This window comes from Petromyzon marinus, unplaced genomic scaffold (genome assembly GCF_048934315.1).
Source record: "Petromyzon marinus isolate PM22_M1 ecotype Great Lakes invasive population unplaced genomic scaffold, UKy_Petmar_22M1.pri1.0 PM_Scaffold_102, whole genome shotgun sequence".
Taxonomy (NCBI): Eukaryota; Metazoa; Chordata; class Hyperoartia; order Petromyzontiformes; family Petromyzontidae; genus Petromyzon; species Petromyzon marinus.
Window position 1 is genome coordinate 28,661 of NW_027423061.1, and position 144,179 is coordinate 172,839.

General features: G+C 51.8%; 2 protein-coding genes and 1 long non-coding RNA gene across 4 annotated transcripts; all 3 read left to right on the forward strand.

Moving 5' to 3' along the window:
* Nucleotides 1-4,078: 4,078 nt before the first annotated feature.
* On the forward strand, nt 4,079-110,617 carry APPBP2 (amyloid beta precursor protein binding protein 2). Of its 2 annotated transcripts, XM_076063352.1 has the most exons (14): nt 6,766-7,150; nt 17,168-17,305; nt 51,099-51,187; nt 53,439-53,590; nt 57,566-57,689; nt 58,236-59,223; nt 68,459-68,548; nt 75,502-75,569; nt 80,906-81,011; nt 81,768-81,892; nt 84,348-84,433; nt 89,080-89,270; nt 96,142-96,307; nt 109,380-110,617. In XM_076063352.1, the coding sequence occupies exons 2-14, from the start codon at nt 17,168-17,170 to the stop codon at nt 109,853-109,855; spliced, it is 2,799 nt and encodes a 932-aa protein (XP_075919467.1). In that variant the 5' UTR covers nt 6,766-7,150; the 3' UTR covers nt 109,856-110,617. The 2 variants fall into 2 exon arrangements, with proteins under 2 accessions (XP_075919466.1, XP_075919467.1); XM_076063351.1 differs by lacking the exons at nt 6,766-7,150; nt 109,380-110,617 and adding an exon at nt 4,079-4,155 and having other exon boundaries at nt 96,142-96,447.
* On the forward strand, nt 109,974-111,624 carry LOC142922562 (uncharacterized). Its single transcript, XM_076063348.1, has 2 exons — nt 109,974-109,982; nt 110,630-111,624. The coding sequence occupies exons 1-2, from the start codon at nt 109,974-109,976 to the stop codon at nt 111,527-111,529; spliced, it is 909 nt and encodes a 302-aa protein (XP_075919463.1). The 3' UTR covers nt 111,530-111,624.
* A 7,567-nt stretch (nt 111,625-119,191) lies between these two features.
* Nucleotides 119,192-120,284, forward strand: LOC142922565 (uncharacterized). The gene is made up of 2 exons (XR_012940162.1): nt 119,192-120,108; nt 120,205-120,284. It is a non-coding gene; the product is annotated as an uncharacterized LOC142922565 (long non-coding RNA).
* Nucleotides 120,285-144,179: the final 23,895 nt, after the last annotated feature.

The window sequence follows — 144,179 nt, forward strand, 5'->3', positions numbered from 1 at the left end:
CTCCCCCCTTCTTTACCCCCCCTCCCACTCCCCCCCCACTCTCCCCCCACTCCCCCCACCACTCCCCCCCCACTCCCCTCCCTACTCCCCCCCCACTCCCCCCCCCACTCTCCCCCCACTCCCCTCCCACTCCCCCTCCCTACTCCCCCCCCACTCCCCCCCCCACTCTCCCCCCACTCCCCTCCCACTCCCCCCCTTCTCTACCCCCCCCACTCCCCCCCCCACTCTCCCCCCACTCCCCCCCCCACTCTCCCCCCACTCCCCCCCCCACTCTCCCCCCACTCCCCCCCTTCTCTACCCCCCCCCCCACTCTCCCCCCACTCCCCTCCCCCTCCCACTCCCCCCCACCTCTCCCCCCCCCCCACTCTCCCCCCACTCCCCCCCTTCTCTACCCCAACTCCCCCCCACTCTCCCCACCCCGCCTATCCCTCCCCTCTCTTATTCCCATCATGCCCTGCGGTTCTTCCCATCATGCCCTGCGTTTCTTCCCATGACTGTGCGGTTCCCCGATCATGCCCTGCGGTTCCCCCATGATGCCTTTCGGTGTCTTCCCATGATGCCCTGCGTTTCTTCCCATGATGCCCTGCGTTTCCCCCATGAATCTCAGCGGTTCCCCCATGATTCCCTGCGTTTCCCCCATCATGCCCTGCGTTTCTTCCCATGATGCCCTGCGTTTATTCCCATGATGCGCTGCGTTTCCCCCATGAATCTCAGCGGTTCCCCCATGATTCCCTGCGTTTCCCCCATCATGCCCTGCGTTTCTTCCTATGATGCCCTGCGTTTCTTCCCATGATGCCCTGCGTTTCCCCCATGAATCTCAGCGGTTCCCCCATGATGCCCTGCGTTTCCCCCATGATGCCCTGCGTTTACCCCATGATGCCCTGCGGTTCCCCCATGATGCCCTTCGGTTTGTTCCCATGATGCCCTGCGGTTTGTTCCCATGATGCCCTGCGGTTCCCCCATGATGCGCTTCGGTTTGTTCCCATGATGCCCTGCGGTTCTAACTTCCTCTTTTTAATTAAAACATCACTTAGAGAGACTGTACACTAGTCACTACCGCCTTGAGTCAGTACACTAGTCACTACTGCCTTGAGTCAGTACACTAGTCATTACCGCCTTGAGTCGGTACGCTAGTCACTACCGCCTTGAGTCAGTACACTAGTCACTACCGCCTTGAGTCAGTACACTAGTCACTACCGCCTTGAGTCAGTATGCTAGTCACTACCGCCTTGAGTCAGTACACTAGTCACCACCGCCTTGAGTCAGTACGCTAGTCACTACCGCCTTGAGTCAGTACGCTAGTCACCACCGCCTTGAGTCAGTACACTAGTCACTACCGTCTTGAGTCAGTACACTAGTCACTACCGTCTTGAGTCAGTACACTAGTCACTACCGCCTTGAGTCAGTACACTAGTCACTGCCGCCTTGAGTCAGTACACTAGTCACTACCGCCTTGAGTCAGTACACTAGTCACTATCGCCTTGAGTCAAGTACGCTAGTCACTACCGCCTTGAGTCAGTACGCTAGTCACTACCGCCTTGAGTCAGTACGCTAGTCACTACCGCCTTGAGTCAGTACACTAGTCACTACCGCCTTGAGTCAGTACGCTAGTTACTACCGCCTTGAGTCAGTACACTAGTCACTACCGCCTTGAGTCAGTACACTAGTCACTACCGCCTTGAGTCAGTACACTAGTCACTACCGCCTTGAGTCAGTACACTAGTCACTACCGCCTTGAGTCAGTACACTAGTCACTACCGCCTTGAGTCAGTACACTAGTCACTACCGCCTTGAGTCAAGTACGCTAGTCACTACCGCCTTGAGTCAGTACGCTAGTCACTACCGCCTTGAGTCAGTACGCTAGTCACTACCGCCTTGAGTCAGTACACTAGTCACTACCGCCTTGAGTCAGTACGCTAGTTACTACCGCCTTGAGTCAGTACACTAGTCACTACCGCCTTGAGTCAGTACACTAGTCACTACCGCCTTGAGTCAGTACACTAGTCACTACCGCCTTGAGTCAGTACACTAGTCACTACCGCCTTGAGTCGGTACGCTAGTCACTACCGCCTTGAGTCGGTACGCTAGTCACTACCGCCTTGAGTCAGTACACTAGTCACTACCGCCTTGAGTCAGTACGCTAGTCACTACCGCCTTGAGTCAGTACGCTAGTCACTATCTCCTTGAGTCAGTACACTAGTCACTACCGCCTTGAGTCAGTACACTAGTCACTACCGCCTTGAGTCAGTACCAGTCAGTACCAGTCGGTACTAGTCAGTGTGGTGGTGGTGGTGTTAATAAAGGCGGTGAACTCTTGAATGACTTCCTTTGTCTTAGTTCTCACCACTTACCACTCACTCACCACTCGCTCACTCACCACTTACCACTCACCATTCATTCACCACTCACCATTCACCCACTCGCCTACTCACCCACCAACTCACCCACACACCCACTCTCCTACTCACCTACACACTCACCCACTCTCCTACTCACCCACACACCCACTCACCTACTCACCCACCCACTCGCCTACTCACCCACACACCCACACACTCACCCACTCGCCTACTCACCCACCAACTCACCCACACACTCACCCACACACCCACTCGCCTACTCACACACCAACTCACCCACTCACCTACTCACCCACCAACTCACCCACACACCCACACACTCACCCACTCGCCTACTCACCCACTCGCCTACTCACCCACCAACTCACCCACACACTCACCCACTCGCCTACTCACCCACACACTCACCCACTCTCCTACTCACCCACCCACTCACCCACTCTCCTACTCACCCACCCACTCACCTACTCACCCACCAACTCACCCACACACTCACCCACTCGCCTACTCACCCACCAACTCACCCACACACCCACTCGCCTACTCACCCACACACTCACCCACTCTCCTACTCACCCACACACTCACCCACTCGCCTACTCACCCACACACCTACTCACCCACACACTCACCCACCTGCTCACTCACCCACTCGCCTACTCACCCACCTACTCACCCACACACTCACCCACTCACCTACTCACCCACCAACTCACCCACACACTCACCCACTCGCCTACTCACCCACCAACTCACCCACACACTCACCCACTCGCCTACTCACCCACCAACTCACCCACACACTCACCCACCCGCTCACCCACTCGCCTACTCACCCACCAACTCACCCACACACTCACCCACACACCCACTCTCCTACTCGCCCACACACTCACCCACTCACCTACTCACCCAACTCACCCAACTCACCCACACACCCACACACTCACCCACTCGCCTACTCACCCACACACTCACCCACTCACCTACTCACCCACCAACTCACCCACACACTCACCCACTCGCCTACTCACTCACCCACTCACCTACTCACCCACCAACTCACCCACACACTCACCCACTCGCCTACTCACCCACACACTCACCCACTCTCCTACTCACCCACACACTCACCCACTCACCTACTCACCCACACACTCACCCACTCGCCTACTCACTCACCCACCAACTCACCCACACACTCACCCACACACTCACCCACTCGCCTACTCACCCACACACTCGCCCACACACTCACCCACTCGCCTACTCACTCACCCACTCGCCTACTCACACACTCACTCACCTACTCACCCACACACTCACCCATCTGCTCACTCACCCACTCGCCTACTCACCCACCTACTCACCCACCAACTCACCCACTCACTTACCCACACACTCACCCACTCGCCTACTCATCCACCTACTCACCCACCAACTCACCCACACACTCACCCACTCGTCTACTCACCCCACACACTCACTCACACACTCACCCACTCGCCCACTCGCCTACTCACCCACTCACATCGCGATACACCACGACGTCACATCGCGATATATCGCAGTATTATATCGCGATATATAACGGCATCAAATCGCGATATATCGCGACCTCCACCCCTCCATGGACGGTGTCGTCACATCCGCTTCCGGTTCGCATTCCGATTTTCTCCCAGCCTACCCCCCCCCGTCCCCTTGGTGGGATCCGGTTCCTCGCGACTCGCTGGATCCGGATCCTCGGGGCGCGACCGCATAGCGAGGATCCGGGTTCTCGTCAGCGGCGTCGGCGGTGAGACACAGACTTAGACACTTTTATACATAGATATTCTAATATATATACTAATATATACACTAATATATACTAATATATACACTAATATACTTATATACATTATATACATACACTCATAAATACACACAGATAGACAACACACACATAGACACACACAGACACACACACAGACACTTTTATACATATATACTAATATATACACTAATATATACTAATATATACACTAATATATACTAATATATACACTAATATATACTAATATATACACTAATATACTTATACACATTATATACATACACTCATAAATACACACAGATAGACAACACACACATAGACACTCACACACAGACACACACAGACGCACACAGACACACACACAGACACCTTTATACATATATACTAATATATACACTAATATATACTAATATATACACTAATATACTTATATACATTATATACATACACTCATAGATACACACAGATAGACAACACACACATAGACACTCACACACAGACACACACAGACGCACACAGACACACACACAGACACCTTTATACATATATACTAATATATACACTAATATATACTAATATATACACTAATATACTTATACACATTATATACATACACTTATAGATACACACAGATAGACAACACACACATAGACACTCACACACAGACACACACACAGACACCTTTATACATATATACTAATATATACACTAATATATACTAATAATACACTAATATACTAATATACATTATATACATACACTCATAGATACACACAGATAGACAACACACACATAGACACTCACACACAGACACGCACACACAGACACTTTTATATATATACTAATATATACACTAATATATACTAATATATACACTAATATACTTATATACATTATATACATACACTCATAGATACACACAGATAGACACACACACATAGACACTCACACACAGACACACACACAGACACTTTTATACATATATATTAATATATATACTAATATATACACTAATATATACTAATATATACACTAATATACTTATATACATTATATACATACACTCATAGATACACACAGATAGACACACACATAGACACTCACACACAGACACACACACACACACAGACACTTTTATACATATATACTAATATATACACTAATATATACTAATATATACACTAATATACTTATATACATTATATACATACACTCATAGATACACACACATAGACACTCACACACACACACACACAGACACTTTTATACATATATACTAATATATATACTAATATATGCACTAATATATACTAATATATACACTAATATACTTATATACATTATATACATACACTCATAGATACACACAGATAGACAACACACACATAGACACTCACACACAGACACACACAGACACGTTTATACATATATACTAATATATACACTAATATATACACTAATATATACTAATATACTTATATACATTATATACATACACTCATAGATACACACAGATAGACAACACACACACAGACACTCACACACAGACACACACAGACACACACACAGACACACACAGAGACACACACACAGATACACACAGATAGATACAGACACACACACAGAAACACACACACAGACACACACACACAGACACACACACAGACACACAGACGCACACACATAGACACATAGACACACGGACACACTCACACATAGACACACAGACACACATACATAGACACACACACATAGACACTCACACATAGACACTCACACATAGCACACACATAGACACATAGACACACGGACACACTCACACATAGACACACAGACGCACACAAACATAGACACACACATAGACACTCACACATAGCACACATAGACACACAGACACACTCACACATAGACACACATAGACACTCACACATCGACACACAGACATTCACACACATAGATCGACACCAACACAGATAGACAACACACACACTTTGACACTTAGACTGGGAACATACATAGACAAATACACACACGTTGATACATAGACACACAGAGAGACACACACACTTAGACATAGACACACTTAGACACAGACAAATAGACATAGACACACACTTAGACACACACACACTTAGACACTTACATAGACACAGACACACACGGTGAGACACCGACACACACAGACAGACACTGACACATAGACAGACATAGATATACACACACAGATAGACAAATACACACGGATAGACATACATAGACATACACATAGACCCACTCATAGATACACACACAGACACATACAGAGACACACACACAGAGACACACACAGAGACACACAGAGACACACAGACACACACACAGACACACACACACAGACACACACACAGACACACACACACAGACACACACACAGACACACAGACACACACACACACAGACACACACAGACACACACACATACACACACATACACACACATACATACAGACACACACAGACACACACACAGACACACACACACACAGACACACACACAGACACACACAGACACACACACAGACACACACAGACACACAGACACACACACAGACACAGAGACACACGCACAGACACGCACAGACACACACAGGCACACACACAGAGACACACACAGAGACACACAGAGACAGAGAGAGAGACACAGAGACAGAGGAAGAGAGACACAGAGAGAGAGACAGAGAGAGGTCATAGAGCTCCTGCCACAATCACCACCATCATCATCACCACACCACCATCATCACCATCACCACACCATCATCACCACCCCACCACCATCACCACACCACCACCATCACCACCACCATCATCACCATCACCACACCATCACCACATCACCACCATCACCATTACCACACCTTCACCACCATCACCACCACCATCATCACGAGTGGAAGGAGGAGGCAGTGGTGGGTGTGAAGAGGTGGAGGAGGGGGAAGAGGTGAGGAGGTGGTGAGTGTGTGGTGGTGAGTGTGTGATGGTGAGTGTGTGATGGTGAGCGTATGATGGTGAATGTGTGTTGGTGAGTGTGCGATGGTGAGTGTGTGATGGTGAATGTGATGGTGAGTGTGTGATGGTGAGTGTGTGATGGTGAGTGCGTGATAGTGAGTGTGTGATAGTGAGTGTGTGATGGTGAGCGTGTGATGGTGAATGTGATGGTGAGTGTGTGATGGTGAGTAGAATGTTCGGATTGTCCGTGGAATGTTCGAACTCTCGTGGCGGAGGAGAGGCTGCCACTCCTCTGTCGGGAGCTGGACCGGTACCGCCTGGATATCTGTGGCATTCAGGTGGTCCGGTGGACCGGTTCTGGCTCCTGCCACCATGAGGGGTGGACAGTCCTCTACTCGGGGCAGCAGACTGCCAAACAACAGGGAGTGGCTCTTCTTCTGAACAAAATAATGAAAGGGACGTGGGAGCGTGGCGGTGAGGTGTGGGAAGCTGTAAGCCTCAGGCTACTTTGGGCTCGCCTTCCCATCAACCAGAGGCGAGGAGTGGTGGTCGTGGTTACTTAGGCCCCCACCGAAGATGAACATCCGTGGAGGGATGCAGGCAAAGCCGATGATTCAGATGCCTTCTATGACCTCCTGTCACAGGTGCTGGCTAAAGTGGCCCCTCGGGATAGAGTCATCTTGTTGGGTGACTTCAATGCCCGAGTGGGTCATGATGCTGGCACCTGGTCTGGAGTGATTTGAGGGCATGGGCCAGATCAGCTCAATAACAACGGCAGGAGGCTGCTAGATTTTTGTGCCGCCCATGGGCTTGTAATTACCAACACGCTGTTCCGGCATCGGCGCATCCACACAACATCATGGATGCACGCCGGGTCCAAGCAAGAACATCTGCTGGACTATAAAGTGACAGACCAGCGGATGATGCGGGCCCATGTCCTTGACACCAGGACCTACCGTGGAGCTGATCTGCCCTCTGACCATCGACTTGTCATCTGTAAGATGCGCCTGCAATTCTTCCACTCTGGTTGTGCGTTGACACCCAGGACCCCATTCAAACCCATGGTGACCTAGTCTCAGTTATCTGTTCAAAGTTTCGAGCGAGAATTTCATCGTCGTTTGCTGCTGGGGTTGGCATCGCGTCCCCCACTCCTGATGTCGAGGGGGTAATGGGTGAGGTTTAGGACTGTGACTCATGCAGCTGCAATGGCTGCTTTGGGTACACGGTCCAGACCTTCCCAGAGAACCTGGCTGACAGAGCAGGTGTTCAGGATGGTTGAGAAAAAGCGACAGGCCCACTCTCATCATCTACATCATCCCACGTCGGAGAATGAGGAGGCTTACCGCAGCCTTCGCTCGGAGGTTCGGAGAGCCGTGAGGTGGTGGTGGTCGCGTGGTTGCTGAGGAGATTGAGTCTGCCTCAGTGGCCCGCGATCACAAATCACTCTTTAGCTTCATCGGGAAAGTAACTTGCAGCCCTTCATCTGTCGCCTTCCTTCAGGGAAATAATGCTCATCCGATTTCCGACGCGCAGGAACTGGTCTGCAGGTTTGCAGAGCATTTTTGTGAGGTCCTCGGGGGGGGAGGGGAATTCCCTCGGCACCGACGACATCGTGGGGCAAGGTGGGAATGACCCTGCTGGAGGCTGCGGTGCCTCAAATATTGGCGCAAGAAGTCACCCCTTCTGAGTGGTCGGCGTGAGGTGTCCATCCGTGGAGGAAGTACTGAAGGCAATCCAGAGCTTTAGACCAGGAAAGGCACCGGGCAGAGATGATCTCCCGAAGCGAAATGCTGAGGGAGGGCGGCGTTTGTGCACAGGCTGCCCTACATGACATCATGACAACGGTCTGGGTCGCTGGACGGGTTCCGCGGGATTGGAAGGATGCCCTGGTGGTCCCCCTTTTTATGAAGGGGGACCGCACAGACTGTAACAACTACAGGGGCATCTCACTCCTCCGTGTGCCGGGAAAGGTCCTGGCAAGGATTATTCAACATGGCCTTGCCAGGCACGCTGAGGAGAGGCTTGCGGAGCCCCAATGCGGTTTCAGACCAGGGCGGTCCTGCATAGATGCCATGTTCTCTGTCCGTCTGCTACAGCAGGGTGTAGGGAATTCCAACAAGACCTACATCTCTGCTTTATTGACCTGGTCAAGGCCTATGATAGCATAAGTAGGCCTAGGCTCTGGGTTGTTCTTCGTGCTTTTGGAGTACCTGACCCTCTGCTCGCGATCATTAAGGGCCTTAATGATGGTGAGCGGGCCCGGGTAAAACTACGTGGCCGGGAGTTGGAGCCTTTCCCTGTACACCTTGGGGTGCGACAGGGATGTCCTCTGGCTCCCACATTATTTAACATCTATTTCGACCACGTAGTTCGTGAAGCCTTCAATAGCTGTACCGGGGGAATCTCCATATGGTACAGATATAATGGGAGGCTGATTGATGCCCGGGTGCGGTCAAGGGATGGCTCCCTATTGCTCAACCACGTTATGTATGCTGATGATTTGGTAATAGCTGCTCATTCAGAGGAGGAGTTGAAGACGTTGCTGCTGAGACTGGAGCGTGCCACTAAGAGGTGGGGCCTTACCATCAGCCCCACCAAAACTAAGCACCTGCCTGGGTATTTTGTACCATCGAACACTCCACCCCCACAACTCCCAATCGGTGATGGGGCAGTTGTGGAGAGAGTGGAGAGTTTCCCATACCTGGGAAGTGTGCTTATGACCGGCTCCAGTTTAACAGCAGACGTCTCACTCCGAATCAGTCGAGCGGCAATATCTTTTCATCGGTTGCGTAATGCTGTGTGAAAGCTACCTGGTCTGTCGCTCGCACTAAGCTTCAGGTCTTCTCGGCCACGGTCATTCCCTCCCTTCTCTACGCTTGCGAAACGTGGACCCCCCTAATGGAACATCTTCGCCGGTTAGAAACATTTAGGCTGGCCTGCCTACGATCCATCCTGGGTTTAACCAGACTGGATTGTGTGAGGAGCTCACAAATCCTTGAAAGATCTGGGCAAGGTCCCATCGGTGAGCTCCTCCGGCGGGCAAGGCTGCAATGGCTAGGTCATGTAGCCCGCATGCCCAGCCACTGCATGCTGATACAGCTTTTGTTCGGCCGGATCGAGGGGGCTAAGCGGGCGCGGTACGGGCTAGAGAAGAGATGGAGTGATGTGGTACAGGAGGACGTGGAGCTGAGTGGACTTGCCGATGACCGGTACCAGCGGTGTCAAGATCGGCCTCTGTGGAGGAGGCTCGAGAAGGATGCTACTGGGCAGTTGGAGGTAGTCGCCCTCCAACAACAACGGAGGGCGGAGGAGCGACGCTCACAACAACGAGCGGAGCGCCGGGTGGCTAAAGCATAGCAGGTTGGCACAGTAGGGGGCACAGGTGGTGCATCAGCCAGTCATCTCAGTCAGTCGACCCGTGGCACCTGGGTCTGCCCCGTGACCTCCTGCCAGCGGGCGTTCGACACTTCACGTGGCCTCAGGGTGCACATAGCCTGGCACAAGCGTCGTAGTGACGTCATCGCCACTTCGGACCGAATGGCGATTGTTATGGTGTGTGTGTTTCTGTGTGTGTGTGTCTGTGTGTGTGTGTATAAAGAATGAAAGGGGCGTGGGAGCGTGGCGGTGAGGTGTGGGAAGCTGTAAGCCCCAGGCTACTTGGGGCTCGCCTTCCCATCAACCAGAGGCGAGGAATGGTGGTCGTGGTTACTTATGCCCCCACCGAAGATGAATATCCGTGGAGGGATACAGGCAAAGCCGATGAGTCAGATGCCTTCTATGACCTCCTGTCACAGGTGCTGGCTAAAGTGGCCCCTCGGGATAGAGTCATCATGGTGGGTGACTTCAATGCCCGAGTTGGTCATGATACTGGCACCTGGTCTGGAGTGATTGGAGGGCATGGGCCAGATCAGCTCAATAACAACGGTAGGAGGCTGCTAGATTTTTGTGCAGCCCATGGGCTTGTAATTACCAACACGCTGTTCCGGCATCGGCGCATCCACACAACATCATGGATGCATGCCGGGTCCAAGCAAGAACATCTCCTGGACTACATAGTGACGGACCAGCGGATGCGAGCCCATGTCCTTGACACCAGGACCTACCGTGGAGCTGATCTGCCCTCTGACCATCGACTAGTCATCTGTAAGATGCGCCTGCCATTCTTCCACTCCGGTGGTGGGTGTACACCCAGGACCCCATTCCGACCTAAAGTGGCCTGGTCTCAGTTATCTGATGAAAGTTGCAAGCGAGAATTTCATCATCGTTTGCGGCTGGGATTGGCATCGTCCCCGACTCCTCCTGATGTCGAGGGTAAATTGGCGAGGTTTAGGACTGTGACTCATGCAGCTGCAATGGCTACTTTAGGTACGCGGTCCAGACCTCCCCAGAGACCCTGGCTGACAGAGGAGGTGTTCAGGATGGTTGAGAAAAAGTGACAGGCCCACTGTCATCGGCTACAGAATCCCACAGAGAATGAGGCTTACCGCAGCCTTCGCTCGGAGGTTCGGAGAGCCGTGAGGCGCTGCAAGGATGGGTGGTGGTCGCGGGTTGCTGAGGAGATGGAGTCTGCCTCAGTGGCCCGTGATCACAAATCTCTATTTAACTCCATCAAAAAAGTAACCTGCAGCGCCACACCTATTACCATCATTAGGGTAAAAACGGTGATCCAATCTCCGACCCCCAGGAACAGGTTTGCAGATTTGCTGAGCATTTCTGTGAGGTCCTGGGGGAGGGAAAATCCCTCAGCCAGGAAAACATCGTGGCACAAAGTGAGGATGACCCTGCTGAGGCTGCGGTGCCTGAAATATTGGAAGAAGTCACCCCCTGTGAGTGGCTGGCTGAGGTGCCATCTTTTGAGGAAGTACTGAAGGCGATCCGGAGTCTGAGACCAGGAAAGGCAGCGGGCAGAGATGATCTCCCAAGCGAAATGCTGAGGGAGGGTGGCGTTTGTGCACAGACTGCCCTATATGACATCATAACAACAGTCTGGACCACTGGACATGTTCCGCAGAATTGGAAGGATGCCCTGGTTATCCCCCTTTTTAAGAAGGGGGACCGCACAGACTGTAACAACTACAGGGGCATCTCACTCCTCAGTGTGCCGGGAAAGGTCCTGGCAAGGATTATTCAGCATCGCCTTGCCAGGCACGCTGAGGAGAGGCTTGCGGAGCCCCAATGCGGTTTCAGGAAAGGGCGGTCCTGCACAGATGCCATATTTTCTGTCCGTCTGCTACAGCAGAGGTGTAGGGAATTCCAGCAAGACCTACATCTCTGCTTTATTGACCTGGTCAAGGCCTATGATGCCATCAGTAGGCCTGGGCTCTGGGTCGTTCTTCGTGCTTTTGGAGTACCTGACCCTCTGCTCACGATCATTAAGGACCTTCATGATGGTGAGCGGGCCCGGGTAAAACTACGTGGCCAGGAGTCAGAGCCATTACCTGTACACCTTGGGGTGCTACAGGGATGTCCTCTGGCTCCCACATTATTTAACATCTATTTTGACCACGTAGTTCGTGAAGCCTTCAATAGCTGTACCGGGGGAATCTCCATATGGTACAGATATAATGGGAGGCTGATCGATGCCCGGGTGCGGTCAAGGGATGGCTCCCTATTGCTCAACCACGTTATGTATGCTGATGATTTGGTAATAGCTGCTCAGTCAGAGGAGGAGTTGGAGACGCTGCTGCTGAGACTGGAGCGTGCCACTAAGAGGTGGGGCCTTACCATCAGCCCCACCAAAACTAAGCACCTGCCTGGGTATTTTGTACCATCGGACACTCCAGCCCCACAACTCCCATTCGGTGATGGGGCAGTTGTGGAGAGAGTGGAGAGTTTCCCATACCTGGGCAGTGTGCTTATGACTGGCTCCAGTTTAACAGCAGAGGTCTCACTCCGAATCAGTCGAGCGGCAATATCTTTTCATCGGTTGCGTAACGCTGTGTGGAAGCTACCTGGTCTGTCGCTCCGCACTAAGCTTCAGGTCTTCTCGGCCACGGTCATTCCCTCCCTTCTCTACGCTTGCGAAACGTGGACCTCCCTAATGGAACATCTTCGCCGGTTAGAAACATTTAGGCTGTCCTGCCTACGATCCATCCTGGGTTTAACCAGACTGGATTGTGTGAGGAGCTCACAAATCCTTGAAAGATCTGGGCAAGGTCCCATCGGTGAGCTCCTCCGGCGGGCAAGGCTGCGATGGCTGGGTCATGTAGCCCGCATGCGCAACCACCACATGCCGAAACAGCTTTTGTTCGGCCGGATTGAGGGGGCTAAGCGGGCGCGGCACAGGCTAGAGAAGAGATGGAGTGATGTGGTACAGGAGGACGTGGAGCTGAGTGGACTTGCCGATGACTGGTACCAGCGGTGTCAAGATCGGCCTCTGTGGAGGAGGCTCGAGAAGGACGCTACTGGGCAGTTGGAGGTAGTCGCCCTCCAACAACAACGGAGGGCGGAGGAGCGACGCTCACAACAACGAGCGGAGCGCCGGGTGGCTAAAGCATAGCAGGTTGGCACAGTAGGGGGCACAGGTGGTGCATCAGCCAGTCATCTCAGTCAGTCGACCCGTGGCACCTGGGTCTGCCCCGTGACCTCCTGCCAGCGGGCGTTCGACACTTCACGTGGCCTCAGGGTGCACATAGCCTGGCACAAGCGTCGTAGTGACGTCATCGCCACTTCGGACCGAATGGCGATTGTTATGGTGTGTGTGTTTCTGTGTGTGTGTGTCTGTGTGTGTGTGTATAAAGAATGAAAGGGGCGTGGGAGCGTGGCGGTGAGGTGTGGGAAGCTGTAAGCCCCAGGCTACTTGGGGCTCGCCTTCCCATCAACCAGAGGCGAGGAATGGTGGTCGTGGTTACTTATGCCCCCACCGAAGATGAATATCCGTGGAGGGATACAGGCAAAGCCGATGAGTCAGATGCCTTCTATGACCTCCTGTCACAGGTGCTGGCTAAAGTGGCCCCTCGGGATAGAGTCATCATGGTGGGTGACTTCAATGCCCGAGTTGGTCATGATACTGGCACCTGGTCTGGAGTGATTGGAGGGCATGGGCCAGATCAGCTCAATAACAACGGTAGGAGGCTGCTAGATTTTTGTGCAGCCCATGGGCTTGTAATTACCAACACGCTGTTCCGGCATCGGCGCATCCACACAACATCATGGATGCATGCCGGGTCCAAGCAAGAACATCTCCTGGACTACATAGTGACGGACCAGCGGATGCGAGCCCATGTCCTTGACACCAGGACCTACCGTGGAGCTGATCTGCCCTCTGACCATCGACTAGTCATCTGTAAGATGCGCCTGCCATTCTTCCACTCCGGTGGTGGGTGTACACCCAGGACCCCATTCCGACCTAAAGTGGCCTGGTCTCAGTTATCTGATGAAAGTTGCAAGCGAGAATTTCATCATCGCTTGCGGCTGGGATTGGCATCGTCCCCGACTCCTCCTGATGTCGAGGGTAAATTGGCGAGGTTTAGGACTGTGACTCATGCAGCTGCAATGGCTACTTTAGGTACGCGGTCCAGACCTCCCCAGAGACCCTGGCTGACAGAGGAGGTGTTCAGGATGGTTGAGAAAAAGTGACAGGCCCACTGTCATCGGCTACAGAATCCCACAGAGAATGAGGCTTACCGCAGCCTTCGCTCGGAGGTTCGGAGAGCCGTGAGGCGCTGCAAGGATGGGTGGTGGTCGCGGGTTGCTGAGGAGATGGAGTCTGCCTCAGTGGCCCGTGATCACAAATCTCTATTTAACTCCATCAAAAAAGTAACCTGCAGTGCCACACCTATTACCATCATTAGGGTAAAAAACGGTGATCCAATCTCCGACCCCCAGGAACAGGTTTGCAGATTTGCTGAGCATTTCTGTGAGGTCCTGGGGGAGGGAAAATCCCTCAGCCAGGAAAACATCGTGGCACAAAGTGAGGATGACCCTGCTGAGGCTGCGGTGCCTGAAATATTGGAAGAAGTCACCCCCTGTGAGTGGCTGGCTGAGGTGCCATCTTTTGAGGAAGTACTGAAGGCGATCCGGAGTCTGAGACCAGGAAAGGCAGCGGGCAGAGATGATCTCCCAAGCGAAATGCTGAGGGAGGGTGGCGTTTGTGCACAGACTGCCCTATATGACATCATAACAACAGTCTGGACCACTGGACATGTTCGCAGAATTGGAAGGATGCCCTGGTTATCCCCCTTTTTAAGAAGGGGGACCGCACAGACTGTAACAACTACAGGGGCATCTCACTCCTCAGTGTGCCGGGAAAGGTCCTGGCAAGGATTATTCAGCATCGCCTTGCCAGGCACGCTGAGGAGAGGCTTGCGGAGCCCCAATGCGGTTTCAGGAAAGGGCGGTCCTGCACAGATGCCATATTTTCTGTCCGTCTGCTACAGCAGAGGTGTAGGGAATTCCAGCAAGACCTACATCTCTGCTTTATTGACCTGGTCAAGGCCTATGATGCCATCAGTAGGCCTGGGCTCTGGGTCGTTCTTCGTGCTTTTGGAGTACCTGACCCTCTGCTCACGATCATTAAGGACCTTCATGATGGTGAGCGGGCCCGGGTAAAACTACGTGGCCAGGAGTCAGAGCCATTACCTGTACACCTTGGGGTGCTACAGGGATGTCCTCTGGCTCCCACATTATTTAACATCTATTTTGACCACGTAGTTCGTGAAGCCTTCAATAGCTGTACCGGGGGAATCTCCATATGGTACAGATATAATGGGAGGCTGATCGATGCCCGGGTGCGGTCAAGGGATGGCTCCCTATTGCTCAACCACGTTATGTATGCTGATGATTTGGTAATAGCTGCTCAGTCAGAGGAGGAGTTGGAGACGCTGCTGCTGAGACTGGAGCTTGCCACTAAGAGGTGGGGCCTTACCATCAGCCCCACCAAAACTAAGCACCTGCCTGGGTATTTTGTACCATCAGACACTCCAGCCCCACAACTCCCATTCGGTGATGGGGCAGTTGTGGAGAGAGTGGAGAGTTTCCCATACCTGGGCAGTGTGCTTATGACTGGCTCCAGTTTAACAGCAGAGGTCTCACTCCGAATCAGTCGAGCGGCAATATCTTTTCATCGGTTGCGTAACGCTGTGTGGAAGCTACCTGGTCTGTCGCTCCGCACTAAGCTTCGGGTCTTCTCGGCCACGGTCATTCCCTCCCTTCTCTACGCTTGCGAAACGTGGACCTCCCTAATGGAACATCTTCGCCGGTTAGAAACATTTAGGCTGTCCTGCCTACGATCCATCCTGGGTTTAACCAGACTAGATTGTGTGAGGAGCTCACAAATCCTTGAAAGATCTGGGCAAGGTCCCATCGGTGAGCTCCTCCGGCGGGCAAGGCTGCGATGGCTGGGTCATGTAGCCCGCATGCGCAACCACCACATGCCGAAACAGCTTTTGTTCGGCCGGATTGAGGGGGCTAAGCGGGCGCGGCACGGGCTAGAGAAGAGATGGAGTGATGTGGTACAGGACGACGTGGAGCTGAGTGGACTTGCCGATGACTGGTACCAGCGGTGTCAAGATCGGCCTCTGTGGAGGAGGCTCGAGAAGGACGCTACTGGGCAGTTGGAGGTAGTCGCCCTCCAACAACAACGGAGGGCGGAGGAGCGACGCTCACAACAACGAGCGGAGCGCCGGGTGGCTAAAGCATAGCAGGTTGGCACAGTAGGGGGCACAGGTGGTGCATCAGCCAGTCATCTCAGTCAGTCGACCCGTGGCACCTGGGTCTGCCCCGTGACCTCCTGCCAGCGGGCGTTCGACACTTCACGTGGCCTCAAGGTGCACATAGCCTGGCACAAGCGTCGTGGTGACGTCACCGCCACTTAGTGGCGAATGGCGGTTGTTGTTGTTGTGTCTGTGTGTGTGTCTATAGATGGCTGCAGCTGATCTCCACTGGGTACCAGAGACTCTCTATAACACCGTGTGTGTCTGTGTGTGTGTCTGTGTGTGTGTCTGTGTGTGTGTCTGTGTGTGTGTATGTCTGTGTGTGTGTGTGTCTGTGTGTGTGTGTGTGTCTATAGATGGCTGCAGCTGATCTCCACTGGGTACCAGAGACTCTCTATAACACGGCCATTTCTGCCGTTGTGGACTGCTATGCCAGCGCTAGGCGGGACGCACGGACCCTGCCTGACAATGTCCAGTTTGACATCTACTACAAGGTACGTACCTTTTAGTAGTACTAGTTAGTAGTACTAGTTAGTAGTATTACTAGTTAGTAGTACTTCTAGTTAGTAGTAGCACAACTAACTAGTACTTCTAGTTAGTAGTACTACTAGTTCGTGGTAGCACTACTACTAACTAGTACCACTAGTTAGTAGTATTACTAGTTAGTAGTAGTACGAGAAGTAGTAGTACTAGTTAGTAGTACTAGTTGGTAGTACTACTAGTTAGTAGTAGCACTAGTAGCACTACTAACTGCTAGTTAGTAGTAGTGCTAGTTAGTAGTAGTACTAGTTAGTACTAGTACTAACTAGTACTAACTCACGTAGATGGTTATTACTACAAAGTCACGTAGATGGTTATTAGTACAAAGTCACGTAGATGGTTATTAGTACAAAGTCACGTAGATGGTTATTAGTACAAAGTCACGTAGATGGTTATTAGTACAAAGTCACGTAGATGGTTATTAGTACCAAGTCACGTAGATGGTTATTAGTACCAAGTCACGTAGATGGTTATTAGTACAAAGTCACGTAGATGGTTATTAGTACAAAGTCACGTAGATGGTTATTAGTACAAAGTCACGTAGATGTTATTAGTACAAAGTCACGTAGATGGTTATTAGTACAAAGTCACATAGATGGTTATTAGTACAAAGTCACGTAGGTGGTTATTAGTACAAAGTCACGTAGATGGTTATTAGTACAAAGTCACGTAGATGGTTATTAGTACAAAGTCACGTAGATGGTTATTAGTACAAAGTCACGTAGATGGTTATCAGTACAAAGTCACGTAGATGGTTATTAGTACAAAGTCACGTAGATGGTTATTAGTACAAAGTCACGTAGATGGTTATTAGTACAAAGTCACGTAGATGGTTATTAGTACAAAGTCACGTAGATGGTTATTAGTACAAAGTCATGTAGATGGTTATTAGTGGAAAGTCACGTAGATGGTTATTAGTACAAAGTCACGTAGATGGTTGTTAGTACAAAGTCACGTAGATGGTTATTAGTGCAAAGTCACATAGATGGTTATTAGTACAAAGTCACGTAGATGGTTATTAGTACAAAGTCACGTAGATGGTTATTAGTACAAAGTCACGTAGATGGTTATTAGTACAAAGTCACGTAGATGGTTATTAGTACAAAGTCACATAGATGGTTATTAGTACAAAGTCACATAGATGGTTATTAGTACAAAGTCACGTAGATGGTTATTAGTACAAAGTCACGTAGGTGGTTATTAGTACAAAGTCACGTAGATGGTTATTAGTACAAAGTCACGTAGATGGTTATTAGTACAAAGTCACGTAGATGGTTATTAGTACAAAGTCACGTAGGTGGTTATTAGTACAAAGTCACATAGATGGTTATTAGTACAAAATCACGTAGATGGTTATTAGTACAAAGTCACGTAGATGGTTATTAGTACAAAGTCACGTAGATGGTTATTAGTACAAAGTCACCTAGATGGTTATTAGTACAAAGTCACGTAGGTGGTTATTAGTACAAAGTCACGTAGATGGTTATTAGTACAAAGTCACGTAGATGGTTATTAGTACAAAGTCACGTAGATGGTTATTAGTACAAAGTCACGTAGACGGTTATTAGTACAAAGTCACGTAGATGGTTATTAGTACAAAGTCACGTAGATGGTTATTAGTACAAAGTCACGTAGATGGTTATTAGTACAAAGTCACGTAGATGGTTATTAGTACAAAGTCACGTAGATGGTTATTAGTACAAAGTCACGTAGATGTTATTAGTACAAAGTCACGTAGATGGTCATTAGTACAAAGTCACATAGATGGTTATTAGTACAAAGTCACGTAGGTGGTTATTAGTACAAAGTCACGTAGATGGTTATTAGTACAAAGTCACGTAGATGGTTATTAGTACAAAGTCACGTAGATGGTTATTAGTACAAAGTCACGTAGATGGTTATTAGTACAAAGTCACGTAGATGGTTATTAGTACAAAGTCACGTAGGTGGTTATTAGTACAAAGTCACGTAGATGGTTATTAGTACAAAGTCACGTAGATGGTTATTAGTACAAAGTCACGTAGATGGTTATTAGTACAAAGTCACGTAGATGGTTATTAGTACAAAGTCACGTAGATGGTTATTAGTACAAAGTCACGTAGATGGTTATTAGTACAAAGTCACGTAGATGGTTATTAGTACAAAGTCACGTAGATGGTTATTAGTACAAAGTCACGTAGATGGTTATTAGTACAAAGTCACGTAGATGGTTATTAGTACAAAGTCACGTAGATGGTTGTTAGTACAAAGTCACGTAGATGGTTATTAGTACAAAGTCACATAGATGGTTATTAGTACAAAGTCACGTAGATGGTTATTAGTACAAAGTCACGTAGATGGTTGTTAGTACAAAGTCACGTAGATGGTTATTAGTGCAAAGTCACATAGATGGTTATTAGTACAAAGTCACGTAGATGGTTATTAGTACAAAGTCACGTAGATGGTTATTAGTACAAAGTCACGTAGATGGTTATTATTACAAAGTCACGTAGATGGTTATTAGTACAAAGTCACATAGATGGTTATTAGTACAAAGTCACATAGATGGTTATTAGTACAAAGTCACGTAGATGGTTATTAGTACAAAGTCACGTAGGTGGTTATTAGTACAAAGTCACGTAGATGGTTATTAGTACAAAGTCACGTAGATGGTTATTAGTACAAAGTCACGTAGATGGTTATTAGTACAAAGTCACGTAGGTGGTTATTAGTACAAAGTCACATAGATGGTTATTAGTACAAAGTCACGTAGATGGTTATTAGTACAAAGTCACGTAGATGGTTATTAGTACAAAGTCACGTAGATGGTTATTAGTACAAAGTCCCATAGCTGGTTATTAGTACAAAGTCACGTAGATGGTTATTAGTACAAAGTCACGTAGATGGTTATTAGTACAAAGTCACGTAGATGGTTATTAGTACAAAGTCACGTAGATGGTTATTAGTACAAAGTCACCTAGATGGTTATTAGTACAAAGTCACGTAGGTGGTTATTAGTACAAAGTCACGTAGATGGTTATTAGTACAAAGTCACGTAGATGGTTATTAGTACAAAGTCACGTAGATGGTTATTAGTACAAAGTCACGTAGACGGTTATTAGTACAAAGTCACGTAGATGGTTATTAGTACAAAGTCACGTAGATGGTTATTAGTACAAAGTCACCTAGATGGTTATTAGTACAAAGTCACGTAGATGGTTATTAGTACAAAGTCACGTAGATGGTTATTAGTACAAAGTCACGTAGATGGTTATTAGTACAAAGTCACGTAGATGGTTATTAGTACAAAGTCACGTAGGTGGTTATTAGTACAAAGTCACGTAGATGGTTATTAGTACAAAGTCACGTAGATGGTTATTAGTACAACGTCACGTAGATGGTTATTAGTACAAAGTCACGTAGATGGTTATTAGTACAAAGTCACGTAGATGGTTGTTAGTACAAAGTCACGTAGATGGTTATTAGTACAAAGTCACGTAGATGGTTATTAGTACAAAGTCACGTGGATGGTTATTAGTACAAAGTCACGTAGATGGTTATTAGTACAAAGTCACGTAGATGGTTATTAGTACAAAGTCACGTAGATGGTTATTAGTAAAAAAGTCACGTAGATGGTTATTAGTACAAAGTCACACAGATGGTTATTAGTACAAAGTCACGTAGATGTTTATTAGTGCAAAGTCACGTAGATGGTTATTAGTACAACGTCAGGTAGATGGTTATTAGTACAAAGTCACGTAGATGGTTATTAGTACAAAGTCACGTAGATGGTTATTAGTACAAAGTCACGTAGATGGTTATTAGTACAAAGTCACGTAGATGGTTATTAGTACAACGTCACATAGATGGTTATTAGTACAAAGTCACGTAGATGTCTATTAGTACAAAGTGACGTAGATGGTTATTAGTACAAAGTCACGTAGATGGTTATTAGTACAAAGTCACGTAGATGGTTATTAGTACAAAGTCACGTAGACGGTTATTAGTACAAAGTCACGTAGATGGTTATTAGTACAAAGTCACGTAGATGGTTATTAGTACAAAGTGACGTAGATGGTTATTAGTACAAAGTCACGTAGATGGTTATTAGTACCAAGTCACGTAGATGGTTATTAGTACAAAGTCACTTAGGTGGTTATTAGTACAAAGTCACGTAGATGGTTATTAGTACAAAGTCACTTAGGTGGTTATTAGTACAAAGTCACGTAGATGGTTATTAGTACCAAGTCACGTAGATGGTTATTAGTACAAAGTCACGTAGATGGTTATTAGTACAAAGTCACGTAGATGGTTATTAGTACAAAGTCACCTAGATGGTTATTAGTACAAAGTCACGTAGATGGTTATTAGTACAAAGTCACGTAGATGGTTATTAGTACAAAGTCACGTAGATGGTTATTAGTACAAAGTCACGTAGATGGTTATTAGTACAAAGTCACGTAGATGGTTATTAGTACAAAGTCACGTAGATGGTTATTAGTACAAAGTCACGTAGATGGTTATTAGTACAAAGTCACGTAGATGGTTATTAGTACAAAGTCACGTAGATGGTTATTAGTACAAAGTCACGTAGGTGGTTTTTAGTACAAAGTCACGTAGATGGTTATTAGTACAAAGTCACGTAGATGGTTATTAGTACAAAGTCACGTAGATGGTTATTAGTACAAAGTCACGTAGATGGTTATTAGTACAAAGTCACGTAGATGGTTATTAGTACAAAGTCACGTAGATGGTTATTAGTACAAAGTCACGTAGATGGTTATTAGTACAAAGTCACGTAGATGGTTATTAGTACAAAGTCACGTAGGTGGTTATTAGTACAAAGTCACGTAGATGGTTATTAGTACAAAGTCACGTAGATGGTTATTAGTACAAAGTCACGTAGATGGTTATTAGTGCAACGTCACGTAGATGGTTATTAGTACAAAGTCACGTAGATGGTTATTAGTACAAAGTCTCGTAGATGGTTATTAGTCCAAAGTCACGTAGATGGTTATTAGTACAAAGTCACGTAGATGGTTTTTAGTACAAAGTCACGTAGATGGTTATTAGTACAAAGTCACGTAGACGGTTATTAGTACAAAGTCACGTAGATGGTTATTAGTACAAAGTCACGTAGATGGTTATTAGTACAAAGTCACGTAGATGGTTATTAGTACAAAGTCACGTAGATGGTTATTAGTACAAAGTCACATAGGTGGTTATTAGTACAAAGTCACGTAGATGGTTATTAGTACAAAGTCACGTAGATGGTTATTAGTACAACGTCACGTAGATGGTTATTAGTACAAAGTCAACTAGATGGTTATTAGTACAAAGTCACGTAGGTGGTTGTTAGTACAAAGTCACGTAGATGGTTATTAGTACAAAGTCACGTAGATGTTTTTTAGTACAAAGTCACGTAGATGGTTATTAGTACAAAGTCACGTAGATGGTTATTAGTACAAAGTCACGTAGATGGTTATTAGTACAAAGTCACGTAGATGGTTATTAGTACAAAGTCACGTAGATGGTTATTAGTACAAAGTCACGTAGATGGTTATTAGTACAAAGTCACGTAGATGGTTATTAGTACAAAGTCACGTAGATGGTTATTAGTACAAAGTCACGTAGATGGTTATTAGTACAAAGTCACGTAGATGGTTATTAGTACAAAGTCACGTAGATGGTTATTAGTACAAAGTCACGTAGATGGTTTTTAGTACAAAGTCACGTAGATGGTTATTAGTACAAAGTCACGTAGATGGTTATTAGTACAAAGTCACGTAGATGGTTATTAGTACAAAGTCACGTAGATGGTTATTAGTACAAAGTCACGTAGATGGTTATTAGTACAAAGTCACGTAGATGGTTATTAGTACAAAGTCACATAGGTGGTTATTAGTACAAAGTCACGTAGATGGTTATTAGTACAAAGTCACGTAGATGGTTATTAGTACAACGTCACGTAGATGGTTATTAGTACAAAGTCAACTAGATGGTTATTAGTACAAAGTCACGTAGGTGGTTGTTAGTACAAAGTCACGTAGATGGTTATTAGTACAAAGTCACGTAGATGGTTATTAGTACAAAGTCACGTAGATGGTTATTAGTACAAAGTCACGTAGATGGTTATTAGTACAACGTCACGTAGATGGTTATTAGTACAAAGTCAACTAGATGGTTATTAGTACAAAGTCACGTAGGTGGTTGTTAGTACAAAGTCACGTAGATGGTTATTAGTACAAAGTCACGTAGATGTTTTTTAGTACAAAGTCACGTAGATGGTTATTAGTACAAAGTCACGTAGATGGTTATTAGTACAAAGTCACGTAGATGGTTATTAGTACAAAGTCACGTAGATGGTTATTAGTACAAAGTCACGTGGATGGTTATTAGTACAAAGTCACGTAGATGGTTATTAGTACAAAGTCACGTAGATGGTTATTAGTACAAAGTCACGTAGATGGTTATTAGTACAAAGTCACGTAGATGGTTATTAGTACAAAGTCACGTAGATGGTTATTAGTAGAAAGTCACGTAGATGGTTATTAGTACAAAGTCACGTAGATGGTTATTAGTACAAAGTCACGTAGATGGTTATTAGTACAAAGTCACGTAGATGGTTATTAGTACAAAGTCACGTAGATGGTTATTAGTACAAAGTCACGTAGATGGTTATTAGTACAAAGTCACGTAGATGGTTATTAGTACAAAGTCACGTAGATGGTTATTAGTACAAAGTCACGTAGATGGTTATTAGTACAAAGTCACGTAGGTGGTTATTAGTACAAAGTCACGTAGATGGTTATTAGTACAAAGTCACGTAGATGGTTATTATTACAAAGTCACGTAGATGGTTATTAGTACAAAGTCACGTAGGTGGTTATTAGTACAAAGTCACGTAGATGGTTATTAGTACAAAGTCACGTAGATGGTTATTAGTGCAACGTCACGTAGATGGTTATTAGTACAAAGTCACGTAGATGGTTATTAGTACAAAGTCACGTAGATGGTTATTAGTACAAAGTCACGTAGATGGTTATTAGTACAAAGTCACGTAGATGGTTATTAGTACAAAGTCACGTAGATGGTTATTAGTACAAAGTCACGTAGATGGTTATTAGTACAAAGCCACGTAGATGGTTATTAGTACAAAGTCACGTAGGTGGTTATTAGTACAAAGTCACGTAGATGGTTATTAGTACAAAGTCACGTAGATGGTTATTAGTACAAAGTCACGTAGATGGTTATTAGTGCAACGTCACGTAGATGGTTATTAGTACAAAGTCACGTAGATGGTTATTAGTACAAAGTCTCGTAGATGGTTATTAGTACAAAGTCACGTAGATGGTTATTAGTACAAAGTCACGTAGATGGTTTTTAGTACAAAGTCACGTAGATGGTTATTAGTACAAAGTCACGTAGACGGTTATTAGTACAAAGTCACGTAGATGGTTATTAGTATTAGTACAAAGTCACGTAGATGGTTATTAGTACAAAGTCATGTAGATGGTTATTAGTACAAAGTCACGTAGGTGGTTATTAGTACAACGTCACGTAGATGGTTATTAGTACAAAGTCACGTAGATGGTTATTAGTGCAACGTCACGTAGATGGTTATTAGTACAAAGTCACGTAGATGGTTATTAGTACAAAGTCACGTAGATGGTTATTAGTACAAAGTCACGTAGATGGTTATTAGTACAAAGTCACGTAGATGGTTATTAGTACAAAGTCACGTAGATGGTTATTAGTACAAAGTCAATTAGATGGTTATTAGTACAAAGTCACGTAGATGGTTATTAGTACAAAGTCACGTAGATGGTTATTAGTACAAAGTCACGTAGATGGTTATTAGTACAAAGTCACGTAGATGGTTATTAGTACAAAGTCACGTAGATGGTTATTAGTACAAAGTCACGTAGATGGTTATTAGTACAAAGTCACGTAGATGGTTATTAGTACAAAGTCACGTAGATGGTTATTAGTACAAAGTCACGTAGATGGTTATTAGTACAAAGTCACGTAGGTGGTTATTAGTACAAAGTCACGTAGGTGGTTATTAATACAAAGTCACGTAGATGGTTATTAGTACAAAGTCACGTAGGTGGTTTATTAGTACAAAGTCACGTAGATGGTTATTAGTACAAAGTCACGTAGATGGTTATTAGTACAAAGTCACGTAGATGGTTATTAGTACAAAGTCACGTAGATGGTTATTAGTACAAAGTCACGTAGGTGGTTATTAGTACAAAGTCACGTAGATGGTTATTAGTACAAAGTCACGTAGGTGGTTATTAGTACAAAGTCACGTAGATGGTTATTAGTACAAAGTCACGTAGATGGTTATTAGTACAAAGTCACGTAGATGGTTATTAGTACAAAGTCACGTAGGTGGTTTATTAGTACAAAGTCACGTAGATGGTTATTAGTACAAAGTCACGTAGATGGTTATTAGTACAAAGTCACGTAGATGGTTATTAGTACAAAGTCACGTAGGTGGTTATTAGTACAAAGTCACGTAGGTGGTTATTAGTACAAAGTCACGTAGATGGTTATTAGTACAAAGTCACGTAGATGGTTATTAGTACAAAGTCACGTAGATGGTTATTAGTACAAAGTCACGTAGATGGTTATTAATACAAAGTCATGTAGATGGTTATTAGTACAAAGTCACGTAGGTGGTTATTAGTACAACGTCACGTAGATGGTTATTAGTACAAAGTCACGTAGATGGTTATTAGTGCAACGTCACGTAGATGGTTATTAGTACAAAGTCACGTAGATGGTTATTAGTACAAAGTCACGTAGATGGTTATTAGTACAAAGTCACGTAGATGGTTATTAGTACAAAGTCACGTAGATGGTTATTAGTACAAAGTCACGTAGATGGTTATTAGTACAAAGTCACGTAGATGGTTATTAGTACAAAGTCACGTAGATGGTTATTAGTACAAAGTCACGTAGATGGTTATTAGTACAAAGTCAATTAGATGGTTATTAGTACAAAGTCACGTAGATGGTTATTAGTACAAAGTCACGTAGATGGTTATTAGTACAAAGTCACGTAGATGGTTATTAGTACAAAGTCACGTAGATGGTTATTAGTACAAAGTCACGTAGATGGTTATTAGTACAAAGTCACGTAGATGGTTATTAGTACAAAGTCACGTAGATGGTTATTAGTACAAAGTCACGTAGGTGGTTATTAGTACAAAGTCACGTAGATGGTTATTAGTACAAAGTCACATAGATGGTTATTATTACAAAGTCACGTAGATGGTTATTAGTACAAAGTCACGTAGGTGGTTATTAGTACAAAGTCACGTAGGTGGTTATTAGTACAAAGTCACGTAGATGGTTATTAGTACAAAGTCACGTAGATGGTTATTAGTACAAAGTCACGTAGATGGTTATTAATACAAAGTCACGTAGATGGTTATTAGTACAAAGTCACGTAGGTGGTTTATTAGTACAAAGTCACGTAGATGGTTATTAGTACAAAGTCACGTAGATGGTTATTAGTACAAAGTCACGTAGATGGTTATTAGTACAAAGTCACGTAGATGGTTATTAGTACAAAGTCACGTAGGTGGTTATTAGTACAAAGTCACGTAGATGGTTATTAGTACAAAGTCACATAGATGGTTATTATTACAAAGTCACGTAGATGGTTATTAGTACAAAGTCACGTAGGTGGTTATTAGTACAAAGTAACGTAGGTGGTTATTAGTACAAAGTCACGTAGATGGTTATTAGTACAAAGTCACGTAGATGGTTATTAGTACAAAGTCACGTAGATGGTTATTAATACAAAGTCACGTAGATGGTTATTAGTACAAAGTCACGTAGGTGGTTTATTAGTACAAAGTCACGTAGATGGTTATTAGTACAAAGTCACGTAGATGGTTATTATTACAAAGTCACGTAGATGGTTATTAGTACAAAGTCACGTAGGTGGTTATTAGTACAAAGTCACGTAGGTGGTTATTAGTACAAAGTCACGTAGATGGTTATTAGTACAAAGTCACGTAGATGGTTATTAGTACAAAGTCACGTAGATGGTTATTAGTACAAAGTCACGTAGATGGTTATTAATACAAAGTCACGTAGATGGTTATTAGTACAAAGTCACGTAGGTGGTTATTAGTACAAAGTCACGTAGATGGTTATTAGTACAAAGTCACGTAGATGGTTATTAGTACAAAGTCACGTAGATGGTTATTAGTACAAAGTCACGTAGATGGTTATTAATACAAAGTCACGTAGATGGTTATTAGTACAAAGTCACGTAGGTGGTTTATTAGTACAAAGTCACGTAGATGGTTATTAGTACAAAGTCACGTAGATGGTTATTAGTACAAAGTCACGTAGATGGTTATTAGTACAAAGTCACGTAGGGTGGTTATTAGTACAAAGTCACGTAGATGGTTATTAGTACAATTCACATAGATGGTTATTAGTACAAAGTCACGTAGATGGTTATTAGTACAAAGTCACGTAGATGGTTATTAGTACAAAGTCACGTAGATGGTTATTAGTACAAAGTCACGTAGATGGTTATTAGTACAAAGTCACGTAGATGGTTATTAGTACAAAGTCACGTAGATGGTTATTAGTACAAAGTCACATAGATGGTTATTGGTACAAAGTCACGTAGATGGTTATTAGTACAAAGTCACGTAGATGGTTATTAGTACAAAGTCACGTAGATGGTTATTAGTACAAAGTCACGTAGGTGGTTATTAGTACAAAGTCACGTAGATGGTTATTAGTACAAAGTCACATAGATGGTTATTATTACAAAGTCACGTAGATGGTTATTAGTACAAAGTCACGTAGGTGGTTATTAGTACAAAGTCACGTAGGTGGTTATTAGTACAAAGTCACGTAGATGGTTATTAGTACAAAGTCACGTAGGTGGTTATTAGTACAAAGTCACGTAGGTGGTTATTAGTACAAAGTCACGTAGATGGTTATTAGTACAAAGTCACGTAGATGGTTATTAGTACAAAGTCACGTAGATGGTTATTAGTACAAAGTCACGTAGATGGTTATTAATACAAAGTCACGTAGATGGTTATTAGTACAAAGTCACGTAGGTGGTTTATTAGTACAAAGTCACGTAGATGGTTATTAGTACAAAGTCACGTAGATGGTTATTAGTACAAAGTCACGTAGATGGTTATTAGTACAAAGTCACGTAGGGTGGTTATTAGTACAAAGTCACGTAGATGGTTATTAGTACAATTCACATAGATGGTTATTAGTACAAAGTCACGTAGATGGTTATTAGTACAAAGTCACGTAGATGGTTATTAGTACAAAGTCACGTAGATGGTTATTAGTACAAAGTCACGTAGATGGTTATTAGTACAAAGTCACGTAGATGGTTATTAGTACAAAGTCACGTAGATGGTTATTAGTACAAAGTCACATAGATGGTTATTGGTACAAAGTCACGTAGATGGTTATTAGTACAAAGTCACGTAGATGGTTATTTGTACAAAGTTACGTAGATGGTTGTTAGTACAAAGTCACGTAGATGGTTATTAGTACAAAGTCACGTAGATGGTTATTAGTACAAAGTCACGTAGATGGTTATTAGTACAAAGTCACGTAGATGGTTATTAGTACAAAGTCACGTAGATGGTTATTAGTACAAAGTCACGTGGATGGTTATTAGTACAAAGTCAACTAGATGGTTATTAGTACAAGGTCACGTAGATGGTTATTAGTACAAAGTCACGTAGATGGTTATTAGTACAAAGTCACGTAGACGGTTATTAGTACAAAGTCACGTAGGTGGTTATTAGTACAAAGTCACGTAGATGGTTATTAGTACAACGTCACGTAGATGGTTATTAGTACAAAGTCACATAGATGGTTATTAGTACAAAGTCACGTAGATGGTTATTAGTACAAAGTCACGTAGATGGTTATTAGTACAAAGTCACGTAGATGGTTATTAGTACAAAGTCACGTAGGTGGTTATTAGTACAAATTCACGTAGGTGGTTATTAGTACAAAGTCACCTAGATGGTTATTAGTACAAAGTCACGTAGATTGTTATTAGTACAAAGTCACGTAGATGGTTATTAGTACAAAGTCATGTAGGTGGTTTATTAGTACAAAGTCACGTAGATGGTTATTAGTACAAAGTCACGTAGATGGTTATTAGTACAAAGTCACGTAGATGGTTATTAGTACAAAGTCACGTAGATGGTTATTAGTACAAAGTCACGTAGATGGTTATTAGTACAAAGTCACGTAGATGGTTATTAGTACAAAGTCACGTAGATGGTTATTAGTACAAAGTCACATAGATGGTTATTGGTACAAAGTCACGTAGATGGTTATTAGTACAAAGTCACGTAGATGGTTATTTGTACAAAGTTACGTAGATGGTTGTTAGTACAAAGTCACGTAGATGGTTATTAGTACAAAGTCACGTAGATGGTTATTAGTACAAAGTCACGTAGATGGTTATTAGTACAAAGTCACGTAGATGGTTATTAGTACAAAGTCACGTAGATGGTTATTAGTACAAAGTCACGTGGATGGTTATTAGTACAAAGTCAACTAGATGGTTATTAGTACAAGGTCACGTAGATGGTTATTAGTACAAAGTCACGTAGATGGTTATTAGTACAAAGTCACGTAGACGGTTATTAGTACAAAGTCACGTAGGTGGTTATTAGTACAAAGTCACGTAGATGGTTATTAGTACAACGTCACGTAGATGGTTATTAGTACAAAGTCACATAGATGGTTATTAGTACAAAGTCACGTAGATGGTTATTAGTACAAAGTCACGTAGATGGTTATTAGTACAAAGTCACGTAGATGGTTATTAGTACAAAGTCACGTAGGTGGTTATTAGTACAAATTCACGTAGGTGGTTATTAGTACAAAGTCACCTAGATGGTTATTAGTACAAAGTCACGTAGATTGTTATTAGTACAAAGTCACGTAGATGGTTATTAGTACAAAGTCATGTAGGTGGTTTATTAGTACAAAGTCACGTAGATGGTTATTAGTACAAAGTCACGTAGATGGTTATTAGTACAAAGTCACGTAGATGGTTATTAGTACAAAGTCACGTAGGGTGGTTATTAGTACAAAGTCACGTAGATGGTTATTAGTACAATTCACATAGATGGTTATTAGTACAAAGTCACGTAGATGGTTATTAGTACAAAGTCACGTAGATGGTTATTAGTACAAAGTCACGTAGATGGTTATTAGTACAAAGTCACGTAGATGGTTATTAGTACAAAGTCACGTAGATGGTTATTAGTACAAAGTCACGTAGATGGTTATTAGTACAAAGTCACATAGATGGTTATTGGTACAAAGTCACGTAGATGGTTATTAGTACAAAGTCACGTAGATGGTTATTTGTACAAAGTTACGTAGATGGTTGTTAGTACAAAGTCACGTAGATGGTTATTAGTACAAAGTCACGTAGATGGTTATTAGTACAAAGTCACGTAGATGGTTATTAGTACAAAGTCACGTAGATGGTTATTAGTACAAAGTCACGTAGATGGTTATTAGTACAAAGTCACGTGGATGGTTATTAGTACAAAGTCAACTAGATGGTTATTAGTACAAGGTCACGTAGATGGTTATTAGTACAAAGTCACGTAGATGGTTATTAGTACAAAGTCACGTAGACGGTTATTAGTACAAAGTCACGTAGGTGGTTATTAGTACAAAGTCACGTAGATGGTTATTAGTACAACGTCACGTAGATGGTTATTAGTACAAAGTCACATAGATGGTTATTAGTACAAAGTCACGTAGATGGTTATTAGTACAAAGTCACGTAGATGGTTATTAGTACAAAGTCACGTAGATGGTTATTAGTACAAAGTCACGTAGGTGGTTATTAGTACAAATTCACGTAGGTGGTTATTAGTACAAAGTCACCTAGATGGTTATTAGTACAAAGTCATGTAGATTGTTATTAGTACAAAGTCACGTAGATGGTTATTAGTACAAAGTCATGTAGATGGTTATTAGTACAAAGTCACGTAGATGGTCATTAGTACAAAGTCACGTAGATGGTTATTAGTACAAAGTCACGTAGGTGGTTATTAGTACAAAGTCACGTAGATGGTTATTAGTACAAAGTCACGTAGATGGTTATTAGTACAAGGTCACGTAGATGGTTATTAGTACAAAGTCACGTAGATGGTTATTAGTACAAAGTCACGTAGATGGTTATTAGTACAAAGTCACATAGATGGTTATTAGTACAAAGTCACGTAGATGGTTATTAGTACAAAGTCACGTAGATGGTTATTAGTACAAAGTCACGTAGATGGTTATTAGTACAAAGTCACGTAGATGGTTATTAGTACAAAGTCACGTAGATGGTTATTAGTACCAAGTCACATAGATGGTTATTAGTACAAAGTCACGTAGATGGTTATTAGTACAAAGTCACGTAGGTGGTTATTAGTACAAAGTCACGTAGGTGGTTATTAGTACAACGTCACGTAGATGGTTATTAGTACAAAGTCACGTAGATGGTTATTAGTACAAAGTCACGTAGATGGTTATTAGTACAAAGTCACGTAGATGGTTATTAGTACAAAGTCACGTAGATGGTTATTAGTACAAAGTCACATAGATGCTTATTAGTACAAAGTCACGTAGATGGTTATTAGTACAAAGTCACGTAGATGGTTATTAGTACAAAGTCACGTAGATGGTTATTAGTACAAAGTCACATAGATGGTTATTAGTACAAAGTCACGTAGATGGTTATTAGTACAAAGTCACGTAGATGGTTATTAGTACAAAGTCACATAGATGGTTATTAGTACAAAGTCACATAGATGGTTATTAGTACAAAGTCACGTAGATGGTTATTAGTACAAAGTCACGTAGATGGTTATTAGTACAAAGTCACGTAGATGGTTATTAGTACAAAGTCACGTAGGTGGTTATTAGTACAAAGTCACGTAGATGGTTATTAGTACAACGTCACGTAGATGGTTATTAGTACAAAGTCACATAGATGGTTATTAGTACAAAGTCACGTAGATGGTTATTAGTACAAAGTCACGTAGATGGTTATTAGTACAAAGTCACGTAGATGGTTATTAGTACAAAGTCACGTAGGTGGTTATTAGTACAAATTCACGTAGGTGGTTATTAGTACAAAGTCACCTAGATGGTTATTAGTACAAAGTCATGTAGATTGTTATTAGTACAAAGTCACGTAGATGGTTATTAGTACAAAGTCATGTAGATGGTTATTAGTACAAAGTCACGTAGATGGTCATTAGTACAAAGTCACGTAGATGGTTATTAGTACAAAGTCACGTAGGTGGTTATTAGTACAAAGTCACGTAGATGGTTATTAGTACAAAGTCACGTAGATGGTTATTAGTACAAGGTCACGTAGATGGTTATTAGTACAAAGTCACGTAGATGGTTATTAGTACAAAGTCACGTAGATGGTTATTAGTACAAAGTCACATAGATGGTTATTAGTACAAAGTCACGTAGATGGTTATTAGTACAAAGTCACGTAGATGGTTATTAGTACAAAGTCACGTAGATGGTTATTAGTACAAAGTCACGTAGATGGTTATTAGTACAAAGTCACGTAGATGGTTATTAGTACCAAGTCACATAGATGGTTATTAGTACAAAGTCACGTAGATGGTTATTAGTACAAAGTCACGTAGGTGGTTATTAGTACAAAGTCACGTAGGTGGTTATTAGTACAACGTCACGTAGATGGTTATTAGTACAAAGTCACGTAGATGGTTATTAGTACAAAGTCACGTAGATGGTTATTAGTACAAAGTCACGTAGATGGTTATTAGTACAAAGTCACGTAGATGGTTATTAGTACAAAGTCACATAGATGCTTATTAGTACAAAGTCACGTAGATGGTTATTAGTACAAAGTCACGTAGATGGTTATTAGTACAAAGTCACGTAGATGGTTATTAGTACAAAGTCACATAGATGGTTATTAGTACAAAGTCACGTAGATGGTTATTAGTACAAAGTCACGTAGATGGTTATTAGTACAAAGTCACATAGATGGTTATTAGTACAAAGTCACATAGATGGTTATTAGTACAAAGTCACGTAGATGGTTATTAGTACAAAGTCACGTAGATGGTTATTAGTACAAAGTCACGTAGATGGTTATTAGTACAAAGTCACGTAGATGGTTATTAGTACAAAGTCACGTAGGTGGTTATTAGTACAAAGTCACGTAGATGGTTATTAGTACAAAGTCACGTAGATGGTTATTAGTACAAAGTCACGTAGATGGTTATTAGTACAAAGTCACATAGATGGTTATTAGTACAAAGTCACGTAGATGGTTATTAGTACAAAGTCACGTAGATGGTTATTAGTACAAAGTCACGTAGATGGTTATTAGTACAAAGTCACATAGATGGTTATTAGTACAAAGTCACGTAGATGGTTATTAGTACAAAGTCACGTAGATGGTTATTAGTACAACGTCACGTAGATGGTTATTAGTACAAAGTCACGTAGATGGTTATTAGTACAAAGTCACCTAGATGGTTATTAGTACAAAGTCACGTAGATGGTTATTAGTACAAAGTCACATAGATGGTTATTAGTACAAAGTCACATAGATGGTTATTAGTACAAAGTCACGTAGATGGTTATTAGTACAAAGTCACGTAGATGGTTATTAGTACAAAGTCACATAGATGGTTATTAGTACAAAGTCACATAGATGGTTATTAGTACAAAGTCACGTAGATGGTTATTAGTACAAAGTCACGTAGGTGGTTATTAGTACAAATTCACGTAGGTGGTTATTAGTACAAAGTCACCTAGATGGTTATTAGTACAAAGTCACGTAGATTGTTATTAGTACAAAGTCACGTAGATGGTTATTAGTACAAAGTCATGTAGATGGTTATTAGTACAAAGTCACTTAGATGGTCATTAGTACAAAGTCACATAGATGGTTATTAGTACAAAGTCACGTGGGTGGTTATTAGTACAAAGTCACATAGATGGTTATTAGTACAAAGTCACGTAGATGGTTATTAGTACAAAGTCACGTAGATGGTTATTAGTACAAAGTCACCTAGATGGTTATTAGTACAAAGTCACGTAGATGGTTATTAGTACAAAGTCACGTAGATGGTTATTAGTACAAAGTCACATAGATGGTTATTAGTACAAAGTCACGTAGATGGTTATTAGTACAAAGTCACGTAGATGGTTATTAGTACAAAGTCACGTAGATGGTTATTAGTACAAAGTCACGTAGATGGTTATTAGTGCAAAGTCACGTAGATGGTTATTAGTACCAAGTCACATAGATGGTTATTAGTACAAAGTCACGTAGATGGTTATTAGTACAAAGTCACATAGATGGTTATTAGTACAAAGTCACGTAGATGGTTATTAGTACAAAGTCACGTAGATGGTTATTAGTACAAAGTCACTTAGGTGGTTATTAGTACAAAGTCACGTAGGTGGTTATTAGTACAAATTCACGTAGGTGGTTATTAGTACAAAGTCACCTAGATGGTTATTAGTACAAACTCACGTAGATTGTTATTAGTACAAAGTCACGTAGATGGTTATTAGTACAAAGTCATGTAGATGGTTATTAGTACAAAGTCACGTAGATGGTCATTAGTACAAAGTCACATAGATGGTTATTAGTACAAAGTCACGTGGGTGGTTATTAGTACAAAGTCACATAGATGGTTATTAGTACAAAGTCACGTAGATGGTTATTAGTACAAAGTCACGTAGATGGTTATTAGTACAAAGTCACCTAGATGGTTATTAGTACAAAGTCACGTAGATGGTTATTAGTACAAAGTCACGTAGATGGTTATTAGTACAAAGTCACATAGATGGTTATTAGTACAAAGTCACGTAGATGGTTATTAGTACAAAGTCACGTAGATGGTTATTAGTACAAAGTCACGTAGATGGTTATTAGTACAAAGTCACGTAGATGGTTATTAGTGCAAAGTCACGTAGATGGTTATTAGTACCAAGTCACATAGATGGTTATTAGTACAAAGTCACGTAGATGGTTATTAGTACAAAGTCACATAGATGGTTATTAGTACAAAGTCACGTAGATGGTTATTAGTACAAAGTCACGTAGATGGTTATTAGTACAAAGTAACTTAGGTGGTTATTAGTACAAAGTCACGTAGATGGTTATTAGTACAAAGTCACGTAGGTGGTTATTAGTACAAAGTCACGTAGATGGTTATTAGTACAAAGTCACGTAGATGGTTATTAGTACAAAGTCACGTAGATGGTTATTAGTACAAAGTCACGTAGATGGTTATTAGTACAAAGTCACGTAGATGGTTATTAGTACAAAGTCACGTAGATGGTTATTAGTACAAAGTCACCTAGATGGTTATTAGTACAAAGTCACCTAGATGGTTATTAGTACAAAGTCACGTAGGTGGTTATTAGTACAATGTCACGTAGGTGGTTATTAGTACAACGTCACGTAGATGGTTATTAGTACAAAGTCACGTAGATGGTTATTAGTACAAAGTCACGTAGATGGTTATTAGTACAAAGTCACGTAGATGGTTATTAGTACAAAGTCACGTAGATGGTTATTAGTACAAAGTCACATAGATGCTTATTAGTACAAAGTCACGTAGATGGTTATTAGTACAAAGTCACGTAGATGGTTATTAGTACAAAGTCACGTAGATGGTTATTAGTACAAAGTCACATAGATGGTTATTAGTACAAAGTCACGTAGATGGTTATTAGTACAAAGTCACGTAGATGGTTATTAGGACAAAGTCACATAGATGGTTATTAGTACAAAGTCACATAGATGGTTATTAGTACAAAGTCACGTAGATGGTTATTAGTACAAAGTCACGTAGATGGTTATTAGTACAACGTCACGTAGATGGTTATTAGTACAAAGTCACGTAGATGGTTATTAGTACAAAGTCACCTAGATGGTTATTAGTACAAAGTCACGTAGATGATTATTAGTACAAAGTCACGTAGATGGTTATTAGTACAAAGTCACGTTGATGGTTATTAGTACAAAGTCACATAGATGGTTATTAGTACAAAGTCACATAGATGGTTATTAGTACAAAGTCACGTAGATGGTTATTAGTACAAAGTCACGTAGATGGTTATTAGTACAAAGTCACGTAGATGGTTATTAGTACAACGTCACGTAGATGGTTATTAGTACAAAGTCACGTAGATGGTTATTAGTACAAAGTCACGTAGATGGTTATTAGTACAAAGTCACGTAGGTGGTTATTAGTACAAAGTCACGTAGGTGGTTATTAGTACAAAGTCACGTAGGTGGTTATTAGTACAAAGTCACGTAGATGGTTATTAGTACAAAGTCACGTAGATGGTTATTAGTACAAAGTCACGTAGATGGTTATTAGTACAACGTCATGTAGATGGTTATTAGTACAAAGTCACGTAGATGGTTATTAGTACAAAGTCTCGTAGATGGTTATTAGTACAAAGTCACGTAGATGGTTATTAGTACAAAGTCACGTAGATGGTTATTAGTACAAAGTCACGTAGATGGTTATTAGTACAAAGTCACGTAGATGGTTATTAGTACAAAGTCACGTAGATGGTTATTAGTACAAAGTCACGTAGATGGTTATTAGTACAAAGTCACGTAGGTGGTTATTAGTACAAAGTGACGTAGGTGGTTATGAGTACAAAGTCACGTAGATGGTTATTAGTACAAAGTCACGTAGGTGGTTATTAGTACAAAGTCACGTAGATGGTTATTAGTACAAAGTCACGTAGATGGTTATTAGTACAAAGTCACGTAGATGGTTATTAGTACAAAGTCACGTAGATGGTTATTAGTATAAAGTCACGTAGATGGTTATTAGTACAAAGTCACGTAGATGGTTATTAGTACAAAGTCACGTTGATGGTTATTAGTACAAAGTCACGTAGATGGTTTTTAGTACAAAGTCACGTAGGTGGTTATTAGTACAAAGTCACGTAGATGGTTATTAGTACAAAGTCACGTAGATGGTTATTAGTACAAAGTCACGTAGATGGTTATTAGTACAAAGTCACGTAGGTGGTTATTAGTACAAAGTCACGTAGGTGGTTATTAGTACAAAGTCACGTAGATGGTTATTAGTACAAAGTCACGTAGATGGTTATTAGTACAAAGTCACGTAGATGGTTATTAGTACAAAGTCACGTAGGTGGTTATTAGTACAAAGTCTCGTAGATGGTGATTAGTACAAAGTCTCGTAGATGGTTATTAGTACAAAGTCACGTAGATGGTGATTAGTACAAAGTCACGTAGATGGTTATTAGTACAAAGTCACGTAGATGGTTATTAGTACAAAGTCACGTAGATGGTTATTAGTACAAAGTCACGTAGATGGTTATTAGTACAAAGTCACGTAGATGGTTATTAGTACAAAGTCACGTAGATGGTTATTAGTACAAAGTCACGTAGGTGGTTATTAGTACAAAGTGACGTAGGTGGTTATGAGTACAAAGTCACGTAGATGGTTATTAGTACAAAGTCACGTAGGTGGTTATTAGTACAAAGTCACGTAGATGGTTATTAGTACAAAGTCACGTAGATGGTTATTAGTACAAAGTCACGTAGATGGTTATTAGTACAAAGTCACGTAGATGGTTATTAGTATAAAGTCACGTAGATGGTTATTAGTACAAAGTCACGTAGATGGTTATTAGTACAAAGTCACGTTGATGGTTATTAGTACAAAGTCACGTAGATGGTTATTAGTACAAAGTCACGTAGGTGGTTATTAGTACAAAGTCACGTAGATGGTTATTAGTACAAAGTCACGTAGATGGTTATTAGTACAAAGTCACGTAGATGGTTATTAGTACAAAGTCACGTAGGTGGTTATTAGTACAAAGTCACGTAGGTGGTTATTAGTACAAAGTCACGTAGATGGTTATTAGTACAAAGTCACGTAGATGGTTATTAGTACAAAGTCACGTAGATGGTTATTAGTACAAAGTCACGTAGGTGGTTATTAGTACAAAGTCTCGTAGATGGTGATTAGTACAAAGTCTCGTAGATGGTTATTAGTACAAAGTCACGTAGATGGTGATTAGTACAAAGTCACGTAGATGGTTATTAGTACAAAGTCACGTAGATGGTTATTAGTACAAAGTCACGTAGATGGTTATTAGTACAAAGTCACGTAGATGGTTATTAGTACAAAGTCACGTAGGTGGTTATTAGTACAAAGTCACGTAGATGGTTATTAGTACAAAGTCACGTAGATGGTTATTAGTACAACGTCATGTAGATGGTTATTAGTACAAAGTCACGTAGATGGTTATTAGTACAAAGTCTCATAGATGGTTATTAGTACAAAGTCACGTAGATGGTTATTAGTACAAAGTCACGTAGATGGTTATTAGTACAAAGTCACGTAGATGGTTATTAGTACAAAGTCACGTAGATGGTTATTAGTACAAAGTCACGTAGATGGTTATTAGTACAAAGTCACGTAGATGGTTATTAGTACAAAGTCACGTAGGTGGTTATTAGTACAAAGTGACGTAGGTGGTTATGAGTACAAAGTCACGTAGATGGTTATTAGTACAAAGTCACGTAGGTGGTTATTAGTACAAAGTCACGTAGATGGTTATTAGTACAAAGTCACGTAGATGGTTATTAGTACAAAGTCACGTAGATGGTTATTAGTACAAAGTCACGTAGATGGTTATTAGTATAAAGTCACGTAGATGGTTATTAGTACAAAGTCACGTAGATGGTTATTAGTACAAAGTCACGTTGATGGTTATTAGTACAAAGTCACGTAGATGGTTATTAGTACAAAGTCACGTAGGTGGTTATTAGTACAAAGTCACGTAGATGGTTATTAGTACAAAGTCACGTAGATGGTTATTAGTACAAAGTCACGTAGATGGTTATTAGTACAAAGTCACGTAGGTGGTTATTAGTACAAAGTCACGTAGGTGGTTATTAGTACAAAGTCACGTAGATGGTTATTAGTACAAAGTCACGTAGATGGTTATTAGTACAAAGTCACGTAGATGGTTATTAGTACAAAGTCACGTAGGTGGTTATTAGTACAAAGTCTCGTAGATGGTGATTAGTACAAAGTCTCGTAGATGGTTATTAGTACAAAGTCACGTAGATGGTGATTAGTACAAAGTCACGTAGATGGTTATTAGTACAAAGTCACGTAGATGGTTATTAGTACAAAGTCACGTAGATGGTTATTAGTACAAAGTCACGTAGATGGTTATTAGTACAAAGTCACGTAGGTGGTTATTAGTACAAAGTCACGTAGATGGTTATTAGTACAACGTCACGTAGATGGTTATTAGTACAAAGTCACGTAGATGGTTATTAGTACAAAGTCACGTAGATGGTTATTAGTACAAAGTCACGTAGGTGGTTATTAGTACAAAGTCACGTAGGTGGTTATTAGTACAAAGTCACGTAGGTGGTTATTAGTACAAAGTCACGTAGGTGGTTATTAGTACAAAGTCACGTAGGTGGTTATTAGTACAAAGTCACGTTGATGGTTATTAGTACAAAGTCTCGTAGATGGTTATTAGTACAAAGTCACGTAGATGGTTATTAGTACAAAGTCACGTAGATGGTTATTAGTACAAAGTCACGTAGATGGTTATTAGTACAAAGTCACGTAGATGGTTATTAGTACAAAGTCACGTAGATGGTTATTAGTACAAAGTCACGTAGATGGTTATTAGTACAAAGTCACGTAGATGGTTATTAGTACAATGTCACGTAGATGGTTATTAGTACAAAGTGACGTAGATGGTTATTAGTACAAAGTCACGTAGATGGTTATTACTGCAAAGTCACGTAGATGGTTATTAGTACAAAGTCACGTAGATGGTTATTAGTACAAAGTCACGTAGATGGTTATTAGTACAAAGTCACGTAGATGGTTATTAGTACAAAGTCACGTAGATGGTTATTAGTACAAAGTCACGTAGATGGTTATTAGTACAAAGTCACGTAGATGGTTATTAGTACAAAGTGACGTAGGTGGTTATTAGTACAAAGTGACGTAGGTGGTTATGAGTACAAAGTCACGTAGATGGTTATTACTGCAAAGTCACGTAGATGGTTATTAGTACAAAGTCACGTAGATGGTTATTAGTACAAAGTCACGTAGATGGTTATTAGTACAAAGTCACGTAGATGGTTATTAGTACAAAGTCACGTAGATGGTTATTAGTATAAAGTCACGTAGATGGTTATTAGTACAAAGTCACGTAGATGGTTATTAGTACAAAGTCACGTTGATGGTTATTAGTACAAAGTCACGTAGATGGTTATTAGTACAAAGTCACGTAGGTGGTTATTAGTACAAAGTCACGTAGATGGTTATTAGTACAAAGTCACGTAGATGGTTATTAGTACAAAGTCACGTAGATGGTTATTAGTACAAAGTCACGTAGATGGTTATTAGTACAAAGTCACGTAGATGGTTATTAGTACAAAGTCACGTAGGTGGTTATTAGTACAAAGTCTCGTAGATGGTGATTAGTACAAAGTCTCGTAGATGGTTATTAGTACAAAGTCACGTAGATGGTGATTAGTACAAAGTCACGTAGATGGTTATTAGTACAAAGTCACGTAGATGGTTATTAGTACAAAGTCACGTAGATGGTTATTAGTACAAAGTCACGTAGATGGTTATTAGTACAAAGTCACGTAGGTGGTTATTAGTACAAAGTCACGTAGATGGTTATTAGTACAAAGTCACGTAGATGGTTATTAGTACAAAGTCACGTAGATGGTTATTAGTACAAAGTCACGTAGATGGTTATTAGTACAAAGTCACATAGATGGTTATTAGTACAAAGTCACGTAGGTGGTTATTAGTATAAAGTCACGTAGATGGTTATTAGTACAAAGTCACGTAGATGGTTATTAGTACAAAGTCACGTTGATGGTTATTAGTACAAAGTCACGTAGATGGTTATTAGTACAAAGTCACGTAGGTGGTTATTAGTACAAAGTCACGTAGATGGTTATTAGTACAAAGTCACGTAGATGGTTATTAGTACAAAGTCACGTAGATGGTTATTAGTACAAAGTCACGTAGGTGGTTATTAGTACAAAGTCACGTAGGTGGTTATTAGTACAAAGTCACGTAGATGGTTATTAGTACAAAGTCACGTAGATGGTTATTAGTACAAAGTCACGTAGATGGTTATTAGTACAAAGTCACGTAGGTGGTTATTAGTACAAAGTCTCGTAGATGGTGATTTGTACAAAGTCTCGTAGATGGTTATTAGTACAAAGTCACGTAGATGGTGATTAGTACAAAGTCACGTAGATGGTTATTAGTACAAAGTCACGTAGATGGTTATTAGTACAAAGTCACGTAGATGGTTATTAGTACAAAGTCACGTAGATGGTTATTAGTACAAAGTCACGTAGGTGGTTATTAGTACAAAGTCACGTAGATGGTTATTAGTACAAAGTCACGTAGATGGTTATTAGTACAAAGTCACGTAGATGGTTATTAGTACAAAGTCACGTAGATGGTTATTAGTACAACGTCACGTAGATGGTTATTAGTACAAAGTCACGTAGAAGGTTATTAGTACAAAGTCACCTAGATGGTTATTAGTACAAAGTCACGTAGATGGTTATTAGTACAAAGTCACGTAGATGGTTATTAGTACAAAGTCACGTAGATGGTTATTAGTACAAAGTCACATAGATGGTTATTAGTACAAAGTCACGTAGATGGTTATTAGTATAAAGTCACGTAGATGGTTATTAGTACAAAGTCACGTAGATGGTTATTAGTACAAAGTCACGTAGATGGTTATTAGTACAAAGTCACGTAGATGGTTATTAGTACAAAGTCACGTAGATGGTTATTAGTACAAAGTCACGTAGATGGTTATTAGTACAAAGTCACCTAGATGGTTATTAGTACAAAGTCACGTAGATGGTTATTAGTACAAAGTCACGTAGATGGTTATTAGTACAAAGTCACGTAGACGGTTATTAGTACAAAGTCACGTAGGTGGTTATTAGTACAAAGTCACGTAGATGGTTATTAGTACAACGTCACGTAGATGGTTATTAGTACAAAGTCACATAGATGGTTATTAGTACAAAGTCACGTAGATGGTTATTTGTACAAAGTCACGTAGATGGTTATTAGTACAAAGTCACGTAGATGGTTATTAGTACAAAGTCACGTAGGTGGTTATTAGTACAAATTCACGTAGGTGGTTATTAGTACAAAGTCACCTAGATGGTTATTAGTACAAAGTCACGTAGATGGTTATTAGTACAAAGTCACGTAGATGGTTATTAGTACAAAGTCACGTAGATGGTTATTAGTACAAAGTCACGTAGATGGTTATTAGTACAAAGTCACGTAGATGGTTATTAGTACAAAGTCACGTAGATGGTTATTAGTACAAAGTCACGTAGGTGGTTATTAGTACAAAGTGACGTAGGTGGTTATGAGTACAAAGTCACGTAGATGGTTATTAGTACAAAGTCACGTAGATGGTTATTAGTACAAAGTCACGTAGATGGTTATTAGTACAAAGTCACGTAGATGGTTATTAGTACAAAGTCACATAGATGGTTATTAGTACAAAGTCACGTAGATGGTTATTAGTATAAAGTCACGTAGATGGTTATTAGTACAAAGTCACGTAGATGGTTATTAGTACAAAGTCACGTAGGTGGTTATTAGTACAAAGTCACGTAGATGGTTATTAGTACAAAGTCACGTAGATGGTTATTAGTACAAAGTCACGTAGATGGTTATTAGTACAAAGTCACGTAGGTGGTTATTAGTACAAAGTCTCGTAGATGGTGATTTGTACAAAGTCTCGTAGATGGTTATTAGTACAAAGTCACGTAGATGGTGATTAGTACAAAGTCACGTAGATGGTTATTAGTACAAAGTCACGTAGATGGTTATTAGTACAAAGTCACGTAGATGGTTATTAGTACAAAGTCACGTAGATGGTTATTAGTACAAAGTCACGTAGGTGGTTATTAGTACAAAGTCACGTAGATGGTTATTAGTACAAAGTCACGTAGATGGTTATTAGTACAAAGTCACGTAGATGGTTATTAGTACAAAGTCACGTATATGGTTATTAGTACAACGTCACGTAGATGGTTATTAGTACAAAGTCACGTAGATGGTTATTAGTACAAAGTCACGTAGATGGTTATTAGTACAGAGTCACGTAGATGGTTATTAGTACAAAGTCACATAGATGGTTATTAGTACAAAGTCACATAGATGGTTATTAGTACAAAGTCACGTAGATGGTTATTAGTACAAAGTCACGTAGATGGTTATTAGTACAAAGTCACGTAGATGGTTATCAGTACAACGTCACGTAGATGGTTATTAGTACAATGTCACGTAGATGGTTATTAGTACAAAGTCACGTAGATGGTTATTAGTACAAAGTCTCGTAGATGGTTATTAGTACAAAGTCACGTAGATGGTTATTAGTACAAAGTCACGTAGATGGTTATTAGTACAAAGTCACGTAGATGGTTATTAGTACAAAGTCACGTAGATGGTTATTAGTACAAAGTCACGTAGATGGTTATTAGTACAAAGTCACGTAGATGGTTATTAGTACAAAGTCACGTAGATGGTTATTAGTACAAAGTGACGTAGGTGGTTATTAGTACAAAGTGACGTAGGTGGTTATGAGTACAAAGTCACGTAGATGGTTATTACTGCAAAGTCACGTAGATGGTTATTAGTACAAAGTCACGTAGATGGTTATTAGTACAAAGTCACGTAGATGGTTATTAGTACAAAGTCACGTAGATGGTTTTTAGTACAAAGTCACGTAGATGGTTATTAGTATAAAGTCACGTAGATGGTTATTAGTACAAAGTCACGTAGATGGTTATTAGTACAAAGTCACGTTGATGGTTATTAGTACAAAGTCACGTAGATGGTTATTAGTACAAAGTCACGTAGGTGGTTATTAGTACAAAGTCACGTAGATGGTTATTAGTACAAAGTCACGTAGATGGTTATTAGTACAAAGTCACGTAGATGGTTATTAGTACAAAGTCACGTAGGTGGTTATTAGTACAAAGTCACGTAGGTGGTTATTAGTACAAAGTCACGTAGATGGTTATTAGTACAAAGTCACGTAGATGGTTATTAGTACAAAGTCACGTAGATGGTTATTAGTACAAAGTCACGTAGGTGGTTATTAGTACAAAGTCTCGTAGATGGTGATTAGTACAAAGTCTCGTAGATGGTTATTAGTACAAAGTCACGTAGATGGTGATTAGTACAAAGTCACGTAGATGGTTATTAGTACAAAGTCACGTAGATGGTTATTAGTACAAAGTCACGTAGATGGTTATTAGTACAAAGTCACGTAGATGGTTATTAGTACAAAGTCACGTAGGTGGTTATTAGTACAAAGTCACGTAGATGGTTATTAGTACAAAGTCACGTAGATGGTTATTAGTACAAAGTCACGTAGATGGTTATTAGTACAAAGTCACGTAGATGGTTATTAGTACAAAGTCACGTAGATGGTTATTAGTACAAAGTCACATAGATGGTTATTAGTACAAAGTCACGTAGATGGTTATTAGTACAAAGTCACGTAGATGGTTATTAGTACAAAGTCACGTAGATGGTTATTAGTACAAAGTCACGTAGATGGTTATTAGTACAAAGTCACGTAGATGGTTATTAGTACAAAGTCACGTAGATGGTTATTAGTACAAAGTCACGTAGATGGTTATTAGTACAAAGTCACGTAGGTGGTTATTAGTACAAAGTCTCGTAGATGGTGATTAGTACAAAGTCTCGTAGATGGTTATTAGTACAAAGTCACGTAGATGGTTATTAGTACAAAGTCACGTAGGTGGTTATTAGTACAAAGTCACGTAGGTGGTTATTAGTACAAAGTCACGTAGATGGTTATTAGTACAAAGTCACGTAGATGGTTATTAGTACAAAGTCACGTAGATGGTTATTAGTACAAAGTCACGTAGGTGGTTATTAGTACAAAGTCTCGTAGATGGTGATTAGTACAAAGTCTCGTAGATGGTTATTAGTACAAAGTCACGTAGATGGTGATTAGTACAAAGTCACGTAGATGGTTATTAGTACAAAGTCACGTAGATGGTTATTAGTACAAAGTCACGTAGATGGTTATTAGTACAAAGTCACGTAGATGGTTATTAGTACAAAGTCACGTAGGTGGTTATTAGTACAAAGTCACGTAGATGGTTATTAGTACAAAGTCACGTAGATGGTTATTAGTACAAAGTCACGTAGATGGTTATTAGTACAAAGTCACGTAGATGGTTATTAGTACAAAGTCACGTAGATGGTTATTAGTACAAAGTCACATAGATGGTTATTAGTACAAAGTCACGTAGATGGTTATTAGTACAAAGTCACGTAGATGGTTATTAGTACAAAGTCACGTAGATGGTTATTAGTACAAAGTCACGTAGATGGTTATTAGTACAAAGTCACGTAGATGGTTATTAGTACAAAGTCACGTAGATGGTTATTAGTACAACGTCACGTAGATGGTTATTAGTACAAAGTCACGTAGATGGTTATTAGTACAAAGTCACGTAGATGGTTATTAGTACAAAGTCACGTAGATGGTTATTAGTACAAAGTCACGTAGATGGTTATTAGTACAAAGTCACGTAGATGGTTATTAGTACAAAGTCACGTAGATGGTTATTAGTACAAAGTCACGTAGATGGTTATTAGTACAAAGTCACGTAGATGGTTATTAGTACAAAGTCACGTAGGTGGTTATTAGTACAAAGTGACGTAGGTGGTTATGAGTACAAAGTCACGTAGATGGTTATTAGTACAAAGTCACGTAGATGGTTATTAGTACAAAGTCACGTAGATGGTTATTAGTACAAAGTCACGTAGATGGTTATTAGTACAAAGTCACATAGATGGTTATTAGTACAAAGTCACGTAGATGGTTATTAGTATAAAGTCACGTAGATGGTTATTAGTACAAAGTCACGTAGATGGTTATTAGTACAAAGTCACGTTGATGGTTATTAGTACAAAGTCACGTAGATGGTTATTAGTACAAAGTCACGTAGGTGGTTATTAGTACAAAGTCACGTAGATGGTTATTAGTACAAAGTCACGTAGATGGTTATTAGTACAAAGTCACGTAGATGGTTATTAGTACAAAGTCACGTAGGTGGTTATTAGTACAAAGTCACGTAGGTGGTTATTAGTACAAAGTCACGTAGATGGTTATTAGTACAAAGTCACGTAGATGGTTATTAGTACAAAGTCACGTAGATGGTTATTAGTACAAAGTCACGTAGGTGGTTATTAGTACAAAGTCTCGTAGATGGTGATTTGTACAAAGTCTCGTAGATGGTTATTAGTACAAAGTCACGTAGATGGTGATTAGTACAAAGTCACGTAGATGGTTATTAGTACAAAGTCACGTAGATGGTTATTAGTACAAAGTCACGTAGATGGTTATTAGTACAAAGTCACGTAGATGGTTATTAGTACAAAGTCACGTAGGTGGTTATTAGTACAAAGTCACGTAGATGGTTATTAGTACAAAGTCACGTAGATGGTTATTAGTACAAAGTCACGTAGATGGTTATTAGTACAAAGTCACGTAGATGGTTATTAGTACAACGTCACGTAGATGGTTATTAGTACAAAGTCACGTAGATGGTTATTAGTACAAAGTCACGTAGATGGTTATTAGTACAAAGTCACGTAGATGGTTATTAGTACAAAGTCACATAGATGGTTATTAGTACAAAGTCACATAGATGGTTATTAGTACAAAGTCACGTAGATGGTTATTAGTACAAAGTCACGTAGATGGTTATTAGTACAAAGTCACGTAGATGGTTATTAGTACAACGTCACGTAGATGGTTATTAGTACAATGTCACGTAGATGGTTATTAGTACAAAGTCACGTAGATGGTTATTAGTACAAAGTCTCGTAGATGGTTATTAGTACAAAGTCACGTAGATGGTTATTAGTACAAAGTCACGTAGATGGTTATTAGTACAAAGTCACGTAGATGGTTATTAGTACAAAGTCACGTAGATGGTTATTAGTACAAAGTCACGTAGATGGTTATTAGTACAAAGTCACGTAGATGGTTATTAGTACAAAGTCACGTAGGTGGTTATTAGTACAAAGTGACGTAGGTGGTTATTAGTACAAAGTGACGTAGGTGGTTATGAGTACAAAGTCACGTAGATGGTTATTACTGCAAAGTCACGTAGATGGTTATTAGTACAAAGTCACGTAGATGGTTATTAGTACAAAGTCACGTAGATGGTTATTAGTACAAAGTCACGTAGATGGTTATTAGTACAAAGTCACGTAGATGGTTATTAGTATAAAGTCACGTAGATGGTTATTAGTACAAAGTCACGTAGATGGTTATTAGTACAAAGTCACGTTGATGGTTATTAGTACAAAGTCACGTAGATGGTTATTAGTACAAAGTCACGTAGGTGGTTATTAGTACAAAGTCACGTAGATGGTTATTAGTACAAAGTCACGTAGATGGTTATTAGTACAAAGTCACGTAGATGGTTATTAGTACAAAGTCACGTAGGTGGTTATTAGTACAAAGTCACGTAGGTGGTTATTAGTACAAAGTCACGTAGATGGTTATTAGTACAAAGTCACGTAGATGGTTATTAGTACAAAGTCGCGTAGATGGTTATTAGTACAAAGTCACGTAGGTGGTTATTAGTACAAAGTCTCGTAGATGGTGATTAGTACAAAGTCTCATAGATGGTTATTAGTACAAAGTCACGTAGATGGTGATTAGTACAAAGTCACGTAGATGGTTATTAGTACAAAGTCACGTAGATGGTTATTAGTACAAAGTCACGTAGATGGTTATTAGTACAAAGTCACGTAGATGGTTATTAGTACAAAGTCACGTAGGTGGTTATTAGTACAAAGTCACGTAGATGGTTATTAGTACAAAGTCACGTAGATGGTTATTAGTACAAAGTCACGTAGATGGTTATTAGTACAAAGTCACGTAGATGGTTATTAGTACAAAGTCACGTAGATGGTTATTAGTACAAAGTCACATAGATGGTTATTAGTACAAAGTCACGTAGATGGTTATTAGTACAAAGTCACGTAGATGGTTATTAGTACAAAGTCACGTAGATGGTTATTAGTACAAAGTCACGTAGATCGTTATTAGTACAAAGTCACGTAGATGGTTATTAGTACAACGTCACGTAGATGGTTATTAGTACAAAGTCACATAGATGGTTATTAGTACAAAGTCACGTAGATGGTTATTAGTACAAAGTCACGTAGATGGTTATTAGTACAAAGTCACGTAGATGGTTATTAGTACAACGTCACGTAGATGGTTATTAGTACAAAGTCACGTAGGTGGTTATTAGTACAAAGTCACGTAGATGGTTATTAGTACAAAGTCACGTAGATGGTTATTAGTACAAAGTCACGTAGGTGGTTATTAGTACAAAGTCACCTAGATGGTTATTAGTACAAAGTCACGTAGATGGTTATTAGTACAAAGTCACGTAGATGGTTATTAGTACAAAGTCACCTAGATGGTTATTAGTACAAAGTCTCGTAGGTGGTTATTCTTTGAACCTATCTCCGTGAATTTACGGAAAGACCCCAACAAAGATGAATGCCCGAAGTCGTGAAAGTTTAAAGTCGTTCACCGCTTGGTCACTTGTCGCTTGTTTGGATGGTGGTTCCCAGTCAGATGGCCTGGCTCCGCCCCCTTTGTGGCCTGGTCACGCCCCCTTGTGGCCTGGCTCCACCCCCGTGTGGCCTGGCTACGCCCCCTTGTGGCCTGGCAACGCCCCCTTGTGGCCTGGCTGCGCCTGCCTTGTGGCCTGGCAACGCCCCCTTGTGGCCTGGCAACGCCCCCTTGTGGCCTGGCAACGCCCCTTTGTGGCCTGGCTACGCCCCCTTGTGGCCTGGCTACGCCCCCTTGTGGCCTGGCTACGCCCCCTTGCGGCTGATTGACGTCAGCAAGGCCTGGTGGTTGTTGTTGTGGTAGTTGTTCATGTTGTAGTTGTTGTTGTAGTTGTTCATGTGGTTGTTGTTGTGGTTGTTGTTGTGGTTGATGCGGATGTTGTTGCGGTGGTTGATGTGGTTGTGGTTGTTAATGTTGTGGTTGTTGTTGTGGTTGTTGATGTGGTTGTTGTTGTATTGGTTGTAGTTGTTAATGTTGTGGTTGTTGTTGTGGTTGTTGATGTGGTTGTTGTTGTAGTAGTTGTAGTTGTTAATGTTGTGGTTGTTGATGTGGTTGTCGTTGTGGTTGATGCGGTTGTTGTAGTGGTTGTAGTTGTTAATGTTATGGTTGTTGTGGTTGATGTGGTTGTGGTTGTTAATGTTGTGGTTGTTGTGGTTGTTAATGTGGTTGTTGTGGTGGTTGTTAATATTGTTGTAGTGGTTGATGTGGTTGTTGTTGTGGTGGTTGATGTCGTTGTTGTTGTGGTGGTTGATGTTGTTGTATTGTTGTTGTGGTGGTGGGTGATGTGGTTGTTGTTGTGTTGTTGTTATGGTGGTGGTTGATGTGGTTGTTGTGTTGTTGTTGTGGTGGTTGTAGTTAATATTGTTGTGGTGTTTGATGTGGTTGTTGTTGTTGTTGTGGTGGTTGATGTGGTTGTTGTTGTGTTGTTGTTGTTGTGTTGTTGTTGTGGTGGAGGTTGTAGTTAATAGTTGTGGTGGTTTATGTGGATGTTGTTGTGTTGTTGTTGTAGTTAATAGTTGTTGTTGTGTTGTTGTTGTGGTGGTGATTGTTGTTGTGTTGTTGTTGTTGTGGTTGTTGTTGTTGATGTGGTTGTTGTGGTTGTTGTTGTGGTTGTTGTTGATGTGGTTGTTGTGGTTGTTGTTGATGTTGTTGTTGTGGTAGTTGATGTGGTTGTTGTTGTTGTTGTAGTTGATGTGGTTGTTGTGGTTGTTGTTGTGGTAGTTGATGTGGTTGTTGTTGTTGTTGTGGTAGTTGATGTGGTTGTTGTTGTGTTGTTGTTGTTGTAGTTGATGTGGTTGTTGTGGTTGTTGTTGTTGTGGTAGTTGATGTGGTTGTTGTTGTTGTGGTTGTTGATGTGGTTGTTGATGTGGTTGTTGTTGTTGTTGTGGTAGTTGATGTGGTCGTTGTTGTGTGGTTGTTGTTGTGTTGTTGTGATTGTGGTGTGATTTGGTGGTTGTTGTTGTGGTGTGTGGTGTGGTGGTGTTGTGGTTGTTGTGGTTGTGGTGTAGTTGTGTTGTTGTTGTGTGATGTTGTTGTGTGTAGTGTTGTTGTTGGATGTTGTGTTGTTGTTGTGTTGTTGTTGTTGTGGTTGTTGTTGTTGTTGTTGTTGTGGTTGTTGTTGTTGTTGTGGTTGTTGTTGTTGTGGTAGTTGATGTGGTTGTGGGGGTAGTTGATGTTGTTGTGGTTGTTGTTGTTGATGTTGATGTTGTTGTAGTGATTGTTGTTGTTGTTGATGTTGTTGATGTAGTGATTGTTGTGTTGTTGTTGTGGTTGTTGTTGTTTTATTGTTGTTGTTGTGGTTGTTGTTGTTGTGGTTGTTGTTGTGGTTGTTGTTGTGGTAGTTGATGTGGTTGTTGTTGTTGTGTTGTTGTTGTTGATGTGTTTGTTGTTGTGTTGTGGTTGTGGTGGTGGTTGTTGATGTAGTGATTGTTGTTGTGGTTGTTGTTGTTGTTGTGTTTGTAGCTGTACCAGCAGGGCCGTCTCTGCCAGCTGGGTGGGGAGTTTTGTGAGTTGGACGTCTTCACCAAAGTGCTGAGGGCGTCCGACAAGAGGTGAGACATCGCTCACCACTCACCACTCACTCACCAATTACTCACCACTCACTCACCACTCACTCACTCACCAATTACTCACCACTCACTCACCACTCACTCAGCACTCACCACTCACTCAGCACCCACTCACCCACTCACTCACTACTCACTCACTCAGCACTCACCACTCACTCACTCACTCACCCACTCACTCACTCATCAATCACTCACCAATTACTCACCACTCACTCACCACTCACTCACCACTCACTCACTCACCACTCACTCACCACTCGCTTACCACTTACTCATCACTCACTCAGCACTCACTCACCACTCACTCACCACTCACTCACCACTTACTCACTCAGCACTCACTCACCACTCACTCACTCATTCACTACTCACTCACTCACCACTCACTCACCACTTACTCACTCAGCACTCACTCACCACTCACTCATCACCCACTCACCACTCACTCACTCAGCACTCACTCACCACTCACTCAGCACCCACTCACCACTCACGCACCACTCACCACTTACTCATCACTCACTCATCACTCACTCAGCACTCACTCACCACTCACCCACTCACTCACTACTCACTCACTCAGCACTCACTCACCACTCACTCACCACTTACTCACTCAGCACTCACTCACCACTCACTCATCACCCACTCACCACTCACTCACCACTTACTCACCCACTTAGTGTGTGTGTGTCTATCTGTGTGTGTGTGTGTCTGTCTGTGGGACTACCTGTGTGTGTGTCTATCTGTGTGTGTCTGTGTGTGTGTCTATCTGTGTGTGTCTCTGTGTCTATCTGTGTGTGTGTCTATCTGTGTGTGTGTCTATCTGTGTCTACCTGTGTGTGTGTGTGTCTATCTGTGTCTTTGTGTGTGTCTATCTGTGTGTGTGTCTATCTGAGTGTGTCTCTGTGTCTATCTGTGTGTCTATCTGTGTGTGTCTCTGTGTGTGTCTATCTGTGTCTCTGTGTGTGTGTCTATCTGTGTCTCTGTGTGTGTGTCTCTGTGTGTGTTTCTATCTGTGTGTGTCAATCGGTGATGGGGCAGTTGTGGAGAGTTTCCCATACCTGGGCAGTGTGCTCATTACCGGCTCTGGTTTAACGGCAGAGGTTTCACTCCAAATCAGTCGAGCGACAATACTTTTTCATCGGTTGCGTAACGCTGAGTGGAAGCTACCTGGTCTGTCGCTCCGCACGAAGCTTCAGGTTTTCTCGGCCATGATGTCACCGCCACTTAGTGGTGAATGGTGGTTGTTGTTGTGTCTATCTGTGTGTGTGTCTATCTCTGTGTTTGTGTGTGTGTCTATCTGTGTGTGTCTGTGTTTGTGTCTATCTGTGTGTGTGTCTATCTGTGTGTGTCTGTGTGTGTGTCTATCTCTGTCTATCTCTGTGTTTATCTGTGTTTGTGTCTATCTGTGTGTGTGTCTATCTGTGTGTGTGTCTATCTGTGTGTGTGTCTAACTGTGTGTGTCTCTGTGTTTGTGTCTATCTGTGTGTTTATCTGTGTGTGTCTGTGTGTGTCTGTGTGTGTGTTTATCTGTGTGTGTGTTTATCTGTGTGTGTGTCTATCTGTGTGTGTCTATCTGTGTGTGTATATCTGTGTGTGTCTATCTGTCTGTGTCTACCTCTGTGTTTATCTGTGTGTGTGTCTATCTGTGTGTGTCTATCTGTGTGTGTCTACCTCTGTGTTTATCTGTGTGTGTCTATCTGTGTGTGTCTATCTGTGTGTGTCTATCTGTGTGTGTCTGTGTGTGTGTATCTGTGTGTGTGTGTCTGTGTGTCTATCAGTGTGTGTGTCTATCTGTGTGTGTGTCTATCTGTGTGTGTGTCTATCTGTGTGTGTCTGTGTGTGTCTATCTGTGTGTCTATCTGTGTGTCTATCTGTGTGTGTCTATCTGTGTGTGTCTATCTGTGTGTGTCTATCTGTGTGTGTCTATCTGTGTGTGTGTCTATCTGTGTGTGTGTCTATCTGTGTGTGTCTGTGTGTGTGTGTCTACCTCTGTGTTTATCTGTGTGTGTGTCTATCTGTGTGTGTGTCTATCTGTGTGTGTCTATCTGTGTGTGTGTCTGTGTGTTTATCTGTGTGTGTGTCTATCTGTGTGTGTCTCTGTGTGTGTGTCTGTGTGTGTGTCTACCTGTGTGTGTCTATCTCTGTGTTTATCTGTGTGTGTGTCTATCTCTGTGTGTGTGTCTACCTCTGTGTTTATCTGTGTGTGGTGTGTCTCTCTCCCCCTTAGACACCTGCTACACCACTGCTTCCAGGCCCTCATGGACCATGGGGTCCGTGTCTCCTCCGTCTTGGCCCAAGCCTTCAGCCGCCGCTGCGGCTGCCTGCAACCGACAGCCACCGCCGCTCACGACAAAGCCATCAGCCTGGCCGCCTCGCTCGGTTAGACAGCTCTAGTTAGACAACTCTAGTTAGACAACTCTACATAGACACTCTACATAGATAGACAAAAGCCATCAGCCTGGCCTCCTCTCTCGGTCAGACAACACTCACTGTAGATAGACACGCAGATCGACACACAGATAGACACACACAGATAGACACACACAGATAGACACACACACACAGATAGAGACACGGGCAACGCTGTCATGGGCAGTGCCGTGGAGGAAGGGCCAATTCCGATTGGCCTCTCCCCTCATGGCGTCTGTGACCACCACAGCGGCTAAATGGGGGCTTTGGATGGGTGCGAGGGGCTGGTAACCCCTCCACCTTCAATTAATTACCACTCAACCACGACTGAAATATCTAACTAATAAGCTTGTGCCGGAGGCCCCGGGGGGACAGGCGTCTATGACGTCTTCTGGCCAAACCCCAATTGGCGGAGCCAGGAGATTGAATCTCTACCCTCGGGGCTCCTCCAGAAACAACGAAAAGCCACTACGGATGGCCACGTGGAATGTTCGAACGCTCACTGCGGAGGAGAGGCTGCCACTCCTCTGTCGGGAGCTGGACCGGTACCGCCTGGATCTCTGTGGCATTCAGGACGTCTGGTGGACCGGCTCTGGCTCCTGCCACCATGAGGGGTGGACAGTCCTCTACTCGGGGCAGGAGACTGCCAAACAACAGGGTGTGACTCTTCTTCTGAATAAAATAATGAAGGGGGCGTGGGAGCGTGGCTGTGAGGTGTGGGAAGCTGTAAGCCCCAGGCTACTTTATGCTCGCCTTCCCATCAACCGGAGGCGAGGAGTGGTGGTCGTGGTTACTTATGCCCCCACCAAAGACGAACATCCGTGGATGGATGCAGGCAAGGCCGATGAGTCAGATGCCATCTATGACCTGTCACAGGTGCTAGCTAAAGTGGACCCTCATGATAGTCATCTTGTTGGGTGACTTTAATGCCCGAGTTGGTCATGATGCTGGCACCTGGTCTGGAGTAATTGGAAGGCATGGGCCAGATCAGCTCAATAACAACGACAGGAGGCTGCTAGATTTTTGTGCAGCCCATGGGCTTGTAATTACCAACACGCTGTTCCGGCATCGGCGCATCCACACAACATCATGGATGCATGCCGGGTCCAAGCAAGAACATCTGCTGGACTACATAGTGCCTGCCATTCTTCTACTCTGGTGGTAGTTGTACACCCATTCAAACCCTTAGTGGCATGGTCTCAGCTAGCTGATGAAAGTTGCAAGCGAGAATTTCATCATTGCTTGCGGCTGGGGTTGGCATCGTCCCCCACGCTTCCTGATGTCGAGGGGAAATGGGCGAGGTTTAGGACTGTGGCTCATGTAGCTGCAATGGCTGCTTTGGGTACGCGGTCCAGACCTCCCCAGAGACCCTGGCTGACAGAGGAATTGTTCAAGCTGACTGAGAAAAAGCGACAGGCCCACTGTCATCGTCTACAGCATCCCACGTCGGAGAATGAGGAGGCTTACCGCAGCCTTCGCTCGGAGGTTCGGAGAGCCGTGAGGCGCTGCAAGGATGGGTGGTGGTCGCGGGTTGCTGAGGAGATGGAGTCTGCCTCAGTGGCCCGCGATCACAAATCGCTCTTTAACTCCATCAAAAAAGTAACCTGCAGCACCACACCTATTACTATCATTAGGGGAAAGAACGGTGATCCAATCTCCGACCCCCAGGAACAGGTTTGCAGATTTGCTGAGCATTTCTGTGAGATCCTGGGGGAGGGGAAATCCCTCAGCCAGGAAAACATCGTGGCACAAAGTGTTATGACCCTGCTGAGGCTGCGGTGCCTCAAATATTGGAGGAGGAAGCCACCCCCTGTGAGTGGCTGGCTGAGGTGCCATCTGTTGAGGAAGTACTGAAGGCGATTCAGAGTCTGAGACCAGGAACGGCACCGGGCAGAGATGATCTCCCAAGCGAAATGCTGAGGGAGGGTGGCGTTTGTGCACAGACTGCCCTACATGACATCATAATAACAGTCTGGACTTCTGGACGGGTTCCACAGGATTGGAAGGATGCCCTGGTGGTCCTCCTTTTTAAGAAGGGGGACCTCACAGACTGTAACAACTACAGGGGCATCTCACTCCTCAGTGTGATGGGAAAGGTCCTGGCAAGAATTATTCAGTATCGCCAGGCACGCTGAGGAGAGGCTTGCGGAGCCCCAATGCGGTTTCAGGAAAGGGCGGTCCTGCACAGATGCCATATTTTCTGTCCGTCTGCTACAGCAGAGGTATAGGGAATTCCAGCAAGACCTACATCTCTGCTTTATTGACCTGGTCAAGGCCTATGATATCATCAATAGGCCTGGGCTCTGGGGTGTTCTTCGTGCTTTTGGAGTACCTGACCCTCTGCTCACGATCATTAAGGACCTTCATGATGGTGAGCGGACCCGGGTAAAACTACGTGGCCGGGAGTCGGAGCCATTCACTCTACACCTTGGGGTGCAACAGGGATGTCCTCTGGCTCCCACATTATTTGACATCTATTTTGACCACGTAGTTCGTGAAGCCTTCAATGGCTGTACCGGAGGAATTTCCATTTGGTACAGATACAATGGGAGGCTGATCGATGCCCGGGTGCGGTCAAGGAATGGCTCCCTATTGCTCAACCACGTTATGTATGCTGATGATCTGGTGATAGCTGCTCACTCAGAGGAGGAGTTGGAGGCGCTGCTGTTGAACCTGGAGCTTGCCACTAAGAGGTGAGGCCTTACCATCAGCCCCACCAAAACTAAGCACCTGCTTGGGTATTTTGTACCATCGGACAGTCCACCCCCACAACTCCCAATTGGTGATGGGGCAGTTGTGGAGAGAGTGGAGAGTTTCCCATACCTGAGCAGTGTGCTTATGACCGGTTCCAGTTTAGCAGCAGAGGTCTCACTCCGAATAAGTCGAGCGGCATTATCTTTTCATCGGTTGCGTAACGCTTTGTGGAAGCTACCTGGTCTCTCGCTCCGCACGAAGCTTCAGGTCTTCTCGGCCACGGTCATTCCCTCCCTTCTCTGCGCTTGCGAAACATGGATCCCCCTAATGGAACATCTTTGCCGGTTAGAAACATTTTAGCTCCCTGCTTACGATCCTTCCTGGGTTTAACCAGGCTGGATTGTGTGAGGATCTCAAAAATCCTCGAAAGATCTGGACAAAGTCCCATCGGTGAGCTCCTCCGGCAGGCAAGGCTGCATTGGCTGGGTCATGTAGCCCGCATGCCCATCTACCGCATGCCGAAACAGCTTTTGTTCGGCCGGGCTGAGGGGGCTAAACGGGTGTGGCACGGGCTAGAGAAGAGATGGAGTTATGTGGTACAGGAGGACGTGGAGCTGAGTGGACTTGCCCATGACCTGTTCCAGCAGTGTCAAGATTGGCCTCTGTGGAGGAGGCTCGTGAAGGATGCTGCTAGGCAGTTGGCATTCGCCCTCCAACAACAACGGAGGGCGGAGAAGCGACGCTCACAACAACGAGCGGAGCGCCGGGTGGCTAATGCACAGCAGGTTGGCACAGTAGGGGGCACAGGTGGTGCATCAGCCACTCATCTCAGTCAGTCGACCCGTGGCACCTGGGTCTGCCCCGTGACCTCCTGCCAGCGGGCGTTCGACACTTCACGTGGCCTCAAGGTGCACATGGCCTGGCACAAGCGTCGTGGTGACGTCACCGCCACTTAGTGGCGAATGCCGGTTGTTGTTTGTGTGTATATGTGACTATGTGTGTGTATGACTATGTGTGTGTGTGACTATGTCTGTGTGTGTCTGTGTGTGTCTCTGTGTGTGTGTGTGTCTGTGTGTGTGCATGTGTGTATATGACTATGTGTGTGACTGTCTCTGTGTGTGTGTGTGACTGTGTGTTTGTGTATGTGTGTATATGACTGTGTGTGTGTGTGACTGTCTCTCTGTGTGTCTCTGTGTGTGTGTGTCTGTGTGTGTGCATGTGTTTATATGACTGTGTGTGTGTGTGATGCAGGTGGGTTCCTGTCGGATGCTGGCTGGTATGCGGACGCAGAGAAAGTGTTTGTGTCGTCTCTGCAGCTGTGCCTCATGCACAGCGACACAGCCCACACACAGCAAGCTGTGGAGTGTTACAGCAGGTAGGCTCGGGTGTGACGCACAGCAGGTACACACTGCGTGTGTGTGTACACCTGTGTGTGTGTACACTGTGTGTGTGTGTGTACACTGTGTGTGTGTGTACACCTGTGTGTGTACACCTGTGTGTGTGTATACACCTGTGTGTGTGTGTACACTGTGTGTGTGTGTACACCTGTGTGTGTACACCTGTGTGTGTGTACACCTGTGTGTGTGTGTACACCTCAGTGTGTGTGTACAAATGTGTGTGTGTACACGTGTGTGTATGTACACGTGTGTGTGTGTACACTGTGTGTGTGTGTACACCTGTGTGTGTGTACACACCTGTGTGTGTGTGTACACACCTGTGTGTGTGTGTGTGTACACTGTGTGTGTACACCTGTGTGTGTGTGTACACCTGTGTGTGTGTACACCTGTGTGTGTGTACACCTGTGTGTGTGTGTGTACACACCTGTGTGTGTGTGTACACCTGTGTGTGTGTGTGTACACCTGTGTGTGTGTGTGTACACCTGTGTGTGTGTACACACCTGTGTGTGTGTGTGTGTACGTAGGCTGCTGCACGTGCGTAACGGCAACTGCAAGTATCACCTGGGAGCTGACACTTTTGCCGAGGCTCGTGCCTGCCTCCTGCGCCTGCAGCAGCAGCTGCAGCAGCAACAGCAGCAGCAACAGCAGCAACAGCAGCAACAGCAAAACCTACAGCACCAACAGCATCAAGAACTACAGCACCAACAGCAGCACCAACATCAAGACCTACAGCGCCAACAACAGCAAGACCTACAGCAACAGCAGCACCAACAGCAAGACCGACAGCACCAACAACAGCAAGACATACAGTGCCAACAACAGCATCACCAACAGCAAGACCTACAGCACCAACGTCAGCAAGACCCTCAGCACCAGCAAGACCTTCAGCACCAACGTCAGCAAGACCTACAGCACCAACAAAAGCAAGACCTACAGCAACAACAACAGCAGCACCAACAGCAAGACCTACAGCACCAACAACAGCGGCACCAACAGCAAGACCTACAGCACCAACAACATCAAGACCTACAGCACCAACAACAGCAAGACATACAGCAACAGCAGCACCAACAGCAAGACTTACAACATCAAGACCTACAGCACCAACAGCAAGACCTACAGCACCAACATCCTCAAGACCTACAGCACCAACAACAGCAGCACCAACATCAAGACCTACAGCGCCAACAACAGCAAGACCTACAGCGCCAACAACAGCAAGACCTACAGCACCAACAACATCAAGACCTACAGCAACAGCAAAACCAACAGCAAGACCTACAGCACCAACATCATCAAGTCCTACATCACCAACAACAGCAGCACCAACATCAAGACCTACAACAGCAAGACCTACAGCACCAACAACAGCAAGACCTACAGCAGCTACAGCAGCAGCAGCTACAGCAGCAGCAGCTACAGCAGCAGCAGGCAGCAGTGTTGGGAGGACAGCAGAGCATCCTGTACGGAGAGCTGTGTTCCCTGCTGTTCGCTAAGAGCCACTACGATGAGGTACATGCTGAAGGGGTGATGATGGTGGTGGTGGTGGTGGTGATGGTGGTGGTGATGGTGGTGGTGGTGATGGTAGTGGTGATGGTGGTGATGATGATGGTGGTGGTGGTGATGGTGGTGATGGTGGTGGTGGTGGTGATGGTGGTGGTGGTGGTGATGGTGGTGGCGGTGATGACGTCTCCTGGCCAAACTCCCATTTGGCGGAGCCAGGAGATTGAATCTCTACCCGCGGGGCTCCTCCAGAAACAATGAATAGCCACTTCGTGTGGCCACGTGGAAAGTTCGAGCGCTCACCGCGGAGGAGAGGCTGCCCACTCCTCCGTCGGGAGCTGGACCGGTACCGCCTGGATCTCTGTGGCATTCAGGAGGTCCGGTGGACCGGTTCTGGCTCCTGCCACCATGAGGGGTGGACAGTCTCTCTACTCGGGGCAGGAGACTGCCAAACAACAGGGTGTGGCTCTTTTTCTGAGCAAAAGAATGAAGGGGGCGTGGGAGCGTGGCGGTGAGGTGTGGGAAGCTGTAAGCCCCAGGCTACTTTGGGCTCGCCTTCCCATCAACCTGGAGGCGAGGAGTAGTGGTCCCAGGCCTTGCCTGCTTCCCGTGGAGGGATGCAGGCAAGGCCGGTGAGTCAGATGCCTTCTGTGACCTCCTGTCACAGGTGCTGGCTAAAGTGGCCCCTCGGGATAGAGTCATCTTGTTGGGCGACTTCAATGCCCGAGTTGGTCACGACGCTGGCACCTGGTCTGGAGTGATTGGAGGGCATGGGCCAGATCAGCTCAGTAACAACGGCAGGAGGCTGTTTGACTTTTTTTGCAGCCCATGGGCTTGTAATTGCAGTGGGTTCAACTGAGTCGCAGACGTAGACTTGGAGGCGACACACTGATTCAGTTCCAACACATGGGGTGACTTTCCCCTTAACAGAATAACAACCTGTGGTGGTGACCACCAGGCTAACTAAAACTAGCTGCAACGTAAATAGACTAAGTTTTGATCTAAAGCTTTTGTGACTGCAGTGATTCATATTCTTGGTTCTTTCGGGAAAGTCACCACCGCATTGAAGGGAAACAATAAAATAATAAAATATATATAAAACAATACAATTCTCAGAGGAAGTTTTATTGTTTTTTTATATATACACTTTATTATTTTATTGTTTCCCTTCGACGCGACTTTACCGAAAGAACCAAGGATATGTAACTGGACTCGTCACAACTTAACTAGCTACTACGGACCGGGGACCAACGGCTTGGGTTCCGGGTTCCACGTGCTGGAGACTCGTTGAACGGAGGACGGAGGATTAACAACGACCCTGGTCTCCTCTCGGGGACCCGGCTTAGATCCTCTGCAGCGTGGCCGGCTCCGCCCTTGGCCACGCCCCCCACCTTCTAGAATCCTCCGGGAGGATTTGGATCCCGACCAGGTGACCACCCCAACCCCCCTCTAGGGGCCCCTTTGTAGACTTAACCGGTCACGTGTCCTCCCGGGTCAACCGGAGCGCCACGGCCTTCAGTAACCTCGTCCCTACGGCGGGCACTCCCACACAGCCTGTCCTGTAGGGGTCCGCACTGCACGGCAAGCGTGGTGCCATCCACACACACTACACACACACACACTACACACACACACCACACACACACATACACTACACACACACACTACACACACTACACACACACATACACTACACACACACACTACACACATACACCATACACACACATACACTACACACACACACTACACACACACTACACACACACTACACACACACACTACACACATACACCACACACACACTACACACACACACATACACTACACACACACACACTACACACACATACACTACACACACACTACACACACACACTACACACACACTACACACACACATACACCACACACACTACACACACACTGCACACACACTACTACACACATACACTACACACACACACTGCACACACACACTACACACACACATACACTACACACACACACTACACACACACTACACACACACTACACACACACATACACCACACACACTACACACACACTGCACACACACTACTACACACATACACTACACACACACACTGCACACACACACTACACACACACATACACTACACACACACACACTACACACACACACTACACACATACACTACACACACACACTGCACACACACATACACCACACACACTACACACACACTGCACACACACTACTACACACATACACTACACACACACACACTACACACATACACTACACACACACTACACACACACACACACTACACACACACACATACACTACACACACACACTACACACACACATACACCACACTACACACACACTACACACACACTACACACACACACTACACACACACTACACACACATACACCACACACACACATACACTACACACACACACTACACACACATACACTACACACACACTACACACACACACATACACTACACACACACATACACACACACATACACCACACTACACACACACTACACACACACTACACATACACTACTACACACATACACTACACACATACACTGCACACACACACTACACACACATACACTACACACACACACTACACACACACACTACACACACACTTCACACACACTCATACACTACACACACACTCATACACTACACACACACATACAACAACAACAACCGCCATTCGCCACTAAGTGGCGGTGACGTCACCACGACGCTTGTGCCAGGCTATGTGCACCGTGAGGCCACGTGAAGTGTCAAACGCCCGCTGGCAGGAGGTCACTGGGCAGACCCAGGTGCCACGGGTCGACTGACTGAGATGACTGGCTGATGCACCACCTGTGCCCCCTACTGTGCCAACCTGCTGTGCTTTAGCCACCCGGCGCTCCGCTCGTTGTTCTGAGCGTCGCTTCTCCGCCCTCCGTTGTTGTTGGAGGGCGACTGCCTCCAACTGCCCAGTAGCGTCCTTCACGAGCCTCCTCCACAGAGGCCGATCTTGACACCGCTGGTACCAGTCACCGGCAAGTCCACTCAGCTCCACGTCCTCCTGTACCACATCACTCCATCTCTTCTCTAGCCCGTGCCGCGCCCGCTTAGCCCCCTCAATCCGGCCAAACAAAAGCTGTTTCGGAGATGCGGTGGCTGGGCATGCGGGCTACATGACCCAGCCATCGCAGCCTTGCCTGCCGGAGGAGCTCACCGATGGGACCCTGCCCAAATCTTTCAAGGATTTGTGAGCTCCTCACACATCCAGTCTGGTTAAACCCAGGATGGATCGTAGGCAGGCCAGCCGAAATGTTTCTAACCGGCGAAGATGTTCCATTAGGGGGGTCCACGTTTCGCAAGCGTAGAGAAGGGAGGGAATGACCGTGGCCGAGAAGACCTGAAGCTTAGTGCGGAACGACAGACCAGGTAGCTTCCACACAGCGTTACGCAACCGATGAAAAGATATTGCCGCTCGACTGATTCGGAGTGAGACCTCTGCTGTTAAACTGGAGCCAGTCATAAGCACACTGCCCAGGTATGGGAAACTCTCCACTCTCTCCACAACTGCCCCATCACCGATTGGGAGTTGTGGGGGTGGAGTGTCCGATGGTACAAAATACCCAAGCAGGTGCTTAGTTTTGGTGGGGCTGATGGTAAGGCCCCACCTCTTAGTGGCACGCTCCAGTCTCAGCAGCAGCGTCTCCAACTCCTCCTCTGACTGAGCAGCTATTACCAAATCATCAGCATACATAACGTGGTTGAGCAATAGGGAGCCATCCCTTGACCGCACCCGGGCATCGATCAGCCTCCCATTATATCTGTACCATATGGAGATTTCCCCGGTACCGCCATCGAAGTCTTCATGAACTGCGTGGTCAAAATAGATCTTAAATAATGTGGGAGCCAGAGGACATCCCTGTCGCACCCCAAGGTGTACAGGGAATGGCTCTGACTCCCGGCCACATAGTTTTACCCGGGCCCGCTCACCATCATGAAGGTCCTTAATGATCGTGAGCAGAGGGTCAGGTACTCCAAAAGCACGAAGAACGACCCAGAGCCCAGGCCTACTGATGGTATCATAGGCCTTGACCAGGTCAATAAAGCAGAGATGTAGGTCTTGTTGGAATTCCCTACACCTCTGCTGTAGCAGACGGACAGAAAATATGGCATCTGTGCAGGACCGCCCTTTCCTGAAACCGCATTGGGGCTCCGCAAGCCTCTCCTCAGCGTGCCTGGCAAGGCGATGCTGAATAATCCTTGCCAGGACCTTTCCCGGCACACTGAGGAGTGAGATGCCCCTGTAGTTGTTACAGTCTGTGCGGTCCCCCTTCTTAAAAAGGGGGACCACCAGGGCATCCTTCCAATCCTGCGGAACCCGTCCGGTGGTCCAGACTGTTGTTATGATGTCATATAGGGCAGTCTGTGCACAAACGCCACCCTCCCTCAGCATTTCGCTTGGGAGATCATCTCTGCCCGCTGCCTTTCCTGGTCTCAGACTCCGGATCGCCTTCAATACTTCCTCAGCAGATGGCACGTCAGCCAGCCACTCACAGGGGGTGACTTTTTCCAATATTTGAGGCACCGCAGCCTCAGCAGGGTCATCCTCACTTTGTGCCACGATGTTTTCCTGGCTGAGGGATTTTCCCTCCCCCAGGACCTCACAGAAATGCTCAGCAAATCTGCGAACCTGTTCCTGGGTGTCGGAGATTGGATCACCGTTTTTTCCCCTAATGATGGTAATAGGTGTGGCGCTGCAGGTTACTTTTTTGATGGAGTTAAATAGAGATTTGTGATCACGGGCCACTGAGGCAGACTCCATCTCCTCAGCAACCCGCGACCACCACCCATCCTTGCAGCGCCTCACGGCTCTCCGATAAGCCTCCTCATTCTCTGACGTGGGATTCTGTAGCCGATGACAGTGGGCCTGTCGCTTTTTCTCAACCATCCTGAACACCTCCTCTGTCAGCCAGGGTCTCTGGGGAGGTCTGGACCGTGTACCCAAAGCAGCCATTGCAGCTGCATGAGTCACAGTCCTAAACCTCGCCCATTTACCCTCGACATCAGGAGGAGTCGGGGACGATGCCAATCCCAGCCGCAAGCGATGATGAAATTCTCGCTTGCAACTTTCATCAGATAATTGAGACCAGGCCACTTTATGTTGGAATGGGGTCCTGGGTGTACACCCACCACCGGAGTGGAAGAATGGCAGGCGCATCTTACAGATGACTAGTCGATGGTCAGAGGGCAGATCAGCTCCACGGTAGGTCCTGGTGTCAAGGACATGGGCTCGCATTCGCTGGTCCGTCACTATGTAGTCCAGCAGATGTTCTTGCTTGGACCCGGCATGCATCCATGATGTTGTGTGGATGCGCCGATGCCGGAACAGCGTGTTGGTAATTACAAGCCCATGGGCTGCACAAAAATCTAGCAGCCTCCTACCGTTGTTATTGAGCTGATCTGGCCCATGCCCTCCAATCACTCCAGACCAGGTGCCAGTATCATGACCAACTCGGGCATTGAAGTCACCCAACATGATGACTCTATCCCGAGGGGCCACTTTAGCCAGCACCTGTGACAGGAGGTCATAGAAGGCATCTGACTTATCGGCTTTGCCTGCATCCCTCCACGGATGTTCATCTTCGGTGGGGGCATAAGTAACCACGACCACCATTCCTCGCCTCCGGTTGATGGGAAGGCGAGCCCAAAGTAGCCTGGGGCTTACAGCTTCCCACACCTCACCGCCACGCTCCCACGCCCCCTTCATTCTTTTGTTCAAAAGAAGACCCACACCCTGTTGTTTGGCAGTCTGCTGCCCCGAGTAGAGGACTGTCCACCCCTCATGGTGGCAGGAGCCAGAGCCGGTCCACCGGACCTCCTGAATGCCGCATAGATCCAGGCGGTACCGGTCCAGCTCCCGACAGAGGAGTGGCAGCCTCTCCTCTGCAGTGAGCGTTCGAACATTCCACGTGGCCACCCGTAGTGGCTTTTCGTTGTTTCTGGAGTAGCCCCGAGGGTAGGTATTCAATCTCCTGGCTCCGCCAATTGGGGTTTGGCCAGGAGACGTCATAGACGCCTGGCCCCCCGGGGCCTCCGGCACAAGCTTATTAGTTACATATTTCAGTTTAATTTGTGGTTTCGTGGTAATTAATTGAAGGTGGAGGGGTTACCAGCCCCTCGCACCCATCCAGAGCCCCCGTTTAGCCCCTGTGGTGGACACATATGCCATGCGGGGAGGAGCCAATCAAAATTGGATCTCCCCCCACAGCACTGTCCACGACAGAGTTGCTCGTCCGGCACCGCGAGGAGGTAGGGGGTTGTTTTGCCGGACACATGCACTACGCTACACACACACACTACACACATACACTACGTAATTCCCAACACGCTGTTCCGGCATCGGCGCATCCACGCAACATCACGGATGCATGCCGGGTCCAAGCAGGAACATCTGCTGGACTACATAGTGACGGACCAGCGGATGCGAGCCCATGTCCTTGACACCCAGGACCTACCGTGGAACTGATCTGCCCACTGACCATCGACTTGTCATCTGTAAGATGCGCCTGCCATTCTTCCGCTCCGGTGGTGGGTGTACACCCAGGACCCCATTCAAACCCACAGTGGCCTGGTCTCAGCTAGCTGATGAAAGTTGCGAGCGAGAATTTCATCATCGCTTGCGGCTGGGGTTGGCATCGTCCCCCACTCCTCCTGATGTCAAGGGGGTAAATGGGCGAGGTTTAGGACTGTGACTCATGCAGCTGCAATGGCTGCTTTGGGTACACGGTCCAGACCTCCCCAGAGACCCTGGCTGACAGAGGAGGTGTTCAGGCTGGCTGAGAAAAAGCGACAGGCCCACTGTCATCGGCTACAGAATCCCACGTCATAGAATGAGGAGGCTTACCGCAGCCTTCGCTCGGAGGTTCGGAGAGCCGTGAGGCGCTGCAAGGATGGGTGGTGGTCGCGGGTTGCTGAGGAGATGGAGTCTGCCTCAATAGCTTGCAATCACAAATCACTCTTTAATTCCATCAAAAAAGTAACTTGTAGTGCCAAGCCTATCACCATCATTAGGGAAAAGAATGGTGATCCCCAGGAATCCCCCAATCTCCGACCCCCAGGAACAGGTTTGCAGATTTTCTGATCATTTATGTGAAGTCCTGGGGGAGGGGAAATCCCTCGACATGGAAAACATCGTGGCACAAAGTGGGGATGACCCCGCCAAGGCTGCAGTGCCTCAAATATTGGAAGAAGTCACCCCCTGTGAGTGGCTGGCTGAGGTGCCATCTGTTGAGGAAGTACTGAAGGAGATCCAGAGCCTGAGACCAGGAAAGGCACCGGGCAGAGATGATCTCCCAAGCAAAATGCTGAGGGAGGGTGGCGTTTGTGCACAGACTGCCCTACATGACATCATAACAATCTGGACCACTGGACGGGTTCCGTAGGATTGGAAGGATGCCCTGGTGGTCCCCCTCTTTAAGAAGGGAGACCGCACAGACTGTAACAACTACAGGGGCATCTCACTCCTCAGTGTGCCGGGAAAGGTCCTGGCAAGGATTATTCAGCATCGCCTTGCCAGGCTCGCTGACGAGAAGCTTGCGGAGCCCCAATGAGGTTTCAGGAAAGGGCGGTCCTGCACAGATGCCATATTTTCTGTCCGTCTGCTACAGCAGAGGTATAGGGAATTCCAACAAGACCTACATCTCTGCTTTATTGACCTGGCCAAGGCCTATGATACCATAAGTAGGCCTGGGCTCTGGGTTGTTCTTTGTGCTTTCATAGTCCCTGACCCTCTGCTCACGATCATTAAGGACCTTCATGATGGTGAGCGGGCCCGGTAAAACTACGTGGCCAGGAGTCGGAGCCATTCTCTGTACACCTTGGCGTGCGACAGGGATGTCCTCTGGCTCCCACATTATTTAACATCTATTTTGACCACGCAGTTCGTGAAGACTTCGATGGCGGTACCGGGGAAATCTCCATATGGTACAGATATAATGGGAGGCTGATCGATGCCCGGGTGCGGTCAAGGGATGGCTCCCTATTGCTCAACCACGTTTTGTATGCTGATGATCTGGTAATTGCTGCTCGCTCAGAGGAGGAGTTGGAGGTGCTGCTGCTGAACCTGGAGCTTGCCACTAAGAGATGAGGCCTTACCATCAGCCCCACCAAAACTAAGCACCTGCCTGGGTATTTTGTACCATCGGACACTCCACTCCCACAACTCCCAATCGGTGATGAGGCAGTTGTGGAGAGAGTGGAGAGTTTCCCATACCTGGGCAGTGTGCTTATGACCGGCTCCGGTTTAACAGCAGAGGTCTCACTCCAAATCAGTCGAGCGGCAATATCTTTTCATCGGCTGTGTAACGCTTTTTGGAATCTACCTGGTCTGTCGCTCCGCACGAAGCTTCAGGTCTTCTCGGCCACGGTCATTCCCTCCCTTCTCTACGCTTGCGAAACGTGGACCCCCCTAATGGAACATCTTCGCCGGTTAGAAATATTTAGGCTAGCCTGCCTACGATCAATCCTAGGTTTAACCAGACTGGATTGTGTGAGGAGCTCACAAATCCTTGAAAGATCTGGGCAAGGTCCCATCGGTGAGCTCCTCCGGCAGGCAAGGCTGTGTTGGCTAGGTCATGTGGCCCACATGATGGTGATGTTGATGTACCATCACCCAGGCCTACAGGTGGTGTGTCTGTGATGTTGATGTTGATGGTGATGTTGATGATGATGATGTTAATGATGTTAATGATGATGTTGATGATGTTAATGTACCATCACACAGGCGTACAGGTGGTGTGTTTGTGATGTTAATGTTGTTAATGATGTTGATGATGTTAAGGATGATGATGATGTTATGATGATGATGTTAATGATGATGATGTTAATGATGATGATGTTAATGATGTACCATCACACAGGCGTACAGGTGGTGTGTTTGTGATGATGTTAATGATGATGATGTTGATGATGATGTTGTTGATGATGTTAATGATGATGTTGTTGATGATGTTAATGATGATGATGTTAATGATGATGTTAATGATGTTAATGATGATGTTAATGATGATGATGTTAATGATGTAACATCACACAGGCGTACAGATGGTGTGTTTGTGATGATGTTAATGATGATGTTAATGATGTTAATGATGATGTTAATGATGATGTTAATGATGATGTTAATGTTGATGATGATGTAACATCACACAGGCGTACAGATGGTGTGTTTGTGCTGTACAAGAGCTGGGCCCCGGGGTTCCTGTGAAGGTTGTTGTGGATGTGCTGAGGCAGGCCTCAAAGGTGAGCAGCCACTCACCACTCACCACTAACACTCACCACTCACACTCACCACTCACACTCACCACTCACCACTAACACTCACCACTCACACTCACCACTCACACTCACCACTCACACTCACCACTCACACTCACCACTAACACTCACCACTCACCACTAACACTCACCACTCACACTCACCACTCACACTCACCACTCACACTCACCACTAACACTCACCACTCACCACTCACACTCACCACTCACCACTAACACTCACCACTAACACTCACCACTCACACTCACCACTCACACTCACCACTCACCACTCACAATCACCACTAACACTCACCACTCACACTCACCACTCACACTCACCACTAACACTCACCACTAACACTCACCACTCACACTCACCACTAACACTCACCACTCACACTCACCACTCACACTCACCACTCACCACTAACACTCACCACTCACACTCACCACTCACCAATAACACTCACCACTAACACTCACCACTAACACTCACCACTCACACTCACCACTCACCAATAACACTCACCACTAACACTCACCACTAACACTCACCACTCACATTCACCACTCACCACTAACACTCACCACTCACACTCACCACTCACACTCACCACTCACACTCACCACTCACACTCACCATTCACACTCACCACTAACACTCACCACTAACACTCACACTCACCACTAACACTCACCACTAACACTCACCACTCACACTCACCACTCACACTCACCACTAACACTCACCACTAACACTCACCACTCACTCTCACCACTCACCACTAACACTCACCACTAACACTCACCACTCACACTCACCACTCACACTCACCACTCACACTCACCACTCACACTCAACACTCACACTCACCACTCACACTCACCACTAACACTCACCACTCACACTCACCACTCACACTCAACACTCACCACTCACACTCACCACTCACACTCACCACTCACCCCTAACACTCACACTCACCACTCACACTCACCACTAACACTCACCACTTACACTCACCACTAACACTCACCACTCACACTCACCACTCACACTCAACACTCACACTCACCACTCACACTCACCACTAACACTCACCACTCACACTCACCACTCACACTCAACACTCACACTCACCACTCACACTCACCACTAACACTCACCACTTACACTCACCACTCACACTCACCACTCACACTCACCACTAACACTCACCACTCACACTCACCACTAACACTCACCACTCACACTCACCACTAACACTCACCACTCACACTCACCACTCACACTCACCACTAACACTCACCACTCACACTCACCACTCACACTCACCACTAACACTCACCACTCACACTCACCACTAACACTCACCACTCACACTCACCACTCACCACTAACACTCACACTCACCACTCACACTCACCACTAACACTCACCACTAACACTCACCACTAACACTCACCACTCACACTCACCACTCACCACTAACACTCACCACTCACACTCACCACTCACCACTCACACTCACCACTCACACTCACCACTCACCACTCACACTAACACTCACCACTCACACTCACCACTAACACTCACCACTCACACTCACCACTAACACTCACTACTCACACTCACCACTAACACTCACCACTCACACTCACCACTCACACTCAACACTAACACTCACCACTCACACTCACCACTCACACTCACCACTAACACTCACCACTCACACTCACCACTCACACTCACCACTCACACTCAACACTAACACTCACCACTCACACTCACCACTTACACTCACTACTCACACTCACTACTCACCACTCACACTCACCACTCACACTCACCACTCACACTCACCACTCATACTCACCACTCACCACTCACACTCACCACTCACACTCACCACTCACACTCACCACTAACACTCACCACTAACACTCACTACTAACACTCACCACTAACACTCACTACTCACCACTCACACTCAACACTAACACTCACCACTAACACTCACCACTCACACTCACCACTAACACTCACCACTAACACTCACACTCACCACTCACCACTAACACTCACCACTAACACTCACCACTAACACTCACCACTCACACTCACCACTAACACTCACCACTCACACTCACCACTCACCACTAACACTCACTACTCACCACTAACACTCACCACTCACACTCACCACTCACACTCACCACTCACACTCACCACTAACACTCACCACTCACACTCACCACTAACACTCACCACTCACACTCACCACTCACACTCACCACTCACACTCACCACTAACACTCACCACTAACACTCACCACTCACACTCACCACTAACACTCACCACTCACACTCACCACTCACACTCACCACTAACACTCACCACACACACTCACCACTCACACTCACCACTAACACTCACCACTAACACTCACCACTCACACTCACCACTAACACTCACGACTCACGGTCACCACTGACACTCACACTCACCACTCACACTCACCACTCACACTAACACTCACCACTCACACTCACCACTAACACTCACACTCACCACTAACACTCACCACTCACACTCACCACTCACACTCACCACTCACACTCACCACTCACCACTAACACTCACCACTAACACTCACCACTCACACCACTCACACTCACCACTAACACTCACCACTAACACTCACCACTCACACTCACCACTCACCACTCACACTCACCACTCACACTCACCACTCACACTCACCACTAACACTCACCACTCACCACTCACACTCACCACTCACCACTAACACTCACCACTAACACTCACCACTCACACTCACCACTAACACTCACCACTCACACTCACCACTAACACTCACCACTAACACTCACCACTCACACTCACCACTCACACTCACTACACACCACTCACACTCGCCACTAACACTCACCACTCACACTCACCACTAACACTCACCACTAACACTCACCACTAACACTCACCACTCACCACTGACACTCACCGCTGACACCACTCAACACTAACACTCACCACTCACACTCACTACTCACACTCACCACTCACACTCACTACACACCACTCACACTCACCACTAACACTCACCACATACACTCACCACTTACGCTCACTACTAACACTCACCACTCACACTCACCACTAACACTCACCACTCACCACTCACACTCACCACTCACACTCACCACTCACACTCACCACTAACACTCACCACTAACACTCACCACTCACACTCACCACTCACACTCACCACTCACACTCACCACTAACAATCACCACTCACACTCACCACTCACACTCACCACTCACACTCACCACTCACACTCACCACTCACCACTAACACTCACCACTCACACTCACCACTCACACTCACCACTCACACTCACCACTAACACTCACACTCACCACTCACACTCACCACTCACACTCACCACTCACACTCACCACTCACACTCACCACTCACACTCACCACTCACACTCAACACTCACCACTCACACTCACCACTCACACTCACCACTCACACTCAACACTCACCACTCACACTCACCACTTACACTCACCACTCACACTCACCACTAACACTCACCACTCACACTCACCACTTACACTCACCACTCAGACTCACCACTCACACTCACCACTCACACTCACCACTCACACTCACCACTCACCACTAACACTCACCACTCACACTCACCACTCACACTCACCACTAACACTCATCACTCACACTCACCACTCACACTCACCACTAACACTCACCACTCACCACTGACACTCACCGCTGACACCACTCAACACTAACACTCACCACTCACACTCACTACTCACACTCACCACTAACACTCACTACACACCACTCACACTCACCACTAACACTCACCACTAACACTCACCACATACACTCACCACTTACGCTCACTACTAACACTCACCACTCACCACTCACACTCACCACTCACACTCACCACTCACACTCACCACTAACACTCACCACTAACACTCACCACTCACACTCACCACTCACACTCACCACTCACACTCACCACTAACACTCACCACTCACACTCACCACTAACAATCACCACTCACACTCACCACTCACACTCACCACTCACACTCACCACTCACACTCACCACTCGCCACTAACACTCACCACTCACACTCACCACTCACACTCACCACTCACCACTTACACTCACCACTCACACTCACCACTAACACTCACCACTCACACTCACCACTTACACTCACCACTCACACTCACCACTCACACTCACCACTCACACTCACCACTCACACTCACCACTCACCACTAACACTCACCACTCACACTCACCACTCACACTCACCACTAACACTCATCACTCACACTCACCACTCACACTCACCACTAACACTCACCACTCACACTCACTACTAACACTCACCACTCACACTCACCACTCACACTCACCACTCACACTCACCACTAACACTCACCACTCACACTCACCACTCACACTCACCACTCACACTCACCACTCACCACTCACACTCACCACTCACACTCACCACTAACACTCACCACTCACCACTCACAATCACCACTCACACTCACCACTCACACTCACCACTAACACTCACACTCACCACTCACACTCACCACTCACACTCACCACTTACACTCATCACTCACCACTCACACTCACCACTCACACTCACCACTCACCACTAACACTCACCACTCACACTCACCACTCACCACTAACCACTAACACTCACTACTCACACTCACCACTAACACTCACCCTCACACTCACCACTCACCACTCACACTCACCACTAACACTCACCACTCACACTCACCACTCACACGCACCACTCATCACTCACCACTCACACTCACCACTCACCACTAACACTCACCACTCACACTCAGCACTCACACTCACCACTCACACTCACCACTCACACTCACCACTCACACTCACCACTCACACTCACCACTAACACTCACCACTAACACTCACCACTAACACTCACCACTCACCACTCACACTCACTACACACCACTCACACTCGCCACTAACACTCACCACTAACACTCACCACTCACACTCACACTCACCACTAACACTCACCACTCACCACTAACACTCACCACTAACACTCACCACTAACATTCACTACTCACCACTGACACTCACCGCTGACACCACTCACCACTCACACTCACCACTAACACTCACTACTGACCACTAACACTCACCACTCACACTCACCACTCACACTCACCACTCACACTCACCACTCACACTCACCACTCACACTCACCACTAACACTCACCACTCACACTCACCACTCACACTCACCACTCACACTCACCACTAACACTCACCACTAATACTCACCACTCACACTCACCACTCACACTCACCACTCACCACTAACACTCACCACTCACACTCACCACTCACACTCACCACTCACACTCACCACTCACCACTAACACTCACCACTCACCACTCCCACTCACCACTAACACTCACCACTCACACTCACCACTAACACTCACCACTAACACTCACCACTCACACTCACCACTAACACTCACCACTAACACTCACTACACACCACTAACACTCACCACTAACACTCACCACTCACACTCACCACTCACCACTAACACTCACCACTCACACTCACCACTCACACTCACCACTAACACTCACACTCACTACTCACCACTAACACTCACCACTCACACTCACCACTAACACTCACCACTAACACTCACTACACACCACTAACACTCACCACTAACACTCACCACTCACTCACCACTCACACTCACCACTAACACTCACCACTCACCACTAACACTCACCACTAACACTCACCACTCACAATCACCACTCACACTCACCACTAACACTCACCACTCACCACTAACACTCACCACTAACACTCACTACTCACCACTGACACTCACCGCTGACACCACTCACCACTAACACTCACTACACACCACTCACACTCACCACTCACACTCACCACTCACACTCACCACTAACACTCACCACTAACACTCACTACTCACCACTAACACTCACCACTAACACTCACCACTAACACTCACCACTAACACTCACCAGTGTGTACACTGTGTGTGTGTCTGTGTGTGTGAGTACACTGTGTGTGTGTACACTGTGTGTGTGTGTGGGTACACTGTGTGTGTGTGTACACTGTGTGTTTGTGTATGTCGGTGTGTATGTGTACACTGTGTCTGTGTGTGTACACTGAATGTGTGTGTACACTGTGTGTGTGTCTGTGTGTGTACACTGTGTGTGTACACTGTGTGTGTGTGTCTGTCTGTGTGTCTGTGTGTGTGTCTGTGTGTGTGAGTACACTGTGTGTGTGTACACTGTGTGTGTGTGGGTACACTGTGTGTGTGTCTGTGTGTACACTGTGTGTGTGTCTGTGTGTGTGTGTACACTGTGTGTGTGTGTACACTGTGTGTGTGTGTACACTGTGTGTGTGTGTGGGTACACTGTGTGTGTGGGTACACTGTGTGTGTGTATACACTGTGTGTGTGTGTGTGTACACTGTGTGTGTGTGTACACTGTGTGTGTGTACACTGTGTGTGTGTGTGGGTACACTGTGTGTGTGTCTGTGTGTACACTGTGTGTGTGTCTGTGTGTGTGAGTACACTGTGTGTGTGTACACTGTGTGTGTGTGTACACTGTGTGTGTGTGTGGGTACACTGTGTGTGTGCGTGTACACTGTGTGTGTGTGTGTACACTGTGTGTGTGTGTACACTGTGTCTGTGTGTGTACACTGAATGTGTGTGTACACTGTGTGTGTGTGTGTGTACACTGTGTGTGTGTCTGTGTGTGTGTTCGTGTAGGCGTGTGTGGTCAAGAGGGAGTTCAAGAGAGCGGAACAGCTGATCAAGCACGCTGTGTACCTGGCCAGGTGAACGCTGCCTACAGAGACAAACACACACACAGTGTACACACACACAGTGTACACACACACACAGTGTACACACACAGTGTACACACACACACACAGTGTACACACACAGTGTACACACACACAGTGTACACACACACAGTGTACACACACAGTGTACACACACACACAGTGTACACACACACAGTGTACACACAAACAGTGTACACACACACACAGTGTACACACACACAGTGTACACACTCACACAGTGTACACACACACACACACAGTGTACACACACACAATGTACACACACAGTGTACACTCACACAGTGTACACACACACAGTGTACACACACACACAGTGTACACACACACAGTGTACACACACACACAGTGTAAACACACACACACACAGTGTAAACACACACACACACAGTGTACACACACACACACACAGTGTACACACACACACACAGTGTACACACACAGTGTACACACACACAGTGTACACACACACAGTGTACACACACACACAGTGTACACACACACAGTGTAAACACACACAGTGTACACACACACAGTGTACACACACAGTGTACACACACACACAGTGTACACACACAGTGTACACACACAGTGTACACACACACAGTTTACACACACACACAGTGTACACACACACACAGTGTACACACACAGTGTACACACACAGTGTACACACACACAGTGTACACACACACACAGTGTACACACACACACAGTGTACACACACAGTGTACACACACACACAGTGTACACACACACACAGTGTACACACACACAGTGTACACACACAGAGTGTACACACACACACAGTGTACACACACACAGTGTACACACACAGTGTACACACACACACAGTGTACACACACACACACAGTGTACACACACACACAGTGTACACACACACACACAGTGTACACACACACAGTGTACACACACAGTGTACACACACACACAGTGTACACACACAGTGTACACACACACACAGTGTACACACACAGTGTACACACACACAGTGTACACACACACAGTGTACACACACACACAGTGTACACACACACACAGTGTACACACACACAGTGTACACACAGTGTACACACACACACAGTGTACACACAGTGTACACACACACACAGTGTACACGCAGTGTACACACACACACACAGTGTACACACACACACAGTGTACACACACACACAGTGTACACACACAGTGTACACACACACAGTGTACACACACAGTGTACACACACACATTGTACACACACAGTGTACACATACACACAGTGTGCACACACACACACACACAGTGTGTACACACACACACACACAGTACACACACAGTACACACACAGTGTACACACACACAGTGTACACACACAGTGTATACACACACAGTGTACACACACAGTGTACACACACACACACAGTGTACACACACACAGTGTACACACACATAGTGTACATACACACAGTGTACACATACACACAGTGTACACACACAGTGTAAACACACACACAGTATACACACACAGTTTGTACAAACACATACAGTGTACACACATACATAGTGTACACACACACAGTTTGTACAAATACTTTGTACACTGTGTGTGTACTGTGTGTACTGTGTGTGTGTACACTGTGTGTACTGTGTGTGTACTGTGTGTGTACACTGTGTGTGTGTGTGTACTGTGTGTGTACACTGTGTGTACACTGTGTGTGTTCTGTGTGTACACTGTGTGTACTGTGTGTGTGTACACTGTGTGTACTGTGTGTGTGTATTGTGTGTGTACACTGTGTGTGTGTGTACTGTGTGTACACTGTGTGTACACTGCGTGTGTACTGTGTGTACACTGTGTGTACACTGCGTGTGTTCTGTGTGTACACTGTGTGTACTGTGTGTGTACACTGTGTGTGTACACTGTGTGTGTACTGTGTGTACACTGTGTGTACACTGCGTGTGTTCTGTGTGTACACTGTGTGTACTGTGTGTGTTCTGTGTGTACACTGTGTGTGTACTGTGTGTACACTGTGTGTGTACTGTGTGTACACTGTGTGTCTATTGTGTGTGTGTACGGTGTGTGTGTTCTGTGTGTACACTGTGTACTCTGTGTACACTGTGTGTGTGTGTTCTGTGTGTACACTGTGTGTGTACTGTGTGTGTACACTCTGTGTGTCTACTGTGTGTGTGTACACTGTGTGTGTACTGTGTGTACACTGTGTGTACACTGCGTGTGTTCTGTGTGTACACTGTGTGTACTGTGTGTGTTCTGTGTGTACACTGTGTGTGTTCTGTGTGTACACTGTGTGTGTACTGTGTGTGTACACTCTGTGTGTCTACTGTGTGTGTACTGTGTGTGTGTACGGTGTGTGTGTTCTGTGTGTACACTGTGTACTGTGTGTACACTGTGTGTGTACTGTGTGTGTGTACTGTCTTTGTACTGTGTGTGTACACTGTGTGTGTGTGTGTACTATGTGTGTGTACTGTGTGTATACTGTGTGTGTCCTGTGTGTGTGTACTGTGTGTGTTCTGTGTGTACACTGTGTGTGTGTGTGTACACTGTGTGTGTACTGTGTGTGTTCTGTGTGTACACTGTGTGTGTACTGTGTGTGTACTGTGTGTACACTGTGTGTGTGTGTACACTGTGTGTGTACTGTGTGTGTTCTCTGTGTACACTGTGTGTTCTCTGTGTACACTGTGTGTGTACTGTGTACACTGTGTGTGTACACTGTGTGTGTACTGTGTGTGTACACTGTGTGTGTGTACTGTGTGTGTGTACACTGTGTGTGTGTACTGTGTGTACACTGTGTGTACTGTGTGTGTACTGTGTGTGTACTGTGTACTGTGTGTGTGTACTGTGTGTGTACTGTGTGTGTGTACTGTGTGTGCTCTGTGTGTACACTGTGTGTGTGTACACTGTGTGTGTGTACTATGTGTGTACTGTGTGTGTTCTGCGTGTACTGTGTGTACGCTGTGTGTACTGTGTGTGTGTGTACTGTGTGTACACTGTGTGTGTACTGTGTGTACACTGTGTGTGTACACTGTGTGTGTGTACACTGTGTACTGTGTGTGTACATTGTGTGTACACTGTGTGTGTACTGTGTACACTGTGTACTGTGTGTGTTCTGTGTGTACACTGTGTACTGTGTGTGTGTACTGTGTGTGTACTGTGTGTGTTCTGTGTGTACACTGTGTGTGTACACTGTGTGTGTTCTGTGTGTACACTGTGTGTGTACACTGTGTGTACTGTGTGTTCTGTGTATCCACTGTGTGTGTGTACTGTGTGTTCTGTGTGTACACTGTGTGTGTACTGTGTACTGTGTGTGTGTGTGTACACTGTGTGTACACTGTGTGCACTGTGTGTACTGTGTGTGTGTACACAGTGTACACTGTGTGTGTACACTGTGTACACAGTGTGTGTACTCTGTGTGTGTGTTCTGTGTGTACACTGTGTGTACTGTGTGTACACTGTGTGTGTACTGTGTGTGTTCTGTGTGTACACTGTGTGTGTACTGTGTGTGTATTGTGTGTGTACACTGTGTGTGTATTGTGTGTGTACACTGTGTGTACACTGTGTGTGTGTACTGTGTGTACACTGTGTGTACACTGCGTGTGTTCTGTGTGTACACTGTGTGTACACTGTGTGTGTACACTGTGTGTGTACTGTGTGTACACTGTGTGTACACTGCGTGTGTTCTGTGTGTACACTGTGTGTACTGTGTGTGTACTGTGTGTACACTGTGTGTGTACTGTGTGTACACTGTGTGTCTACTCTGTGTGTGTACGGTGTGTGTGTTCTGTGTGTACACTGTGTACTCTGTGTACACTGTGTGTGTGTGTTCTGTGTGTACACTGTGTGTGTACTGTGTGTGTACACTCTGTGTGTCTACTGTGTGTGTGTACACTGTGTGTGTACTGTGTGTACACTGTGTGTACACTGCGTGTGTTCTGTGTGTACACTGTGTGTACTGTGTGTGTTCTGTGTGTACACTGTGTGTGTTCTGTGTGTACACTGTGTGTGTACTGTGTGTGTACACTCTGTGTGTCTACTGTGTGTGTACTGTGTGTGTGTACGGTGTGTGTGTGTTCTGTGTGTACACTGTGTACTGTGTGTACACTGTGTGTGTACTGTGTGTGTGTACTGTCTTTGTACTGTGTGTGTACACTGTGTGTGTGTGTGTACTATGTGTGTATACTGTGTGTGTCCTGTGTGTGTGTACTGTGTGTGTTCTGTGTGTACACTGTGTGTGTGTGTGTGTGTACACTGTGTGTGTACTGTGTGTGTTCTGTGTGTACACTGTGTGTGTACTGTGTGTGTACTGTGTGTACACTGTGTGTGTGTGTACACTGTGTGTGTACTGTGTGTGTTCTCTGTGTACACTGTGTGTGTTCTCTGTGTACACTGTGTGTGTACTGTGTACACTGTGTGTGTACACTGTGTGTGTACTGTGTGTGTACACTGTGTGTGTGTACACTGTGTGTGTGTACTGTGTGTACACTGTGTGTACTGTGTGTGTACTGTGTGTACTGTGTGTGTACTGTGTACTGTGTGTGTGTACTGTGTGTGTACTGTGTGTGTGTACTGTGTGTGCTCTGTGTGTACACTGTGTGTGTGTACACTGTGTGTGTGTACTATGTGTGTACTGTGTGTGTTCTGCGTGTATTGTGTGTACGCTGTGTGTACTGTGTGTGTGTGTACTGTGTGTACACTGTGTGTGTACTGTGTGTACACTGTGTGTGTACACTGTGTGTGTGTACACTGTGTACTGTGTGTGTACATTGTGTGTACACTGTGTGTGTACTGTGTACACTGTGTGTACTGTGTGTGTTCTGTGTGTACACTGTGTACTGTGTGTGTGTACTGTGTGTGTACTGTGTGTGTTCTGTGTGTACTGTGTGTGCTGTGTGTGTGTTCTGTGTGTACACTGTGTGTGTACACTGTGTGTACTGTGTGTGTACTGTGTACACTGTGTGTACTGTGTGTGTACACTGTGTACTGTGTGTGTACTGTGTACACTGTGTGTGTGCTGTGTGTGTACACTGTGTGTACTGTGTGTGTACTGTGTGTGTACACTGTGTACTGTGTGTGTACTGTGTGTGTACACTGTGTACTGTGTGTGTACTGTGTGTGTACACTGTGTACTGTGTGTGTACTGTGTGTGTACTGTGTACACTATGTGTGTACACTGTGTGTACTGTGTGTTCTGTGTGTACACTGTGTGTGTGTGTACTGTGTGTGTACTGTGTACACTATGTGTGTACTGTGTACACTATGTGTGTACACTGTGTGTACTGTGTGTACACAGGGAACACTTTGGACTCAAGCACCCCAAGTACTCTGACGCTCTGCTGGACTATGGTTTCTACCTCCTCAACGTGGACAACATTTGCCAGTCGGTGACCGTCTACCAGGTGATACACCAGGGTGGACTATCACGTGGGGTGGACTATCACATGGGGTGGGCTATCACAGGGGGTGGACTATCACGTGGGGTGGACTATCACACGTGGGGTGGACTATCACGTGGGGTGGACTATCACGTGGGGTGGACTATCACGGCGGGTGGACTATCACAGGGGGTGGACTATCACGTGGGAGTGACTATCACGTTGGGGTGGACTATCACGTGGGGTGGACTATCACAGGGGGTGGACTATCACGGGGGGCGGACTATCACGTGGGGTGGACTATCACGGGGGGGTGGACGATCACGGGTGGTGGACTATCACGTGGGGTGGACTTTCACAGGGGTGGTGGACTATCACAGGGGTGGTGGACGATCACAGGGGTGGTGGACTATCACGTGGGGTGGACTATCACGTGGGTTGGACGATCACAGGGGTGGTGGACTATCACGTGGGGTGGACTATCACGTTGGGGTGGTGGACTATCACGTGGGGTGGACTATCACGTGGGGTGGACTATCACGTGGGTTGGACGATCACAGGGGTGGTGGACTATCACGTGGGGTGGACTATCACGTTGGGGTGGTGGACTATCACGTGGGGTGGACTATCACGTGGGGTGGACTATCACGTGGGTTGGACGATCACAGGGGTGGTGGACTATCACGTGGGGTGGACTATCACGTTGGGGTGGTGGACTATCACGTGGGGTGGACTATCACGTGGGGTGGACACTCAGCTCACCCCCCACCGCCCCCCTAGGCTGCGCTGGACATTCGCCAGTCCGTGTTTGGGGGTAACAACATCCACGTGGCCATCGCCCATGAGGACTTGGCCTACTCTTCCTACGTGCACCAGTACAGCTCCGGCAAGTTCGACAACGCGCTGTGAGTACGAGTCGCCCCTTAGTCACCCCTGTAGTCACCCCTTAGTCACCCTGTAGTCACCCTGTAGTCACCCTGTAGTCACCCCTGTAGTCACCCGGCAGGACTTGGCCTACTCTTCCTACGTGCACCAGTACAGCTCCGGCAAGTTCGACAACGCGCTGTGAGTACGAGTCGCCCCTTAGTCACCCCTGTAGTCACCCCTTAGTCACCCTGTAGTCACCCTGTAGTCACCCTGTAGTCACCCCTGTAGTCACCCGGCAGGACTTGGCCTACTCTTCCTACGTGCACCAGTACAGCTCCGGCAAGTTCGACAACGCGCTGTGAGTACGAGTCGCCCCTTAGTCACCCCTGTAGTCACCCCTTAGTCACCCTGTAGTCACCCTGTAGTCACCCTGTAGTCACCCCTGTAGTCACCCGGCAGGACTTGGCCTACTCTTCCTACGTGCACCAGTACAGCTCCGGCAAGTTCGACAACGCGCTGTGAGTACGAGTCGCCCCTTAGTCACCCCTGTAGTCACCCCTTAGTCACCCTGTAGTCACCCTGTAGTCACCCTGTAGTCACCCCTGTAGTCACCCGGCAGGACTTGGCCTACTCTTCCTACGTGCACCAGTACAGCTCCGGCAAGTTCGACAACGCGCTGTGAGTACGAGTCGCCCCTTAGTCACCCCGTAGTCACCCTGTAGTCACCCTGTAGTCACCCCTGTAGTCACCCGGCAGGACTTGGCCTACTCTTCCTACGTGCACCAGTACAGCTCCGGCAAGTTCGACAACGCGCTGTGAGTACGAGTCGCCCCTTAGTCGCCCCTTAGTCACCCCTGTAGTCACCCTGTAGTCACCCTGTAGTCACCCCGTAGTCACCCGGCAGGACTTGGCCTACTCTTCCTACGTGCACCAGTACAGCTCCGGCAAGTTCGACAACGCGCTGTGAGTACGAGTCGCCCCTTAGTCACCCCTGTAGTCACCCCTTAGTCACCCTGTAGTCACCCTGTAGTCACCCTGTAGTCACCCCTGTAGTCACCCGGCAGGACTTGGCCTACTCTTCCTACGTGCACCAGTACAGCTCCGGCAAGTTCGACAACGCGCTGTGAGTACGAGTCGCCCCTTAGTCGCCCCTTAGTCACCCCTTAGTCACCCCTGTAGTCACCCTGTAGTCACCCTGTAGTCACCCCGTAGTCACCCGGCAGGACTTGGCCTATTCTTCCTACGTGCACCAGTACAGCTCCGGCAAGGTCGACAACGCGCTGTGAGTACGAGTCGCCCCTTAGTCACCCCTGTAGTCACCCCTTAGTCACCCTGTAGTCACCCTGTAGTCACCCCTGTAGTCACCCGGCAGGACTTGGCCTACTCTTCCTACGTGCACCAGTACAGCTCCGGCAAGTTCGACAACGCGCTGTGAGTACGAGTCGCCCCTTAGTCACCCCTGTAGTCACCCCTTAGTCACCCTGTAGTCACCCTGTAGTCACCCCTGTAGTCACCCGGCAGGACTTGGCCTACTCTTCCTACGTGCACCAGTACAGCTCCGGCAAGTTCGACAACGCGCTGTGAGTACGAGTCGCCCCTTAGTCACCCTGTAGTCACCCTGTAGTCACCCTGTAGTTGCCCTGTAGTCGCCCCTTAGTCGCTCCTTAGTCACCCCTGTAGTCGCCCCTTAGTCACCCTGTAGTCACCCTGTAGTCACCCTGTAGTCACCCCTTAGTCACCCTGTAGTCGCCCTGTAGTCGCCCCTTAGTCACCCTGCCGGTGTAGTCACCCTTAGTCAACCCTGTAGTCACCCCTTAGTCACCCTGTAGTCACCCCTTAGTCACCCCTTAGTCACCCCTTAGTCACCCTGTAGTCACCATGTAGTCACCCCTTAGTCACCCCTCAGTCACCCCTTAGTCACCCCTTAGTCACCCTGTAGTCGCCCTGTAGTCACCCTGTAGTCACCCCTGTAGTCACCCTTAGTCACCCTTAGTCACCCTTAGTCACCCCTGTAGTCACCCTGTAGTCACCCTGTAGTCGCCCTGTAGTCGCCCCTTAGTCACCCTTAGGTCACCCCTTAGTCACCCCGTAGCCACCCCTTAGTCACCCCTTAGTCACCCTGTAGTCACCCCTTAGTCGCCCTGTAGTCACCCTGTAGTCACCCTGTAGTCACCCCTTAGTCACCCCTTAGTCACCCCTTAGTCGCCCTTTAGTCGCCCTTTAGTCACCCCTTACTCACCCCTGTAGTCACCCCTTAGTCACCCTGTAGTCACCCCTTAGTCGCCCCTTAGTCGCCCCTTAGTCACCCTGTAGCCACCCCTTAGTCACCCCTTAGTCACCCTGTAGTCACCCCTTAGTCACCCTGTAGTCACCCTGTAGTCACTCTGCCGGTGTAGTCACTCGTCTCTCCCCCCACTCACCCCCCACTCACCCCCCCACTCACCCCCCCCTCACCCCCCCCTCACCCCCCACTCCCCCCCCCACCCACCACAGGTTTCACGCTGAACGAGCTATCGACATTATAACACGTATCCTGCCGGACGATCACCTCCTGCTAGCCTCGTCCAAGAGGGTGAAAGGTGGTGGACTCACTCACTCACTCACCCACTCACCCACTCAGTCACCCACTCACCCACTCAGTCACCCACTCACTCACTCACTCACCCACTCACTCACTCACTCACCCACTCACTCACTCACCCACTCACTCACCCACTCAGTCACTCACCCACTCACTCACTCACTCACCCACCCACTCACTCACTCACTCACCCACTCACTCAATAACTCACCCACTCACTCAGTCACCCACTCACTCACTCACCCACTCACTCACTCACTCAATAACTCACCCACTCACTCAGTCACCCATTCACTCACCCACTCACTCACTCACTCACCCACTCACTCACCCACTCACCCACTCAGTCACTCACCCACTCACTCACTCACTCACCCACTCACTCAGTCACCCACTCAGTCACCCACTCACTCACTCACTCAGTCACCCACTCACCCACTCACCCACTCACTCACCCACTCACCCACTCACTCACCCACTCACCCACTCACTCACTCACCCATCACTCACTCACCCACTCACCCACTCACCCACCCACTCACTCACCCACTCACTCACTCACTCACCCACTCACCCACTCACCCACTCACTCACTCACTCAGTCACCCACTCACTCACCCACTCACCCACTCACTCACTCACCCACTCACTCACTCACCCACTCACTCACCCACTCACTCACCCACGCACTCACCCACTCACTCACTCACCCACTCACTCACTCACCCACCCACTCACTCACTCACTCACCCACCCACCCACTCACTCACCCACTCACTCACCCACTCACTCACCCACCCACTCACTCACCCATTCACCCACGCACTCACCCACTCACTCACTCACCCACCCACTCACTCACCCACCCACTCACTCACTCACTCACCCACCCACCCACTCACTCACTCACCCACCCACCCACTCACTCACCCACCCACCCACTCACTCACTCACTCACCCACTCACTCACTCACTCACCCACTCACCCACCCACTCACTCACCCACTCACTCACTCACCCACTCACTCACTCACCCACCCACTCACTCACTCACCCACTCACCTACTCACTCACCCACTTACTCACTCACTCACCCACCCACTCACTCACTCACTCACCCACTCACTCACTCACCCACCCACCCACTCACTCACTCACCCACCCACTCACTCACTCACCCACTCACTCACCCACTCACATCCTCACCCACTCACTCACCTACCCACCCACCCACTCACTCACCTACTCACCCACCCACCCACTCACTCACCCACTCACCCACTCACCCACTCACTCACCCACTCACCCACTCACTCACTCACCCACTCACCCACTCACCCACCCACTCACTCACCCACTCACTCACTCACTCACCCACTCACCCACTCACCCACTCACGCAGTCACCCACTCACTCACCCACTCACCCACCCACTCACTCACCCACTCACTCACTCACTCACCCACTCACCCACTCACTCACTCACTCAGTCACCCACTCACTCACCGACTCACCCACTCACCCACTCACTCACTCACCCACTCACTCACTCACCCACTCACTCACCCACGCACTCACCCACTCACTCACTCACCCACTCACTCACTCACCCACCCACCCACTCACTCACTCACCCACCCACCCACCCACTCACTCACCCACTCACTCACCCACTCACTCACTCACCCACCCACTCACCCACCCACTCACTCACCCATTCACCCACGCACTCACCCACTCACTCACCCAGTCACTCGCTCACCCAGTCACTCGCTCACCCAGTCACTCGCTCACCCAGTCTCTCGCTCACCCAGTCTCTCGCTCACCCAGTCACTCACTCACCCAGTCTCTCACTCACCCACTCACTCACTCACTCACCCACTCACCCACCCACTCACTCACCCACTCACTCACTCACCCACTCACTCACTCACTCACCCACTCACTCACTCACCCACTTACTCACTCACCCACCCACCCACTCACTCACTCACTCACCCACTCACTCACTCACTCACCCACCCACCCACTCACTCACTCACCCACCCACTCACTCACTCACCCACTCACTCACCCACTCACATCCTCACCCACTCACTCACCTACCCACCCACCCACTCACTCACCTACTCACCCACCCACCCACTCACTCACCCACTCACCCACTCACATCATCACTCACCCACTCACTCACCCACTCACCCACCCACTCACTCACCCACTCACCCACTCACCCACTCACTCACCCACTCACCCACTCACTCACTCACCCACCCACCCACTCACCCACCCACTCACTCACCCACTCACCCACTCACTCACTCACCCACCCACTCACTCACCCACTCACCCACCCACTCACTCACCCACTCACCCACCCACCCACCCACTCACCCACTCACTCACCCACCCACTCACCTACTCACTCACCCACTCACCCACTCACTCACCCACCCAACCACTCACTCACCCACCCACCCACCCACTCACTCACTCACTCACCCACTCACCCACTCACCCACTCACCCACCCACTCACTCACCCACCCACTCACTCACTCACCCACTCACCCACTCACTCACTCACCCACTCACCCACCCACTCACTCACTCACTCACCCACCCACTCACTCACCCACCCACTCACTCACCCACTCGCTCACCCACTCACTCACCCACCCACTCACCCACTTGCCTTTGTTGTTGTCGTGGTTGTGGGCAGCGTTGATCCTGGAGGAGATAGCCATCGACTGCCACAACACCCACTCACTCACCCACCCACCCACCCACTCACTCACCCACCCACTCACTCACTCACCCACTCACCCACTCACCCACTCACTCACTCACCCACCCACCCACCCACTCACTCACCCACCCACCCACCCACTCACTCACTCACCCACTCACTCACCCACTCACCCACTCACTCACCCACTCACTCACCTACTCACTCACCCACTCACTCACCCACTCACCCACTCACTCACTCACCCACTCACCCACTCACTCACTCACCCACTCACTCACTCATCTACTCACTCACTCACCCACTCACTCACTCATCTACTCATCTACTCACTCACCCACTCACCCACTCACTCACTCACCCACTCACTCACTCATCTATTCACTCACTCACTCACTCACCCACTCACTCACTCATCTACTCATCTACTCACTCACTCACCCACTCACCCACTCGCCTTTGTTGTTGTCGTGGTTGTGGTCAGCGTTGATCCTGGAGGAGATAGCCATCGACTACCACAACACCCACTCACTCACCCACCCACTCACTCACCCACTCACTCACTCACCCACTCACCCACGCACTCACCCACGCACTCACCCACTCACTCACTCACCCACCCACTCACTCACCCACCCACTCACTCACTCACTCACCCACCCACTCACTCACTCACCCACTCACCCACTCACTCACTCACCTACCAACCCACCCACTCACTCACCTACTCACCCACCCACTCACTCACTCACCCACTCACTCACCCACTTGTTGTTGTTGTTGTGGTCAGCGTTGATCCTGGAGGAGATAGCCATCGACTACCACAACACCCACCCACTCACCCACTCACTCACTCACCCACTCACCCACCCACTCACTCACCTACCAACCCACCCACTCACTCACCTACTCACCCACCCACCCACCCACTCACCCACCCACCCACTCACCCACTCACTCACCTACTCACTCACCCACCCACCCACTCACCCACCCACCCACTCACCCACTCACTCACCCACTCACTCACCCACCCACTCACCCACTCACTCACCCACCCAACCACTCACTCACTCACCCACCCACTCACTCACCCACCCACTCACCCACTCACCTACCCACCCACTCACCCACTCACCCACTCACTCACCCACTCACTCACTCACCCACTCACTCACCCACTCACTCACTCATCTACTCACTCACTCACCCACTCACCCACTCACCCACTCACTCACTCACCCACCCACCCACTCACTCACCCACTCACCCACTCACTCACTCACCCACTCACTCACCCACTCACTCACTCATCTACTCACTCACTCACCCACTCACCCACTCACCCACTCACTCACTCGCCTTTGTTGTTGTTGTCGTGGTTGTGGTCAGCGTTGATCCTGGAGGAGATAGCCATCGACTGCCACAACACCCACTCACTCACCCACTCACTCACTCACTCACCCACTCACTCACCCACTCACTCACTCACCCACTCACTCACTCACCCACCCACTCACTCACCCACTCACTCACTCACTCACCCACTCACCCACTCACTCACCCACTTGTTGTTGTTGTCGTGGTCAGCGTTGATCCTGGAGGAGATAGCCATCGACTACCACAACACCCACCCACTCACCCACTCACTCACTCACTCACCCACTCACCCACCCACTCACTCACCTACCAACCCACCCACTCACTCACCTACTCACCCACCCACTCACCCACTCACCCACTCACTCACCCACCCACTCACTCACCCACCCACTCACCCACTCACCCACCCACTCACCCACCCACTCACTCACTCACCCACCCACTCACCTACTCACCCACTCACTCACCCACTCACCCACTCACTCACCCACTTGTTGTTGTTGTCGTGGTCAGCGTTGATCCTGGAGGAGATAGCCATCGACTGCCACAACAAGGAGACGGAGTCTCGGCTGCTTCAGGAGGCTCACGAGCTGCACCTCTCCTCGCTGCACCTCGCCAAGAAGGCCTTCGGGGAGTTCAACGTACAGACGGCCAAGCACTACGGCAACCTGGGACGCCTCTACCAGTCGATGCGCAAGTACAAGGTGAGAGGCAGAGAGAGAGACACGGGGGGAGAGACACGGGGAGAGAGAGAGAGAGACACGGGGAGAGAGAGGCAGAGAGAGAGAGAGACACGTGGGGAGAGAGAGGCAGAGAGAGAGACACGGGGAGAGACACGGGAGAGAGAGAGAGAGAGAGACACGGGGAGAGAGACACGGGGAGAGAGAGAGACACGGGGAGAGACACGGGGAGAGAGAGAGAGACACGGGGGGAGAGACACGGGGAGAGAGAGAGAGAGACACGGGGAGAGACACGGGGAGAGAGAGAGAGAGAGAGACACGGGGAGAGAGAGAGAGAGAGAGACACGGGGAGAGAGACACGGGGAGAGAGAGAGACACGGGGAGAGACACGGAGAGAGAGAGAGAGACACGGGGAGAGACACGGGGAGAGAGAGAGAGAGACACGGGGAGAGAGAGGCAGAGAGAGAGACACGGGGAGAGAGACACGGGGAGAGAGAGAGAGAGAGACACGGGGAGAGAGAGAGGCAGAGAGAGACACGGGAGAGAGTGGCAGAGAGAGACACGGGGGGAGAGACACGGGGAGAGAGAGAGAGAGACACGTGGGGAGAGAGAGAGAGACACGGGGAGAGAGAGAGGCAGAGAGAGAGACACGGGGGGAGAGACACGGGGAGAGAGAGAGACACGGGGAGAGAGAGAGAGACACGGGGAGAGAGAGAGGCAGAGAGAGACACGGGGAGAGAGTGGCAGAGAGAGACACGGGGAGAGAGAGGCAGAGAGAGAGACACGGGGGGAGAGACACGGGGAGAGAGAGAGAGAGACACGGGGAGAGAGAGAGGCAGAGAGAGACACGGGGAGAGAGTGGCAGAGAGAGACACGGGGAGAGAGAGACACGTGGGGAGAGAGAGAGAGAGACACGGGGAGAGACACGGGGAGAGAGAGAGAGAGACACGGGGAGAGAGAGGCAGAGAGAGAGAGAGAGAGACACGGGGAGAGATAGAGAGACACGGGGAGAGAGAGAGACACGGGGAGAGAGAAAGAGAGACACGGGGAGAGACACGGGGAGAGAGAGAGAGAGACACGGGGAGAGAGAGAGGCAGAGAGAGACACGGGGAGAGAGTGGCAGAGAGAGACACGGGGAGAGAGAGACACGTGGGGAGAGAGAGAGAGAGACACGGGGAGAGACACGGGGAGAGAGAGAGAGAGACACGGGGAGAGAGAGGCAGAGAGAGAGAGAGAGAGACACGGGGAGAGATAGAGAGACACGGGGAGAGAGAGAGACACGGGGAGAGAGACAGAGAGACACGGGGAGAGACACGGGGAGAGAGAGAGAGAGACACGGGGAGAGAGAGAGGCAGAGAGAGACACGGGGAGAGAGACACGGGAGAGAGAGAGAGAGAGAGACACGGGGAGAGAGACACGGGGAGAGAGAGAGACACGGGGAGAGACACGGGGAGAGAGAGAGAGACACGGGGAGAGACACGGGGAGAGAGAGGCAGAGAGAGAGAGAGAGAGACGGGGAGAGAGAGAGAGACACGGGGAGAGAGAGAGAGACACGGGGAGAGAGAGAGAGAGACACGGGGAGAGACACGGGGAGAGAGAGAGAGAGAGACACGGGGAGAGAGAGAGGCAGAGAGAGACACGGGGAGAGAGACACGGGAGAGAGAGAGAGAGAGAGAGACACGGGGGAGAGAGACACGGGGAGAGAGAGAGACACGGGGAGAGACACAGGGAGAGAGAGAGAGACACGGGGAGAGACACGGGGAGAGAGAGAGAGACACGGGGAGAGAGAGAGAGAGACACGGGGAGAGAGAGAGGCAGAGAGAGACACGGGGAGACGTGGAGAGAGAGACACAGGGAGAGACATGGTGAGAGAGAGGCAGAGAGAGACACGGGGAGAGAGAGAGACACGTGGGGAGAGAGAGGCAGAGAGAGACACGGGGAGAGAGAGAGATACGTGGGGTGAGAGAGGCAGAGAGAGAGACACGGGGAGAGACACGGGGAGAGAGAGAGGCAGAGAGAGACACGGGGAGACGTGGAGAGAGAGACACGGGGAGAGAGAGATACGTGGGGTGAGAGAGGCAGAGAGAGAGACACGGGGAGAGAGAGAGGCAGAGAGAGACATGGGGAGACGTGGAGAGAGAGACACGGGGAGAGAGAGGCAGAGAGACACGTGGGGAGAGAGAGGCAGAGAGAGAGACACGGGGAGAGAGAGGCAGAGAGAGAGAGAGAGAGACACGGGGAGAGAGAGAGGCAGAGAGAGACATGGGGAGACGTGGAGAGAGAGACACGGGGAGAGAGAGGCAGAGAGACACGGGGGAAGAGACCCGGGGAGAGAGAGAGACACGGGGAGAGAGACAGAGAGAGAGAGACACGGGGAGAGAGTGGCAGAGAGAGACACGGGGAGGAGAGAGAGACACGTGGAGTGAGAGAGGCAGAGAGAGAGACACGGGGAGAGACACGGGGAGAGAGAGAGACACGGGGAGAGAGAGAGAGAGAGACACGTGGAGTGAGAGAGGCAGAGAGAGAGACACGAGGAGAGACACGGGGAGAGAGAGAGACACGGGGAGAGAGACACAGGCAGAGAGAGACACGTGGGGAGAGAGAGGCGGAGAGAGAGACACGGGGAGAGAGAGACAGGTGGGGAGAGAGAGGCAGAGAGACACGGGGAGGGAGAGAGAGAGAGAGAGGCAGAGAGACACGGGGAGAGAGAGAGACACGGGGAGAGAGAGGCAGAGAGAGAGACACGGGGGGAGAGACACGGGGAGAGAGAGAGAGAGAGAGACACGGGGAGAGCGAGAGACACGGGGAGAGAGACACGGGGAGAGAGACACAGGCAGAGAGAGACACGGGGAGAGAGAGACACTTGGGGAGAGAGAGGCAGAGAGAGACACGGGGAGAGAGAGAGACACGTGGGGAGAGAGGCAGAGAGAGAGACACGTGGAGAGACACGGGGAGAGAGAGACACGGGGAGAGAGAGGCAGAGAGAGACACGGGGAGAGAGAGAGACACGTGGGGAGAGAGGCAGAGAGAGAGACACGGGGAGAGACACGGGGAGAGAGAGAGAGACACGGGGAGAGAGAGAGGCAGAGAGAGAGACACGGGGAGACGTGGAGAGAGAGACACGGGGAGAGAGAGAGACACGTGGGGAGAGAGAGGCAGAGAGAGAGACACAGGGAGAGAGAGAGACACGTGGGGAGAGAGAGGCAGAGAGAGAGACACGGGGAGAGAGAGAGAGAGAGAGAGACACGGGGAGAGACACGGGGAGAGAGAGAGAGACACGGGGAGAGAGAGAGACACGGGGAGAGAGACACAGGCAGAGAGAGACACGTGGGGAGAGAGAGGCAGAGAGAGACACGGGGAGAGAGAGACACGTGGGGAGAGAGAGGCAGAGAGACACGGGGAGAGAGAGAGACACGTGGGGAGAGAGAGGCAGAGAGACACGGGGAGAGAGAGAGACACGGGGAGAGAGAGGCAGAGAGAGAGAGACACGGGGAGAGAGAGAGACACGGGGAGAGAGAGAGAGACACGGGGAGAGAGAGAGACACGGGGAGAGAGAGAGACACGGGGAGAGAGATTCAGGGAGAGAGACACAGGGAGAGAGGCAGAGAGACACGGGGAGAGAGACACGTGGGGAGAGAGAGAGACACGGGGAGAGAGAGAGAGACACGTGGGGAGAGAGAGACACGTGGGGAGAGAGAGACACGGGGAGAGAGACACGGGGAAACGTGGGGAGAGAGACACAGGGAGAGAGACATGCCGGGAGAGACACGGGGAGAGAGAGGCAGAGAGAGACACGGGGAGACGTGGGGAGAGTGACACAGGGAGAGAGACATGGGGAGAGAGAGAGAGAGAGAGACACGGGGAGAGAGGCAGAGAGAGAGAGAGAGAGACAGGGAGAGAGGCACAGAGAGAGAGACACGGGGAGAGAGACACGGGGAGAGAGACACGGGGAGAGAGGCAGAGAGAGAGAGAGAGAGATACAGGGAGAGAGGCACAGAGAGACACGGGGAGAGAGACACGGGGAGAGAGACACGGAGAGAGAGGCAGAGAGAGAGAGAGATACAGGGAGAGAGGCACAGAGAGAGAGACACGGGGAGAGAGACACAGGGAGAGAGACACGGGGGGAGAGACAGAGAGAGAGACACGAGGAGAGAGGCAGAGAGAGAGAGAGAGAGACAGGGAGAGAGGCACAGAGAGAGAGACACGGGGAGAGAGACACGGGGAGAGAGACACGGGGAGAGAGACACAGGGAGAGAGAGAGACATGGGGAGAGAGAGACACGGGGAGAGAGAGGCAGAGAGACATGGGGAGAGAGAGAGACACGGGGAGACGTGGGGAGAGCGACACGGGGAGAGAGACACGGGGAGAGAGACACGGGGAGAGAGAGACAGAGAGAGAGACACGGAGAGACGTGGGGAGAGACACGGAGAGAGAGACACGGGGAGAGAGACAGAGAGAGACACGTGGAGAGAGAGAGGCAGAGAGAGACACGGGGAGACATGGGGAGAGAGACACGGGGAGACATGGGGAGAGACACAGGGAGAGAGACACGGGGAGAGAGACACGGGGAGACATGGGGAGAGAGACACGGGGAGACGTGGGGAGAGAGACACAGAGAGAGAGACACGGGGAGAGAGACACAGACAGAGAGAGAGACGTGGGGAAGGAGACACAGAGAGAGAGACAGACAGAGAGAGACATGTGGGGAGAGAGACACAGACAGAGAGAGAGACTTGGGGAGAGAGACACAGAGAGAGAGACATGGGGAGAGAGACACAGACAGAGAGAGAGACGTGGGGAAGGAGACACAGAGATAGAGACACGGGGAGAGAGACACAGACAGAGAGAGAGACACGTGGGGAGAGAGAGGCAGAGAGAGAGCGACACGGGGAGACATGGGGAGAGACACGGAGAGAGAGACACGGGGAGAGAGACAGAGAAAGACACGTGGGGAGAGAGAGGCAGAGAGAGACACGGGGAGACATGGGGAGAGAGACACGGGGAGACATGGGGAGAGACACAGGGAGAGAGACAGAGCGAGAGACACGGGGAGAGAGACACGGGGAGACGTGGGGAGAGACAGAGAGAGAGACACAGAGAGACGTGGGGAGAGAGACACGGGGAGAGAGAGAGGCAGAGAGAGAGACACGGAGAGACGTGGGGAGAGAGACACAGAGAGAGACACGGGGATAGAGACACGGGGAGAGAGACACGGGGAGAGAGACACAGACAGAGAGAGAGACACGGGGAGAGAGACAGAGCGAGAGACACGGGGAGAGAGACACGGGGAGAGAGAGAGGCAGAGAGAGAGATACGGAGAGACGTGGGGAGAGAGACACGGGGAGAGAGACACGGAGAGAGAGACACGGGGAGAGAGACAGAGAAAGACACGTGGGGAGAGAGAGGCAGAGAGAGACACGGGGAGACATGGGGAGAGAGAACACGGGGAGACATGGGGAGAGACACAGGGAGAGAGACAGAGCGAGAGACACGGGGAGAGAGACACGGGGAGACGTGGGGAGAGACAGAGAGAGAGACACAGAGAGACGTGGGGAGAGAGACACGGGGAGAGAGAGAGGCAGAGAGAGAGACACGGAGAGACGTGGGGAGAGAGACACAGAGAGAGACACGGGGATAGAGACACGGGGAGAGAGACACGGGGAGAGAGACACAGACAGAGAGAGAGACACGGGGAGAGAGACAGAGCGAGAGACATGGGGAGAGAGACACGGGGAGAGAGAGAGGCAGAGAGAGAGATACGGAGAGACGTGGGGAGAGAGACACGGGGAGAGAGACACGGGGAGAGAGAGAGGCAGAGAGAGAGACACGGAGAGACGTGGGGAGAGAGACACAGAGAGAGAGACACGGGGAGAGAGACACGGGGAGAGAGACACGGGGAGAGAGACACGGGGAGAGAGACACAGACAGAGAGAGAGAGACGTGGGGAGGGAGACACAGAGAGACACGGGGAGAGAGACACAGAGAGACACGGGGAGAGAGACACAGAGAGACACGGGGAGAGAGACACAGACAGAGAGAGAGACACGTGGGGAGAGAGAGGCAGAGAGAGAGACACAGAGAGACACGGGGAGAGAGACACAGACAGAGAGAGACACGGGGAGAGAGACACAGAGAGAGAGACACGGGGAGAGAGACACAGACAGAGAGAGACACCTGGGGAGAGAGACACAGGGAGAGAGACACAGAGGAGAGAGACAGAGAGAGAGACGTGGGGAGAGAGACATTGGGGAGACGTGGGGAGAGAGAGACTGTGTCTGGCTGTGTTTCTGTGTGTGTGTCTGACTGTGTGTGTGTGTGACTGACTGTGTGTGTGTGACTGACTGTGTGTGTGACTAACGGTGTATGTGTGTCTGACTGTGTGTGTGTGAGACTGTGTGTGACTTTGTGTGTGTGTGTGACTGTGTGTGTCTGACTGTGTGTGTGTAACTGTGTGTGTGACTCTGTGACTGTGTGTGTGTGACTGTGTGTGTGTGACTCTGTGTGTGTGTGTGACTCTGTGTGTGTGTGTGACTCTGTGTGTGTGTGTGACTGTGTGTGTGTGTGACTGTGTGTGTGTGTGACTGTGTGTGTGTGACTGTGTGTGTGACTGTGTGTGTGTGTGTGATTGTGTGTGTGTGTGACTGTGTGTGTGTGTGACTGTGTGTGTGTGACTGCGTGTGTGTGTGTGTGACTGTGTGTGTGTGTGACTGTGTGTGTGTGACTGTGTGTGTGTGACTGTGTGTGTGTGTGACTGTGTGTGTGATTGTGTGTGTGTGTGTGACTGTGTGTGACTGTGTGTGTGTGTGTGACTGTGTGTGTGTGTGACTGTGTGTGTGACTGTGTGTGTGTGTGACTGTGTGTGTGTGTGACTGTGTGACTGTGTGTGTGTGCACAGGAGGCTGAGGAGATGCACGTGAAGGCCATCCAGATCAAGGAGCAGCTTCTGGGCGACGAGGATTATGAAGTGGCCCTCTCTGTGGGCCACCTGGCCTCACTCTACAACTACGACATGCACCTGTACAGTGATGCTGAGCGACTGTACCTGAGGTCCATCGCCATCGGTACACACACACACCTACACACACACACCTACACACACACACCTACACACACACCTACACACACACACACACCTACACACACCTACACACACACACCTACACACACCTACACACACACCTGCTAACACACCTACACACACACCTACACACCTACACACACACACACCTACACACACACACCTACACACACGAAGTGGCCCTCTCTGTGGGCCACCTGGCCTCACTCTACAACTACGACATGCACCTGTACAGTGATGCTGAGCGGCTCTACCTGAGGTCCATCGCCATCGGTACACACACACACACCTACACACACACCTGCTAACACACCTACACACACACCTACACACACACACCTACACACACACCTACACACACACACCTACACACACACACCTACACACACACACCTACACACACACACACCTATACACACACACACACACACCTACACACACACACACCTACACACACACACCTACACACACACACCTACACACACCTACACACACACCTACACACACACACCTACACACACACACACACCTACACACACGAAGTGGCCCTCTCTGTGGGCCACCTGGCCTCACTCTACAACTACGACATGCACCTGTACAGTGATGCTGAGCGGCTCTACCTGAGGTCCATCGCCATCGGTACACACACACACACCTACACACACACCTGCTAACACACCTACACACACACCTACACACACACACCTACACACACACCTACACACACACACCTACACACACACACCTACACACACACACCTACACACACACACACCTATACACACACACACACACCTACACACACACACACCTACACACACACACCTACACACACACACCTACACACACCTACACACACACCTACACACACACACCTACACACACACACACACACACCTACACACACGAAGTGGCCCTCTCTGTGGGCCACCTGGCCTCACTCTACAACTACGACATGCACCTGTACAGTGATGCTGAGCGGCTCTACCTGAGGTCCATCGCCATTGGTACACACACACACACCTACACACACACCTGCTAACACACCTACACACACACACTACACACACACACACCTACACACACACCTACACACACACACCTACACACACACACCTACACACACACACCTACACACACACCTATACACACAAACACACACCTACACACACCACCTACACACACACACACCTACACACACACACCTACACACACCTACACACACACACCTACACACACACACCTACACACACACCTACACACACACCTACACACACACCTACACACACACACACACCTACACACACACACCTACACACACACACCTACACACACCTACACACACACCTACACACACACACCTACACACACACACACACACCTACACACACCTACACACACACACCTACACACACACACCTACACACACCTACACACACACACACCTACACACACACACCTACACACACCTACACACACCTACACACACACACCTACACACACACACACCTACACACACACACCTACACACACACACCTATACACACACACACCTACACACACCTACACACACACCTACACACACCTACACACACACCTACACACACACACCTACACACACACACACACACCTACACACACACACCTACACACACACACCTACACACACACCTACACACACACACACACCTACACACACACCTACACACACACACCTACACACACCTACACACACACACACACCTACACACACACACCTACACACACACACCTACACACACACACCTACACACACATACACACACCTACACGCACACCTACACATACACACACACCTACACACACCTACACACACCTACACACACCTACACACACACCTACACACACATCTACACACAAACACACCTACACACACACACCTACACACACACACCACCTACACACACACACCTACACACACCTACACACACACACACCTACACACACCTACACACACCTACACACACACACCTACACACACACATCTACACACACACACCTACACACACCTACACACACACACCTACGCACACACACCTTCACACACACCTACACACACACACCTACACACACACCTACACACACACACACCTACACACACACACCTACACACACACACCTATACACACGAAGTGGCCCTCTCTGTGGGCCACCTGGCCTCACTCTACAACTACGACATGCACCTGTACAGTGATGCTGAGCGGCTCTACCTGAGGTCCATCGCCATCGGTACACACACACACCTACACACACACACCTACACACACACCTACACACACACACACACCTACACACACACACCTACACACACACACACCTACACACACACACACACATACACCTACACACACACACACCTACACACACCTACACAACAACAACAACAACAACAACCGCCATTCGCCACTAAGTGGCGGTGACGTCACCACGACGCTTGTGCCAGGCTATGTGCACCCTGAGGCCACGTGAAGTGTCGAACGCCCGCTGGCAGGAGGTCACGGGGCAGACCCAGGTGCCACGGGTCGACTGACTGAGATGACTGGCTGATGCACCACCTGTGCCCCCTACTGTGCCAACCTGCTGTGCTTTAGCCACCCGGCGCTCCGCTCGCTGTTGTGAGCGTCGCTCCTCCGCCCTCCGTTGTTGTTGGAGGGCGACTGCCTCCAACTGCCCAGTAGCATCCTTCACGAGCCTCCTCCACAGAGGCCGATCTTGACACCGCTGGTACCAGTCATCGGCAAGTCCACTCAGCTCCACGTCCTCCTGTACCACATCACTCCATCTCTTCTCTAGCCCGTGCCGCGCCCGCTTAGCCCCCTCAATCCGGCCAAACAAAAGCTGTTTCGGCATGCGGTGGCTGGGCATGCGGGCTACATGACCCAGCCATCGCAGCCTTGCCTGCCGGAGGAGCTCACCGATGGGACCCTGCCCAGATCTTTCAAGGATTTGTGAGCTCCTCACACAATCCAGTCTGGTTAAACCCAGGATGGATCGTAGGCAGGTCAGCCTAAATGTTTCTAACCGGCGAAGATGTTCCATTAGGGGGGTCCACGTTTCGCAAGCGTAGAGAAGGGAGGGAATGACCGTGGCCGAGAAGACCTGAAGCTTAGTGCGGAGCGACAGACCAGGTAGCTTCCACACAGCGTTACGCAACCGATGAAAAGATATTGCCGCTCGACTGATTCGGAGTGAGACCTCTGCTGTTAAACTGGAGCCAGTCATAAGCACACTGCCCAGGTATGGGAAACTCTCCACTCTCTCCACAACTGCCCCATCACCGATTGGGAGTTGTGGGGGTGGATTGTCCGATGGTACAAAATACCCAGGCAGGTGCTTAGTTTTGGTGGGGCTGATGGTAAGGCCCCACCTCTTAGTGGCACGCTCCAGTCTCAGCAGCAGCGTCTCCAACTCCTCCTCTGACTGAGCAGCTATTACCAAGTCATCAGCATACATAACGTGGTTGAGCAATAGGGAGCCATCCCTTGACCGCACCCGGGCATCGATTAGCCTCCCATTATATCTGTACCATATGGAGATTCCCCCGGTACAGCTATTGAAGGCTTCACGAACTACGTGGTCAAAATAGATGTTAAATAATGTGGGAGCCAGAGGACATCCCTGTCGCACCCCAAGGTGTACAGGGAATGGCTCTGACTCCCGGCCACGTAGTTTTACCCGGGCCCGCTCACCATCATGAAGGTCCTTAATGATCGTGAGCAGAGGGTCAGGTACTCCAAAAGCACGAAGAACGACCCAGAGCCCAGGCCTACTGATGGTATCATAGGCCTTGACCAGGTCAATAAAGCAGAGATGTAGGTCTTGTTGGAATTCCCTACACCTCTGCTGTAGCAGACGGACAGAAAATATGGCATCTGTGCAGGACCGCCCTTTCCTGAAACCGCATTGGGGCTCCGCAAGCCTCTCCTCAGCGTGCCTGGCAAGGCGATGCTGAATAATCCTTGCCAGGACCTTTCCCGGCACACTGAGGAGTGAGATGCCCCTGTAGTTGTTACAGTCTGTGCGGTCCCCCTTCTTAAAAAGGGGGACCACCAGGGCATCCTTCCAATCCTGCGGAACCCGTCCAGTGGTCCAGACTGTTGTTATGATGTCATATAGGGCAGTCTGTGCACAAACGCCACCCTCCCTCAGCATTTCGCTTGGGAGACCATCTCTGCCCGCTGCCTTTCCTGGTCTCAGACTCCGGATCGCCTTCAATACTTCCTCAGCAGATGGCACCTCAGCCAGCCACTCACAGGGGGTGACTTCATCCAATATTTGAGGCACCGCAGCCTCAGCAGGGTCATCCTCACTTTGTGCCACGATGTTTTCCTGGCTGTGGGATTTTCCCTCCCCCAGGACCTCACAGAAATGCTCAGCAAATCTGCGAACCTGTTCCTGGGGGTCGGAAATTGGATCACCGTTTTTTCCCCTAATGATGGTAATAGGTGTGGCGCTGCAGGTTACTTTTTTGATGGAGTTAAATAGCGATTTGTGATCACGGGCCACTGAGGCAGACTCCATCTCCTCAGCAACCCGCGACCACCACCCATCCTTGCAGCGCCTCACGGCTCTCCGAACCTCCGAGCGAAGGCTGCGGTAAGCCTCCTCATTCTCTGACGTGGGATTCTGTAGCCGATGACAGTGGGCCTGTCGCTTTTTCTCAACCATCCTGAACAACTCCTCTGTCATCCCGGGTGTCTGGGGAGGTCTGGACCGCGTACCCAAAGCAGCCATTGCAGCTGCATGAGTCACAGTCCTAAACCTCGCCCATTTACCCTCGACATCAGGAGGAGTCGGGGACGATGCCAATCCCAGCCGCAAGCGATGATGAAATTCTCGCTTGCAACTTTCATCAGATTGAGCTGATCTGGCCCATGCCCTCCAATCACTCCGGACCAGGTGCCAGTATCATGACCAACTCGGGCATTGAAGTCACCCAACATGATGACTCTATCCCGAGGGGCCACTTTAGCCAGCACCTGTGACAGGAGGTCATAGAAGGCATCTGACTCATCGGCTTTGCCTGCATCCCTCCACGGATGTTCATCTTCGGTGGGGGCATAAGTAACCACGACCACCATTCCTCGCCTCCGGTTGATGGGAAGGCGAGCCCAAAGTAGCCTGGGGCTTACAGCTTCCCACACCTCACCGCCACGCTCCCACGCCCCCTTCATTCTTTTGTTCAAAAGAAGACCCACACCCTGTTGTTTGGCAGTCTGCTGCCCCGAGTAGAGGACTGTCCACCCCTCATGGTGGCAGGAGCCAGAGCCGGTCCACCGGACCTCCTGAATGCCGCATAGATCCAGGCGGTACCGGTCCAGCTCCCGACAGAGGAGTGGCAGCCTCTCCTCTGCAGTGAGCGTTCGAACATTCCACGTGGCCACCCGTAGTGGCTTTTCGTTGTTTCTGGAGTAGCCCCGAGGGTAGGTATTCAATCTCCTGGCTCCGCCAATTGGGGTTTGGCCAGGAGACGTCATAGACGCCTGGCCCCCCGGGGCCTCCGGCACAAGCTTAGTTGTTACATATTTCACTTTAATTCGTGGTTTTGTGGTAATTAATTGAAGGTGGAGGGGTTACCAGCCCCTCGCACCCGTCCAGAGCCCCCGTTTAGCCCCTGTGGTGGACACATATGCCATGAGGGGAGGAGCCAATCAAAAATTGGAACTCCCCCCACAGCACTGTCCACGACAGAGTTGCCCGTCCGGCACCGCGAGGAGGTAGGGGGTTGTTTTGCCGGACACACCTACACACACACACCTACACACACACCTATACACACACACAACTACACACACACCTACACACACACACCTACACACATACACCTACACACACACACCTACACACACCTACACACACACACCTACACACACACCTACACACACCTACACACACACACCTACACACACCTACACACACCTACACACACACACCTACACACACACACCTACACACACCTACACACACACACCTACACACACCTACACACACACACCTACACACACCTACACACACACACACCTACACACACCTACACACACACACCTACACACACACCTACACACACCTACACACACACCTACACACACCTACACACACACCTACACACACCTACACACACACACCTACACACACACACACACCTACACACACACACCTACACACACACACCTACACACACACCTACACACACACCTACACACACACACACCTACACACACACACCTACACACACACACCTACACACACACACACCTACACACACGAAGTGGCCCTCTCTGTGGGCCACCTGGCCTCACTCTACAACTACGACATGCACCTGTACAGTGATGCTGAGCGGCTCTACCTGAGTTCCATCGCCATCGGTACACACACACACACCTACACACACACCTGCTAACACACCTACACACACACCTACACACCTACACACACACACACCTACACACACACCTATACACACACACCTACACACACCTACACACACACCTACACACACACCTACACACCTACACACACACACCTACTCACACACCTATACACACACACAACTACACACACACCTACACACACACACCTACACACACACACCTACACACACACACACCTACACACACACACCTACACACACACCTACACCTACACACATCTACACACACACCTGCACACACACCTACAACAACAACAACAACCGCCATTCGCCACTAAGTGGCGGTGACGTCACCACGACGCTTGTGCCAGGCTATGTGCACCCTGAGGCCACGTGAAGTGTCGAACGCCCGCTGGCAGGAGGTCACGGGGCAGACCCAGGTGCCACGGGTCGACTGACTGAGATGACTGGCTGATGCACCACCTGTGCCCCCTACTGTGCCAACCTGCTGTGCTTTAGCCACCCGGCGCTCCGCTCGCTGTTGTGAGCGTCGCTCCTCCGCCCTCCGTTGTTGTTGGAGGGCGACTGCCTCCAACTGCCCAGTAGCATCCTTCACGAGCCTCCTCCACAGAGGCCGATCTTGACACCGCTGGTACCAGTCATCGGCAAGTCCACTCAGCTCCACGTCCTCCTGTACCACATCACTCCATCTCTTCTCTAGCCCGTGCCGCGCCCGCTTAGCCCCCTCAATCCGGCCAAACAAAAGCTGTTTCGGCATGCGGTGGCTGGGCATGCGGGCTACATGACCCAGCCATCGCAGCCTTGCCTGCCGGAGGAGCTCACCGATGGGACCCTGCCCAGATCTTTCAAGGATTTGTGAGCTCCTCACACAATCCAATCTGGTTAAACCCAGGATGGATCGTAGGCAGGCCAGCCTAAATGTTTCTAACCGGCGAAGATGTTCCATTAGGGGGGTCCACGTTTCGCAAGCGTAGAGAAGGGAGGGAATGACCGTGGCCGAGAAGACCTGAAGCTTAGTGCGGAGCGACAGACCAGGTAGCTTCCACACAGCGTTACGCAACCGATGAAAAAATATTGCCGCTCGACTGATTCGGAGTGAGACCTCTGCTGTTAAACTGGAGCCAGTCACACCTACACACACACCTACACACACACACCTACACACCTACACACACACACCTACACACCTACACACACACACCTACACACACACCTACACACACACACCTGCACACATACACACACCTACACACACACACCTACACACACACACACCTACACACACACCTACACACACACACCTACACACACACACACATTTACACACCTACACACACCTACACACACACCTACACACACACACCTACACACACACACCTACACACACACACCTACACACACCTACACACACACACCTACACAACAACAACAACAACAACCGCCATTCGCCACTAAGTGGCGGTGACGTCACCACACACACACCTACACACACACACCTACACACACACATCTATACACACACACACCTACACACACCTACACACACACACACCTACACACACCTACACACACACACCTACACACACACACACCTACACACACCTACACACACACACACCTACACACACACCTACACACACCTACACACACCTACACACACACCTGCTAACACACACACACACACCTACACACACCTACACACACACACCTACACACACACACACACACCTACACACACGAAGTGGCCCTCTCTGTGGGCCACCTGGCCTCACTCTACAACTACGACATGCACCTGTACAGTGATGCTGAGCGACTGTACCTGAGGTCCATCGCCATCGGTACACACACACACCTACACACACACACACCTACACACACACACCTACACACACACCTACACCTACACACACACCTACACACACACCTACACACACACCTACACACACACCTACACACACACACACCTACACACACACCTACACCTACACACACACACCTACACACACACCTACACACACACACCTACACACACACACATTTACACACCTACACACACCTACACACACACCTACACCTACACACACCTACACACACACCTGCACACACACCTACACACACACCTACACACACACCTACACACACACACCTACACACACACACACCTACACACACACCTACACACACACACATACCTACACACACACCTACACACACACACCTACACACACACACACACACCTACACACACCTACACACACCTACACACACACCTACACACACACACCTACACACACACACACCTACACACACACACCTACACACACACACCTACACACACACCTACACACACACACACACCTACACACACACACACCTACACACACACACCTACACACACACACACACCTACACACACCTACACACACCTACACACACACATTTACACACCTACACACACCTACACACACACCTACACCTACACACACCTACACACACACACCTACACACACACACACCTACACACACTTACACACACACCTACATACACACACCTACACACACACACACACCTACACACAACAACAACAACAACAACAACCGCCATTCGCCACTAAGTGGCGGTGACGTCACCACGACGCTTGTGCCAGGCTATGTGCACCCTGAGGCCACGTGAAGTGTCGAACGCCCGCTGGCAGGAGGTCACGGGGCAGACCCAGGTGCCACGGGTCGACTGACTGAGATGACTGGCTGATGCACCACCTGTGCCCCCTACTATGCCAACCTGCTGTGCTTTAGCCACCCGGCGCTCCGCTCGCTGTTGTGAGCGTCGCTCCTCCGCCCTCCGTTGTTGTTGGAGGGCGACTGCCTCCAACTGCCCAGTAGCATCCTTCACGAGCCTCCTCCACAGAGGCCGATCTTGACACCGCTGGTACCAGTCATCGGCAAGTCCACTCAGCTCCACGTCCTCCTGTACCACATCACTCCATCTCTTCTCTAGCCCGTGTCGCGCCCGCTTAGCCCCCTCAATCCGGCCAAACAAAAGCTGTTTCGGCATGCGGTGGCTGGGCATGCGGGCTACATGACCCAGCCATCGCAGCCTTGCCTGCCGGAGGAGCTCACCGATGGGACCCTGCCCAGATCTTTCAAGGATTTGTGAGCTCCTCACACAATCCAGTCTGGTTAAACCCAGGATGGATCGTAGGCAGGTCAGCCTAAATGTTTCTAACCGGCGAAGATGTTCCATTAGGGGGGTCCACGTTTCGCAAGCGTAGAGAAGGGAGGGAATGATCGTGGCCGAGAAGACCTGAAGCTTAGTGCGGAGCCACAGACCAGGTAGCTTCCACACAGCGTTACGCAACCGATGAAAAGATATTGCCGCTCGACTGATTCGGAGTGAGACCTCTGCTGTTAAACTGGAGCCAGTCATAAGCACACTGCCCAGGTATGGGAAACTCTCCACTCTCTCCACAACTGCCCCATCACCGATTGGGAGTTGTGGGGGTGGAGTGTCCGATGGTACAAAATACCCAGGCAGGTGCTTAGTTTTGGTGGGGCTAATGGTAAGGCCCCACCTCTTAGTGGCACGCTCCAGTCTCAGCAGCAGCGTCTCTAACTCCTCCTCTGACTGAGCAGCTATTACCAAGTCATCAGCATACATAACGTGGTTGAGCAATAGGGAGCCATCCCTTGACCGCACCCGGGCATCGATTAGCCTCCCATTATATCTGTACCATATGGAGATTCCCCCGGTACAGCTATTGAAAGCTTCACGAACTACGTGGTCAAAATAGATGTTAAATAATGTGGGAGCCAGAGGACATCCCTGTCGCACCCCAAGGTGTACAGGGAATGGCTCTGACTCCCGGCCACGTAGTTTTACCCGGGCCCGCTCACCATCATGAAGGTCCTTAATGATCGTGAGCAGAGGGTCAGGTACTCCAAAAGCACGAAGAACGACCCAGAGCCCAGGCCTACTGATGGTATCATAGGCCTTGACCAGGTCAATAAAGCAGAGATGTAGGTCTTGTTGGAATTCCCTACACCTCTGCTGTAGCAGACGGACAGAAAATATGGCATCTGTGCAGGACCGCCCTTTCCTGAAACCGCATTGGGGCTCCGCAAGCCTCTCCTCAGCGTGCCTGGCAATGCGATGCTGAATAATCCTTGCCAGGACCTTTCCCGGCACATTGAGGAGTGAGATGCCCCTGTAGTTGTTACAGTCTGTGCGGTCCCCCTTCTTAAAAAGGGGGACCACCAGGGCATCCTTCCAATCCTGCGGAACCCGTCCAGTGGTCCAGACTGTTGTTATGATGTCATATAGGGCAGTCTGTGCACAAACGCCACCCTCCCTCAGCATTTCGCTTGGGAGATCATCTCTGCCCGCTGCCTTTCCTGGTCTCAGACTCCGGATCGCCTTCAATACTTCCTCAGCAGATGGCACCTCACCCAGCCACTCACAGGGGGTGACTTCATGCTCAGCAAATCTGCGAACCTGTTCCTGGGGGTCGGAAATTGGATCACCGTTTTTTCCCCTAATGATGGTAATAGGTGTGGCGCTGCAGGTTACTTTTTTGATGGAGTTAAATAGAGATTTGTGATCACGGGCCACTGAGGCAGACTCCATCTCCTCAGCAACCCGCGACCACCACCCATCCTTGCAGCGCCTCACGGCTCTCCGAACCTCCGAGCGAAGGCTGCGGTAAGCCTCCTCATTCTCTGACGTGGGATTCTGTAGCCGATGACAGTGGGCCTGTCGCTTTTTCTCAACCATCCTGAACAACTCCTCTGTCATCCAGGGTGTCTGGGGAGGTCTGGACCGCGTACCCAAAGCAGCCATTGCAGCTGCATGAGTCACAGTCCTAAACCTCGCCCATTTACCCTCGACATCAGGAGGAGTCGGGGACGATGCCAATCCCAGCCGCAAGCGATGATGAAATTCTCGCTTGCAACTTTCATCAGATAACTGAGACCAGGCCACTTTAGGTTGGAATGGGGTCCTGGGTGTACACTCACCACCGGAGTGGAAGAATGGCAGGCGCATCTTACAGATGACTAGTCGATGGTCAGAGGGCAGATCAGCTCCACGGTAGGTCCTGGTGTCAAGGACATGGGCTCGCATTCGCTGCTCCGTCACTATGTAGTCCAGCAGATGTTCTTGCTTGGACCCGGCATGCATCCATGATGTTGTGTGGATGCGCCGATGCCGGAACAGCGTGTTGGTAATTACAAGCCCATGGGCTGCACAAAAATATAGCAGCCTCCTACCGTTGTTATTGAGCTGATCTGGCCCATGCCCTCCAATCACTCCAGACCAGGTGCCAGTATCATCACCAACTCGGGCATTGAAGTCACCCAACATGATTACTCTATCCCGAGGGGCCACTTTAGCCAGCACCTGTGACAGGAGGTCATAGAAGGCATCTGACTCATCGGCTTTGCCTGCATCCCTCCACGGATGTTCATCTTCGGTGGGGGCATAAGTAACCACGACCACCATTCCTCGCCTCCGGTGGATGGGAAGGCGAGCCCAAAGTAGCCTGGGGCTTACAGCTTCCCACACCTCACCGCCACGCTCCCACGCCCCCTTCATTCTTTTGTTCAAAAGAAGACCCACACCCTGTTGTTTGGCAGTCTGCTGCCCCGAGTAGAGGACTGTCCACCCCTCATGGTGGCAGGAGCCAGAGCCGGTCCACCGGACCTCCTGAATGCCGCATAGATCCAGGCGGTACCGGTCCAGCTCCCGACAGAGGAGTGGGCAGCCTCTCCTCCGCGGTGAGCGTTCGAACATTCCACATGGCCACCCGTAGTGGCTTTTTGTTGTTTCTGGAGGAGCCCCGAGGGTAGAGATTCAATCTCCTGGCTCCGCCAATTGGGGTTTGGCCAGGAGACGTCATAGACACCTGTCCCCCCGGGGCCTCCGGCACAAGCTTATTAGTTAGATATTTCAGTCGTGGGTTTGTGGTAATTAATTGAAGGTGGAGGGGGTTACCAGCCCCTCTCACCCGTCCAGAGCCCCCGTTTGGCCGCTGTGGTGGTCACAGACGCCATGAGGGGGGAGGAGCCAATCGGAATTGGCCCTCCCCCCACAGCACTGTCCACGACAGCGTTGCCCGTCCGGTACCACGAGGAGGTAGGGGGTTTGTTTTTGCCGGACGCCACCACCACCACCAACACCACCAACACCACCACCGCCACTGCCGCCACCACCACCGTCGCTGCCGCCACCACCACCAACACCACCACCAACACCACCACCACCGCCACTGCCACCACCACCAACACCGCCGCCACCACCACCACCAACACCACCACCAACACCACCACCGCCAACACCACCACCACCAACACCACCACCAACACTGCCGCCGTCACCACCACCAACACCACCATCACCAACACCGTCGCTGCCACTACCACCACCAACACCACCACCAACACCACCACCATCGCCGCCGTCACCACCACCAACACCACCACCGTTAACCCCACCCACCCCTCCACCCGCCCCTCCACCCGCCCCTCCACCCGCCCCCTCCACCCGCCCCTCCACCCGCCCCTCCACCCGCCCCCTCCACCCGCCCCCTCCACCCGCCCCCTCCACCCGCCCCTCCACCCGCCCCGCCAGGCAAGAAGCTCTTTGGCGAGGGCTACAGCGGCCTCGAGTACGACTACCGGGGCCTCATCAAGCTCTACAACTCGGTCGGCGACGTGGCCAAGGTGTTCCACTTCCACGAGGTGCTGGCCAACTGGAACCAGCTGAGGGACCGCCAGTTCGAGGTGAGCGACGCCCTGGACGAGGTCGCCCGCGCCGCCCGCTCCACCCAGGAGGTCGTCGGAGCTTTCCTCGCCGGCGGCGGCGGCGGAGGAGGAGCCGGTGGAGGAGCCGGAGGAGGAGCCGGTGGAGGAGCCGGAGGAGGAGCCGGAGGAGGAGCCGGAGGAGGAGCCGGAGGAGGAGCCGGGAGAGCGGCGGTTTTGCCGCCGTTGCCGCAGCAGCAGCAGGATCAGCAGCAGGAGCAGCAGCAGGAGCAGCGGCAGCAGCAGCAGCAGCGGCAGGAGGAGGAGGAGGAGCAACAGGAGGAGGAGGAGGAGGAGCCCTTCTGACCGGATCGGAACGGGGATAGCGCGCACCCGGAACCGGACTGGATCAGACCGGACCGCCACACCCGGAACCGGAACCGGATGGGACCGGAGCGGACCGGAACCGCACACCCGGAACCGGATGGGACCGGTCCGAGCACCGGGACCGTCTGGCCGCCCCACTCTGCCTGATTGCCATCCTCTCCGTTAGTTCACCCCCCCCCCCCACAATCCCCACTTAACTCCATTATTCATTATCCAGCCAGCCAGATAGCCAGACAGCCAGCCAGACAGCCAGCCAGACAGCAAGATAGCCAGCCAGACAGTCAGATAGCCAGACAGCCAGCCAGATAGCCAGCCAGATAGCCAGACAGCCAAGCAGATAGCCAGCCAGCCAAATAGACAGCCAGCCAGATAGCCAGCCAGACAGCCAGTCAGATAGCCAGCCAGATAGATAGCCAGTCAGATAGCCAGCCAGACAGTCAGATAGTCAGCCAGACAGCCAGATAGATATCCAGTCAGATAGCCAGCCAGACAGCCAGATAGGCAGCCAGACAGCCAGCCAGCCAAATAGCCAGCCAGCCACCTAGCCAGCCTTCTAGCCAGCCAGATAGCCAGCCAGCTAGCCAGCCAGCCAGATAGCCAGCCAGCCAAATAGCATGCCAGCCATATAGCATGCTAGCCAGCCAGCTAGCTGGCTAGCTAGCCAGCCGGCCAGCTAGCTAGCCGGCCAGCTAGCCATATAGCATGCTAGCCAGCTAGCCAGCCGGCCAGCTAGCCATATAGCATGCCAGCTAGCCAGCCAGCCCAGCCAGCCCAGCCAGTCCAGCCAGTCCAGCCCGCTCAGCCCAGCCAGCCCAGCCAGTCCAGCCAGCCCAGCCAGCCCAGCTCGCTCAGCCCAGCCAGCCCAGCCAGTCCAGCCCAGCCAGCCCAGCCAGTCCAGCCAGCCAGCCAGCCCAGCCAGTCCAGCCAGTCCAGCCAGTCCAGCCCAGCCAGTCCAGCCAGCCCAGCCAGTCCAGCCAGCCAGTCCAGCCAGTCCAGCCAGCCCAGCCAGTCCAGCCAGCCAGTCCAGCCAGTCCAGCCAGCCCAGCCAGTCCAGCCAGCCCAGCCAGCCCAGCCAGCCCAGCCAGTCCAGCCAGCCCAGCCAGTCCAGCCAGTCCAGCCAGTCCAGCCAGTCCAGCCAGCCCAGCCAGTCCAGCCAGCCCAGCCAGCCCAGCCAGTCCAGCCAGCCCAGCCAGTCCAGCCAGTCCAGCCAGCCCAGCCAGTCCAGCCAGTCCAGCCAGCCAGTCCAGCCAGTCCAGCCAGCCAGTCCAGCCAGTCCAGCCCAGCCAGTCCAGCCAGTCCAGCCAGCCAGTCCAGCCAGTCCAGCCAGCCAGTCCAACCAGTCCAGCCCAGCCAGTCCAGCCAGCCCAGCCAGTCCAGCCAGCCCAGCCAGTCCAGCCAGCCCAGCCAGTCCAGCCAGCCCAGCCAGCCCAGCCAGCCAGTCCAGCCCAGCCAGTCCAGTCCAGCCAGCCCAGCCAGCTCAGCCAGTCCAGCCACCCCAGCCAGCCCAGCCAGTCCAGCCAGTCCAGCCAGTCCAGCCAGCCCAGCCAGTCCAGCCAGTCCAGCCAGTCCAGCCAGCCCAGCCAGCCCAGCCAGCCCAGCCAGTCCAGCCAGTCCAGCCAGCCCAGCCAGTCCAGCCAGCTCACTTGCCCCTAGCTCATGAGCCGCCTCGCCCGGCAGCTCAACCACTCGGCCGTCCGTGCGTCCGTGCGTCTGTGCGTATCAACCACCGTCTCCACCAACCACCCACATCCACCACCACCCACCCCACCTGCGCTGTGGGGTGTGACGCTGTGGGGTGTGACGCTGTGGTAGGTGGGACGCTGTGGGGTGTGACGCTATGGTAGGTGGGACGCTGTGGGGTGTGACGCTGTGGTAGGTGTGACGCTGTGGGGTGTGACGCTGTGGGGTGTGACGCTGTGGGGTGTGACGCTGTGGGGTGTGACGCTGTGGGGTGTGACGCTGTGGGGTGTGACGCTGTGGGGTGTGACGCTGTGGGGTGTGACGCTGTGGTAGGTGTGACGCTGTGGGGTGTGACGCTGTGGGGTGTGACGCTGTGGGGTGTGACGCTGTGGTAGGTGTGACGCTGTGGGGTGTGATGCTGTGGGTATGACGCTGTAGGTGGGATGGAGGAGGTGGTGGAGGTGGTGGTGGAGGTGGTGGTGGTGGTGGTGGAGATGGAGGAGGTGGTGGAGGTGGTGGTGGTGGAGGTGGTGGTGGAGGTGGTGGTGGAGGTGGTGGTGGAGGTGATGGAGGTGGTGGTGGAGGTGGTGGTGGAGGTGGTGGTGGTGGTGGAGGTGGTGGAGGTGGTGGAGGTGGAGGTGGTGGTGGAGGTGGTGGTGGAGGTGGTGGTGGTGGTGGAGGTGGTGGTGGAGGTGGTGGTGGTGGAGGTGGTGGAGGAGGTGGAGGAGGTGGTGGAGGTGGTGATGGAGGTGGTGGAGGTGGAGGAGGTGGTGGTGGAGGTGGTGGTGGTGGAGGAGGAGGAGGTGGTGGTGGAGGAGGTGGAGGAGGTGGTGGAGGTGGTGGTGGAGGTGGTGGAGGTGGAGGAGGTGGTGGAGGTGGTGGTTGAGGTGGTGGTGGAGGTGGTGGTGGTGGTGGTGGAGGTGGTGGTGGAGGTGGTGGTGGAAGAGGTGGTGGTGGAGGTGGTGGAGGTGGTGGAGGTGGTGGGGGGTTGATTAAAGGCGACCGTTTATTGGTTTTTGGCTTTTTGGGAAGTGAGCAACGTGGAGACGTTTAGCCCCACCAACCGGCACCATCATCATCACCACCACCACCGCCACCACCACTACCACCACCACCGTCGCCACCGCCACCACCGCCACCATCGCCACCACCGCCACCACCGTCACCACCGCCACCACCGCCACTGCCACCACCGCCACCACCGCCATTGGTCTTGAGATGTGGCCCAGGGGGAAGCTTCTTGGGAGTGCGGAGAGAAGAGACAGAGAGAGAGAGAGACAGAGAGACACACAGGGAGAGAGAGAGAGACAGGGAGAGAGGGAGACAGACACACAGGGAGAGAGAGAGACAGAGAAGAGACACAGAGACACACAGGGAGAAGAGACAGAGACACACAGACAAGACGAGACGAGAGCCAGAGAGAGACAGACACAGAGGGAGAGAGAGACACAGAGAGAGACACAGAGAGACACACACAGAGAGAGAGACACAGGGCTGGAGAGACACAGGGAGAGAGAGACAAAGAGACAGAGAGAGAGAGAAGAAGAGACGAGAGACAGAGAGAGACACACACAGGGAGACAGAGAGAAGAGACACACAGGGAGAAGAGACAGAGACACACAGACGAGACGAGAGACAGAGAGAGACAGACACACAGGGAGAGAGAGACACAGAGAGAGACACAGAGAGAGACACACACAGAGAGACACACACAGAGAGACACAGGGAGAGAGAGACACAGAGACAGAGAGAGAAGAAGAGACGAGAGACAGAGAGAGAGACACACACACACAGGGAGAGAGAGAGACAGAGAGAAGAGACACAGGGAGAAGAGACAGAGACACACAGACAAGACGAGACGAGAGACAGAGAGCCATACACAGGGAGAGAGAGGGACACACACAGAGAGAGAGAGAAGAAGAGACAGAGAGAGAGAGACACACACAGGGAGACAGAGAGAGAGACACACACACAGGGAGAGAGAGAGCCAGAGAGAGAGACAGACACACACACAAAGAGACACACAAATAGAGACACGGGGAGAGACACAGAGAGATACGGGGAGATAGACACGGAGAGACGTGGGGAGAGAGACAGAGAGAGACACGGGGAGAGAGACACAGGGAGAGAGACATGGGGAGAGATACACGGGGAGAGAGACAGAGACACACAGAGAGACACACACAGAAAGAGACACATACAGAAAGAGACACACAGAGAGACAGAGAGACACAGACACAGAGAGACACACAGAGAGACACAGAGAGAGAGACAGAGAGAGAGACAGACACACAGAGAGAGACAGACACAGAGAGAGAAACAGAGAGAGACACACAGAGAGAGACACACAGAGAGACAGAGACACACACACAGAGAGAGACACAGAGAGACACTCAGAGAGACACAGAGAGAGACAGAGAGACAGAGAGAGAGACACACAGAGAGACACACAGAGAGAGACACACAGAGACACAGAGAGAGTCAGAGAGAGACACAGAGAGAGAGAGAGAGACAGAGACACACACAGAGACACACGCAGACACAGAGACAGAGAGAGACACACACAGAGACACAGAGAGAGACAGAGACACAGAGAGAGACACACAGAGACAGACACAGAGAGAGACACAGAGAGAGAGACACACAGAGAGAGACACACAGAGAGAGACACAGAGAGAGAGACACACAGAGACACACACAGAGAGAGACACAGAGACACACACAGAGACACACAGAGAGACACACAGACACACAGAGAGACACAGAGAGAGACACACACACAGACACACAGAGACACACACAGACACACACAGAGAGACACACAGACACACACAGAGAGACACACACAGAGACACAGACACACACACAGACACACAGAGACACACAGACACACAGACACACATACACACACACAGAGACACACACAGACACACAGACACACACACAGAGACACACAGACACACACACAGAGACACACACAGACACACACACAGACACACACAGACACAGAGACACACACAGACACACAGAGAGACAGACAGACACACAGACACACAGAGACACACACACAGACACACACACAGACACACAGAGAGACACAGACACACACACAGAGAGATACACACAGTCACACACACAGACACACACAGACACACACAGACACACACACAGAGAGACACACACAGACACACACAGAGACACACACACACACACAGACACACACACAGACACACACACAGACACACAGAGAGACACGCACAGACACACACACAGACACACACACAGAGAGACACAGACACACACAGAGAGACAATAGTTTGGATGTGTGACGTCTTCTCTGGGCGGCACGGGGCTCAGTCCACGGTGTGTCGCCTCGCAGAAGTTGGACACTCGTGCAGCCACTGCAACTCGTGCAACTCGTGCAACTCGTGCAGCCACTGCAACTCGTGCAACTCGGGCAACTCATGCAACTCATGCAGCCACTGCAACCACTGCAACTCATGCAACTCATGCAACTCGTGCAGCCACTGCAACTCGTGCAGCCACTGCAACTCGTGCAACTCGTGCAACTCGTGCAACTCGTGCAGCCACTGCAACTCGTGCAACTCGTGCAACTCATGCAACTCATGCAGCCACTGCAACCACTGCAACTCATGCAACTCATGCAACTCGTGCAGCCACTGCAACTCGTGCAGCCACTGCAACTCGTGCAACTCGTGCAACTCGTGCAACTCGTGCAACTCGTGCAGCCACTGCAACTCGTGCAACTCGTGCAACTCATGCAACTCATGCAGCCACTGCAACCACTGCAACTCATGCAACTCATGCAACTCGTGCAGCCACTGCAACTCGTGCAGCCACTGCAACTCGTGCAACTCGTGCAACTCATGCAACTCGTGCAACTCGTGCAACTCATGCAACTCATGCAGCCACTGCAACCATTGCAACTCATGCAACTCATGCAGCCACTGCAACCACTGCAACGCACGCAGCCCTTGCAGTGGGTGCAGCCCTTGCAGTGGGTGCAGCGGCTAGCGGACGTGGGGGGTGCTGGGGGCAAGGGGGGGGGGGGTTGGTGATGGGGAGGAGGGGGGGGCTGATGGGGGGGGGAGGTCGAGGTGGGGGGGGGGGCTGACGAGAGTGGCGACGTCATCTGCTGCTGCTGTTGTATGAACGCAGGGTTGTGGTTGGTTGTGGTTGGTTGTGGTTGGCTGTGGTTGGTTGTGGTTGGTTGAGGTTGGCTGTGGTTGGTTGTGGTTGGTTGAGGTTGGCTGTGGTTGGTTGTAGTTGGTTGTGGTTGGTTGTGGTTGGTTGTGGTTGGTTGTGGTTGGCTGTGGTTGGTTGTGGTTGGTTGTGGTTGGTTGAGGTTGGCTGTGGTTGGTTGTGGTTGGTTGTGGTTGGTTGTGGTTGGTTATGGTTGGCTGTGGTTGGCTGTGGTTGGTTGTAGTTGGTTGTGGTTGGCTGTGGTTGGTTGTAGTTGGTTGTGGTTGGTTGTGGTTGGCTGTGGTTGGTTGTGGTTGGCTGTGGTTGGCTGTGGTTGGCTGTGGTTGGCTGTGGTTGGTTGTGGTTGGCTGTGGTTGGCTGTGGTTGGCTGTGGTTGGTTGTGGTTGGCTGTGGTTGGATGTGGTTGGCTGCGGTTGCCTGCGGTTGGTTGTGGCCGGTTGTGGCCGGTTGTGGTTGGTTGTGGTTGGCTGCGGTTGGTTGTGGTTGGCTGTGGTTGGCTGTGGTTGGCTGCGGTTGGCTGCGGTTGGCTGTGGTTGGTTGCGGTTGGTTGTGGCCGGTTGTGGCCGGTTGTGGTTGGTTGTGGTTGGCTGTGGTTGGCTGTTGTTGGCTGTGGTTGGCTGTGGTTGGTTGTGGTTGGTTGAGGTTGGCTGTGGTTGGTTGTGGTTGGTTGTGGTTGGCTGTGGTTGGTTGTGGTTAGTTGTGGTTGGCTGTGGTTGGTTGTGGTTGGTTGTGGTTGGCTGTGGTTGGCTGTGGTTGGTTGTGGTTGGCTGTGGTTGGCTGTGGTTGGTTGTGGTTGGTTGAGGTTGGCTGTGGTTGGTTGTGGTTGGTTGTGGTTGGCTGTTGTTGGCTGTGGTTGGTTGAGGTTGGCTGTGGTTGGCTGTGGTTGGCTGTGGTTGGCTGTGGTTGGCTGTGGTTGGTTGTGGTTGGTTGTGGTTGGCTGTGGTTGGATGTGGTTGGCTGCGGTTGCCTGCGGTTGGTTGTGGCCGGTTGTGGCCGGTTGTGGTTGGTTGTGGTTGGCTGCGGTTGGTTGTGGTTGGTTGTGGTTGGCTGTGGTTGGCTGCGGTTGGCTGCGGTTGGCTGCGGTTGGTTGTGGCCGGTTGTGGTTGGTTGTGGTTGGTTGTGGTTGGCTGTTGTTGGCTGTGGTTGGCTGTGGTTGGTTGTGGTTGGCTGTGGTTGGCTGTGGTTCGTTGTGGTTGGCTGTGGTTGGCTGTGGTTGGTTGTGGTTGGCTGTGGTTGGCTGTGGTTGGCTGCGGTTTGTGGTAGTCCGCCGTGGTAGGGACCCCCCAGCCAGCGCTCGTACCCACGACCACTGCCACGCCGTGGGGGACGTGGGGGGGGGGAGGGCGTGGGGGGGGGCGTGGGGGGGGGGAGGGCGTGGGGGGGGATGTGGGGGGGGGGGGGCGTGGAGGGGGGACGTGGGGGGAGGGGGGTGGGGGGAGATGTTTGGCGTTGGCGGCAAGATGAAAGTGAGCGAGCGACTTTTCTCTGGCTCGGTGGTGGAGAATCGAGGCCCCCCACCCCACCATCCCCCCCCCCCACCACCACTCCCCCCACCACCCCCCCCCACCACCCCACCCCCCCCCCCCTCGGCTCGGAGGTGGACCGGAGTCTTGGGAGTTGGATTCTGGATTGAGACTCTAGCAGGACATCAGCCGGATTATTAGGATGTGGATCCTGGACTGAGACTCGGGGAGAACGGGTCTCAGGATCCGAGTTCCAGTAGACATGTGATCAGATCAGCAACAAGGTCAGTCTTCCTGAGACCCAGTGGAGACTCTGACCCTGAGACCCGGTCTCCCGAGTCTCGGTGAAGACTCTGACCCTGAGACCCAGTGGAGACTCTGACCCTGAGACCCGGTCTCCCCGAGTCTCGGTGTGAAGACTCTGACCCTGAGACCCGGTCTTCCTGAGACCCAGTGAAGACTCTGAGCCTGAGACCCGGTCTCCCCGAGTCTCCGTGAAGACTCTGACCCTGAGACCCGGTCTCCCCGAGTCGCGGTAGAGACTCTGACCCTGAGACCCGGTCTCCCCGAGTCTCGTGGAGACTCTGACCCTGAGACCGGTCTCCCCGAGTCTCAGCGGAGACTCTGACCCTGAGACCCGGGTCTCCCCGAGTCTCAGCGGAGACTCTGACCCTGAGACCCGGTGAAGACTCTCACCCTGAGACCCGGTCTCCCCAAGTCTCGGTGAAGACTCTGACCCTGAGACCCGGTCTCCCCGAGTCTCCGTGGAGACTCTGACCCTGAGACCCGGTCTCCCTAGTCTCCGTGGAGACTCTGACCCTGAGACCCGTCTCCCCGAGTCTCCGTGGAGACTCTGACCCTGAGACCCGGTCTCCCCGAGTCTCAGTGGAGACTCTGACCCTGAGACCCGGTCTCCCTGAGTCTCGGCGAGACTCTGACCCTGAGACCCTGTCTCCCCGAGTCTCGGTGAAGACTCTCACCCTGAGACCCGGTGAAGACTCTCACCCTGAGACCCAGTGGAGACTCTGACCCTGAGACCCGGTCTCCCCGAGTCTCAGTGGAGACTCTGACCCTGAGACCCGGTCTCCAGGAGTCTCGGTGAAGACTCTGACCCTGAGACCCGGTCTCCCCGAGTCTCAGCGGAGACTCTGACCCTGAGACCCGGTCTCCCTGAGTCTCAGCGGAGACTCTGACCCTGAGACCCGGTCTCCCCGAGTCTCAGTGAAGACTCTGACCCTGAGACCCGGTCTCCCTGAGTCTCAGCGGAGACTCTGACCCTGAGACCCGGTCTCGCTCGAGTCTCAGCGGACACTGACCCTGAGACCCGGTCTCCCCGAGTCTCAGCGGACACTCTGACCCTGAGACCCGGTCTCCCCGAGTCTCAGCGAAGACTCTGACCCTGAGACCCGGTCTCCCCGAGTCTCAGTGAAGACTCTGACCCTGAGACCCGGTCTCCCCGAGTCTCAGCGGGAGACTCTGACCCTGAGACCCGGGTCTCCCCGAGTCCCGGTGAAGACTCTGACCCTGAGACCCGGTCTCCCCGAGTCTCTGTGGAGACTCTGACCCTGAGACCCGGTCTCCCCGAGTCTCAGTGAAGACTCTGACCCTGAGACCCGGTCTCCCCGAGTCTCAGCGGAGACTCTGACCCTGAGACCCGGTCTCCCGAGTCTCAGCGGAGACTCTGACCCTGAGACCCGGTCTCCCTGAGTCTCAGTGAAGACTCTGATCCTGAGACCCAGTCTCCCCGAGTCTCGGTGAAGACTCTGACCCTGAGACCCGATCTCCCAGAGTCTCCGTGGAGACTCTGACCCTGAGACCCGGTCTCCCCGAGTCTCAGCGGAGACTCTGACCCTGAGACCCGGTCTCCCTGAGTCTCCGTGGAGACTCTGACCATGAGACCCGGTCTCCCCGAGTCTCCGTGGGAGACTCTGACCTGAGACCCCGGGTCTCCCCGAGTCTCAGCGGAGACTCTGACCCTGAGACCCGGTCTCCCCGAGTCTCAGCGGAGACTCTGACCCTGAGACCCGGTCTCCCCGAGTCTCGGCGAAGACTCTGACCCTGAGACCCGGTCTCCCCGAGTCTCAGCGGAGACTCTGACCCTGAGACCCGGTCTCCCCGAGTCTCAGCGGGAGACTCTGACCCTGAGACCCGGTCTCCCCGAGTCTCAGCGGAGACTCTGACCCTGAGACCCGGTCTCCCCGAGTCTCAGCGGAGACTCTGACCCTGAGACCCGGTCTCCCCCGAGTCTCAGTGGAGATTCTGACCCTGAGACCCGGTCTCCCTGAGTCTCGGTGAAGACTCTGACCCTGAGACCCGGTGAAGACTCTGACCCTGAGACCCGGTCTCCCCGAGTCTCCGTGGAGACTTCCATCACCGAACTCTGTTCACCGTGGTTGTAAATGAGACTCACAGCGTCGTTATATTACTATTGTTGTTGTCGTTGTCATTGTTGTTGTTGTTCGTTGCTGTTACGCTCGTTATGATTACAGACGCTGCTTTTGAAACGGCGCACCCCCCTCCTCCGGCGCGGTACACCCAGCGGTACACCCAGCGGTACACCCAGCGGTACACCCAGCGGTACACCCAGCGGTACACCCGGCGGTGCACCTGGCCGTACGCCCAGCGGTACACCCAGCGGTACACCCGGCAGTACACCCGGTGGTGCACCCGGCGGTACGCCCGGCGGTACGCCCAGTGGTACACCCAGCGGTACACCCAGCGGTAGACCCAGCGGTACACCCAGCGGTACACCCAGGGGTACACCCAGGGGTACGCCCAGTGGTACACCCAGCGGTACACCCAGCGGTAGACCCAGCGGTACACCCAGCGGTACACCCAGCGGTACACCCAGGGGTACACCCAGGGGTACACCCAGGGGTACACCCAGGGGTACACCCGGCGGTACACCCGACGGTACACCCGGCGGTATACCCAGCGGTACACCCAGGGGTACACCCAGAGGTACACCCGGCGGCAGACCCAGGGTCTACCACTCACTCTGCCATGTGGCGCTCGTGTTAAATAAAGGCGATGAAACCGAATGGCTTCTCCTGCTGCCTTCCTGCTGCGGCTACTCCTGCTGCCTTCCCCCCACTACTGCTGCCTTCCCCCCACTACTGCTGCCTTCCCCCCACTACTGCTGCCACCCCCCCCTACTACTGCTGCCTTCCCCCCACTACTGCTGCCACCCCCCTACTACTGCTGCCTTCCCCCCACTACTGCTGCCTTCCCTCCACTACTGCTGCCTTCCCCCAACTACTGCTGCCTTCCCCCCACTACTGCTGCCTTCCCCCCGCTACTGCTGCCTCCCCCCCACTACTGCTGCCTCCCCCCCACTACTGCTGCCTCCCCCCCACTACTGCTGCCTTCCCCCCACTACTGCTGCCACCCCCCCCACTACTGCTGCCTTCCCCCCACTACTGCTCTTCCCCGCACTACTGCTGCCTCCCCCCACTACTGCTGCCTTCCCCCCACTACTGCTGCCTCCCCCACTACTGCTGCATCCCCCCTCACTACTGCTGCCTTCCCCCACTACTTCTGCCTTCCCCCCACTACTGCTGCCTTCCCCCCACTACTGCCTTCCTCCCACTACTGCTGCCTTCCCCCCACTACTGCTGCCACCCCCCCCAACTACTGCTGCCTCCCCCCCACTACTGCTGCCACCCCCCACTACTGCTGCCTCCCCCCCACTACTGCTGCCTTCCCCCCCACTACTGCTGCCACCCCCCCACTACTGCTGCCTTCCCCTCACTACTGCTGCTACCCCCCCCACTACTGCTGCCACCCCCCACTACTGCTGCCAACACCCCCACTACTGCTGCCTTCCCCCCACTACTGCCACCCCCCCCACTACCGCTGCCTTCCCCCCACTACTGCTGCCTCCCCCCCACTACTGCTGCCACCCCCACCCACTACTGCTGCCTCTCCCCCACTACTGCTGCCTTCCCTCCACTACTGCTGCCTCCCCCCCACTACTGCTGCCTCCCCCCACTACTGCTGCCTCCCCCCACTACTGCTGCCTCCCCCCACTACTGCTGCCTCCCCCCCACTACTGCTGCCTCCCCCCACTACTGCTGCCTTCCCCCACTACTGCTGCCTCCCCCCACTACTGCTGCCACCCCCCAACTACTGCTGCCACCCCCCACTACTGCCTTCCCCCCACCACTGCTCCCTTCCCCCCACTACTGCTGCCACCCCCCCACTACTGCTGCCTTCCCCCCACTACTGCTGCCACCCCCCACTACTGCTGCCTTCCCCCCACTACTGCTGCCACCCACCACTACTGCTGCTTCCCCCCCACTACTGCTGCCTTCCCCCCCATTACTGCTGCCTCCCCCCCACTACTGCTGCCTTCCCCCACCACTGCTCCCTTCCCCCCACTACTGCTGCCTTCCCCCCACTACTGCCTTCCCCCCACTACTGCTGCGTTCCCCCACTACTGCTGCCTTCCTCCCACTACTGCTGCCTTCCCCCCACTACTGCCTTCCCCCACTACTGCTGCCTTCCCCCCACTACTGCTGCCACCCCCCACTACTGCTGCCTTCCCCCCCACTACTGCTGCCTTCCCCCCACTACTGCTGCCTTCGCCCCACTACTGCTGCCAACCCCCCACTACTGCTGCCACACCCCCACTACTGCTGCCTTCCCCCCACTACTGCTGCCACCCCCCACTACTGCTGCCTTCCCCCCACTACTGCTGCCTTCCCCCCACTAGTGCTGCCAACCGCCCACTACTGCTGCCACACCCCCCATTACTGCTGCCTTCCCTCCATTACTGCCACCCCCCCACTACTGCTGCCTTCCCCCCACTACTGCTGCCACCCCCCGACTACTGCTGCCACCCCCCCCACTACTGCTGCCACCCCCCCTACTACTGCTGCCTTCCCCCCACTACTGCTGCCACCCCCCCCTACTACTGCTGCCTTCCCCCTACTACTGCTGCCTTCCCTCCCTACTGCTGCCACCCCCCCCACTACTGCCCCCTACTGCTGCCTTTCCCCCACTACTGCTGCCTTCCCCCCACTACTGCTGCCTTCCCCCCCACTACTGCTGCCACCCCCCACCCACTACTGCTGCCTTCCCCCCACTACTGCTGCCTTCCCCCCCACTACTGCCTTCCCCCCACTACTGCTGCTTTCCCCCCACTACTGCTGCCTTCCCCCCACTACTGCTGCCTTCCCCCCACTACTGCTGCCTTCCCCCCCACTACTGCTGCCACACCCCCCACTACTGCTGCCTTCCCCCCCACTACTGCCACCCCCCCACTACTGCTGCCTTCCCCCCACTACTGCTGCCACCCCCCGACTACTGCTGCCACCCCCCCACTACTGCTGCCACCCCCCCACTACTGCTGCCACCCCCCCCCCTACTACTGCTGCCTTCCCCCCACTACTGCTGCCTTCCCTCCCTACTACTGCTGCCACCCCCCCACTACTGCTGCTTTCCCCCTTCTGCTGCCTTCCACCCACTACTGCTGCCTCCCCCCCCCACTACTGCTGCCACCCCCACACCCACTACTGCTGCCTTCCCCCCACTACTGCTGCCACCCCCTCCCACTACTGCTGCCTTCCCCCCACTACTGCTGCCTTCCCCCACTACTGCCTTCCCCCCACTACTGCTGCTTTCCCCCCACTACTGCTGCCTTCCACCCACTACTGCTGCCTTCCCCGCCACTACTGCTGCCTTCCCCCCACTACTGCTTCCCCCCACTACTGCTGCCTTCTCCCCCACTACTGCTGCCACCCCCCCCACTACTGCTGCCTCCCCCCCAATACTGCTGCCACCCCCCCCCACTACAGCTGCCACCCTCCCACTACTGCTGCCACCCCCCCACTACTGCTGCCTCCCTCCACTACTGCTGCCTTCCCCCCACTACTGCTGCCACCCCCCACTACTGCTGCCTCCACCCCACTACTGCTGCCACCCCCCACTACTGCTGCCTCCCCCCCACTACTGCTGCCTTCCCCCCACTACTGCTCCCTTCCCCCCACTACTGCTGCCTTCCCCCCACCACTGCTCCCTTCCCCCCACTACTGCTGCCACCCCCTCCACTACTGCTGCCTTCCCCCCACTACTGCTGCCACCCCCCACTACTGCTGCCTCCCCCCCACTACTGCTGCCTTCCCCCCACTACTGCTGCCTTCCCCCCACCACTGCTCCCTTCCCCCCACTACTGCTGCCACCCCCCCACTACAGCTGCCTAACCCCCACTACTGCTGCCACCCCCCACTACTGCTGCCATCCCCCCCCACTACTGCTGCTTTCCCCCCACTACTGCTGCCTTCCCCCCACTACTGCTGCCTTCCCCCACTACTGCTGCCTTCCCCCCACTACTGCCTTCCCCCCACTACTGCTGCCTTCCCCCCACTACTGCTGCCTTCCCCCCACCACTGCTCCCTTCCCCCCACTACTGCTGCCTTCCCCCCACCACTGCTCCCTTCCCCCCACTACTGCTGCCACCCCCCCACTACAGCTGCCTAACCCCCACTACTGCTGCCACCCCCCACTACTGCTGCCATCCCCCCCCACTACTGCTGCCTTCCCCCCACTACTGCTGCCTTCCCCCCACTACTGCTGCCTTCCCCCACTACTGCTGCCTTCCCCCCACTACTGCCTTCCCCCCACTACTGCTGCCTTCCCCCCACTACTGCTGCCTTCCCCCCACTACTGCTGCCACCCCCCACTACTGCTGCCTACCCCCACTACTGCTGCCTTCCCCCCACTACTGCTGCCTTCCCCCCACTACTGCTGCCTTCCCCCCACTACTGCTGTCTTCCTCCCACTACTGCTGCCTTCCCCCCACTACTGCTGCCTTCCCCCCCACTACTGCTGCCTTCCTCCCACTACTGCTGCCTTCCCCACACTACTGCTGCCTTCCCCCCACTACTGCTGCCTTCCCCCCACTACTGCTGCCTTCCCCCCACTACTGCTGCCTTCCCCCCACTACTGCCTTCCTCCCACTACTGCTGCCTTCCCCCCCACTACTGCTGCCTTCCCCCCACTACTGCTGCCTTCCCCCACTACTGCTACCTTCCCCCCACTACTGCTGCCTTCCTCCCACTACTGCTGCCTTCACCCCACTACTGCTGCCTTCCCCCCCACTACTGCTGCCTTCCCCCCACTACTGCTGCCTTCCCCCCACTAGTGCTGCCAACCCCCCTCTACTGCTGCCACACCCCCCACTACTGCTGCCTTCCCCCCACTACTGCCACCCCCCCCCCACTACTGCTGCCTTCCCCCCACTACTGCTGCCTTCCCCCCCTACTACTGCTGCCACCCCCCCACTACTGCTGCTTTCCCCCCACTACTGCTGCCTTCCCCCCCACTACTGCTGCCTTGCCCCCACTACTGCTGCCTTCCCCCCCCACCACTGCTGCCTTCCCCCCCCACCACTGCTGCCTTCCTCCCACTACTGCTGCCTTCCCCCCACTACTGCCTTCCCCCCACTACTGCCTTCCCCCTACTACTGCTGCTTTCCACCCACTACTGCTGCCTTCCCCCCACTTCTTCTGCCTTCCCCCCACTACTGCTGCCTTCCCCCCTACTGCTGCCACCCCCCCCACTACTGCTGCCTCCCCCCCAATACTGCTGCCACCCCCCCCCCCACTACAGCTGCCACCCCCCCCCCCCACTACTGCTGCCAACCCCCACTACTGCTGCCTTCCCCCTACTACTGCTGCCTTCCCCCCACTACTGCTGCCTTCCCCCACTACTACTGCTGCCACCCCCCCACTACTGCTGCCACCCCCCCACTACTGCTGCCACCCCTCCACTACTGCTGCCTTCCCCCCACTACTGCTGCCACCCCCCCCACTACTGCTGCCTTCCCCCCACTACTGCTGCCTTCCCCCCCACTACTACTGCCTCCCCCCACTTCTGCTGCCTTCCCCTCACTACTGCTGCCTTCCCCCCACTACTGCAGCCACCCCCCCCCCCCACTACTGCTGCCTCCCCCCCACTACTGCTGTCTTCCCCCCACTACTGCTGCCTTCCCCCCACTACTGCTGCCTTCCCTCCACTACTGCTGCCTTCCCCCCACTACTGCTGCCTTCCCCCCACTACTGCTGCCTTCCCCCCAATACTGCTGCCTTCCTCCCAATACTGCTGCCTTCCCCCCCACTACTGCTGCCTTCCCCCCACTACTGCTGCCTTCCCCCCTCTACTGCTACCTTCCCCCCACTACTGCTGCCTTCCCCCCACTACTGCTGCCTTCCCCCCTCTACTGCTACCTTCCCCCCACTACTGCTGCCTTCCTCCCACTACTGCTGCCTTCCCCCCCACTACTGCTGCCTTCCCCCCACTACTGCTGCCTTCCCCCCACTACTGCTACCTTCCCCCCACTACTGCTGCCTTCCTCCCACTACTGCTGCCTTCACCCCACTACTGCTGCCTTCCCCCCCACTACTGCTGCCTTCCCCCCACTACTGCTGCCTTCCCCACACTAGTGCTGCCAACCCCCCTCTACTTCTGCCACACCCCCCACTACTGCTGCCTTCCCCCCACTACTGCCACCCCCCCCCCCCCACTACTGCTGCCTTCCCCCCACTACTGCTGCCTTCCCCCCTACTACTGCTGCCACCCCCCCACTACTGCTGCTTTCCCCCCACTACTGCTGCCTTCCCCCCACTACTGCTGCCTTGCCCCCACTACTGCTGCCTTCCCCCCACTACTGCTGCCTTCCTCCCACTACTGCTGCCTTCCCCCCACTACTGCCTTCCCCCCACTACTGCCTTCCCCCCACTACTGCTGCTTTCCACTCACTACTGCTGCCTTCCCCCCACTACTGCTGCCTTCCCCCCACTACTGCTGCCTTCCCCCCACTTCTGCTGCCTTCCCCCCATTACTGCTGCCTTCCCCCTACTACTGCTGCCACCCCCCCCCCCACTACTGCTGCCTCCCCCCCAATACTGCTGCCACCCCCCCCCCCCACTACAGCTGCCACCCCCCCCCACTACTGCTGCCACCCCCCCACTACTGCTGCCTTCCCCCTACTACTGCTGCCTTCCCCCCACTACTGCTGCCTTCCCCCCACTACTGCCTTCCCCCCACTACTGCTGCCTTCCCCCACTACTACTGCTGCCACCCCCCCACTACTGCTGCCACCCCCCCACTACTGCTGCCACCCCTCCACTACTGCTGCCTTCCCCCACTACTGCTGCCACCCCCCCCACTACTGTTGCCTTCCCCCCACTACTGCTGCCTTCCCCCCCACTACTACTGCCTCCCCCCCTCTTCTGCTGCCTTCCCCTCACTACTGCTGCCTTCCCCCCACTTCTGCAGCCACCCCCCCACTACTGCTGCCTCCCCCCCACTACTGCTTTCTTCCCCCCACTACTGCTGCCTTCCCCCCACTACTGCTTTCTTCCCTCCACTACTGCTGCCTTCCCCCCACTACTGCTGCCTTCCCCCCACTACTGCTGCCTTCCCCCCACTACTGCTGTCTTCCCCCCACTACTGCTGCCTTACCCCCACTACTGCTGCCTTCCCTCCACTACTGCTGCCTTCCCCTCACTACTGCTGCCTTCCCCCCACTACTGCTGCCTTCCCCCCACTACTGCCGCCTCCCCCCCACTACTGCTGCCTTCCCCCCACTACTGCTGCCTCCGCCCCACTACTGCTGCCACCCCCCAACTACTGCTGCCACCCCCCACTACTGCTGCCTTCCCCCCACTACTGCTGCCTTCCCCCCACTACTGCTGCCTTCCCCCCACTACTGCTGTCTTCCCCCCACTACTGCTGCCTTACCCCACTACTGCTGCCTTCCCTCCACTACTGCTGCCTTCCCCCCACTACTGCTGCCTTCCCCCCACTACTGCTGCCTTCCCCCCACTACTGCTGCCTCCCCCCCACTACTGCTGCCTTCCCCCCACTACTGCTGCCTCCCCCCCACTACTGCTGCCACCCCCCCCCCCCCAAGACTGCTGCCTTCCCCCCACTACTGCTGCCTTCCCCCCACTACTGCCACCCCCCCACTACTGCTGCCTTCCCCCCACTACTGCTGCCACCCCCGACTACTGCTGCCACCCCCCCCACTACTGCTGCCACCCCCCCTACTACTGCTGCCTTCCCCCCACTACTGCTGCCACCCCCCCCTTCTACTGCTGCCTTCCCCCCACTACTGCTGCCTTCCCTCCCTACTACTGCTGCCACCCCCCCACTACTGCTGCTTTCCTCCTACTGCTGCCTTTCCCCCACTACTGCTGCCTTCCCCCCACTACTGCTGCCTTCCTCCCCCCCCACTACTGCTGCCACCCCCCACCCACTACTGCTGCCTTCCCCCCACTACTGCTGCCTTCCCCCCACTACTGCCTTCCCACCACTACTGCTGCTTTCCCACTACTGCTGCCTTCCACCCACTACTGCTGCCTTCCCCCCCACTACTGCTGCCTTCGCCCCACTACTGCTGCCTTCCCCCCACTACTGCTGCCTTCCCCCCCACTACTGCTGCCACCCCCCCCACTACTGCTGCCTCCCCCCCAATACTGCTGCCACCCCCCCCACTACAGCTGCCACCCCCCCACTACTGCTGCCACCCCCCCACTACTGCTGCCTCCCCCCACTACTGCTGCCTTCCCCCCACTACTGCTGCCACCCCCACTACTGCTGCCTCCCCCCCACTACTGCTGCCACCCCTAATACTGCTGCCTCCCCCCCACTACTGCTGCCTTCCCCCCACCACTGCTCCCTTCCCCCCACTACTGCTGCCTTCCCCCCACCACTGCTCCCTTCCCCCCACTACTGCTGCCACCCCCCACTACTGCTGCCTTCCCCCCACTACTGCTGCCACCCCCCACTACTGCTGCATCCCCCCCACTACTGCTGCCTTCCCCCCACTACTGCTGCCTTCCCCCCACCACTGCTCCCTTCCCCCCACTACTGCTGCCACCCCCCCACTACTGCTGCCACCCCCCCACTACTGCTGCCACCCCCCACTACTGCTGCCTCCCCCTGCTACTGCTGCCTTCCCCCCACTACTGCTGCCACCCCCCACTACTGCTGCCTTCCCCCCACTACTGCTGCCACCCCCCACTACTGCTGCCTCCCCCCCACTACTGCTGCCTTCCCCCCACTACTGCTGCCTTCCCCCCACCACTGCTTCCTTCCCCCCACTACTGCTGCCACCCCCCCACTACTGCTGCCACCCCCCCACTACTGCTGCCACCCCCCCCACTACTGCTGCCTCCCCCCACTACTGCTGACTTCCCCCCACTACTGCTGCCACCCCCCACTACGGCTGCCTCCCCCCCACTACTGCTGCCACCCCCACTACTGCTCCCTTCCCCCCACTACTGCTGCCACCCCCCACTACTGCTGCCTTCCCCCCACCACTGCTCCCTTCCCCCCACTACTGCTGCCTTCCCCCCACCACTGCTCCCTTCCCCCCACTACTGCTGCCACTCCCCACTACTGCTGCCTTCCCCCCACTACTGCTGCCACCCCCCCCACTACTGCTGCCTCCCCCCCACTACTGCTGCCTTCCCCCCACTACTGCTGCCTTCCCCCCACCACTGCTCCCTTCCCCCCACTACTGCTGCCACCCCCCCACTACTGCTGCCTAACCCCCACTACTGCTGCCACCCCCCACTACTGCTGCCATCCCCCCCCCACTACTGCTGCCTTCCCCTCACTACTGCTGCCTTCCCCCCACTACTGCTGCCTTCCCCCCACTAGTGCTGCCAACCTCCCACTACTGCTGCCACACCCCCCACTACTGCTGCCTTCCCCCCACTACTGCCACCCCCCCACTACTGCTGCCTTCCCCCCACTACTGCTGCCACTCCCCGACTACTGCTGCCACCCCCCCACTACTGCTGCCACCCCCCCACTACTGCTGCCACCCCCCTACTACTGCTGCCTTCCCCCCACTACTGCTGCCTTCCCTCCCTACTACTGCTGCCACCCCCCCACTACTGCTGCTTTCCCCCTACTGCTGCCTTCCGCCCACTACTGCTGCCTCCCCCCACTACTGCTGCCACCCCCCCACCCACTACTGCTGCCTTCCCCCCACTACTGCTGCCACCCCCTCCCACTACTGCTGCCTTCCCCCCACTACTGCTGCCTTCCCCCCACTACTGCCTTCCCCCCACTACTGCTGCTTTCCCCCCACTACTGCTGCCTTCCACCCACTACTGCTGCCTTCCCGCCACTACTGCTGCCTTCCCCCACTACTGCTGCCTTCCCCCCACTACTGCTGCCTTCCCCCCCACTACTGCTGCCACCCCCCCCCACTACTGCTGCCTCCCCCCCAATACTGCTGCCACCCCCCCCCAATACAGCTGCCACCCCCCCACTACTGCTGCCACCCCCCACTACTGCTGCCTTCCCCCCACTACTGCTGCCACCCCCCACTACTGCTGCCTCCCCCCCACTACTGCTGCCTCCCCCCCACTACTGCTGCCACACCCCTCCACTACTGCTACCTTCCCCCCACTACTGCTGCCACCCCCCACTACTGCTGCATCCCCCCCACTACTGCTGCCTTCCCCCCACTACTGCTGCGTTCCCCCCACCACTGCTCCCTTCCCCCCACTACTGCTGCCACCCCCCACTACAGCTGCCTAACCCTCACTACTGCTGCCACCCCCCACTACTGCTGCCATCCCCCCCACTACTGCTGCCTTCCCCCCACTACTGCTGCCTTCCCCCCACTACTGCTGCCTTCCCCCCACTACTGCTGCCTTCCCCCCACTACTGCCTTCCCCCCATTACTGCTGCCTTCCCCCCACTACTGCTGCCACCCCCCCACTACTGCTGCCTACCCCCACTACTGCTGCCTTCCCCCCACTACTGCTGCCTTCCCCCACTACTGCTGCCTTCCCCCCACTACTGCTGCCTTCCCCCCACTACTGCTGTTTTCGCCCCACTACTGCTGCCTTCCTCCCACTACTGCTGCCTTCCCCCCACTACTGCTGCCTTCCCCCCACTACTGCTGCCTTCCCCCCACTACTGCTGCCTTCCTCCCACAACTGCTGCCTTCCCCCCCACTACTGCTGCCTTCCCCCCACTACTGCTGCCTTCCCCCCACTACTGCTGCCTTCCCCCCACTACTGCTGCCTTCCCCCCCACTACTGCTGCCTTCCCCCCACTACTGCTGCCTTCCCCCCACTACTGCTGCCTTCCCCCCACTACTGCTGCCTTCCTCCCACTACTGCTGCCTTCACCCCACTACTGCTGCCTTCCCCCCACTACTGCTGCCTTCCCCCCACTACTGCTACCTTCCCCCCACTAGTGCTGCCAAGCCCCCTCTACTGCTGCCACACCCCCCACTACTGCTGCCTTCCCCCCACTACTGCTGCCTTCCCCTCACTACTGCTGCCTTCCCCCCACTACTGCTGCCTTCCCCCCACTACTGCTGCCTTCACCCCACTACTGCTGCCTTCCCCCCACTACTGCTGCCTTCCCCCCACTACTGCTTTCACCCCACTACTGCTGCCTTCCCCCCACTACTGCTGCCTTCCTCCCACTACTGCTGCCTTCCCCCCACTACTGCTGCCTTACCCCCACTACTGCTGCCTTCCCCCCACTACTGCTGCCTTCCCCCCACTACTGCTGCCTTCCCCCCACTACTGCTGTCTTCCTCCCACTACTGCTGCCTTCACCCCACTACTGCTGCCTTCCCCCCACTACTTCTGCCTTCCGCCCACTAGTGCTGCCAACCCCCCACTACTGCTGCCACACCCCCCACTACTGCTGCCTTCCCCCCACTACTGCCACCCCCCCCCCACTGCTGCTGCCTTCCCCCCACTACTGCTGCCTTCCCCCCCTACTACTGCTGCCACCCCCCCCACTACTGCTGCTTTCCCCCCACTACTGCTGCCTTCCCCCCCTACTACTGCTGCCACCCCCCCCCCCACTACTGCTGCTTTCCCCCCACTACTGCTGCCTTCCCCTAACTACTGCCTTCCCCCCACTACTGCTGCCTTTCCCCTACTACTGCTGCCTTCCCCCCACTACTGCTGCCACCCCCCCCCCACTACTGCTGCCTTCCCCCACTACTGCTGTCACCCCCCACTACTGCTGCCACCCCCCCACTACTGCTGCCACCCCCCCACTACTGCTGCCACCCCTCCACTACTGCTGCCTTCCCCCCCACTACCGCTGCCTTCCCCCCACTACCGCTGCCTTCCCCCCACTACCGCTGCCTTCCCCCCACTACTGCTGCCACTCCCTCCCACTACTGCTGCCTTCCCCCCCACTACTGCTGCCACCCCCCCCCCACTACTGCTGCCACCCCCCCACTACTGCTGCCTTCCCCCCACTACTGCTGCCTTCCCCCCACTACTGCTGCCTTCCCCCCACTACTGCTGCCTTCCCCCCCACTATTGCTGCCTTGCCCCCACTACTGCTGCCTTCCCCCCCACTCCTGCTGCCTTCCCCCCCCACTCCTGCTGCCTTTCCCCCCACTCCTGCTGCCTTTCCCCCCACTACTGCTGCCTTTCCCCCCACTACTGCTGCCTTCCCCCCACTACTGCTGCCTTCCCCCCACTACTGCTGCATTCCCCCCACTACTGCTGCCTTCCCTCCACTACTGCTGCCTTCCCCCCACTACTGCTGCCTTCCCCCCACTACTGCTGCCTTCCCCCCACTACTGCTGCCTTCCCCCCACTACTGCTGCCTTCCCCCCACTATTGCTGCCTTGCCCCCACTACTGCTGCCTTCCCCCCCACTCCTGCTGCCTTCCCCCCCACTCCTGCTGCCTTTCCCCCCACTCCTGCTGCCTTTCCCCCCACTACTGCTGCCTTTCCCCCCACTACTGCTGCCTTCCCCCCACTACTGCTGCCTTCCCCCCACTACTGCTGCCTTCCCCCCACTACTGCTGCCTTCCCTCCACTGCTGCTGCCTTCCCCCCACTACTGCTGCCTTCCCCCCACTACTGCTGCCTTCCCCCCAATACTGCTGCCTTCCTCCCAATACTGCTGCCTTCCCCCCCACTACTGCTGCCTTCCCCCCACTACTGCTGCCTTCCCCCCTCTACTGCTACCTTCCCCCCACTACTGCTGCCTTCCCCCCACTACTGCTGCCTTCCCCCCTCTACTGCTACCTTTCCCCCACTACTGCTGCCTTCCTCCCACTACTGCTGCCTTCCCCCCCACTACTGCTGCCTTCCCCCCACTACTGCTGCCTTCCCCCCACTACTGCTACCTTCCCCCCACTACTGCTGCCTTCCTCCCACTACTGCTGCCTTCACCCCACTACTGCTGCCTTCCCCCCCACTACTGCTGCCTTCCCCCCACTACTGCTGCCTTCCCCACACTAGTGCTGCCAACCCTCCTCTACTTCTGCCACACCCCCCACTACTGCTGCCTTCCCCCCACTACTGCCACCCCCCCCCACTACTGCTGCCTTCCCCCCACTACTGCTGCCTTCCCCCCTACTACTGCTGCCACCCCCCCACTACTGCTGCTTTCCCCCCACTACTGCTGCCTTCCCCCCACTACTGCTGCCTTGCCCCCACTACTGCTGCCTTCCCCCCACTACTGCTGCCTTCCTCCCACTACTGCTGCCTTCCCCCCACTACTGCCTTCCCCCCACTACTGCCTTCCCCCCACTACTGCTGCTTTCCACTCACTACTGCTGCCTTCCCCCCACTACTGCTGCCTTCCCCCCACTACTGCTGCCTTCCCCCCACTTCTGCTGCCTTCCCCCCACTACTGCTGCCTTCCCCCCTACTACTGCTGCCACCCCCCCCCCCCACTACTGCTGCCTCCCCCCCAATACTGCTGCCACCCCCCCCCCCACTACAGCTGCCACCCCCCCCCCCACTACTGCTGCCACCCCCCCACTACTGCTGCCTTCCCCCTACTACTGCTGCCTTCCCCCCACTACTGCTGCCTTCCCCCAACTACTGCCTTCCCCCCACTACTGCTGCCTTCCCCCCACTACTGCCTTCCCCCCACTACTGCTGCCTTCCCCCACTACTACTGCTGCCACCCCCCCACTACTGCTGCCACCCCCCACTACTGCTGCCACCCCTCCACTACTGCTGCCTTCCCCCCACTACTGCTGCCACCCCCCCACTACTGTTGCCTTCCCCCCACTACTGCTGCCTTCCCCCCCACTACTACTGCCTCCCCCCCTCTTCTGCTGCCTTCCCCTCACTACTGCTGCCTTCCCCCCACTTCTGCAGCCACCCCCCCACTACTGCTGCCTCCCCCCCACTACTGCTTTCTTCCCCCCACTACTGCTGCCTTCCCCCCACTACTGCTTTCTTCCCTCCACTACTGCTGCCTTCCCCCCACTACTGCTGCCTTCCCCCCACTACTGCTGCCTTCCCCCCACTACTGCTGTCTTCCCCCCACTACTGCTGCCTTCCCCCCACTACTGCTGCCTTCCCTCCACTACTGCTGCCTTCCCCTCACTACTGCTGCCTTCCCCCCACTACTGCTGCCTTCCCCCCACTACTGCCGCCTCCCCCCCACTACTGCTGCCTTCCCCCCACTACTGCTGCCTCCGCCCCACTACTGCTGCCACCCCCCAACTACTGCTGCCACCCCCCACTACTGCTGCCTTCCCCCCACTACTGCTGCCTTCCCCCCACTACTGCTGCCTTCCCCCCACTACTGCTGTCTTCCCCCCACTACTGCTGCCTTACCCCACTACTGCTGCCTTCCCTCCACTACTGCTGCCTTCCCCCCACTACTGCTGCCTTCCCCCCACTACTGCTGCCTTCCCCCCACTACTGCTGCCTCCCCCCCACTACTGCTGCCTTCCCCCCACTACTGCTGCCTCCCCCCCACTACTGCTGCCACCCCCCCCCCCCAAGACTGCTGCCTTCCCCCCACTACTGCTGCCTTCCCCCCACTACTGCCACCCCCCCCCACTACTGCTGCCTTCCCCCCACTACTGCTGCCACCCCCCGACTACTGCTGCCACCCCCCCCACTACTGCTGCCACCCCCCCTACTACTGCTGCCTTCCCCCCACTACTGCTGCCACCCCCCCCTACTACTGCTGCCTTCCCCCCACTACTGCTGCCTTCCCTCCCTACTACTGCTGCCACCCCCCCACTACTGCTGCTTTCCCCCTACTGCTGCCTTTCCCCCACTACTGCTGCCTTCCCCCCACTACTGCTGCCTTCCTCCCCCCCACTACTGCTGCCACCCCCCACCCACTACTGCTGCCTTCCCCCCACTACTGCTGCCTTCCCCCCACTACTGCCTTCCCACCACTACTGCTGCTTTCCCACTACTGCTGCCTTCCACCCACTACTGCTGCCTTCCCCCCCACTACTGCTGCCTTCGCCCCACTACTGCTGCCTTCCCCCCACTACTGCTGCCTTCCCCCCCACTACTGCTGCCACCCCCCCCACTACTGCTGCCTCCCCCCCAATACTGCTGCCACCCCCCCCACTACAGCTGCCACCCCCCCACTACTGCTGCCACCCCCCCACTACTGCTGCCTCCCCCCACTACTGCTGCCTTCCCCCCACTACTGCTGCCACCCCCACTACTGCTGCCTCCCCCCCACTACTGCTGCCACCCCTAATACTGCTGCCTCCCCCCCACTACTGCTGCCTTCCCCCCACCACTGCTCCCTTCCCCCCACTACTGCTGCCTTCCCCCCACCACTGCTCCCTTCCCCCCACTACTGCTGCCACCCCCCACTACTGCTGCCTTCCCCCCACTACTGCTGCCACCCCCCACTACTGCTGCCTCCCCCCCACTACTGCTGCCTTCCCCCCACTACTGCTGCCTTCCCCCCACCACTGCTCCCTTCCCCCCACTACTGCTGCCACCCCCCCACTACTGCTGCCACCCCCCCACTACTGCTGCCACCCCCCCACTACTGCTGCCTCCCCCCGCTACTGCTGCCTTCCTCCCACTACTGCTGCCACCCCCCACTACTGCTGCCTTCCCCCCACTACTGCTGCCACCCCCCACTACTGCTGCCTCCCCCCCACTACTGCTGCCTTCCCCCCACTACTGCTGCCTTCCCCCCACCACTGCTTCCTTCCCCCCACTACTGCTGCCACCCCCCCACTACTGCTGCCTACCCCCACTACTGCTGCCTTCCCCCCACTACTGCTGCCTTCCCCCACTACTGCTGCCTTCCCCCCACTACTGCTGCCTTCCCCCCACTACTGCTGTTTTCGCCCCACTACTGCTGCCTTCCTCCCACTACTGCTGCCTTCCCCCCACTACTGCTGCCTTCCCCCCACTACTGCTGCCTTCCCCCCACTACTGCTGCCTTCCTCCCACAACTGCTGCCTTCCCCCCCACTACTGCTGCCTTCCCCCCACTACTGCTGCCTTCCCCCCACTACTGCTGCCTTCCCCCCACTACTGCTGCCTTCCCCCCACTACTGCTGCCTTCCCCCCACTACTGCTGCCTTCCCCCCACTACTGCTGCCTTCCCCCCACTACTGCTGCCTTCCTCCCACTACTGCTGCCTTCACCCCACTACTGCTGCCTTCCCCCCACTACTGCTGCCTTCCCCCCACTACTGCTACCTTCCCCCCACTAGTGCTGCCAAGCCCCCTCTACTGCTGCCACACCCCCCACTACTGCTGCCTTCCCCCCACTACTGCTGCCTTCCCCTCACTACTGCTGCCTTCCCCCCACTACTGCTGCCTTCCCCCCACTACTGCTGCCTTCACCCCACTACTGCTGCCTTCCCCCCACTACTGCTGCCTTCCCCCCACTACTGCTTTCACCCCACTACTGCTGCCTTCCCCCCACTACTGCTGCCTTCCTCCCACTACTGCTGCCTTCCCCCCACTACTGCTGCCTTACCCCCACTACTGCTGCCTTCCCCCCACTACTGCTGCCTTCCCCCCACTACTGATGCCTTCCCCCCACTACTGCTGTCTTCCTCCCACTACTGCTGCCTTCACCCCACTACTGCTGCCTTCCCCCCACTACTGCTGCCTTCCGCCCACTAGTGCTGCCAACCCCCCACTACTGCTGCCACACCCCCCACTACTGCTGCCTTCCCCCCACTACTGCCACCCCCCCCCCACTGCTGCTGCCTTCCCCCCACTACTGCTGCCTTCCCCCCCTACTACTGCTGCCACCCCCCCCACTACTGCTGCTTTCCCCCCACTACTGCTGCCTTCCCCCCCTACTACTGCTGCCACCCCCCCCCCCCACTACTGCTGCTTTCCCCCCACTACTGCTGCCTTCCCCCAACTACTGCCTTCCCCCCACTACTGCTGCCTTTCCCCTACTACTGCTGCCTTCCCCCCACTACTGCTGCCACCCCCCCCCCCACTACTGCTGCCTTCCCCCACTACTGCTGTCACCCCCCACTACTGCTGCCACCCCCCACTACTGCTGCCACCCCCCCACTACTGCTGCCACCCCCCCACTACTGCTGCCTTCCCCCCCACTACCGCTGCCTTCCCCCCACTACCGCTGCCTTCCCCCCACTACCGCTGCCTTCCCCCCACTACTGCTGCCACTCCCTCCCACTACTGCTGCCTTCCCCCCCACTACTGCTGCCACCCCCCCCCCACTACTGCTGCCACCCCCCCACTACTGCTGCCTTCCCCCCACTACTGCTGCCTTCCCCCCACTACTGCTGCCTTCCCCCCACTACTGCTGCCTTCCCCCCCACTATTGCTGCCTTGCCCCCACTACTGCTGCCTTCCCCCCCACTCCTGCTGCCTTCCCCCCCACTCCTGCTGCCTTTCCCCCCACTCCTGCTGCCTTTCCCTCCACTACTGCTGCCTATCCCCCCACTACTGCTGCCTTCCCCCCACTACTGCTGCCTTCCCCCCACTACTGCTGCCTTCCCCCCACTACTGCTGCCTTCCCTCCACTACTGCTGCCTTCCCCCCACTACTGCTGCCTTCCCCCCACTACTGCTGCCTTCCCCCCACTACTGCTGCCTTCCCCCCACTACTGCTGCCTTCCCCCCCACTATTGCTGCCTTGCCCCCACTACTGCTGCCTTCCCCCCCACTCCTGCTGCCTTCCCCCCCACTCCTGCTGCCTTTCCCCCCACTCCTGCTGCCTTTCCCCCCACTACTGCTGCCTTTCCCCCCACTACTGCTGCCTTCCCCCCACTACTGCTGCCTTCCCCCCACTACTGCTGCCTTCCCCCCACTGCTGCTGCCTTCCCTCCACTACTGCTGCCTTCCCCCCACTACTGCTGCCTTCCCCCCACTACTGCTGCCTTCCCCCCAATACTGCTGCCTTCCTCCCAATACTGCTGCCTTCCCCCCCACTACTGCTGCCTTCCCCCCACTACTGCTGCCTTCCCCCCTCTACTGCTACCTTCCCCCCACTACTGCTGCCTTCCCCCCACTACTGCTGCCTTCCCCCCTCTACTGCTACCTTCCCCCCACTACTGCTGCCTTCCTCCCACTACTGCTGCCTTCCCCCCCACTACTGCTGCCTTCCCCCCACTACTGCTGCCTTCCCCCCACTACTGCTACCTTCCCCCCACTACTGCTGCCTTCCTCCCACTACTGCTGCCTTCACCCCACTACTGCTGCCTTCCCCCCCACTACTGCTGCCTTCCCCCCACTACTGCTGCCTTCCCCACACTAGTGCTGCCAACCCCCCTCTACTTCTGCCACACCCCCCACTACTGCTGCCTTCCCCCCACTACTGCCACCCCCCCCCCACTACTGCTGCCTTCCCCCCACTACTGCTGCCTTCCCCCCTACTACTGCTGCCACCCCCCCACTACTGCTGCTTTCCCCCCACTACTGCTGCCTTCCCCCCACTACTGCTGCCTTGCCCCCACTACTGCTGCCTTCCCCCCACTACTGCTACCTTCCTCCCACTACTGCTGCCTTCCCCCCACTACTGCCTTCCCCCCACTACTGCCTTCCCCCCACTACTGCTGCTTTCCACTCACTACTGCTGCCTTCCCCCCACTACTGCTGCCTTCCCCCCACTACTGCTGCCTTCCCCCCACTTCTGCTGCCTTCCCCCCACTACTGCTGCCTTCCCCCCTACTACTGCTGCCACCCCCCCCCCCCACTACTGCTGCCTCCCCCCCCAATACTGCTGCCACCCCCCCCCCCCCACTACAGCTGCCACCCCCCCCCCCACTACTGCTGCCACCCCCCCACTACTGCTGCCTTCCCCCTACTACTGCTGCCTTCCCCCCACTACTGCTGCCTTCCCCCAACTACTGCCTTCCCCCCACTACTGCTGCCTTCCCCCCACTACTGCCTTCCCCCCACTACTGCTGCCTTCCCCCACTACTACTGCTGCCACCCCCCCACTACTGCTGCCACCCCCCACTACTGCTGCCACCCCTCCACTACTGCTGCCTTCCCCCCACTACTGCTGCCACCCCCCCACTACTGTTGCCTTCCCCCCACTACTGCTGCCTTCCCCCCCACTACTACTGCCTCCCCCCCTCTTCTGCTGCCTTCCCCTCACTACTGCTGCCTTCCCCCCACTTCTGCAGCCACCCCCCCACTACTGCTGCCTCCCCCCCACTACTGCTTTCTTCCCCCCACTACTGCTGCCTTCCCCCCACTACTGCTTTCTTCCCTCCACTACTGCTGCCTTCCCCCCACTACTGCTGCCTTCCCCCCACTACTGCTGCCTTCCCCCCACTACTGCTGTCTTCCCCCCACTACTGCTGCCTTCCCCCCACTACTGCTGCCTTCCCTCCACTACTGCTGCCTTCCCCTCACTACTGCTGCCTTCCCCCCACTACTGCTGCCTTCCCCCCACTACTGCCGCCTCCCCCCCACTACTGCTGCCTTCCCCCCACTACTGCTGCCTCCGCCCCACTACTGCTGCCACCCCCCAACTACTGCTGCCACCCCCCACTACTGCTGCCTTCCCCCCACTACTGCTGCCTTCCCCCCACTACTGCTGCCTTCCCCCCACTACTGCTGTCTTCCCCCCACTACTGCTGCCTTACCCCACTACTGCTGCCTTCCCTCCACTACTGCTGCCTTCCCCCCCACTACTGCTGCCTTCCCCCCACTACTGCTGCCTTCCCCCCACTACTGCTGCCTCCCCCCCACTACTGCTGCCTTCCCCCCACTACTGCTGCCTCCCCCCCACTACTGCTGCCACCCCCCCCCCCCAAGACTGCTGCCTTCCCCCCACTACTGCTGCCTTCCCCCCACTACTGCCACCCCCCCACTACTGCTGCCTTCCCCCCACTACTGCTGCCACCCCCCGACTACTGCTGCCACCCCCCCCACTACTGCTGCCACCCCCCCTACTACTGCTGCCTTCCCCCCACTACTGCTGCCACCCCCCCCTACTACTGCTGCCTTCCCCCCACTACTGCTGCCTTCCCTCCCTACTACTGCTGCCACCCCCCCACTACTGCTGCTTTCCCCCTACTGCTGCCTTTCCCCCACTACTGCTGCCTTCCCCCCACTACTGCTGCCTTCCTCCCCCCCACTACTGCTGCCACCCCCCACCCACTACTGCTGCCTTCCCCCCACTACTGCTGCCTTCCCCCCACTACTGCCTTCCCACCACTACTGCTGCTTTCCCACTACTGCTGCCTTCCACCCACTACTGCTGCCTTCCCCCCCACTACTGCTGCCTTCGCCCCACTACTGCTGCCTTCCCCCCACTACTGCTGCCTTCCCCCCCACTACTGCTGCCACCCCCCCACTACTGCTGCCTCCCCCCCAATACTGCTGCCACCCCCCCCACTACAGCTGCCACCCCCCACTACTGCTGCCACCCCCCCACTACTGCTGCCTCCCCCCACTACTGCTGCCTTCCCCCCACTACTGCTGCCACCCCCACTACTGCTGCCTCCCCCCCACTACTGCTGCCACCCCTAATACTGCTGCCTCCCCCCCACTACTGCTGCCTTCCCCCCACCACTGCTCCCTTCCCCCCACTACTGCTGCCTTCCCCCCACCACTGCTCCCTTCCCCCCACTACTGCTGCCACCCCCCACTACTGCTGCCTTCCCCCCACTACTGCTGCCACCCCCCACTACTGCTGCCTCCCCCCCACTACTGCTGCCTTCCCCCCACTACTGCTGCCTTCCCCCCACCACTGCTCCCTTCCCCCCACTACTGCTGCCACCCCCCCACTACTGCTGCCACCCCCCCACTACTGCTGCCACCCCCCACTACTGCTGCCTCCCCCCGCTACTGCTGCCTTCCTCCCACTACTGCTGCCACCCCCCACTACTGCTGCCTTCCCCCCACTACTGCTGCCACCCCCCACTACTGCTGCCTCCCCCCCACTACTGCTGCCTTCCCCCCACTACTGCTGCCTTCCCCCCACCACTGCTTCCTTCCCCCCACTACTGCTGCCACCCCCCCACTACTGCTGCCACCCCCCCACTACTGCTGCCACCCCCCCCACTACTGCTGCCTCCCCCCGCTACTGCTGCCTTCCCCCCACTACTGCTGCCACCCCCCACTACGGCTGCCTCCCCCCCACTACTGCTGCCACCCCCACTACTGCTCCCTTCCCCCCACTACTGCTGCCACCCCCCACTACTGCTGCCTTCCCCCCACCACTGCTCCCTTCCCCCCACTACTGCTACCTTCCCCCCACCACTGCTCCCTTCCCCCCACTACTGCTGCCACTCCCCACTACTGCTGCCTTCCCCCCACTACTGCTGCCACCCCCCCCACTACTGCTGCCTCCCCCCCACTACTGCTGCCTTCCCCCCACTACTGCTGCCTTCCCCCCACCACTGCTCCCTTCCCCCCACTACTGCTGCCACCCCCCCACTACTGCTGCCTAACCCCCACTACTGCTGCCACCCCCCACTACTGCTGCCATCCCCCCCCCACTACTGCTGCCTTCCCCTCACTACTGCTGCCTTCCCCCCACTACTGCTGCCTTCCCCCCACTAGTGCTGCCAACCTCCCACTACTGCTGCCACACCCCCCACTACTGCTGCCTTCCCCCCACTACTGCCACCCCCCCACTACTGCTGCCTTCCCCCCACTACTGCTGCCACTCCCCGACTACTGCTGCCACCCCCCCACTACTGCTGCCACCACCCCACTACTGCTGCCACCCCCCCTACTACTGCTGCCTTCCCCCCACTACTGCTGCCTTCCCTCCCTACTACTGCTGCCACCCCCCCACTACTGCTGCTTTCCCCCTACTGCTGCCTTCCGCCCACTACTGCTGCCTCCCCCCACTACTGCTGCCACCCCCCACCCACTACTGCTGCCTTCCCCCCACTACTGCTGCCACCCCCTCCCACTACTGCTGCCTTCCCCCCACTACTGCTGCCTTCCCCCCACTACTGCCTTCCCCCCACTACTGCTGCTTTCCCCCCACTACTGCTGCCTTCCACCCACTACTGCTGCCTTCCCGCCACTACTGCTGCCTTCCCCCACTACTGCTGCCTTCCCCCCACTACTGCTGCCTTCCCCCCCACTACTGCTGCCACCCCCCCCCACTACTGCTGCCTCCCCCCCAATACTGCTGCCACCCCCCCCAATACAGCTGCCACCCCCCCACTACTGCTGCCACCCCCCCACTACTGCTGCCTTCCCCCCACTACTGCTGCCACCCCCCACTACTGCTGCCTCCCCCCCACTACTGCTGCCACCCCCCACTACTGCTGCCTCCCCCCCACTACTGCTGCCACCCCCCCCACTACTGCTACCTTCCCCCCACTACTGCTGCCACCCCCCACTACTGCTGCATCCCCCCCACTACTGCTGCCTTCCCCCCACTACTGCTGCGTTCCCCCCACCACTGCTCCCTTCCCCCCACTACTGCTGCCACCCCCCCACTACAGCTGCCTAACCCCCACTACTGCTGCCACCCCCCACTACTGCTGCCATCCCCCCCACTACTGCTGCCTTCCCCCCACTACTGCTGCCTTCCCCCCACTACTGCTGCCTTCCCCCCACTACTGCTGCCTTCCCCCCACTACTGCCTTCCCCCCATTACTGCTGCCTTCCCCCCACTACTGCTGCCACCCCCCCACTACTGCTGCCTACCCCCACTACTGCTGCCTTCCCCCCACTACTGCTGCCTTCCCCCACTACTGCTGCCTTCCCCCCACTACTGCTGCCTTCCCCCCACTACTGCTGTTTTCGCCCCACTACTGCTGCCTTCCTCCCACTACTGCTGCCTTCCCCCCACTACTGCTGCCTTCCCCCCACTATACTGCTGCCTTCCTCCCACAACTGCTGCCTTCCCCCCACTACTGCTGCCTTCCCCCCACTACTGCTGCCTTCCCCCCACTACTGCTGCCTTCCCCCCACTACTGCTGCCTTCCCCCCCACTACTGCTGCCTTCCCCCCACTACTGCTGCCTTCCCCCCACTACTGCTGCCTTCCCCCCACTACTGCTGCCTTCCTCCCACTACTGCTGCCTTCACCCCACTACTGCTGCCTTCCCCCCACTACTGCTGCCTTCCCCCCACTACTGCTACCTTCCCCCCACTAGTGCTGCCAAGCCCCCTCTACTGCTGCCACACCCCCCACTACTGCTGCCTTCCCCCCACTACTGCTGCCTTCCCCTCACTACTGCTGCCTTCCCCCACTACTGCTGCCTTCCCCCACTACTGCTGCCTTCACCCCACTACTGCTGCCTTCCCCCACTACTGCTGCCTTCCCCCCACTACTGCTTTCACCCCACTACTGCTGCCTTCCCCCCCACTACTGCTGCCTTCCTCCCACTACTGCTGCCTTCCCCCCCACTACTGCTGCCTTACCCCCACTACTGCTGCCTTCCCCCCACTACTGCTGCCTTCCCCCCACTACTGCTGCCTTCCCCCCACTACTGCTGTCTTCCTCCCACTACTGCTGCCTTCACCCCACTACTGCTGCCTTCCCCCCACTACTGCTGCCTTCCCCCCACTAGTGCTGCCAACCCCCCACTACTGCTGCCACACCCCCCACTACTGCTGCCTTCCCCCCACTACTGCCACCCCCCCCCCACTGCTGCTGCCTTCCCCCCACTACTGCTGCCTTCCCCCCCTACTACTGCTGCCACCCCCCCCCACTACTGCTGCTTTCCCCCCACTACTGCTGCCTTCCCCCCCTACTACTGCTGCCACCCCCCCCCCCACTACTGCTGCTTTCCCCCCACTACTGCTGCCTTCCCCCAACTACTGCCTTCCCCCCACTACTGCTGCCTTTCCCCTACTACTGCTGCCTTCCCCCCACTACTGCTGCCACCCCCCCCACTACTGCTGCCTTCCCCCACTACTGCTGTCACCCCCCACTACTGCTGCCACCCCCCCACTACTGCTGCCACCCCCCCACTACTGCTGCCACCCCCCCCACTACTGCTGCCTTCCCCCCCACTACCGCTGCCTTCCCCCCACTACCGCTGCCTTCCCCCCACTACCGCTGCCTTCCCCCCACTACTGCTGCCACTCCCTCCCACTACTGCTGCCTTCCCCCCCACTACTGCTGCCACCCCCCCCCACTACTGCTGCCACCCCCCCACTACTGCTGCCTTCCCCCCACTACTGCTGCCTTCCCCCCACTACTGCTGCCTTCCCCCCACTACTGCTGCCTTCCCCCCCACTATTGCTGCCTTGCCCCCACTACTGCTGCCTTCCCCCCCACTCCTGCTGCCTTCCCCCCCACTCCTGCTGCCTTTCCCCCCACTCCTGCTGCCTTTCCCCCCACTACTGCTGCCTTTCCCCCCACTACTGCTGCTTTCCCCCCACTACTGCTGCCTTCCCCCCACTACTGCCTTCCCCCCACTACTGCTGCCTTCCCCCCACTACTGCGGCCTTCCCCCCACTACTGCTGCCTTCCCCCCACTACTGCTGCCCCCCCCCCCACTACTGCCTTCCCCCCACTACTGCTGCCACCCCCCCCACTACTGCTGCTTTCCCCCCACTTCTGCCTTCCCCCCACTACTGCTGCCTTCCCCCCACTACTGCTGCCACCCCCCACTACTGCTGCCACCCCCCACTACTGCTGCCTTCCCCCCACTACTGCCTTCCCCCCACTACTGCTGCCTTCCCCCCACTACTGCTGCCTTCCCCCCACTACTGCTGCCTTCCCCCCCACTCCTGCTGCCTTCCCCCCACTCCTGCTGCCTTCCCCCCCACTC

Excerpts from the sequence above, each read along its gene's own strand:
- APPBP2 (XM_076063352.1), top strand. The coding sequence starts at position 17,168 with ATGGCTGCAGCTGATCTCCACTGGGTACCAGAGACTCTCTATAACACG. Across the intron at positions 75,570-80,905 it reads CACGCTGTGTACCTGGCCAG|GGAACACTTTGGACTCAAGC; the intron begins GTGAACGCTGCC and ends GTGTGTACACAG. Across the intron at positions 81,012-81,767 it reads AGTCGGTGACCGTCTACCAG|GCTGCGCTGGACATTCGCCA; the intron begins GTGATACACCAG and ends CCGCCCCCCTAG.